The sequence below is a fragment of the Pseudophryne corroboree genome, chromosome 1 (assembly GCF_028390025.1).
Source record: "Pseudophryne corroboree isolate aPseCor3 chromosome 1, aPseCor3.hap2, whole genome shotgun sequence".
In the NCBI taxonomy this organism is placed as follows: domain Eukaryota; kingdom Metazoa; phylum Chordata; class Amphibia; order Anura; family Myobatrachidae; genus Pseudophryne; species Pseudophryne corroboree.
Window position 1 is genome coordinate 709,660,454 of NC_086444.1, and position 144,179 is coordinate 709,804,632.

Genomic DNA, 144,179 nt, shown 5'->3' on the forward strand with positions numbered 1-144,179 from the left:
AAAGCGCTGAATTGCTTTTAAATTGGTGGGTTGCGCCCAACTAAGGATGGCTTGGAGCTTCTTTGGTTCCATACAGAATCCCCGAGGGGAAATAATGTACCCTAAAAAGGATACCTCCGTGACATGAAATTCACACTTCTCCAGCTTGGCATATAGGTGATTTTCACGTAATTTTTTTAGAACCTGACGCACCTGGGTAACATGTTGTTCTATAGAGTCAGAATATATCAAAATATCGTCTAAGTAGACTACAACGAATCTTCCAAGAAATTCACGGAGCACATCGTTAATGAGATCCTGGAAAACTGCCGGAGCGTTGGACAGGCCGAATGGCATAACCAGATACTCATAGTGGCCTGACTGAGTACTGAATGCCGTTTTCCACTCATCCCCTGACTTGATTCTGATGAGGTTATATGCTCCTCTTAGGTCAATCTTAGAAAAAAATCACAGCCGAACGTAGCTGATCAAAGAGGACAGAAATCAGCGGCAAAGGGTAAGTATTCTTTACTGAGATTTTATTAAAGGCTCTAAAGTCAATGCAAGGTCTGAGTGATCCATCCTTCTTCTCCACGAAGAAGAAGCCTGCACTTAAAGGGGATTTAGATGGCCTGATAAATCCTTTCCCTAGGCTTTCTTTAACATACTCATTCATGGCCACAGTTTCAGGTCCGGACAATGCATATAACCTTCCCTTAGGCAAAGTGGCACCAGGAATTAACTCAATAGCACAATCATAAGGCCTATGGGGAGGCAGAATATCCGCATTGCCCTTGGAAAATACATCAACAAAATCCTGGTATTCCACAGGAATGGGTGCGGGAATGACAGCAGCAATTCTGATGGGAAGCGTAATACATTCTTTATTACAGATGGTACCCCATTGTAAGATCTCCCCCAACTGCCAATCAATGATGGGATTATGAAAGGCCAGCCAAGGGTGACCCAGAACCACAGGAACTGCTGGGCAATGGGTAAGGAAAAACTCAATCTTTTCAGAATGCAGAGCTCCTACCGAAAGAAGAACAGAAGGTGTACAGAGAGAAATAACCCCATTGGACAAGGGACTCCCATCTAAACCATGCATGGTGATACACCTACCCAAGGCTAACTGAGGAATACCTAAGGCCTTGGCCCATGTTAAATCCATAAAGTTCCCTGCAGCTCCACTGTCCACAAAAGCCGAGACCGAGGAACAGAGGCTGCCAAAGGAAACTTTAGCTGGAACTAACAGTGAATTATTTGAGGAGATAAGCTGTAAACCAAAGTGAACCCCCTCACAATTCACTTGGTCGAGGCGTTTCCCGACTTGTTCGGACAACTACGGGCAAAATGTCCCTTACCCCCACAGTATAAACAAAGACCAGAATTTTGCCTTCTGGTTCTTTCTTCAGGAGACAGTTTGGAGAGGCCTATCTGCATGGGCTCCTCAATGTCCACAGGAATGGAAAAAACACAAGGAGTAGACCCGACAGATGCTCCTTTTTCAGCCATCCGCTCCCTGAGACGACGATCAATCTTAATAGAGAGCGCCATGAGTTTATCGAGAGTCTCAGGAGCGGGATACTGAAGGAGACTGTCTTTTATAGACTCAGATAAGCCGAGGCGAAACTGACTGCGCAGGGCTGGGTCATTCCATCCACAGTCGTTCGACCAACGGCGAAACTCCGTACAATAAATCTCTGCGGGATTCCTACCCTGTCTGAGAGCACGCAACTGACTCTCGGCGGATGCCTCTCTATCAGGGTCGTCATACAAAAGCCCTAAGGACCCCAGAAAGGCGTCTACAGACAATAAAGCTGGATCGTCTGTCTTTAAACCAAAAGCCCAGGTCTGAGGATCCCCCTGTAGCAGAGAAATAATAATTCCTACCCGCTGAGATTCCGTACCTGAGGAGACTGGTCTTAAACGAAAATACAGTTTACAAGACTCTTTAAAATTAAAAAACTGCTTTCTATCCCCAGAAAAACGGTCAGGCAGATGCATTTTTGGTTCAGGAATGACCCTCGGGGAAGTCCGTAACAGATCTTCCTGTGACCTCACCCGAAGGGACAGATCCTGAACCATCTGAGTAAGCTCTTGAATCTGGCTAACTAAAAGCTGGCCCGGATTTGGCCCAACACCGGTGGGATTCATGAGGCTGACAAATCTCCCAACTGAATAAGGGAAAAAATTAACTCCTGTTAATTTTAAATTTTAGTATGGCCGGTGTTAATGTTATGATTCCCGTACTCCAGACCAGATGAGATCTTATGGCAGAGGTTTGAGTACTGGAAAGATATGCTGGTTACGGGAACAGGGAAGCCTAGTAACCCCTGGCGCCCTAACTCCGTTGTCTCGCCCGTGTTATCAGAAATCCCCTGCGAGACTATGGTTGCTTGAGCCCATGGCAGCCGCGTTCGAAGGGCGGATTATGTCTGCCCAACCCCGATGCCCCCTCAGGTCTTAATGGGAGACAAAGGGAAATCCGAGACAGGGTGATAACAAGGGGCCCTCTGACTAAGCAACCAGGCCAGGGGTTACAAGCTATCTAACTTAACCAAAAGTATGTGCGGACAAAACCGCCAGGGAAAAGGACAACCAAAGATCCACTGATCCGTTACTCCTATCCAGCACCGCTGGATACCAGAGTGGACTTGTGGGAGCGGAATCCTCCGCAAAAGCTCCGGAACACAATAAAACTAAATAATAAATAGTAAGCGGTCAAGCCGCAACACACGGCTACGCCGCGACTCACGAACACCACAGGATGTTAAAGGTGCTCGGTAGGACTCCAGGAATAGATGACAAATTCCGAGTACTGGATCACTGAGGACAGGAACAACCGAATTGAGCAGGACTGGAAACTCTCTGTAACTGACACAGCCAACAGGAAGCTAACACCGGCGTCTGTGAGAAGTCCTGAGAGTGCTTTTATTAGGAAACCCTCCAATCCGGATCCAGACAGGGTAATCATAATTATGCCGTGCAGCTGCATGCTGCACGGCCAGGATACAATTTGACCTGATTAATTAGACCTAGCAACGGGGAACGCGGTCCGACAGTGGCGTCCCCGTTGCTATGGTCTAAGCGGCTCCGTGCGCCCGGCGTTGCTAGGGAGCCGGCGGCTGTCTGCCTGCGGCGTCCCTAGTTGCTAGGCGCCGGGCCGCACTGACGGGCGGACCCTCGGCGCCTAACACTCTGGTACTCGGCGGTGCCGGGTAGGAGAATTGGACAAGTGGATATTTTGGTTGTCCTTTTCCCTGGCGGTTTCTCCGCACATATTATAGTTTTGAGTTTGCTTAGCCCCTGGCCTGGTTGTTTAGTTAGAGGGCCTCTTGTTATCACCCTGTCTCGGGTTTCCCTTTGTCTCTCATTAAGACCGGGGGGCATCGAAGTTGGGCAGACATAATCCGCCCTTCAAACGCGGCTACAAAGGGCTCAAGAAACCATAGTCTCGCAGGGGATTTCTGACAACACGGGTAAGACAACAGAGTTAGGGCGCCAGGGGCTATTTTCCTGTCCTGCTCCCTTCCCCAGCATTCCGTTCCAGTGCTCCGGTCCTTGCCATAAGATCTCCTCTGACCAGAGTGCTGGAATCATAACATTAGCAATAGATGAGGTACTCGAATTGCGAGGTGGGAGACCGGTGGACAAGAAATTCAATATCTCTAGGCCCCCTAGTTTGAAGCTCCACCAGTATCATGTAGACAGGTCCTTATTGTGTTTTAATATTTCCAATTACCGAAAACCGGGAAATTGGGAAGTGACGTGGAATAACCAGACAATGACCTTTTCACACAGATCTGATAGGATACCCATAGACTCTGAACTTGTACGCCAAATAGCCAACAGTGGGAGGTATTTTCGGTAACTATAGTTAGTGTTAGGGACTTACCCAATGAGAGGCTACCTAGATGCGGTGGGTAAGCTCATAGCCCTGGCCAGGAATATGCTAAGTGCCTCTGGTTACTACAGGTTGAGCTAGTGTGAGATAGTGCACCTGCTACCTTTTCCCTTTGTACACTTTACTAAGTCTCAAGCAGAGTAGCACCTCACTACCTAATTAAGGTGTGCAAATTAGGGCCCTTTTCCCTCTGTATACCCGTGGAAGCAAGACCATGTGGGTTGGAAAAGTATCGTCAGGGTATTGTGCTCATATCATCCAGCCCGATACTTGTACTGAGCAGATGGGAGAACTAGGGATTGGTTTCTTTACTTGGAAAATTTGTAATATGGTGATGTTATATTTTGTCCCCTACGTTCTCCCAGATGATGCCTATTTCATGGGTGTAGTACGGGTGACCGGCGGTCACCTTACCGACGCCGGGATCCCGGCGGGGAGGGGCGAGTGCAGCAAGCCCCTTGCGGGCTCGCTGCGCTCGCCACGCTGCGGGCTCGGTGGCGACCTGCGGTCGCCACGGGTTCTATTCCCACTCTATGGGTGTCGTGGACACCCACGAGTGGAAATAGTCCCTGTTGGTCGGCATGCCGACCATCGGGATAGTGAGCCGTCGGGCTCACGGAGGAGGTCATGTGACTGTCGGTCAGCCGACCGGCGGTCACATGACTACCACCCCTATTTCATATGTGGGAGGAAGGCGTACAGGGATTGTTATCTTGGGAGAGTACTACCGGTCATGACCATAACCCATGATAAAATAAAAGATGTTCACCGCAGTGCTCAGGCTCCTTATACTCACTATGAACACATCATCAAGAGACACCTCACAGACAGGGCAGAGCATGCAGCCTCTGATTTGATCCACGAATCCACCGGGATTCAGTTCCTTCTCGCATTAGACATTACCCGTACTGCCAGAGGAACTATAAATTCTAGGTATATCCGGGGGGCGTGGCCACGGCGGCAGAGGACTAGGCAGCAGGATCGAGGAGCTCCCTGGATAATTAATCCTGTAACAATCCTGGGGCCCCGATCCTGCTCTCCTCTGGACTATTCTCCTGCCTGGCGGTGCTGGGGAGGCGGTGGTGCGTGTGTGCGAGCACTCCCGGCTCGCGTCGGCGGCCGCCCGGACTCCGGGCCTAGGCCGCAGCTCAGTCCCCGGCCTCGATTTTGAAGCTCCGCCGGGCGCGTGCGCGCGCGCGCGCACGCGATAGAGCGCCCGAGGCGGACACGGCGTCCAGCGGCACCGGAAAGGAGCGGCACCCCACTCCTGCACCCCCAGGGCCACATCCATAAGCCATCCTGATCCCCTGAAGGCTGGTGCAGTGAGGGAAGAGGGGGAAATCCTTGTGCTGGGCGGCCATTTTACCTGCAGCTCCCTGAGGTACTGAACACAGCAAGGTGCAGTGTGGGTGAAGACTGCACTGGGCTGGAGGATTGGATACTGTCCCAGCTGCCCTGCCTCCTACTGCTTATACTGCTGGAATATCACACACTGGACATATTTATTTATACCATTGGACCCCCCAGGTCCCCCTTCTCCCTTCATTATAACATCTGGCTATCCCAGTGCCTGGCGTGCTGCTGATACTGCAGTTACCATCCACTGTTATACCTTTGACACTGAACAACGGGACTCTCATTACTGCTGGACCCCCACAAGATGGTGAGGGGCGGCCAGAGTGCGGCCGCGGCTAAATTGGAGAAGTTTGCCCGACAGCCTGCATCTCAGTCGACGCAGTCATCTCCTAAGCCCTCCCCCCCTGCCAGAATGGATCCATCGGCTGGGGCCGACTCGGGGGCGAATATGCAGCCGTCTGCTCCCTCCATCCAGCAGGTCCTGGAGGCCATAGCGGCCAGCGAGCAACGCCTATCGGACAAGATGGAGAAGGTGCAGTGTGATTTATCACTGCTACGACAGGACGTCCAACGAGTACGGGAGAGGGTGGGCGAAACTGAGACAAGGGTCTCCAACCTGGAAGACCTCAGCGGCCCTCTGCAACAATCGGTGTCTGCAGTTACACAGCAAGTCACAACGATGCAAGCCAAACTCCTGGACATGGAGGGCAGACTCCGCAGAAACAACGTGAGGTTCGTAGGCCTCCCCGAAAAAGAAGAAGGGGCACACCCCGAGGATTTCCTGGAATCCAGGTTAAAAGAGGCATACGGTGCTGAATCCTTTACTTCTCAGTTTGCAGTGGAGCGGGCCCACCGCGTGCCCTTCCGGCCTTTACCACCAGGCGCCCCACCACGAACTTTTATAGCAAAATTCCTGCACTACAAGGACCGGGACTCCGTCCTGCGCCTGGGACGCGTGAAGGGTCCCCTGATCCGGAATGGAATCCGGGTGTCGGCATTTCCGGACTTTGCAGCGGACGTCCAAAAAGACCGAGCACAGTTTCTCCCCATAAAGCGACGCCTTCGTGACCTGAATATATCCTATTCAATGCTGTTTCCCTCCAGATTGCGTGTGGTGGCGGACGGGGAGACTAAATTCTTCAGCTCGCCCAGGGAAGCGGCTTCCTGGTTGGACAGATATGCTCCGGGGGCACGCCAGCTGGCTCCAGACTGACATCGGGTCGCCTTCCTCTATGAGCCTACAACTCGCAAGTATAAGTCCAGGGAGCTTCCTCTCGTTTAGTGGTACTGGACTTTGCTGAGAAGTGTTATAAACGTATAAACACATAAGGGTTTAAGTATTGGGGTTGTTTGATCTGTACGCCTAGTACAGTGTTGCCGTAGGCTTTGGGTTCTCCAGGGCTAGAGTTCGGTTAGGGATTTAGGTATGCCACAGTTCGGGGAGGTATACGGGGAGGGGGGATGCCGGGGGGCCGCTGTTGGCCCCCCAGTAGTTTTTCTGTTTTATGTTTTGAATTTACGAAGCCTATATACTAGTCATTCGGAGGGTGTGGTGGGGTCGCACTGTTTTCAGGGGTTTGGCTCGAGGTCCGGGGCCGGTGGACGGCGCGATTGTGCGAGCAAGGAGCCGGGGGGATGGGTGGTCGATAGGAGTGTTGCGCCCCAGCTGACGACTTGGCTGACATGCCTCCCTTAAAAATCTTGGCGTGGAATGTCCGGGGCATTAACAACAAAGTAAAGCGATCCTTAGTGTTTAAGATGATCAAGAAATATTGCCCGGATATTATCTGTTTAAGCGAAACCCATTTGGAGGGAAATAGGCTGTTGTCGCTCCGCAGGCCTTGGGTGGGCTGGGCATATCATTCCTCGCACTCCTCATATTCCCGAGGGGTGTCGGTAATGATAAAGAGGACTGTACAGTTTGAGATGATCAGAGTAAATACAGATCCACATGGTAGATACGTGTTCATAGAATGTAAATTGTTCTCACGTAATTTTTTCCTGTTGTCCGTGTATGTTCCCCCCCCGTTTTCATATGATGTCCTGCAAAAGGCTGCCTTATTTGTTGCCTCCTCCCCACACACCCCTGTCATCTGCTTGGGGGACTTCAACGCTGTGTTGGATGCCTCCTTAGACAGATGGAGGGCTCCCCGGGATCAAGGGACGGGGGGCGGCTCAACCTCATCGGGATCTAAATTCGCAGATTTTCTAGATGGTATGCAGTGGGTAGACGTCTGGAGAATTCGGAATCCTAGTCTTAGGCAATACTCCTGTTATTCGGGTACACATGGCTCTTTTTCTAGAATCGACCTGGCCCTGGTCTCGCCTGGGCTTTTGCCTGGCGTGACGGATGTCCGTTACGAGGCACGGGGGGTGTCTGATCACTCGCCCCTGGTGCTCTCAATAGATGGGGAATGTCAGAGGGGACAGTCACATTGGCGGCTACACCCTTCTTGGCTGGCCCAGCTGGGCGAATGCCCGGAGTTGGTGTCCACATGGGAGGGATTTTTTGCAGATAATGTGGGATCGGCCCCGGCCCCGGTTGTTTGGGACGCGTTCAAGGCGTATTTGCGAGGTACAATGATCGGCAAAATTGCAGCCTGCAAGGTGGCTAGAAGGGCGATGGAAAGACAGCTTGAGACTGAGTGTAGGGATCTGGAGATGCGTTACCTGACTGAGGGTACTCCTGAGCTGAAGGCCCGCTGGCTTGCGGCTCAGGAGGCCTGGCTGGCTCACCTTTCAGATATAAATGCACGTTCCCTTTTGTTTAGGGCCACTAACATATATATGCAGGCGGACAGACCAGGTAGCCTGATGGCCCACTTAGTGCACTACGATCGACCTGGGACCACGATAGCGCAAATGCTTGACTCAGGCGGCTCCATGGTGGATGCCACCCCTGACATCGCACAGATGTTCCTCGGCTACTTCAGAGAGGTATACGATAGTAGACTGACATGCTCCACGGAGGAACTAGACCTGTACCTGACAAACATTCCCCTTTCTAAACTCTCCCCTGAGGCCAGGGACGCACTGGACGCACCTCTGACCCTGGAAGAGGTGGTGTCGGCGGTAGAGGTGTCTCCTAGCGGTAAATCCCCGGGTAGTGACGGTATTCCCACGGAACTATATAAACAGTACATTGAGTTCTTTGGTCCCCGGCTGCTTGACACGTACGTTAAAATGACTGCCATTAACAGCCTTCCTCCCTCAATGTCCGAGGCGATCCTTATAATGCTTCCAAAGCCTGGTAAGGACCCCAGGTTGTTGGACTCCTACAGGCCGATCTCCCTCATCCCCACTGACGCCAAGATCCTGGCGAAAATTCTTGCGGTCCGACTCAACCTAGTAATTGAATCTATAATTCATCCGGATCAAACCGGCTTCATGCCTGGGAAATCCACATCCATTAACTTGCGCAGGCTATACACCATTTTGCAGGCCCCTCGCGACTTCCCCTCGGACGCGGCTGTAGTCTCACTGGATGCAGCCAAGGCATTCGACAGCGTTGAATGGCCTTACCTGTGGGGAGTCATGAGGAACATGGGCTTCGGCCCAAACTTTATTCAATGGATCAAATTACTATACCAGAATCCACGCGCCAGGGTCTTGGTGAACGGCTACATTTCCTCCTCCTTCCCTTTGACACGGGGCACCAGACAGGGATGCCCCCTCTCTCCTGCCCTGTTTGCCATAGCCATAGAGCCCCTCGCTTGCCTGATCAGATCGCACCCGGACATTGGGGGAATAGGTACCGGCTCCTGCACTGACAAGATAGCCCTTTATGCGGATGACTTGTTGTTATTCCTTCAAGACTACGCAGTAGAGATGCCCACTGTGCTGCGGGTCATTGAGACATTCGGTGGGTATTCGGGTCTCCGCATAAACTGGACTAAATCATTCATTATGCCCATTATAGGCTCCCTCCCTCAGGTTCCGAAAATATCCCTGCCGTTGTGCTGGACAGTCCAGTTTAAGTACCTCGGAATTCTAATTACAAACGACCCATCAGACTTTGTGCCCTTAAACCTCGATCCTCTAGTACAGACAGTAGCGCGCAAATCGAGAGCTTGGGGTAAGCTACCACTGACAATGACGGGCAGGGTCGGCCTTATTAAAATGGTAGTCTTGCCTAAACTATTGTATGTTCTACTACAGTCCCCTGTATTCCTTTTTCCAGCCTTCTTCAGGAAATTAAATAGCGTCCTGTCCTCCTTTATATGGGCCAATAAAAGAGCTAGAATAAAATTAACCACCCTCACCAGACAAAAAAGGGACGGCGGTCTGGCCTTGCCCCACTTCCAACTATATTATTATGCTGCTCAGCTATCACATATCAGTATGTGGCTTCGGGAGGGGGGGGGGGGCTGGGCTGGGCCGGGCGTTCCTTCAATGCTATTACCCGGACCTTTCCCCGGCACAGGTCCTGGTGGGGGAAAACCCTTCTAGATTTTTACCTCCTATTGTCTTTCAGGCGATGAGAATATGGCTAGCATTGAAGGGCCTACTCGGGTATAAAGGCATGGACCCTGATACTCCCCTATGGCACTCCACAATGCTTAATTGCTTAATGAACTGAGGTCCCTAGAGGGCGGGGAGGTATGGGCTCCGTATTCGATAGACTCGCTGTCCCAATTATATAGTGACGGTTCATTGAAATCATTTCACCAATTAAAGGAGGAGTTTGGACTCCCGAACTCTTACTTCTACAGATTTTTACAGCTCAGGCACGCCTTGCAGGCGCAATTTGGAGATTCCCCCCCGGCGCTCCTCCCCTTTCCCATCAAAACATTTCTACATTCACTGGGTCGAGTCAAGGTGATTTCCTTCACCTACTCATACCTTCTTCAAACAATACATGCAGACCCGCTCTCGAATCTTCGGGAGAACTGGGAGTGTGACTTGGGTCCCATAGACGGGGAAGACTGGGAGGGCGCTTTGGGCAATCCGAGCCAGGTCACCAAATCGCTGCGGTTTCAGCAGATACAGCTTTTCATCCTGCATAGATCATACATGACACCGAGCAGGCTGGCCAGATTCAGGTCTGATAGTGTTGATGTTTGTCCCAAGTGCGGGGCTGCCGGAGGCACATTCTGGCACCTCATATGGGAATGCCCGTTGCTGCAGGTGTTCTGGGCTGGGGTCAGGTCGATTCTGGAACATACGGGAACACAGAGGGGGATGCTGACTCCGAGATTTTGCATTCTGGGGGTGGGTGACTCGGATTCTGGGTCCCGATGGGAAAGCATGTATGCCCGCAGCGTATGCGCACTTGCAAAAGTGTGTATCGCGCGGACATGGATGGCCCCCAGCCCTCCCACAATACCTGCTCTTAAAAGTTTGGTCAATGATACCCTATTAAAAGAATGATATGTATATATGAAATATAATGCCCTTACCAGATACGAGAAGATTTGGTCTCCTTGGATCACTTCCACATACTCCTCCCTTGCCCTTCAAATGTAGCGGGCACTGGCCATTGATGCGGAAGCGCTGTTTGCGCCCCGGGGCGTTGGGCCGAACCTTTTACCTCTCCTAACGCAGTTGCTTAATCATTTAGCTGTCGCACCACACCATGTACACATTAGTTTGACTAGGCTTGAGTTTGTTTTAGAGGGTTAGTTCGGGGGTAGTGGGGTTGTGGGCTATATACGGCTCACTAGACGGGGTAATTACACATAAGGTGGGGGGAGAAAACATAGAAAATGTTAAGTATGTGAACCATGACTTGGCTACAGACTACAAACAATATGCATACTGCGGGAAGACCGCACGGAAATGGTAACATGGGGAATATCATTCGTACATGTATACTATCATAAAGTTAATATGAATGACTGAATACTGTGATTATCCACTATGACCAGTAACGTATTCTGAAATGTCTGTATCTCTAATTTTGTGGTGAATAAAAAATTACTCTATTTAAAAAAAAAAAATTATAGGTATATCCATGCGCTAGCGAACTTGATAGATAATATCACTGAGATGTATGACGACACCTTCAGGTATACGGGAAGGGAGATACAAGCTTACAAGAAGGAACTGATTCAGCACAGGATGGCCCTTAATTATGTCACAGCCGTGACAGGTGGGTACTGTGTTACTCTGGCAACTCAATATGGTGTGAAGTGTTGCACATATATTACAAACAGCACTGACGACCCAACGGAGATCATCGATCAAAAGATGGACGATATCTTGCAGTTGAAGTGGGAGTTCAGGAGGAAGCACAACCTTACCTTAGCGACTGTGAGTAATGAACTGACTGGCTGGGTCTCATGGTTGAACCCACACAAATGGTTCTCAGGTTTAGGAGAGTGGGCTCAGAATGTCATTATGAGTGTGGGGAAGTTTCTCCTTTGTATCCTGGGAGTCGTCGTAATTATTGGTTCGATATTTAGGTGTGTTCAAATTCTAATGCGGCGCAAGCACGGCACAAATTTGATGAGTCTAAGGAGCGAGGGCGCGGTTATAGCAGCAGATTTAATTTATGACCCATACATAGAGACAGTGTTATGATAAGGATTGCAAATTAATTTCGTGGCCTGTTTCTTTCACCCGTTTTTCTTTTGTCTCCCCCTCTGCCCAGATACATCCAACCGGAAAAGACATCAGCCCTACCCAAAATGTTTATGTGAATGTATTTTTATATATGTGTCTTATTTTCATCTCTGCAACCTCCAGCTAATGGCAAACATAGTCGACAGGTGATATCCACATATACTAGCACTCGCATATGTTTCCCCCTCCATGTATCATCAACTAAATGTGCACCCCATTTGTTGGAACAAGAAGCCGAAAAGAGCTCGGTAGTGTTTGTTGGCCCATTTACAGACCCTTAATACGGGATGAGAAGGATTTAATGTATACTTCGCAATACCTCAAAGCTTATGTATAACATATATGGCACGATGGTACATGCCCCCCAGACATGGATTCATACATACATGCTTTTTACTATCCCACTAGGTCATATATTTCCCACCTACAACTCTCCCCCGACCATCCAAACTTCTGTAGATATTGTGTAGATATTTTTCTGTTTATTGATTAGATAGTGGCAGTTATTGGTGACTGCCAAAGTCGAAAAATATTGCAGTACACACATCACGTACAAACTACACATAGATGGCCTCCGTGCGTGTACTTGTTCTGCCGTGCGTGCGCATATTCGCAGTTTGCGTATGGTCGCTCCCGCGGTCCTGCACATTAGCGCGTGGTATGTGTATTTACGGTAGAGTTTGCGGACGCATGGAAAAGCTATCAAAACACATTACATAATTAATCCAAATAATGCACAATGTACACATAGGTGGTAATTCCAAGTTGATCGCAGCAGGATATTTTGTAGCAGTTGGGCAAAACCATGTGCACTGCAGGGGAGGCAGATATAACATGTGCAGAGAGAGTTAGATTTGGGTGGGTTATTTTGTTTCTGTGCAGGGTAAATACTGGCTGCTTTATTTTTACACTGCAAATTAGATTGCAGATTGAACTCACCACACCCAAATCTATCTCTCTCTGCACATGTTATATCTGTCCCCCCCTGCAGTGCACATGGTTTTGCCCAACTGCTAAAAAATTTCCTGCTGCGATTAACTTGGAATTACCCCCATAGTCTCCCTGCACCACACCAGCAAGTTACAACAGTTTAAATGGTATCAGAACAAAGGGATTCACCTTTACAGGATAGGAGGGGACAGAACAAGGTTATAAGGTGGTGTTTGGTATCCAGCTGTAGGGTATTTTAAGGGTAATATTACGGTGTTGGTTTGCAGAAGATCGCACGTTCCTGCGAATAGTTATGTGCAAGAGTAGAATATAGATATAAACTGTATTTACTGTACATTAGGTATGCGGCGGGAACCCAGAGGAGACCACCCACAAGTGTATCTGGAACAGACATCACCCACCTATTCAAACCAACCTATGACCTCTCCTGTACTGTAAATGACCATCCCTGTGTCCAATGGACAAAGAGATTACAGTATCCATTGTGTTAAGTTTTGGAAGATTGTATAAAAGGAGCCAGCTACAGGCCTGGACACACAACACTGTAAAAATTATCTATCTAGATGACCGAGGACCAGACTGGGTAGCGCGGCGAAAACCAAACATGTATGTACCTTTGACTATAGCCATTATTCTTTGTATTGTATTGCTTTGTTATTGTAACCCCCTTTCAGTAATAATATGTTGTGGTGTCGGAACCCGGCATTTTAAATACAATCTGGTGTCGTGTTTTCCTTTCCCTGCTAAGGTTTAAAGTGTATTACTATCGCATGCATAGCTGCTAAGGGTTCACGGTGTATCCTTGGGTGTGTACGCACTGAGTGTACTTTGTACAGCCAGCGCAGCGTTTGTACGCAAAGTCCGTACATGGTACGGGACTCTGTACACTAATGGTGTAATAAGTACGTAGGTTGAGGATTAAGTATAGCGGCCGCAGCGGCTCCATTTAAAGTGTATGAAATGTCTTTTTAAAGTGTTGCTTTTAGTTCTGTATGTAAATCAGCATTTACACAGTCTTATGTATTGTCACAAAGAAACAATGGTATAAATAATTTGTTAATACAGTTTTGTATACAAAACCCCAAATACATTATAAATTATGTATTAATTCAACCTACTTAATTGTAAATAATACAACCACTAAGAGAACACAAAAAAAACCATTGTGTTGGTAGTGTAAAAAGTATATGTATCTATGTAATATGACGTGTCACCAGTGGTGGTATTGGATTAGGGACCTTTGTAATGTTGTTCCAATAGGACCTGGTTTTCCATATATGAAGATGCACGCAGCCCCTCTTTCATAAAGGAGATGATAACACATCAATGGAGAATACAATAGATCATGATACTACATCTTAACACTGGGTGTAGGGTCTCCAACAGCTTCAATAGCTGCTACATGTGGTAGAATAGGATTTTAGTACCTACCGGTAAATCCTTTTCTCCTAATCCGTAGAGGATGCTGGGGACTCCAAAAGGACCATGGGGTATAGATGGGATCCGCAAGAGCTTGGGCACACTGAAAAGACTTAAACTGAGTGTGAACTGGCTCCTCCCTCTATGCCCCTCCTCCAGACCTCAGTTATAGGAACTGTGCCCAGGAGAGACGGACATTTCGAGGAAAGGATTTTTGTTGAACATAAGGGCTACAAACATACCAGCCCACACCACAAACATACCGTACAACCGGAGTAACAGTAAACCAGATAACAGTATGAATTAACAACAGCAACAAGCTGAAAACAATAAATACACCACCCGTGTATAAACTAATTTAACCAGCAAGAACACACTGCAAGTAACAGTCCGCACTGGGATGGGCGCCCAGCATCCTCTACGGCAGGCATGTCCAAACTGCGGCCCTCCAGCTGTTGTGAAACTACACATCCCAGCATGCCCTGACACAGCTTTAGCATTCTCTGACAGCAAAACTGTGTCAGGGCATGCTGGGATATGTAGTTTCACAACAGCTGGAGGGCCGCAGTTTGGACATGCCTGCTCTACGGACTAGGAGAAAAGGATCATGGGGTTTATACCAAAGCTCCAAACCTGGCGGGAGACTGCAGACGACTCTGCAGCACCGACTGAGCAAACGCAAGGTCCTCATCAGCCAGGGTATCAAACTTATAGAATTTAGCAAAAGTGTTTGAACCCGACCAAGTAGCTGCTCGGCCAAGCTGTAAAGCCGAGACGCTTTGGGCAGCCGCCCAAGATGCGCCCACTTTCCTGGTAGAATGGGCTTTTACTGAATTCGGCACTGGTAGCCCGGCCGAAGAATGAACCTGCTGAATCGTACTACAAATCCGGCGTGCAATAGTCTGTTTTGAAGTAGGATGACCAATCTTGTTGGTAGCATACAGGACAAACAGCGCCTCAGTTTTCCTGGCAACAGCCGTTCTGGTGACGTAGATCTTCAAAGCTCTCACAACATCCAGAGGCTTTGGAACCGCCACAGCATCCGTAGCCACCGGCACCACAATAGGCTGGTTAATGTGAAATGAAGAAACCACCTTCGGCAGAAATTGTTGACGAGTCCTCAATTCCGCCCTATCCGAATGAAAAATCAAGTACGGGCTCTTATGAGATAAGTCTGCCAACTCTGACACTCGACTGGCAGACGCCAGAGCCATCAGCATGACTACCTTCCAAGTGAGAAATTTCAACTCAACCTTACGCAAAGGTTCAAACCAGGAAGACATGAGAAACTGTAAGACCACATCAAGATCCCATGGAGCTACAGGAGGCACAAACGGAGGATTGATATTGATATGCATTACTCGATTCACAAAAGTAATTTTGAAAGAAAATAGACAAAGCCGAAATCTGTACTTTGATGTAGCCTAATTTCAGGCCTGCATCTACACCTGCCTGCAAAAAGTGGAGAAAGCGACCCAAGTGAAAATCTTCCGCAGGAGCCATTTTAGACTCACACCAGGAAACATACTTTTTCCAAATACGGTGATAATGTTTCCCCGTAACCTCCTTCCTAGCCTTAATGAGAGTGGGAATGACCTCCCCGGGAATACCCTTACGAGCTAAGATCTGGCGCTCAACTTCCATGCCGTCAAACGCAGCTGCGGTAAGTCTGGAAACACGCATGGACCCTGCAACAACAGGTCCTCTCTTAGAGGAAGCGGCCAAGGATCTTCCACCAGTAATTCCTGAAGCTCCGGGTACCAGGCCCTTCTTGGCCAATCTGGAACGACGAGAATCGCCTGAACCCTTGCTCGTTGAATGATCCCCAGTACCTTTCTCTCATTCCAAAGTGGAGGGAACACATACACCGACTGGAACACCCACGGAGACACCAGGGCGTCCACTGCACTGGCTTGGGGGTCCCTTGACCTGGAACAATACCTCAGGAGCTTCTTGTTGAGACGAGACGCCATCATGTCGATCAACGGAATTCCCTAACGCTTTGTCACCTCTGCAAATACCTCTTGGTGAAGAGCCCACTCTCCCGGATGGATATTGTGTCTGCTGAGGAAATCTGCTTCCCAGTTGTCCACTCCCAGTAGGAAGACTGCTGACAGGGCGCTCACGTGTTGTTCCGCCCTGCGAAGGATTCTTGTGGCCTCCGACATTGCCGCTCTGCTCCTTGTTCCGCCTTGACGGTTTATATGTGCCACCGCTGTGCTGTTGTCTGACTGTACCAGGACAGGTCGACCCTGAAGAAGGCTTCTTGCTTGTAGCAGGCCGTTGTAAATGGCTCTTAACTCGAGAACATTTATGTGGAGACAAGCTTCCTGGAGCGACCATTTCTCCTGGAAGTTTCTTCCTCGGGTGACTGCGCCCCAGCCCCGGAGACTTGTATCTGTTGTCAGAAGTACCCAATCCTGGATACCGAACAGGCGTCCCCCTAGGAGGTGAGAACTTTGTAGCCACCATAGGAGAGAAATTCTGGCTCTGGGAGATAGACTTATCTTCCGGTGCATGTGCAGGTGAGACCTGGACCATTTGCTCAGCAAGTCCCACTGAAACACCCGGGCATGAAACCTGCCAAACGGAATTGCTTCGTACGCCGCAACCATTTCCCCCAGAACCCGAGTACAGTGATGGATTGACACACTCGTCGGCCTCAGAAGTTCCCTGACCATCGTCTGCAGTTCCAGAGCTTTTTCTTCTGGAAGAAATACTCTCCGTAATTCCGTGTCCAGAATCATGCCCAGAAAAGGCAGCCGAGTGGTCAGAATCAACTGAGATTTTGGCAAATTGAGCACCCAACCGTGCTGTCGCAGAACCGAGAGCGACAAATTTACACTTCTCAGCAACCGTTCCTTGGAGATCGTCCAAGTACGGGATAATTGTAACCCCTTGCTTGCGAAGGAGAACCATCATTTCTGCCATGACCTTGGTGAAAATCCTCGGCCCGTGGAAAGCCCAAACGGCAACGTCTGAAATTGGTAATGAGAATCCTGTATCGCAAACCTGAGGAAGGCCTGATGCGAAGGATATATCGGGACGTGGAAGTAGGCATCCTTTATGTCGACTGACGCCATAAAATCCCCCCCTTCCAGGCTGCTAATCACAGCTCGAAGAGATTCCATCTTGAACTTGAAAACTTTCAAGTATGGATTGAGGGATTTTAGATTTAGAATCGGTCTGACCGAACGTCCAGTTTCGGCACCACAAAGAGGCTCGAGTAGAACCCCTCCCCCCGTTGGGACGGGGGAACGGGAACAATGACCCTCTGTTGACACAATTTTTGTATCGCTGCCAGCACCACCTCCCTGTCCGGAAGAGACACTGGTAAGGTAGAAATGAAAAACCGGAGAGGGGGCACCTCCCGAAACTCCAGCTTGTATCCCTGAGACACAATCTCTAGGACCCAAGGATCCAGGTCTGATTGAGTCCAGACCTGACTGAAGATTCGCAGATGGCCCCCCACCGGTCCAGACTCCCCCAGGGAAGCCCCAGCGTCATGCGGTGGACTTGGTAGAGGCAGGGGAGGACTTTTGGTCCTGGGCGCCTGACACGGCAGGCGACTTCCTTCCCCTTCCTCTACCCTTTGAAGCGAGGAAGGACGAACCTTTTCCATGCCTGTATTTATTGGCACGAAAGGACTGCATCTGCTGATGTGGTGCCTTTTTCTGTTGTGTGGGAACATAGGGAAGAAAAGAGGACTTACCCGCAATCGCGGTAGAGACCAGGTCAGCCAAGCCGTCCCCAAACAAGACAGTACCTTTGAAGGGTAAAGCTTCCATAGCTCTCTTGGAGTCGGCATCAGCATTCCATTGATGGATCCACAACGCCCTCCTGGCCGATATTGACATGGTATTGGCTCTTGATCCCAAGAGACAAACATCCTTCGCTGCATCCTTCAGGTAATCTGCAGCGTCCTTGATATAACCAAGAGTCAAAAGAACATTATCTTTATCAAGGGTATCCATATCATTAGCTAAATTCTCAGCCCATTTAGCAATAGCACTACTCACCCATACCGACGCCACAGCAGGTCTGAGCCATGCACCCGAATTAGCGAAAATGGACTTCAGAGACGTCTCCAGCTTGCGATCCGCCGGATCCTTGAGAGCTGCCGTGTCAGGAGACGGAATCGCCACTTTCTTAGACAAACGAGATAGAGCTTTGTCAACATTTGGAGACGACTCCCATTTTTCCCTGTCAGCAGAGGGGAAAGGATACGCCATGTAAATCCTCTTGGGAATCTGCCACCTCTTGTCCGGCGACTCCCAAGCCTTTTCACAAAGAGTATTCATTTCATGAGAGGGGGAAACTTCACCTCAGGTTTTTTTCCCTTGAACAAGCAAATCCTGATGATCCGCAGGTTCATCAGAAATGTGTAAAACCTCCTTTATAGCCACAATCATGTATTGAATACTCTTAACTAATCGTGGATGTAAAGCAGCCTCAGTGAAATCGACCTCGGAATCAGAGTCTGTGTCTGTATCAGTATCTACCACTTGATTAAACGGCCGCTATTGCGACCCCGATGGGGTCTGCACCAGAGACAAAGCCTCATCCATGGACTTTTTCCACACCTGTCTATGACTCCGACTTCTCCAACCTCTTTGATAAAGAAGCTACATTCGTATTAATCGTACTTAGCAATGCGAGTAAATCAGGTGTCGGCTGCGCCGACAGGCCCAATTCTAGCCCAGCATCCGCTCCCCCAATAACCTCCTCCGGTGAACAACATTCAGCCTCAGACATGCCGACACGTAGTAACGACACACGGACACACAGAGAATGTCTCAGCTAGGGGACAGGCCCACAATGAAGCCCAGATAGAGGACACAGAGGGAGCCAGCTCACATATATCCCGTCAAGGGATATATGTGACCAGCGCTGCTTAAACCACAATAAAATGCACCACAACTGCGCCCCCCCCCCCTCCCGATTAGCTCCCCGTTACTGTGAGAGGAGTTGCGGAGGTCCCGGGCAGCGTCTCCTTCAGCCACGTGTTGTTAGAGAAGATGGCGCTGTGAGCCGCGCGACGAAGCTCCACCCCTTCCCGGCGCGCTTCAGTCCGCAAAATTTGAAATTGTAAAAATGCCGGCGGGGGTTTGAGAAACGGTGCCGAGGCACCGAAAAGGCTTCTGCCGGCCACGGACCTCAGTAACATGCTGCCCAGGGCACCCCCCCAGCGGCCTGCACCCTGTGAGTGCCTTCCGTGATAATGTGTGGGAGCATGGAGCGCAGCGTTACCGCTGCGCTGTACCTGGTTACTGAAGTCTTCTGCCGTCCTGTAGTCTTCTGTTCTTCTCATACTCACCCGACTTCTTTCTTCTGGCTTCTGTGAGGGGTGTGACGGTGCGGCTCCGGGAACAAGCAGCTAGGCGCACGAAGTGATCGAACCCTCTGGAGCTAATGGTGTCCAGTAGCCTAAGAAGCAGAGCCCTTAACTAAGTAGAAGTAGGTCTGACTTCTCTCCCCTCAATCCCTCGCTGCAGGGAGCCTGTAGCCAGCAGGTCTACCTGAAAATAAAAAACCTAACAAAATTCTTTTCTAGAGAAACTCAGGAGAGCTCCCCTAGTGTGTGTCCAGTCAGTCCTGGGCACAAAGTCTAACTTAGGTCTGGAGGAGGGGCATAGAGAGAGGAGCCAGTTCTCACCCAGTTTAAGTCTTTTCAGTGTGCCCAAGCTCCTGCGGATCCCGTCTATACCCCGTGGTCCTTTTGAAGTCCCCAGCATCCTCTAGGACGTAAGAGAAATAATGTAATATGTGTGAGGTAAGTATTAAGTGTGTGTCTATATTGATTATCAATTTTTCAGATAAGTATTAAACATATTAAAAAGTATTAGATGTCCTGGTTGAAAAACATGTTGCTAATATAATAAAAACAAGGTGACTAACAATAAAGGTAAAACATGTGACAAAATTATTGTGATAAACTCCTAAACGTGCCATTGGAGAAATAATTTAGCAAAAACGTGAATCAACTAATAAGAGAGAGAATACGACTCTCCTACCAGATAAGTGACATATAAAAACTAGTGTATAAAAGTAGGATAAAAAGTGAAATAAATTACGGAGAAAGAAAAAGGCTTCTGAGTGCATAATAATAAATGGAGCTGATATATTATCTTCTTGGAATTGTAATGATGTCTCAGTGTCCACAGATCCATCAAGTCTAAATTCCTGTCCATACATGCTCGCAGGTATCCCATACCAACTAATAAATTCAGATGTATTGTCTATAGGTGATGAGTGAGGTCCTCTATAGATCGATACTGCTGAAGAACTGCTTAGCTATAGAAGTTAAGGTTCTAATATCTATCGCGCTCACATAATTATAAAAAAATGTTATAAGTAAGGCTGACGGTTATCCCTCAACCAAGATGAATAAATGTAAAATCTGTAAATTTGTGGTCTCATCAGCTTCTCTCTGTAGATATTTAAATCACAAAAAGGCTGAATAATTATTCTTCTCGTTAAGCCCGTGGGGGGTAAATACTCCCCATCAGAAAGATGAGACGAGCCTCTCTCCTGAGAAGTTGTATTTGTAAGGTCTCCTCCTCTGTCCATTTTCACTTTCTCCATTGCAAATGCTTTGAGAAAGTGTGAATTATGCTGATGATGGAATAAAAAATGTTTGGTAACTGTGGTGAGTGTTCTGAACTTCAGTTGATCAATAAGGTGTTACGGATATTCCCAATGTGTTCCAGGAATCTGTGTTTCACATGTCTGCTGGTCATTCCTACGTATTTAAAACTGCTAACAAAGGATATACACCTGGCGCTATTATCATCCAAGTATCAGCAGCTAGTCCCGGGGGTTAAGTTCCAATTGCTCCAAACATGAAAACAATACATAGAAATATGAGACATTGCTTCTTTACTTCAATTTTCCTTTTATAAAATAAAACACAATAAAATACAGATACTGGCCAGTACCTTAAAAACATAATAATCATCATAACCATATCACTTGGCCACATTGGAGCCTGCCAGTTTAAATACCCTGATAATAAAATTAAGATCTTATTTTATATCTTAGTCCCATGAATATTCATCTATGATCTTTGGAAGCAAGTAATCAGCTGTATTGTGCACAATAATTTCTCGTAAGCAATATACTCCCAGATAACTGTTGTTTCACCTCTGGGGCAAGCTGTTAATAAGCATGCATAGCTCAGTGCAAATTAGTATTCAGCAGTTCTTTTAGGCACACCATGCACATGCACCAATCTCCAAGCAAGTAAGTAATAATAGGATTTTAATACCTACCGGTAAATCCTTTTCTTAGTCCGTAGAGGATGCTGGGGATGTTTCAAGAACCATGGGGTATAGACAGGATCCGCAGGAGACATGGGCACTTTAAAACTTTAAATGGGTGTGAACTGGCTCCTCCCTCTATGCCCCTTCTCCAGACTCCAGTTATAGGAACTGTGCCCAGGGAGACAGACATTTCAAGGAAAGGATTTATTGTTAAACTAAGGGCGAGATACCTACCAGCTCACACCACCACACACCGTACAACATGGCATTAGCAAAAAGTCCAGTCAACGGCATGAACAAAGTCAGCAACAGGCTGACCATAACCGAAACACAACCTTTGTGTAACACAAGCAATAACTATTAAACAATTACTGCAGATCGTGTCCGCACAGGGACGGGCGCCCAGCATCCTCTACGGACTAAGAGAAAAGGATTTACCGGTAGGTATTAAAATCCTATTTTCTCATACGTCCTAGAGGATGCTGGGGATGCTTCAAGAACCATGGGGTTTATACCAAAGCTCCAGAACGGGCGGGAGAGTTCGGCTGACTCTGCAGCACCGATTGACCAAACTAGAGGTCCTCCTCAGCCAGGGTGTCAAACTTGTAAAACTTCGCAAAGGTGTTTGATCCCGACCAAGTAGCAGCTCGGCAAAGCTGTAATGCCGAGACCCCTCGGGCAGCCGCCCAGAATGAGCCCACCTTTCTGGTAGAATGGGCCTTCACCGATTTCGGTAACGGCAATCCCGCCGTAGAATGAGCCTGCTGAATCGCATTACAGATCCAGCGTGCAATAGTCTGCTTGGAAGCAGGAGCCCCAATCTTGTTGGGAGCCCACAGGACAAACAGAGCCTCTGTTTTCCTAATCTGAGCCGTTCTGGCGACATAGATTTTCAAAGCTCTGACCACATCAAGAGACTTCGATTCCGCCAAGGCGTCAGAAGCCACTGGCACCACAATAGGCTGGTTTACGTGAAACGATGAAACCACTTTTGGCAGAAATTGCTGACAAGTTCTCAACTCCGCTCTATCCGCATGGAAGATTAAATAGGGGCTTTTGTGAGACAAAGCCGCCAATTCAGACATCCGCCTTGCGGATGCCAAGGCCAACAGCATGACTACTTTCCAAGTAAGGAATTTCAACTCAACCTTACGTAAAAGGTTCAAACCAATGAGATTGCAGGAACTGCAACACCACATTAAGATCCCATGGTGCCACTGGGGGCACAAAGGGGGGTTGGATGTGCAGCACGCCTTTCACGAAGGTCTGAACTTCTGGAAGGGAGGCCAATTCTTTCTGAATGAAAATTGATAAGGCCAAAATTTGTACTTTAATGGAGCCTAACTTTCGGCCCGCATCCACACCTGCTTGCAAAAAATGGAGCAAACGCCCCAGCTGAAATTCTTCCGTAGGAGCCTTCTTGGATTCACACCAAGACACATATTTTCTCCAAATACGGTGGTAATGCTTTGCCGTTACTGCTTTTCTAGCCTGAAGTAGTGTGGGAATGACTTCACTGGGAATACCCTTTCGGGCTAGGATTTGGCGTTCAACCGCCATGCCATCAAACGCAGCCGCGGTAAGTCTTGATACATGCAGGTACTTGCTGTAACAGGTCCTCTCGTAGAGGAAGAGGCCAGGGATCTCCTATGAGTAAGTCTTGAAGATCCGGATACCAGGCCCTCCTTGGCCAGTCCGGAACAATGAGTATCGCCAGAATCCTTGTTCTTCTTATGATCTTTATCACCTCTGGAATGACTGGAAGCGGAGGGAACACATAGACCGCCTAAAACACCCACGGTGTCACCAGGGCGTCCACCGCTATTGCTTGAGGGTCCCTCGACCTGGAACAATATCTCTGAAGTTTCTTGTTGAAGCGAGACGCCATCATGTCTATTTGAGGAATTCCCCAATGACTTGTCACTTCTGCAAAGATCTCTTGATGAAGACCCCACACTCCTGGATGGAGATCGTGTCTGCTGAGGAAGTCTGCTTCCCAGTTGTCCATTCCTGGAATGAAGACTGCTGACAGAGCGATTGCATGTTTCTCCGCCCAGCGAAGAACTTTTGTGGCCTCTGCCATCGCCGCTCTGCTCTTTGTTCTGCCCTGGCGGTTTATGTACGCCACTGTTGTTATGTTGTCTGACTGAATCAAGACGGGCAGACCGCGAAGAAGATGTTCCGCTTGCAGAAGGCCGTTGTAAATGGCCCTTAATTCCAGAATGTTTATGTGCAGACAAGCTTCCTGGCTTGACCATTTTCCCTGGAAATTTTCCCCCTGTGTGACTGCTCCCCAGCCTCGGAGACTTGCATCTGTGGTCACCAGGATCCAATCCTGAATCCCGAACCTGCGTCCCTCTAGGAGGTGAGAACTCTGCAGCCACCACAGGAGAGATTCTGGTCGTGGAAGATAGGATTATTTTCCGGTGCATGTGCAGGTGAGACCCAGCCCACTTGTCCAACAGGTCCCACTGATATACCCTGGCATGGAATCTGCCAAACTGAATGGCCTCATAGGCCGCCACCATCTTCCCCAGCAACCGAGTGCATTGAAGAATCGACACTCTTGCCGGTTTCAGAATCTGTTTGACCATGTTCTGTATTTCCAGAGCCTTTTCCACCGGAAGAAAAACTCTTTGTAATTCTGTATCCAGAATCATACCCAAGAATGACAGCCAAGTTGTCGGAACCAACTGTGATTTTGGCAAGTTTAGGAGCCAACCATGATGTTGCAGGATTGTCAGGGAGAGCGTAACATTTTTCAGTAACTGCTCCTTGGATCTCGCCTTTATCAGGTGATCGTCCAAGTATGGGATAATTGTGATACCCTGCTTGCGCAGGAGAACCATCATTTCCGCCATAACCTTGGTGAAAATCCTCGGAGCCGTGGACAGACCAAACGGCAACGTCTGAAATTCGTAATGACAATCCTGAACAGCAAACCTCAGATAAGCCTGATGCGGTGGATATATGGGGACGTGTAAGTAGGCATCCTTTATGTCGACAGACACCATAAAATCCCCCTCCTCCAGACTGGAGATCACTGCTCGGAGAGATTCCATCTTGAATTTGAATTTTTTTAGATAGAAATTGAGGGATTTTAGGTTCAGAATCGGTCTGACTGAGCCATCCGGCTTCGGGACCACGAACAGGCTCGAATAAAAGCCTTCCCCCTGTTGTGACGGGGGTACCGTGACAATGACTTGATTTTGACACAGCTTTAGTATTGCAGCGCATACTACCTCCCTTTCTGGAAGAGAAGCTGGCAAGGCCGAGTTTAAAAATCAGTGAGGGGGCAGGTCTTGAAACTCCAATTTGTACCCTTGGGCTACTATTTCCAATACCCAAGGATCCAGGGCCTAGCGAACCCAGACCTGACTGAAGAGTCAGAGACGTGCCCCCACCGGAGCGGACTCCCGCAGAGGAGCCCCAGCGTCATGCGGTAGATTTGGTAGAAGCCGGGGAGGACTTCTGCTCTTGGGAACTTGCCACAGCCTGTGACCTTGTTCCCCTTCCACTCGCAGCAAGGAAGACCCTCGTCCTTTTTGGTACAGGTTGAGTATCCCTTATCCAAAATGCTTGGGACCAGAGGTATTTTGGATATTGGATTTTTCCGTATTTTGGAATAATTGCATACTATAATGAGATATCATGGTTATGGGACCTAAATCTAAGACCTGAAGGCATTTATATTACATATACACCTCATACACACAGCCTGAAGGTCATTTTCTCCAATATTTTTTATAACTTTGTGCATTAAAAAAAGTGTGTGTACATCCACACAATTCATTTATGTTTCATATACACCTTATACACACAGCCTGAAGGTCATTTAATACAATATTTTTAATAACTTTGTGTATTAAACAAAGTTTGTGAACATTGAGCCATCAAAAAACAAAGGTTTCACTATCTCACTCTCACTCAAAAAAGTCCGTATTTCGGAATATTCCGTATTTCGGAATATTTGGATATGGGATACTCAACCTGTATTTATTGGGCCGAAAGGACTGCATCTGATAGTGTGGAGTTTTCTTTTGTTGTGCAGGGACATAAGGTAGAAACGATGACTTACCCACGGTAGCCGTAGATACCAGGTCAGCGAGGCCGTCACCAAACAAGACACCACCTTTAGCCTTCTTCGAGTCAGCATCAGCATTCCATTGATGAATCCACAATGCCCTCCTAGCCGAGACTGCCATGGCATTGGCCCTTGATCCCAAAAGGCCAATATCCCTCACAGCTTCCTTTAGATAGGCTGCAGCGTCCCTGATATGACCCAGTATCAAAAGAACGCTATCCCTGTCCAGGGAATCTATATCAGATGACAAGTTATCTGCCCACTTTTCAATAGCGCTACTCACCCATGCCGATGCACCTGTGGCGACATAAATGGATTTTAGTGTATTTTCCTGCTTACGATCCACAGGATCCTTTAGGGCTGCCGTGGCAGGAGACCAAAGCGCCACCTTTTTGGACAGACGCGATAGAGCTTTGTCCACCGTGGTGGTTGACTCCCACTTTTCCCTGTCCCCAGAGGGGAACGGATATGCCACCGGAATTCTCCTGGGAACCTGTAATTTCTTGTCAGGATTTTCCAAAGCTTTTTCAAAAAGAGCGTTCAGTTCATGAGAGGGATGAAACGTCACCTCAGATTTCTTTCCCTTAAACATACAGACCCTAGTATCAGGAACAGCAGGGTCTTACGTGATATGTAATACGTCTTTTATCGCCACAATCATGTACTGAATTGCTCTTAGCCAGTTTAGGATTCAATCTGGCATCACTATAGTCGACACTGGAATCAGAGTCCGTGTCGGTATCTGTATCCGCTATCTGGGTAAATGAACGCTTCTGTGACCCCGAGGGGGTCTGAACTTGTGATAATGCATCCTCCATGGATTTTCTCCATGTCTGGTTCTGAGACTCAGATTTATCCAATCTCTTATTTAATCGAGCCACATTTGCATTCAAAACACTCAAAACATTTACCCAGTCAGCCGTCGGCGGTGCTGACACGTTCACTCCCAGTCTTTTCTGTGCCCACTCCAGCCTCCTCCTAGTAAGAGCACTCAGCCTCAGACATGTCGACACCCGCGTACCGACACCCGCTACCACACTGGGCTATAGGGGACAGACCCACAGTAAAGCCTGTCAGAGAAACACAGAGGAAGTTTGCCAGCTCACAACCCAGCGCCTATCCCGGTACTGAAACTTATACAAAATGCCTCAGACCTGTTAGCGCTTTTATAATTATTAAAACAGCACCAAATTTACTGTGCCCCCCCCCCCGTTTTGCACCCTGTTACTTGGACAGTAGTGTAGGAGGCTAGGACCAGCGTTTCTGCAGCTCTGTGAAGAGAAAATGGCGCTGATTAGAGCTGTGAGGGCTAAGCCACGCCCCCTTAATAGCGCGCTTCAGTCCCGCTAATTTTCATATTCTTTATACTGGCGGGGGTCTGGATATAGTGCCAAAGCACTGTATTCCTCTTTTGCCAGGTATTTATGAGCTATTATGCTGCCCAGGGCGCCCCACCCCCCCCCCTGCGCCCTTCACCCTGTAGTGCCGCTGTGTGTGGGAGCATGGCGCGCAGCGCGCCCGCTGCGCGGTACCCCAAAGACACTGAAGCCTTCTGCCATCACTGAAGTCTTCTGATCTTCTTTTACTCACCCGTCTTCTGACTTCTGGCTCTGTAAGGGGGTGACGGCGCGGCTCCGGGAACGAGCATCTAGGCGTACCTAGCGATCAGACCCTCTGGAGATAATGGTGTCCAGTAGCCTAAGAAGCAGAGCCTTGAAACTCACAGTAGTAGGTATGCTTCTCTCCCCTCAGTCCCACGATGCAGGGAGCCTGTTGCCAGCAGGTCTTCCTGAAAATAATAAACCTACATAAAGTCTTTTTTAGAGAAACTCAGTAGAGCTCCCCTGTGTGTGACCAGTCTCCCTGGGCACAGAATCTAACTGGAGTCTGGAGGAGGGGCATAGAGGGAGGAGCCAGCTGACACCCATTTAAAGTCTTAAAGTGCCCATGTCTCCTGCGGATCCCGTCTATACCCCATGGTTCTTGAAGCATCCCCAGCATCCTCTAGGACGTATGAGAAAAGCAGTTCTTTTAGATGCACCATGCATTACACCAATAATACCTCTCACAGCTGCTCCTGTAGCTTGCAGCCTTGCCTAGAATTCCAAGCTGCCTGTGCAGAGTCCGTGCTATCCCCTTAGCACTGGGGTATGCAGAATAGGTAATTGCCGGCCGGCTTAGCAGATAAATGCTGCAAAGATATTTCTGTCCTTAGGTGTCCTGTCCATAACATATGCGTTTCGTCGCCACCAAATTACCATCAGCGGCTTCCTCAGTGTTAATAGTGCTTCAGTGTATGATTAGATCTTTAAATACCCGATTTTGCGGTTCGTGCATGCGCATTGCGCCCGCGATTCAAGCCTCCATTTCAGACATCTGAAACTACAGAGCCAAGCCTCATTTTAATTTTTTATTAGAACTGCTGAATACTAATTTGCACTGAGCTATGCATGCTTATTAACAGCTTTCCCCAGAGGTGAAACAACAGTTATCTGGGAGTATATTGCTTACGAGAAATTATTGTGCACAATACAGCTGATTACTTGCTTCCAGAGATCATAGATGAACATTCATGGGACTATGATATAAAATAAGATCTCCATTTTATTATCAGGGTATTTAAACTGGCAGGCTCCAATGTGGCCAAGTGATATGGTTATGATGATTATTATTATGTTGTAGAATATAATGTATTTTTAAAGGTACTGGCCGGTATCTGTATTTTATTGTGTTTTATTTTATAAAAGGAAAATCAAAGTAAAGAAGCGCTGTCTCATATTTCTTTGTATTGTATTTAAAACTGCATGGACAATTATGTTCTGTGAATTACAATTGAGGAAATCCTGAATTTGCCAGATATGATTGAATTTATTTGTGTATTGTTTAGTTCTAACAGTATATTGGCATGCCTTACAGTGGCCACAGCTGAAGAAGCCTTTTGGTGTTGATTGTGTTAGGGTTTCTGTTTTTAGATGGCTTTGAACTAAGGAATCTCTCAGATTCTTCACTCTCCTCCAACCGATCTGCACTCTATCCCCAATGATTTTGGATAGGTCATGATCTGGTGATGCCATTGATTGTAGGTTCCAATGAGTCGAATAGGTTGTTGCTCAATATCCTTGAGCAATATCCTTCATATGTCTAGTTCTTGCTGAATTAAAGGCCTTTCATGTCGATCTTCTGCTGTAACCTCTTGATATCAATCTTCTTTCACGCTCCTTTGCCCTCTTCTCAAAGACGTCATGGATTTCACAATTTCTCCGTGTTCTTAAAAATTCACCCTTTGGTACTCCAGAGATAACTGATTTTAGATGAAAACTTTGCGCGTAGAATACGGATAGTTGCTGTTTTTTTCCTAAATAGGTTTGACATTAGGTGTCCATCTTTTTCAATGGAAATTGTAAGATCCAGGAAATTTACAGCATGTTGACTCATTTCCATTGTGAGTTTTAGATTGAATGGATTGGAATTTAAGACTGTAATGAATTCTTGAAAGATCTCTTTATCTCCGTCCCAAGTAATAAACAGGTCTATGTACCGTAGCCAAAGAAGGACATACTGTGTATAGTTCTTGTGTCTGAGTAAAGAGACCACCAGCCCACATACAAACTGGCATAGGTGGGTGCGCACGCTGTGCCCATCGCAGAACCTCTCTGTTGCAAGTAAAAAAACTTCCATTAAACGTGAAATAAGGACACATTCTAGAAGTTGTAAAAGAAATTGTTAAAGTCACTCTGCGCTTCAATTTGGAAAAAATATTCTGTTGCCTTCAAGCCCAGAGCATGATGTATGCTAGAGTACAAAGATTCTACAAACATCACATTTGGCTATCCAAGTTTCTGGGGTTAGGCACAGATTTTCTATTCTCGTCAGGATGTCCCTCGTGTCTCTTACACATAAGGAAAGGCTAATCACACATTTTCTCAGGTGTTTGTCCCCAAAGTTACTCGCTTTCTCAGTTAAATTGTTAATCCCCCCAAAAACGATAGGTCTTCCTGTGGGAATGTCTCAGTTCTTGTGGACTTTGGGTAGCATATAAAATCTAGCTACCCTTGGATCTTTTGTCTCCAAATACTCATATTGGTTTTTATCTATCGTCCCCTCGTTTCGAGATTGTCTGAGGAGGACATTATACTGTTTCAGGTATTCTTCTGTTGGATTTTATGGAAGTTTCAGTTGGAGTCAAGCAATGGTTTTAAGGCTTCATGGGTATACATTTCCCTTGGCCATAGTACCACGTTACTCCCTCTATCTTAACACAGAGTAACACAAAATCTTGCAGCAGTGTTTTTTTTTTTTCCCCCAGCCAACTCATGGCTATATGAATTGTCCTTTTTGACTTGTCTGTACTATGAATGCTGGTTTTATCCAAAAAAGGTATGAAGGGTATACTAAAACAATAAAAACATGTTTTATAATCTACATATTGTTAGTGCAGAGGTCGCGTGTCCCGACCATTGCCTAGGAGCCGGGACGCCGCGCCTCCCGCCGGGCACCTAGCAACAGGCAGATGCCGGTCGCAAGGTCTCCTGGTCCTCGCCCGGCGCCTGGCAACAGGCTGACACCGGGCGCTGGGAGCCGCCGCACTCCTAGGCAATGGAGATGCTAGAAGCAGAAGCCGTTCCCCGTTGCTTAGTTTTGGTAGTAAGTGCAGCAGGGCAGCTGCACTTAGTTGTTAATCAGGTCTATGATTAGGCATAGCCCATTTATATTCTCTCCCAGTTTACCCCCAAATCGCTGGTGATAGTTCCTGCTCTAAGTGAGAACCTGTCAGCCTGTGAACACTCGTGATTCTGAGACCCTGTCTGACTGCTATCCTGATCGGATCAAGCTAGCCTTGTATTCAGGTTTTGGTGTGGAATTTCCACACAGGCACTCTTTGCCTATATTTCTTTGTCTCCACCTTGTGCATTGTTGCATTTATATTTGATTAAGTTGCTTATGACATCCTGTGCTTTGTTGCATTTACAAATCATCTGTGTTACATTCATTCCATCCTGTGCATTGTTGCATTTACAAATCATTTGTGTTATATTTATTCCAGCCTGTGCATTGTTGCATCTGCAACATCACCTGGGTTAATTTATCTATGCATTGTTGCACTCCTGTGCACTCCCTATATACCTCTCAGTCTGTGCCTTAACATTGTAGTAAGGATGTGTCTGGTGAACGTCTCACCATACTGCATTTACCCCTGCCAAGCCTCCGATAGTCGCCTTGTACATACAAAAAACCTGGGGGCATCGGAGTATGGTGTGGACCTAATTCACCCTGGAAAAGTAGCTGCTATAGGGCAAGCCTAGCATTGCAGAAGGCTAAAAGACTGCTGGACAGTGGGTAATTGCGTGAGCGTCACAAGGCCTATAAACCTACAGAACTGAGTGTAAGCATAACACATATGCACAGTTAACTTTATTGAATAATATGCACCATAAACATGCATTCATATTTTGTGAGTAAACCAGTATGCAACCTAGTAATTTTGGCTAGGAACCAGTGGCATGAAGCATTACCTAATATTCAGAATGCATGACTTATATTAAAAATGTACCAATGGATTGTCATGCTACATTCTCTTGAATTGTATTGATCCGGCCATAGAATTGCTGAACTTACAGTACAGAGATGACAGCCCCATTATTTATAAAGCAGCATTATTTAAAATGTATAGACTGGAATGTTATCGTTATTTATTTGTTAATGAGTTTAAAATGTTGGATGATTTCATAAGCATGTTTGGCACAAATATAAGCTTTTTACTATCTGCAAAAGTAGACACACGTGCTCAGATCACATTGATGAGTGTAATTGGATCACCAAGAAAACAGAGAATTAGCAAAAGGACAGACGCTTAAAGTTTATCCTATGCTAAGCGACCGCACAATGGCTCAGACAATTACTAAATTCATGCATACATGGTATCCTCATAACCAAAAGTAATTGCCATATTCTGACACACCGTTCCCTAAACGGATTACATACGTTTCCCCGGCGGATGGGATGCCGGCTGTCAATATTTATTTCAACAGCTGCATCCCACTCGCCAGAATGCTGGCAGCGGGGCGAGCGCTGAGTCTCCCCTTGCAGGCTCAGTGGCTTGCTGTACTTGCCACAGGATCTATTCCCACTATATGGGTGTCACGGACACCCACGAGTGGCAATAGCCCTTGTGTGCCGGTATTCCGGCTGGCGGCATTGTCAACAGGCGGGAATTTTGGTGTTGGTATCCTGAACGCTGGGATCCACACAGCTGGCATTTTAACTGCATCCCCCCTAAAATCACAAGTTTAAAGAGACAATGGATTTACTGGGGGGGGGTGACAAACAATTTATTTATTTATTTATTAATTTCAAGAAGGTTTTTTTAATTATTTCAACAAGCTTTTAATAAACGGTGATGGATTCTGTTAAGGGGTATTTCAACTTTACTGGCACTACTAAGAATTTACACTCACAGAGGTATATGTAATAGGGTCCGAGCTTGCCGGAGTTGCAAGATATTGGCCGAGAATGGCTGTATTTTTATAGCGACAATCATGTACTGGTTTTGCCTTGTAAATTATTGCCTCTTGAAAAAGAAGTCGATTCTCGCCAGACATCCCACATCTCCGGCAAACTCGAACCAAATTATATATCCCCAATTGTATTAAGACAAATAGGTGACAAACCGGTTTTGTAATAAAGCGCTGGAAAGGGCAAAAGTAACTGAAACAGTTATATATACAAAAATCACCAAAGTATGACCAGCTCCAGTTATCTATACCCCCGTTTTTACTACCAGAAATGATTTGCATGTTTTTCAAAAGCCATACATCTTCTATCATAGCAAAAGAGAAAGTCACTTCAATTGTTCCACAAAGATTTTGCTAGTAGTGTCACAACTCTTCATGCGAAGAACTGGCCACAACTGTTAACTTGTACAGAGATGAAGAAAAGGAACCTGGTCTGTCGGAAACTGGAAGAGAGAAAAAGGGAAGACATTGAGCTGTTAAGAAAATTTGTGTAATATTTAACTTTTGGAGACATCACTTTTGGGGATCTAAAAGTTTAGGAAAGAAGGCAACATTTGTTGTCATGTCTTTCAGCCCTTAAAATAATATTTATTCATAACCAATAAAATACTTAATATACACGTAAACAATAAAAATAGTAATTTATCAATAAATGAAACTTAAAAAGATATTTAGAGAACATTGTAAAATTAGTAAAGGGCTCAGAAAACATGGATTGAGACAGGAGGCACTCGATGGCCAATCGTAGTAGACCCGATTGAGACCCCTCAATGTGATCCCTGCTGTCTGGCTGTTCCAGGATTGAGTCTATTGATCAGACCGCTAGAGGAGGGGATCGCCTTAATGCAGAGGTTCTCAAACGTAGTGCTCAAGGCACCCCCCGAGGTATAGATTTTAAGTTTATCCATGCTTGGCCACAGGTGACTTAATTAGCACATCAGTCAATTTGATTTAATCAACTGTACTGTGCTATGTATATGCCTAAACCTGGTCCGTTGGGGTGGCTTGAGGACCACATTTGAGAACCCCTTAAGTGAAGCTGAATCTGTATGATTTATAAACTACAAACACTTATTATGTGTGGTCTATGGAGGGGAGGGGGGGGGGGGGGGGGGCAAGGCACACTATCTCCCTCCCCCCCTCGGCTGTAGTGGTTATCGTTCTAGTGATCTCTATATGTCTCTTGCTTTTTGTGTGGTTTGCTAGCATATTTTGACCTATCCTCTCCGTTTACCGCATTCCATATATGCTGTAAACCAGCTAAATTGTCCAAGTGGTTTAGGACATAAACAAACATACAAACAAAGCACTGTGCAGTGGAGACATATATATATATGGGTTTGGTTTGCAACTCCATACAGACGTCGGGATCTCGGTTTTTAGATGCCCAGAGGAAGAATAAGGGGGGCGATGGGGGGGGGCGAGTGCAACGGAGCCCCTTGCAGGATCGGTGGGAATAGTCCCTGTTAGTCAGCATGCCAACTGTCGGGATTGTGAGAGGGCGGGACCCCGGCGTCGGTATTGTGGACCGCTGCTCACATAACTACATCCCATATATACGTCGTTGCCAGGGTTTACATTTTATTAAAGTTATCAATTGAGTTGGATAACTAATACTACATGGTAGCTTAGGATCTCTTCCAACACACCCATGGGGTGCCCAGTGTTTTGTTTTTTGTTTTTCTTGGGGGGGGGGGGTGGAGGGGTGTCACCAGTAGCACAAATATTTTGTTTTATAACCACTTTTACATTGTGAGCTGGGTTTAAAGATGTCCTTCTGTTCTCAATGTTGCTATTCCGAGGCTTTTGGGTACACAATATTTTTTGTCTTCCAACCTCCTTTTCTGCCAGTTATTTTAGTTCACTGAGTTATGGTTATTTCTGTCAGTTATCACAGATCATGAAAGTTTTTTCATCCAAATCCATCCAGTGGAAGGCCCAGATCATGCTTCCAGTGTCAAAGTTTGTTTGGCGTACACCAACAAAATGTCCGACCAGGACATCAACCAATTAGTATGTTTTCTTGGACCCACTGTTATCGCTCTGAAGTTTTCATCAAAATCCATCCAGTGGAAGGCCAGAACAGGCTCACCGGGTCAAAATTCTGCCTGCTGATCACTAACAGGCGGTCCAACCATTACCCCAACTACATGGTAAAACTTAAGTGTGGTAAAATTGGATATCAGAAGACATTCTGGGATCCAATTTTACCACTCTGTGAAGTTTTCATCTAAATCCATCCAGTGGAGGTACCAGAAACTGCTCCCCGGGTCAAAGTTCTGACCAGCGTACACCAGCAGGCAGTCCGACCAGTACCCTAATTCCCTTGCCTAAAACCTGGCAAGGATCCAAAGCTGGTTTGCACAATCGGATAGACAAACTAATGAATTTTATACATTACGTTTAAGCATTTTTTTTAATTTGGTAAGGTTGAAATATGAAAAAGGAGATTTATGGTAAGAACTTATCTTTGTTAAATCTCTTTCTGCGAGGTACACTGGGTTCCACAGGGATAACATCGGGGTGTAGAGTTGGATCTTGAGCCAAGGCACCAACAGGCTAAAAGCTTTGACTGTTCCCAAGATGAACAGCGCCACCTCCTCTATAACCGCCTCCGTGCACAGGAGCTCAGTTTTGTTAACCAGTCCAATGCAGTAGCAGGTAAAAGAGACACAACCGTTAGTAGCCACATATACCACATTCTCGCGACGGGAGAAGGTACCAGCGGCTAATGCCATACAAACCCAAAGAAGCTAAGTGCGTCAGGGTGGGTGCCTTGTGGAACCCAGTGTACCTCTCAGAAAGAGATTTAACAAAGGTAAGTACTTACCATAAATCTCCTTTTCTGCAGCGGGGTAGACTGGGGTTCCACAGGGATAACATCAGGGATGTCCTAAAGCGGGTGTAGCATGGCTGACCGGCGGTTTCCTGACCGCCGGTCAGCTTATCGACGCCGGGATCCCGGCAGCATACCAACGCCGGTATCCCGGCGGGGAGAGGCGAGTGCAGCAAGCCCCTTGCGGGCTCGCTGCGCTCGCCATGCTGCGGGCTCGGTGGCGACCTACGGTCGCCACGGGTTCTGTTCCCATTCTATGGGTGTCGTGGACACCCACGAGTGGAAATAGTCCCTGTTGGTCGGCATGCCGACCATCGGGATAGTGGGGGTCGGGAAGCTGGAGGAGGTCATGTGATCGTCGGTCACATGAATACCACCCCCTAAAGCAGTTCCTCATGGGAGGGGATGCACTGTAGCGGGCACAAGAACCCGGCGTCCAAAGGAGGCATCCTGGGAGGAGGAAGTATCGAAGGCATAGAACCTTATGAGCGTGTTCACGGAGTACCAAGTAGCCGCCTTGCACAATTGTTCAAGGGTTGCACCATGTCGGGTCAACCAAGAAGGTCCAACAGACCGAGTAGAATGGGCTTTGATGGTAGCAGGAGCTGGAAGACCAGCCTGTAAATAAGCATGTGCAATCACCATTCTAATCCATCTGGCCAAGGTCTGCTTATTAGCAGGCCAGCCACGTTTGTGAAAACCAAAAAGGACAAAGAGGGAATCAGATCTCCTAAGAGAAGCTGTTCTCTTCACATAAATACAGAGCGCCCGTACCACATCCAAGACCGCTCTTTGGAGGATAAACCTGGAGAGGTAAATGCCTGAACCACAATTTCCTGGTTAAAGGTGGAAAGTCAGTTTGGGGCGTGGAGCTCCCTATATTGCTCTGGTTGGGCCGCCTTGGGGCATCACCACCTTACATTTACTTTTAACACTTATATCACATTGTGTTTGTTTAATATTTATGTAGCATTTTTCACATATCTTTTACACTTATAAACACTGCTCAGCTAAACGTTACATTCTAACACTCTGACACTTTACTGCTGTCCTCTTTTTTTTTCTTTTACATTCAGCAGCCTCTTTCATTTGATTAACACTGATCTTTCACTCCTATCCTTTTTCTGTGTGGTGCCCTGGGGTGGTGTGGCTGGGGTGGTCTGGGGGTGCTCTGCGTCCTGGAGGTGAACCCCTATAGTGTTAGGGACCTGTCCAATGAGGTCACCGTAAAGCAGGTGGGCAGGCTCATATACTGGCCAATATATGCCAAGAACCTCAAATATTATATTCCGGTTATAATAATTTTAATGGTATATGGTGCACCTGCACCCTTTGTTCCTATGTTGTAGTAATGTAGTACTTAGTCCTAGCAAGGTAGCACATCCCATTATAAGCAGCTAGGGTGTGCAGTCCAGGCCCCATTTCCATAAGGTGGAAAGACGAAACAACCTTAGGCAAATAACCAGGACGAGTTCTAAGAACCGCCCAGTCACGGTGAAAAATCAGAAAGGGTGACCGACAGGACAAGGCACCCAAGTCTGAAATCCGTCTAGCAGAGGCAATAGCCAGCAAAAACAAGACCTTAAGAGTAAGCCACTTAAAGTCCACAGACAAAAGAGGTTCAAACGGAGACTCTTGTAGGGCCATCCAGAACAACCGACAAATCCCAAGGAGCCACAGGAGGAATATAGGGAAGTTGAATCCATAAAACACCCCGAGTGAAAGTATGAACGTCAGGCAGAGTCGCATTTTTCTCTGAAACCACACCGACAATGCCGAAATATGAACCTTGAGGGAGGCCAGACGAAGGCCTAAGTCCAGGCCCTGTTGTAGAAAAGCCAAAAGTTTGGCAGTAGTGAACTTGTATGCATCATAATGGTTAGTCGCACACCAGGCGAAGTAAGAATTCCAGACCCTATAATAAATCTGAGCCGAAGCCAGTTTACGGGCATTCAACATAGTTTGAATGAATGACCGCCTCAGAAAATCCCTTGGCCCTCAGAACTGAAGCTTCAAGAGCCATGCCGTCAAAGCCAGTTGGGCCAGATCCTGGTAAACACAAGGGACCTGAAAGAGGTGGTCTATCGAGAGACTCTGCAGGTCTGAGAACCAATGCCATCTGGGCCACGCTGGAGCGATTAGAAGTAGCATTCCTCCTTCTTGCTTGAACTTCCTTATCACCCTGGGCAGAAGTGAAACCGGAGAGAACACATACGGCAGCCGAAAGTTCCATGGAATTGCCAGTGCGTCCACGAATGCTGCTTGAGGATCCGTTTTCCTTGCTCCGAAGACCGGAACCTTGTGATTGTGTCGAGACGCCATCAGGTCTACATCTGGTAGGCCCCACTTGTCCACTAGGAGTTGAACGACTTCTGGATGAAGGCTCCACTCTCCGGCGTGTACGTCCTGATGACTGAGGAAGTCTGCTTCCCAGTTGAGGACTCCCGGAATGAACACTGCCGATATGGCTGCCAGATGGCGTTCCGCCCAACGAAGGATTTTTGACACTTCCATCATTGCCATGCGGCTTCGAGTGCCGCCTTGATGATTTATGTACGCCACCGTGGTGGCGTTGTCTGACTGTACTTGAACAGGCCTGTTCTGTACTAGTGGCAGGGCTAGCGTCAATGCATTGAACACTGCCCTCAATTCCAGAATGTTTATCGGGAGGAGAGATTCCACCCTAGTCCACCGACCCTGAAGAGAGTGTTGCTCCAACACCGTGTCGCAGCCCCGCAGACTGGCATCCGTCATCAGTAGGACCTATTTAGAGATCCAGAAGGGACGACCCCTGCTCAGTTGCTGGTCCTGTAGCCACTAGCTCAGCGACAACCGGACCTCCGGAGTCAAGGAGATCATGCGAGCTCTGATCCGGTGATGCAGGCCATCCCACTTGGAGAGTATTAACCTCTGCAGAGGGCAGGAATGAAATTGAGCGTACTCTACCATGTCGAAAGCCAACACCATGAGGCCTAGTACTTGCATCGCCGAGTGTACCAACACACGTGGGCGAGAAAGGAAGCATCTTATCTTGTCCTGAAGTTTCAGAACCTTCTCCGGAGACAAAAACAACCGCTGGTTGTGGGTGTCCAATAGCGCTCCCAGATGCACCATGCTTTGAGCAAGGACCAGGGAAGATTTCTTCCAGTTATTGAGCCAACCGTGGGCTTGCAGGAATTGGACCATCAGTTCCAGATGACAGAGGAGAACCTCTGGAGGAGTTCGCAAGGATCAACAAGTAATGCAGATACAACAGGATTCGGATACCCTGACGGCGGAGTAGAGCCGGCATGACTGCCATGACCTTGGTGAAAATTCTTGTAGCCGTGGTCAGACCGAAAGGTAAGGCTTGGAATTGAAAATGTAGGTTGCCAATAGCAAACCGCAGGTATTGCTGATGCGACACTGCAATAGGTATTTGCAGGTAAGCATCCTGCATGTCCATGGATACCATATAGTCCTTGGGCTCCACAGACAGAGCGAAGCGTTTCCATACGGAATTTGGAAACTTTCACAAATTTGTTCAAAGACTTGAGGTTGAGACTGGGCCGAGAGGACCCATTCGGTTTCGGGACTAGGAACAGCATGGAATAGTACCCCCTGACTCTTTGAGCCAGAGGCACCGGTATTATCACTCCTGTATCCAGGAGAGATTGTACCACCAAATGGAGAGTTTTTAATTTTACCCGATCCAAAGGGATGTTTGTTGAGCAAAACTGGCGAGGGGGACGTTTCTTAAAAGAGATGGCGTATCCGTGAGTGACGACTTCCCTTACCCAGGCGTCCGAAGTGGTCTGTAACCACGCCCAAGCAAACCGTAGATGTCGGCCTCCCACCCTGGGATCTCCTAGGGGGAGGCCCGCCCTGTCATGCAGCAGGCTTGTCTGTTTTGGAAGCAGGCTGATGGGCAGCCCAGGCACGGTTAGGTTTGGGCTTAGAGGTTTTGGAAGCGCGAGCCTGTTTCAGGTACGCCTGACCCTTTGCTTTACTTGGAGGTCGAAAGGAAGTACTCTTAGCCTTCGGAGCCGAAGGAGAAGTACTAGGCAAACATGCAGCAACAATCTTGTTGAGATCTTCCCCAAAAAGAATGTTTCCCTTAAATGGGATCACCTCCAAGGTCTTTTTAGAGTCCAGATCTACAGACCAGGACCGCAACCAGAGGATCCGGCGAGCAAGAATAGACGTAGTAGACGCTTTGGCCGCCAGGATACTTGCATCAGATGCCGCCTCCTGAATATAATGAGAGGCTGTAATAATGTATGAAAGACACTGTCTAACATTATCAGGAAATTTAGACAGTAGTTCCGCTTCAACTTCCTGAACCCAGGCCTCTATAGCTTTAGCAGCCCAAGAGGCCGCAATAGTGGGCCTATGCACAGCTCCAGCAAAAGTGTAAATGGATTTCAAGCAACCTTCCACACGCTTATCCGTCAGTTCCTTCAGCGAAGTGACGGTAGTGACAGGCAGAGCAGAGGACACACCAGACACGTGACTTGTGAATCCACCGGCGGAGGTGTTTCCCAATTTTTACTTAACTCTGCAGCGAGGTGATAACGAGCTAGCATCATTTTAGACAGAGAAAATTTCTTTCCTGGATTTTCCCAGGATTCCTGACAAATGTCAACCAAGTGGTCAGAATGAGGTAAAACTAATATAGTAACCTTCAGACGTTTAAACTGGTTTCTTAGAGGTAGCTGGAGGCTCTTCATCATCATTGATTTGAAGAATCAGCCTGATAGCCTCCAAGAGGTCAGGAACATCCACTTGTGTCAGAGATTCCCCATCAGAAGCATCTGCATCAGTGTCTGAAGGGTCAGTGTAAGCGCCATCTTCATCGGAAGAGGTATCCGAAACATGTGTGGATTGTGATGAAGTAATGGACCGTTTAGATGACCCCTTAGTCTTCGGCGGGCAAGAGTCAGGATTTTGCTTAGCCAGAGACTGATTTAAATGCTGTAACTGAGAGGACAGAGTATCTGCCCTTGGCGGATTAACTGCTGGGACAATATGTGGCTGTAATGGCACAGGAAGTCCCATAGGGGGTGCAAGCCTAGTTACTAGCGTAGTCAGTAAATTAGAGAAACCAGCCCAAGGTGGGTCTTGATTTGCCACCGTTGCTGCAGACTGACCATGGGGTATAGAACCCCCAATACCTGAACCCTCAGCTGCTATGTTTTCCTCCGAGTAATCCGTGGCGCCAGCACTGAATGGTGCAAGATCAACCATAGATCGACCACCCTGTTTAGCAGACATTATATGTAAGCGTAACCTAAGGGTGTATTAGTACAATAAAAGCAGACAAATTACCTGACAAAAAAAACCCTGTATAGTGTGACTGCAAAGCAGAGCACAAACAGAGGATTTAAGAGGTATGTGGTGACTGTAAAACACAGAGAAAAATACCAAAGTAGTATATCCTGTGAAACACTATATTATATGAGGACCCGGACGCATTTAACCGGTTCCGGTATGAATGGTCGACCATGTTATGGTCGACAGTCATTAGGTCGACCACTATTGGTCGACATTGACATGGTCGACATGGACACATGGTCGGCACATGAAAATGGTCGACACATAAAAAGGTCGACATGAGTTTTTTTAACTTTTTTTGGTGTCGTTTTTTGCGTAAAGTGACTGGGAACCCCAATTAGTGCACCGCGTTCGCTCGCCATGCTTCGGGCATGGTGCCTTCGCTCCGTTACCGCTTCGCTCGGCATAGATTACCGTTCCAATCGTAGTCCACGTGGATCGTAAAGTATGGAAAAGTTCCCCAAAAGAAAAAGTTAAAAAACTCATGTCGACCTTTCATGTGTCGACCATTTTCATGTGTCGACCATGTGTCCATGTCAATGTCGACCAATAGTGGTCGACCTAATGACTGTCGACCATAACATGGTCGACCATGTGAACGGATACCCATTTAGCCCCCCTCAGGGTACAGAATATAGGGATAGCAATATGTGTGAGATACACGAAATAGAGATAACACAGCAGCTATTGGCACACACTCACATATACAATCCAGAAAATGGATTATAATTACCTACCGGTAAATCCTTTTCTCGTAATCCGTAGATGATGCTGGGGTCCACATTAGTACCACTAGGAGCCACTGGCATTTTAAGAGTTTAATAGTGTGGGCTGGCTCTTCCCTCTATGCCCCTCCTACCAAACCCAGTCTAGAAACTGTGCCAGAGGAGACGGACAACTTCGAGAGAAGGATTTTACACAGATAGTGGCGAGATTCACACCAGCTCACACAAACAAGGCAAACCAAGCTAACTAGGTTGAAAACTCCGCAATAGCTGAATAACATTACTGAACCAAGTAACAACGCAGTACTTAACTAAGAACAAAGCAGTACTGAACCAAGTAACCACTGCAGGATAACGAAGCGCTGGGCAGGCGCCCAGCATCCTCTACGGACTACGAGAAAAGGATTTACCGGTAGGTAATTAAAATCCTATTTTCTCTTATTTCATAGAGGATGCTGGGGACCACATTAGTACCATGGGGATGTACCAAAGCTCCCAGAACGGGAGGGAGAGCGCGGAGGCTCCTGCAGAACTGATTGACTGAACTTCAGCTCTTCAGAGGCCAAAGTATCGAACTTGTAGAACTTAGCAAACGTGTTCGACCCCGACCAAGTTGCCGCTCTGCAAAGTTGTAAAGCCGAGAACCCCCGGGCAGCCGCCCAGGAAGAACCCACTTTACGAGTAGAGTGGGCCTTAACAGATTTTGGACACGGTAATACTGACGTAGAATATGCATGCTGAATTGTGAACCTGATCCAGCGAGAAATCATCTGCTTAGAAGCAGGACACCCAATTTTCTTGGGATCATAAAAGACAAACAGAGGGTCCAATTTCCTGTGACGAGCAGTCCTCTTCACATAGATCTTCAAAGGACTTTGATGTAATTGAGGAGTCAGTAGCTACTGGCACCACAATAGGTTGGTTGATATGAAAAGCCGACACAACCTTTGGAAGGAACTGCTGACGTGTCCTGAGCTCAGCTCTATCTTCATGGAAGATTAAATAGGGGCTTTTACAGGACAAAGCCCCAACTCCGACACACGTCAAGCAGAAGCTAAGGCCAACAAAGTGACAGCCTTCCACGTGAGAAACTTGACCTCAGCATCTTGTAAAGGCTCAAACCAATCTGATTGCAGGAAATGCAACACCACGTTAAGATCCCAGGGTGCCGTCGGCAGCACAAAGGGAGGCTGGATGTGCAGAACCCCTTTCAAAAAAAGTCTGAACTTCAGGGAGGACAGCCAATTGTTTCTGAAAGAAAATGGATAAAGCCGAAATCTGGACCTTTATGGATCCCAAACGCAGGCTCATATCCACACCTGCTTGCAGGAAGAGGAGAAACCGTCCAAGTTGAAACTCCACCGTAGGAAACTTCTTGGATTCACACCAAGACACATATTTTTTTCCAAATGCGATGATAATGTATAGACATTACTCCTTTCTTAGCCTGTATCAGGGTAGGAATAACCTTGTTTGGAATACCCTTCCGGGGTTAAGATCTGGCGTTCAACCTCCATGCCGTCAAACATAGCCACGGTAAGTCTTGATAAGCGAACGGCCACTGTTGCAGAAGATCCTCACGAAAAGGAAGAGGACTCGGAACTTCCAGCAGTAAGTCCAGAAGATCTGCGTACCAAGCTCTCCTTGGCCAATACGGAGCAATGAGAATTGCCTGAACCCTTGTTCTCTTTATGAGTTTTAGAATTCTTGGAATGAGAGGAAGTGGAGGGAACACATATACTGACTTGAACACCCACAGTGTTAGCAGGGCATCCACCGCCACTCCTTGTGGGTCTCTCGACCTGGAACAGTACCTCCGAAGTTTCTTGTTGAGACGTGAGGCCATCATGTCTATTTGAGAACGCCCCAAAGACTGGTCACCTCTGTGAACACCTCCGGATGGATGCCCCATTCTCCTGGATGGAGATCGTGACTGCTGAGGAATTCTGCTTCCCAGTTGTCCACTCCTGGAAGGAAGATTGCTGACAGCGCCACTGCGTGCTTTTCTGCCCAGAGGAGGATTCTTGTTACCTCTGACATAACAGCTCTGCTCTTTGTTCCTCCCTGCCGGTTTATGTAGGCCACCGTCGTTACATTGTCTGACTGTACTTGAATGGCCTGATTTTTGCAGAAGATGTGCCACTTGGAGAAGACCGTTGTATACGGCTCTCAGTTCCAGAATGTTTATTGGGAGAATGGATTCCAGACTTGACCACCTTCCTTGGAAGACTTCCTGAGACTTGCATCCGTGGTTTAAAGGATCCAGTTCTGAACCCGAACCTGCGGCCCTCCAGAAGGTGAGGCATTTGCAGCCACCAGAGGAGTGAAATCCTTGCTTTCTGCGACAAACGTATCCTCTGGTGCATGTGTAGGTGAGATCCAGTTGGAAGGACCGAGCATGAAATCTTCCGTACTGTAGAGCCTCGTAGGAGGCAACCATCTTCCCCAGAAGGCAAATGCACTGATGAACCGATACCCGGTTAGGTTTCAAGACATCCCGAACCATTGATTGTATCACCAACGCTTTCTCCACCGGTAGAAACACCCTCTGCACTTCCGTGTCAAGGATCATCCCCAGGAAAGACAGACCATCTCTTTGTCGGCTCCAAATGTGACTTTGGAAGGTTCAGGATCCAACCATGTTCCCTGAGCAGATGAGTCGTGAGAGCAATGGACTGCAACAACTTCTCCCTGGACGATGTCTTTATCAGCAGATCGTCCAGATATGGAATTATGTTCACTCTCTGTCTGCGGAAGAGAACCATCATATCTGCCATCACCTTGGTGAACACCCTCAGTGCCGTGGAGAGAACGAATGGCAGTGCCTGGAACGGATAGTGACTAACAGTGCAAATCTGAGATAAACCTGATGCGGCGGCCATATCGGAATGTGGAAGTACGCATCCTTGATATCTAGGGATACCAGAAACTCTCCCTCCTCCAGATCTGAGATCACCGCTCTCAGGGACTCCATTTTGAATTTGAACTCCCTCAGATAAGGGTTTAACGATTTCAAGTTCAAAATCGGTCTGACCGAACCATCCGGTTTCGGTACCACGAAAAGGTTGGCATAGTAACCCATGTGTTGCATATGAGGTGGAACTGGAACAATGACCTCTGACTTTTCCAATTTTTGGATGGCTTCCTGTAGGGTAGCCCTTTCTGTCAGTAAAGCTGGCAAGCCTGATTTGAAGAATCGGTGAGGCGGGAGTTCTTGAAACTCCAGTCTGTACCCATGGGACACAATATCCTGTATCCAGGCCGGACGACACCCAGACGTGGCTGAAACGTCTGAATCTCGCACCCACCAGCCCGTTCTCTAGGCTGTGCGGTCCACCGTCATGCTGAGGATTTTGAGGAACCAGAAGCAGGCTTCTGGTCTTGGGAACCTGCAGGTGCAGGCTTTTTGGATCTTGCCCGACCACCTCTAAAGAAGGTGGTAGGAGGCTTGGACTTTTTTGTCTTTGCAGTCTGAAAAGACTGTGATGTTGATGAAGAAAAGGGTTTCTTCGTAGAAGGAGCAGCTGAGGGAAGAAAGGTTGACTTACCCGCGGTTGCCGTGGAAATCCACGCATCCAACGCTTCCCCAAATAGAGCCTGACGTGTGAAGGGTAGGTTCTCCACACTTCTCCTGGATTCCGCATCTGCAGACCATTGGCGCAGCCAGAGTCCCCTGCGTGTTGAGACAGCCATGGAAGATATCCTTGCATTCAGAGTAGCCAGGTCCTTCATGGACTCCACCATGAAACCCGCAGAATCCTGTATGTTATGTAAAAACAGTTCAATGTCACTTCTATCCATCGTATATAAGTCCTCCAGTAATATGCCTGACCACTTTACTATGGCTTTAGAAATCCATGCATAGGCAATAGCGGGCCTTAACGCCACTCCTGAAGCAGTGTATACGGATCTGAGCGTAGTGTCAATCTTATGATCAGCCGGTTCTTTTAACGCGGTAGATCCAGGGACAGGTAAAACCACCTTTTTTTTAGACAGTCTGGAGACAGATGCGTCAACTATGGATGGGTTTTCCCATTTTTTCCTATCCTCCTCGGGGTAGGGAAAAGCAACAAGAACCTTTTTGGGACCTAGAATCTTTTCTCCAAGGTTTCCCAGGACTTTTCAAACAATGCGCTTAATTCTTTAGACGCAGGGAAGGTTAGCGAGGCTTTCTTATTGTCTGTGAAGTAAGCCTCCTCAACCTGCTCAGGTGGTGCGTCAGTAATGTGTAACACATACCTAATGGCCTCAATCATGAGCTGCACCCCCTTTGCAAGGGATGCCGCCCCCCTCAGCATATCCCCATCATCGTCTGCTGTGTCAGAGTTGGTATCCGTGTCGGCTTGCATAATCTGGGCAAGTGCACATTTCTTTGGGTATATGCTAGGGGATTTAGAAGTAATGGAAACAGAACCCGACCAAACTTACTTAAAACCTGAGTTTCAGTCTCAGTATGAGCAACCCTAGTAGAAATGTGAGATAACATTCCCTTGATGAAAGCCAGCCATTGTGGCTCAGATTCAGAAGTCTGAGACATGATATTACATTCCTGGGTACATGGAATTGATTCCTCTGGAGAAGATACTTCCTCTGCAGCATAAGACACAGAGTCCCTGGACATGGTTATGTGAGATTTGCATACACACACACACACACACACACACACACACACACACACACACACACACACACACACACACACACACACACACAGTAAAATGTCAGACAGTTTCCTCCCAAGTACCTTCAGAGAGAGACAGAGTTTGGAGCTAGCACACACAGCGCCCCAGAGACAGTTATATAAGAACTGCCTGGCGCTAACTGTGTACCCTTAATAGACTACACAGCAAAATTACAGCCTTCCCACCCCCTTCTACAACCCCCTGGTACCACACAGGAAAGGTGGAGTCGTGTGGAGGGACAGCGCTCCCTGTCAGCATCGCTGGAAGTGGATCTGCAGGGAGAAAATGGCGCTGGTGAGCTGCTGGGTCCGCTCTGAGGAGAAGCTTCGCCCCCAAACATGGTGCATCTTCCCGCACTATTTGAAATTTATACTGGCCTGAGGTATTAAGCTAGCAGCGTTTACCGGAGTCCCTGATAGCCTCAGTGACCAGTGTAAGGGTATTTGCGCTGGCCTAGGGCGCCCCTCATAGCGCTGCAACTGCTGTACCGCTGAGTCTATATCGAAAGTGGTTCTGATCTGCGCTCCTAATAGATGCAGCTGACAGCCTGATCGGGTTACACCATTACCCGTGTTATACAATAGATACAAAAAGGTTCAGGTTGCCTGCGCTGAATGTTACAAATTTATACGTGAAAAGTATTCACACTAAACTAAGGTATGACATATATTGTTACAGCGATTTAAATTATGGACGTAACAATATATGGAACTTCTTGTTATTACACCCAACGGCCTGGTCGAATTGAACGTTCCCTATGTTATACATTGTATATTAGAAAGTCCAAATTGCTTGCACTGAATGATTGACAATACAATCACGGACATTCCAACTAATATCCACCAAACAGTATACCATGTATTGTTATAATGATAAACTCTGAAACTGTAATGGTGTTGTGGGGCTTCCTGTTATTAAATTCGTTACTGGTGCTTCAGCCAGATTCCCCTCTGTGGCTTAACCAGTGGGCAGACACTTACCTTTCTGTGACTGCGGGTGAGAACACTAAAGTAAGTGTCTGCCCACTGGTGTCTGAGTCTGGTAGGAGGGGCATAAAGGGAGGAGCCTACACTATTAAAACTCTTAAAGTGCCAGTGGCTCCTAGTGGACCCGTCTATACCCCATGGTACTAATGTGGACCCCAGCATCCTCTAGGACGTAAGAGAAATTATTACAATCAATAAAACTGCACTGGACTAGCAATACTAAGTACAAACTGTACCCCTAAGTAAAGCTATATAGATATAACAATGCACAGTAAAGACTGGATGTATATCACAGGGTACTTGTACTAAATATCCCTGTAGTAATGCACTTGTTCTTAACTAACACTGTCTAAATGACATGTAGAATACTTAAGTGTCCTGTAAATGCACAGCGCTGATAATGCAGGCGGCTTTACAGAGGAGACATTGCCCAGCAGTCCCAGAATAAGCTCAGCATGTGTGTAATGCCGCCCAAGCGCTGACAGGGAGTGAGGGAGACAGAGATGCAGCTCAAGGGCGAGAACATTTGCAGTAAATAGCGCCTGGGGCTGGGGGAGCGGCTACAGGTGAGAGCCTTATCCCCTTGCTGGACTTCACCACTGGGTACTGCAGGGCCTATTAAATTGGATTATGAGGTAATCCAACCTGTGCTCCCTGCCCAGGTGGTCTAGTGGGGTCCCTGTACAGCAACAGTGTCCAAGCCAGCGCGCGTGGCCCGTCTCCTAGAGTCCGCGGCGGATCACGGTTTTCAGCGGGTCCCACCTGGTGGACCCTCTTACCTCCTCCCTATAATGCGGGCACGCGATCCTGTAGAGCAGCGGTAAGTGTGTGTGTGCCTGAAGAGAAACCGGAGCAATCCGCTGTAAGTACCCGGCAACCAGGGCGCGGGAGTATACAGCGCCACTGGGGAAGGTGAGGGAGCCGAAGCACGATATGTCAGAATGACATATAGCACTTGTAAGTGCCTGTGCTGCGGCCCTTGAAGTCTTCTATCTTCTAAAAAAGCTCTTTTCAGGGCTGCCTAGTGCAGCCCTCCCTGTTAGCTGCCTACACTGCAGGCTTCAATTTACAAACTGAGCTCCTTCCTGTGCACGGAGGCAGGGTTATAGAGGAAGCGGCGCTGTGCATCTTGGGAACAGTCAAAGCTTTTAGCCTGTTGGTGCCTCGGATCAAGATCCAACTCTACACCCCGATGTTATTCCCTGTGGAACCCCAGTGTACCCCGATGAAGAAATAATGTTTTATCATGGACAACCGTCACTAAAATGATAAATGTTAAACACTTTTTTATACCATGTAAGAATATAACGTGCAAACATCTGGGATATCCAACTTACCTGTTGTAGAGCTTACTAAATATTCTGACTTCTTCAATGGTTTGTCTGCCTGAGACTTAGGACACAGAATGTTCAGATTACAAAAAGGTAATAAAAAGAATTTAGATTTCAGCTGAAACATACATAACTTTTGGTGGTTTAAACATCATAAAGGCTGGGAATACTTATGTACATGTGATTTCTTAGTTTTTTTATTTTTAATAAATTTTCAAAAATCTCAAAAACACTTTTTTCACGTTGTCATTATCGGGTATTGTGTGTAGAATTTTGAGGGGAAAAAAAGGATTTATTCCATTTTGGAATAAGGCTGTAACATAGCAAAATATGAAAAAAGTGAAGTGCTGTGAATACTTTCCGGATGCACTGTAAATGCGTTACATAAATAACTGGTCATCAATAAAGAGACTTCATCTACTTAAAGCACATAGCACAGTTAGATATTTTGTAATGATTAACATTATCAAATCTACTACGCATATTACATATAGCTAAATTGGTGAACAATACGGCTTATATAGGAATGGACATAAGAAACCACTGATTGAAAATATCAATGGTTGTTACAATGGATGCAACCAGTGCATGCTTCTCTCCGACAGCTGCGGATGTCACGCCTGATGTGTACACAAGGAAGGAATGTTCGTAGCAGAGCGTCCACTGCCCGTGTGCACCGGTGATTAAACCACTGAATGCTATTGCAAAGAATGTAGCTATGGCAGCAATGCTGCAACATAGATGCTTTCCAATGGCCATCCCTAGTTTGAAATCATTTCATAAACTTTAGACAAGTAGGTGGGTGGTACAGAGAACATAGGGGTAGATGTAGTATCAGCGCAGTTATGTGCGTTGATGCCGCTTCTCCCCCCATGTATGAAGGAGAAGTGCTCTTTGAGACAGGGACACTATGTACCTCTGTCAATATCGGTACTGCTATCTACAAGCTGCAGGTGTAGATGCACTATCTCCACAGCCGTTGTGGCAGGTGTCAACTCCCATGCTGCATGTGAGATCTTGCGATAATAGCAAGATCTCGTGCACGCGCCCTGAAGCCAGCTGGAGGAGAGCACTGGGCTCACTGGGGGTGTGAGTGATGGCGCATGCACTCTACTGGTGCGGTCACCGCAAAAGAAGGCTGATGTGGGAGGTTACGTATCACCAGAGAGGTGAAATACGCACTCTCATATTGGCAATAGGCATTTTAATACATGCTGTTTAAGTGTGTACAAGCTAGCTTTACAACGATAATGCATTGAAGCGGGTCCTAACATTAAAGGCACGAAAAATCCTTTTTTCATACATCTACCTCATATTTATTGTGGTAGAAACAGTTGAAGTTATTGGTAAAGGAGGAGAAACTTACATAAGCTTCACAGAATTCAATTTTGCCTCCGGTCACTTCTACTTTGAACATAGTAAAGAACAAATAGGATACCCCCGTGGGCCTGAAACAAAACAAATAAACACACTAGTTTAAGCAATGTACTTGAACAAAAGCAAAGGCTGATATAAGAAGCAACCTATTCCGTTACCTCCATATTGAGCAGGAGAAATGCGTGTTGTCCTTATCTACTCCAATGCTCATCTGCCATTTCTGTCAGAAAAAGTAATAAAGTCTATTAACATCAATTAAATTGCAGTGCAAGTAGGACATAGAAGGTTTAATAGCTGCATAAAACATTTCAAGAAGCATTAAAACACAATAAGAAAAAGAACCCTAATTATGCTGCTTTCAGATCGCAAATGCCGGATCCTACGCGGTAAGCGAAACGTGTACTTACCGGGTGGGATCCGGCATTTGCGCTCCGTTGCTGGCTTTCCGACCCGGCAATATACCGGGTCGGTAGCCATAGCAGCAGGGGCCGCAGCAGCAGCAGGGGCGGGGGTGGAGGCGGCGCCGGGAGATGAGCTCATCTCCTGCGCCGCCTCTGCCTATGCTGTGAATGGGAGCCGTGTCGCATCGGAACGGCTCCCATTCACACTGCACCTGACCCGGTAATCAACCCGGTAAGAACCCTTCTTTTTTACCGGGTTGAATTACCGGGTCAGGCGACCCGCTAATTCTGAAAAGAACCTTTCACATCGCACACGGACCCGTTTCGACACGGCAATATGCCGTGTCGATACCGGGTTTTTAGTGAGATGTGAAAGGGGTATTAGAGGTCTTATAAAAATGAATGATTTAGTACCTGAATTATGCATTTTTATTTACCCACGTAACAAGAACACCCAATATGCATTATACATCATTTCGCATCAGTCAATTACCAAAGAACACATAACATGGGAAACTCAATTCCCTGCAGTGACCTCAGAGTGCTATCGGAATGCAATCGGGACTGTCAGTACCTCGCAATTACCAAAATCATCATCAATGTTCCCTCACCCCTGAGCGATGCGTAGGATATTAACATAGTAACATAGTATTTGAGGTTGAATAGAGGCAAATTGCCCATGGTGTTCAACCTGTTTTAAGTTGTGATGATTCTACATACTTGCTAAAAAATGTTTTAGGACTAGTTAGCTACTATAACTCATGTTACCCCTGGATTAACCACGCTGATATTTTAAGTATTATAACCTTGGATAGTTTTTTTCATTCAGAAATTTATCCATTCCTTTTTTAAATCCAATTACAGAGTCCACCATTACCACCTTCCCTGGCAGGGAATTCCACATCCTGATTGCCCTAACAGTGAAGAACCCTTTCCTCCGTTGCGTTTGGAACTTTCTCTCCTCCAGTCGCAGCGAGTGCCCACGTGTCCTAAACTGTGTTCTTTTAATTAATAATACCTCTGATAACTCTTTGTGATGTCCCTTTATATATTTGAAGATATTAATAATATCTCCTCTTAGGCGCTTCTTTTCTAGGGGATGCAGTCAGTTTACCTCCAATCAAAATCCCGACGTTCAAAATCCCGACACCAATTGACCGATGGTCAAAATCCCGACAAGGTCAAAATCCCGACATGGACAAAATCCCGACATTTAAAAATACCGACAAGGTCAAAATACTGACATGTAAAATGCCGACAGGTCAAAATACCGACATGAGTTTTTCATGAGTTTTTTCATTGAAACCGACTTGCTCATACTTTACCATCCCAGTGGACCTGGAGGGGGGATATAATAGTGTGCCGAGTGCAGCGAGGCACCGTGCCCGAAGCATGGCGAGCGCAGCGAGCCATGCGAGGGGACGCGGTACACTTTATATGGTGTCCATGTTGACTTATGTCGACATACACACACAAAAACAGCATGTCGGTATTTTGACCAGTCGGCATTTTACATGTCGGTATTTTGTCCATGTCGGTATTTTGACCATCGGTCAATTGATGTCGGGATTTTGATTGGAGGTATTTCATACCGATCCCCTTTTCTAGTGTATACATATTCAGCCTAGTAAGTCTTTCCTTATAGTCCAGTCCTTCTAGGCCTTTAATCAATTTAGTAGCTCGCCTTTGAACACTTTCGAGTTTACTGATGTCTTTTTTATACAATGGTGCCCAAAACTGAACACAATATTCCAGGTGCGGACGTACCAATGCCTTATACAGCGGCATGATTACATCCGAGTCCCTTGTCTCAATTCCCCTGTTTCCCCTAGGCGTTCCCCATTTAATATGTAGGATGCAAGTTTGTTTTTAGTCCCAAAATGCATAACCTTGCATTTGTCTGTATTGAACCTCATTTTCCATTTAGACGCCCAGAGTTCAAGTTTAGATAGATCATTCTGCAAGGACTCCACATCCAATTCTGAACTAATTACCTTACACAGTTTAGTATCATCTGCAGAGATTGACGCTGTGCTTTCCAGGCCTATTCCTAGGTCATTGATAAATATGTTGAACAGTAGTGGTCCGAGTACGGACCCTTGTGGTATTCCGATGACTACTGGGGATCAGGTTGAGGACTTCTCGTTGACCACTACTCGCTGTACCCTGTTATCCAACCAGCTGCTTATCCATGTGCAAATAGTTTTTCCTAGGCCAATCTCCTTTAATTTGATCATCAGTCTCCTGTGAGGAACTGTATCGAAGGCCTTTGCAAAATCTAGGAAGACCACATCCATTGTTTTTCCTTGATCAAGATTATTGCTCACTTCCTCGTAGAAGCTAATTAAGTTAGTCTGACATGACCTGTCCCTCACAAACCCATGCTGGTTCTTGCTAATAATCCTAGCGGACTTTAGATACTCCTGTATGATGTCCCTTAGAATTCCTTCCAATATTTTCCCTACTATAGATGTTAAACTAACTGGTCTGTAGTTTCCCGGAAGATTTTTGGATCACTTTTTCAATAATGGCACTACCTCAGCTATACGCCAATCCTTCGGTACCATGCCTGTTCTAATTGAACTATTGAAAATCAAGTATAGGGGTCGTGCTAGTTGTGAACTAAGCTCCATAAGAACCCTCGGGTGAAGTCCATCAGGACCAGGTGATTTATTAATCTTTATTTTGCTTAGTCTCTCCCGGACTACTTCTTCGCTTAAACAAGTATCTAACCATGAATAATTAGATATGTTGGGCTACTATAATGTTTGGGGATAAGATGAGCTGGTCATCGCAGCAGGACTTCATTGACAATGACATTTTCCCCAATGAGTTATGATTGTACACAGGGTTCGCTGGTTTAAACCAAAGGATTTAATTTATTTGTTTATTACATTTTTTTTTTTATTATTATGATGTGACTACAGGCTTTTTTTATTATTATGATGTGCCTTCTTAAACAACATAGTATAAAAAAAAAAAAAAAAAAACACAACCTTTTTTTTGTGTGTGTGTTTTCTCTGAAAAGTGCTTCTGCACTTTCTATTTTGTACAGGTTGAGTATCCAATATCCAAAATGCTTGGGACCAGAAGTATTTTGGATATCGTATTTTTCTGTATTATGGAATAATTGCATACCATAATGAGATATCATGGCGATGGGATCTAAGTCTAAGCACAGAGTGCATTTATGTTTCATATACACCTTATACACACAGCTTGAAGGTCATATAATACAATAAGTTTGTGTACATTGAGCCATTAGAAAACAAAGGTTTCACCATCTCGGTCTCACTCAAAAAATTACGTATTTCGGAATATTTGGATATGGGATACTCAACCTGTATTAATATTCAGATTTGTTTAATTATAAGTAGAACTAATAAATAACATTGACTTGTTATTCTTTTTTTTCAATTTCATCTATATCAGAGTGTCCTTTATATGTGTTAATGTTTAATATATCTACATAGAGGGGTATATGCAATTGTGGTCGAATTCCCGAAATTGTCGAATTTCGGGTCATTTTCGACCCCCAAAAAAAATCGCCTATGCAATTCAGTGCTTTCCGACCAAAAAACGGACTTTCAAAATTCGACTTTTTGAAATTCGAATTTTTGCAAATTCGACTTTTCTGCAATGATATAAGTGCTGCAATTCGACCAAAGCATATTCAATTCAAGTTTGGAAATTCGACAGCAGTGCTTTTAGACAGCAAATTCGTCATTTTCAATCCGCCACACTTTGGAGGGTGAAAACAAATAAAAAATTTTTAAACATGTTTTTTTTTGTGTTTTTTTTGGGGGGAATAGCAGATCTATTTATATTAGAAGGGATTAGGTACTTTTTTTTTTTTTTTTGGAGGCACAAATATTATTTATATATTTTTTAAAATATTATTTTTTTTTTATTTTTTTTTTATGCTGGAACGGTGAAATCATAAAAAAAAAATGGCGTGGGGTCCCCCCTCCAAAGCATAACCAGCCTCGGGCTCTTCGAGCTGGTCCTGGTTCTAAAAATGCGGGGAAAAAATTGACAGGGGTTCCCCCGTATTTTTAAAACCAGCACCGGGCTCTGCGCCTGGTGCTGGTGCCAAAAATACGGGGGACAAAAAGAGTAGGGGTCCCCCGTATTTTTAACACCAGCATCGGGCTCCACTAGCTGGACAGATAATGCCACAGCCGGGGGTCACTTTTATGCCGTGTCCTGCGGCCGTGGCATCAAATATCCAACTAGTCACCCCTGGCCGGGGTACCCTAGGGGAGTGGGGACCCCTTCAATCAAGGGGTCCCCCCCCCCCAGCCACCCAAGGGCCAGGGGTGAAGCCCGAGGCTGTCCCCCCCCATCCAATGGGCTGCGGATGGGGGGGCTGATAGCCTTTTGTGATAATAAAAAGATAGTTTTTTCCAGTAGTACTACAAGTCCCAGCAAGCCTCCCCCGCAAGCTGGTACTTGGAGAACCACAAGTACCAGCATGCGGGAGAAAAACGGGCCCGCTGGTACCTGTAGTACTACTGGGAAAAAAATACCCAAATAAAAACAGGACACACACACCGTCGACAGTAAAACTTTATTACACACTACCGACACACACATACTTACCTATGTTCACACGCCGACATCGGTCCTCTTCTCCATGTAGAATCCACGGATACCTGAAAAAAAAGATCAATATACTCACCTCAGCCATGGTCCAGAGATAAATCCACGTACTTGTTAAAAATAAAAAAACGCAAATACCCGCTCCATAACGGACTGAAAGGGGTCCCATGCTGACACATGGGACACCTTTCCACGAATGAGACATGTCAGTGACAGCTGTCACAGAAAGGTCTCTAAGCCAATCAGGAAGCGCAACTTCGTTGCGCTCACCTGATTGGCTGAGCGCTGTCTGTACTGTGACAGCGCATCGCACAGCTCCCTCCATTATATTCAATGGTGGGAACTTAGCGGCTAGCGGTGAGGTCACCCGCCGGTCAGCGGCTGACCGGCGGGTGACCCCACCGCTACCCGCAAAGTTCCCACCATTGAAAGTAATGGAGCGGCTTTGCGATGCGCTGTCACAGTACAGACAGCGCACAGCCAATCAGGTGAGCGCCACGGAAGTAGCGCTTCCTGATTGGCTGAAGGGACGTCAGTGACAGGAGTCACGTGATGTCCCGGCATTCGGGAGAAAGGGGTCTGATGTGAAAGCATTGGACCCCTTTCTAGTCCGGTATGGAGCGGGTTTTGCGGTTTTTTTTTTTTAAAACAAGTACGTGGATTTTACTCTCTGGACGTGGATTTATCTCTGGACGCTGGAAGGTGAGTATAATTTTTTCACAGGTACCCTCGGATCGTCGGAGACCGTGGCAGTCGGCGTGTCAACATAGGTAAGTATGTGTGTGTCGGTAGTGTGTAATAAAGTTTTACTATCAAGGTGTGTGTGTCCTGTTTTTATTTGGGTATTTTTCCCCCAGTAGTACTACAGGTACCAGCGGACCCGTTTTTCTCCCGCATGCTGGTACTTGTGGTTCTCCAAGTACCAGCTTGCGGGGGAGGCTTGCTGGGACTTGTAGTACTGCTGGAAAAAACAATATCTTTTTATTATCACAAAAGGCTATCAGCCCCCCCATCCGCAGCCCATTGGATGGGGGGGGACAGCCTCGGGCTTCACCCCTGGCCCTTGGGTGGCTGGGGGGGGGGACCCCTTGATTGAAGGGGTCCCCACTCCCCCAGGGTACCCCGGCCAGGGGTGACTAGTTGGATATTTAATGCCACGGCCGCAGGGCACGGCATAAAAGTGACCCCCGGCTGTGGCATTATCTGTCCAGCTAGTGGAGCCCGATGCTGGTGTTAAAAATACGGGGGACCCCTACTCTTTTTGTCCCCCGTATTTTTGGCACCAGCACCAGGCGCAGAGCCCGGTGCTGGTTTTAAAAATACGGGGGATCCCTGGCCAATTTTTCCCCTGCATTTTTAGAACCAGGACCAGCTCGATGAGCCCGAGGCTGGTTATGCTTTGGAGGGGGGACCCCACGCCATTTTTTTTTCCGGGTTTTTCACGGGTTTTTACCGTTTTTAAAAATCGCGGCAAAATCCGCCAAATCGGCCGATTTTCGCCCGCGACTCTGGCGAATCCGTTTTTCATTGAATATGGTGAATTCCGGAAGCCACCTTCCGGGATTCACCTGTCGAATTGAGTCGAATTAAAAAACGGCGAAAATTGCCGCGAATTCGACCGCAATTGCATATACCCCATAGGGGGTAATTCCAAGTTGATCGCAGCAGGAATTTTGTTAGCAATTGGGCAAAACCATGTGCACTGCAGGGGAGGCAGATATAACATGTGCAGAAAGAGTTAGATTTGGGTGGGTTATTTTATTTCTGTGCAGAGTAAATACTGGCTGCTTTATTTTTACACTGCAAATTAGATTGCAGATTGAACACACCACACCCAAATCTAACGCTCTCTGCACATGTTAAATCTGCCTTCCCTGCAGTGCACATGGTTTTGCCCAACTGCTAAAAAATTTCCTGCTGCGATCAACTTGGAATTACCCCCATAGTCAAATATATAGTCAAACAACAAAGAGAAAGGAGTACTCTGGTGTTGGGGCATATTCAGATGTAAAAGGAATGATGAACAGCAAAAAAATTGTATTACTGAAAAAAACAATGTCAAATAAATCATATCGAAGCCTAATAAGTTTTGATTGTTAATGTTAGAAAGCACTAAAACATGGTTGAGCAAAGGTTTTTAACAAATAGCAATGCTTCACAGTATTAATATAAGCAGGATTCTTTTTTTTCCCATTAAAACATTCATGCAAAAAAGAAAATAGGATTTTAATTAACTACCGGTAAATCCTTTTCTCGTAGTCCGTAGAGGATGCTGGGGTCCACATTAGTACCATGGGGTATAGACGGGTCCACTAGGAGCCATGGGCACTTTAAGAGTTTGGGAATGTGAGCTGGTTCCTCCCTCTATGCCCCTCCTACCAGACACAGTCTAGAAACTGTGCCCGAGGAGACAGACATACTTCGAGAGAAGGATTTTACACAGATAGTGGCGAGATTCACACCAGCTCACACACAAGGCAAACCAAGCTAACTAGCTTGAGACATCAGCAACGGCTGAACAAGTATTACTTACCAAGTGACAAACAGTACTTAACTAAGAACTAAGCAGTACTAAACTAAGTAACCACTGCAGGATCATGAAGCGCTGGGCGGGCGCCCAGCATCCTCTACGAACTACGAGAAAAGGATTTACCGGTAGGTAATTAAAATTCTATTTTCTATTACATCCTAGAGGATGCTGGGGTCCATATTAGTACCATGGGGATGTACCAAAGCTCCCAGAACGGGAGGGAGAGTGCGGAGGCTCCTGCAGAACTGATTGACCAAACTTCAGGACCGCAGAGGCCAAAGTAGCGAACTCGTAGAACTTTGCAAACGTGTTCGACCCTGACCAAGTTGCCGCTCGGCAAAGCTGTAAAGCCGAGACACCCCGGGCAGCCGCCCAGGAGGAACCCACTTTACGAGTAGAGTGGGCCTTAACAGACGTAGGACACGGCAATCCCGCCGTAGAATACGCATGCTGGATAGTGAACCTGATCCAGCGAGAGATTGTCTGCTTAGAAGCAGGACACCCAAGTTTCTTGGGATCGTACAGGACAAACAGAGTCTGATTTTTTGTGATGAGCAGTCCTCTTCACATAGATTTTCAGAGCTCTTACAACATCCAAGGACTTTGATGAAAATGAGGAGTCAGTAGCAACGGGCACCACAATAGGTTGGTTGATATGAAATGCCGACACAACCTTCGGAAGGAACTGCGGACGTGTCCTGAGCTCAGCTCTATCTTCATGGAAGACATATAAGACAAAGCCCCCAGCTCCGACACACGTCTAGCAGAAGCTAAGGCCAACAAAGAAACAGCCTTCCACGTGAGGAACCAATCCGATTGGAGGAACTGCAACACCATGATAAGCTCCCAGGGCGCCGTAGGCGGCACAAAGGGAGGCTGGATGTGCAGAACCCCTTTCAGAAAAGTCTGAATCTCAGGGAGGGAAGCCAATTGTTTCTGGAAGAAAATGGATAAAGCCGAAATCTGGACCTTTACGGAACCCAACCTAAGGCCCATATCCACACCTGCTCGCAGGAAGAGGTGAAACCGTTCCAGTTGAAACTCCACCGTAGGAAATTTCTTGGACTCACACCAAGATACATATTTTTCCAAATACGATAGTAATGTTTAGACGTTACCCCTTTCCTAGCCTGTATCAGGGTAGGAATAACCTTGTTCAGAATGCCCTTTCGAGTTATCTGGCGTTCAACCTATGTGCCATCAAACGTAGCTGCGGTAAGTCTTGATAAGCGCACGGCCCCTGCTGCAGCAGATCCTCCCGAAGAGGAAGAGGCCTTGGATCTTCTAGCAGTAGATCCAGAAAATTTGCGTACCAAGCCCTTCTTGGCCAGTCCGGAGCAATAAGGATTGCCTGAACTCTTGTTCTCCTTATGAGTTTTAGAACTCTTGGAATGAGTGGAAGTGGAGGAAACACGTACACCGACTGGAACACCCTTCTTGTTGAGATGAGAGGCCATCATGTCTATTTGAGGTACACCCCAAAGATCTGTTACCTCCGTGAACACCTCCGGATGGAGTCCCCACTCTCCTGGATGTACAAAGTGTCTCCTGATGAAGTCCACTTCCCAGTTGTCTACTCCCGGAATGAAGATTGCTGACATCGCCAACGCGTGTTTTTCTGCCCAGAGGATGATTCTTGTTTCCTCTGACATTGCAGCTCTGCTCTTCGTTCCGCCCTGACGGTTTATATAAGTCACTGTCATTACATTGTCCGACTGCACCTGAATGGCTCGATCTCGCAGAAGATGGGCCGCTTGGAAAAGACCGTTGTAGACGGCTCTTAGTTCCAGAATGTTTATGGAAGGCTGGATTCCAGGCTTGACCACCTTCCTTGGAAGGTTACCCCCTGAGTGACTGTGCTCCAGCCCCGGAGACTCGCATCCGTGGTTAGAAGGATCCAGTCCTGAATCCCGAACCTGTGGCCCTCCAGAAGGTGAGGTAGTTGTGGCCACCAGAGGAGTGAAATCCTGGCTTTCGGCAACAGACGTATTCTCTGACGCATGTGTAGATGAGATCCCGACCACTTGTCCAGGAGATCCAGTTGGAAGGGCCGAACATGAAACCTTCCGTACTGTAGAGACTATAAAGAGGCCACCATCTCCCCCACAAGGTGAATGCACTGATGAACCGAAACCCGGGCTGGCTTCAGGACATCCCGGACCGTAGTTTGTATCACCAATGCTTTCTCCTCTGGGAGAAATACCCTCTGCACTTCCTGGTCGGCTCCAAATGTGATTTTTGGAAGGTTCAGGATCCAACCGTGTTCCCTGAGATGAGTCGTGAGAACAATGGACTGCAACAACTTCTCCCTGGACGATGCCTTTAACAGCAGATCGTCCAGATATGGGATTATGTTCACCCCTGGTCTGCGGAGGAGAATCCTGTATGTTACGTAAAAACAATTCAATGTCACTTCTATCCATTGTATCCAAATCCTCTAGTAATGTGCCTGACCACTTTACTATGGCTTTAGAAATCCATGCACAGGCAATAGTGGGTCTTAACGTCACTCCTGAAGCAGTGTAAATGGATTTGAGCGTAGGGTCAATTTTACGATCAGCCGGTTCTTTTAACGCAGTAGATCCAGGGACAGGTAAAACCACCTTTTTAGACAGTCTGGAGACAGATGCGTCAACTATGGGTGGGTTTTCCCATTTTTTCCTATCCTCCTCAGGGAAGGGAAAAGCAACCAGAATCCTTTTTTGGGATCTTGAATTTTTTCTCCGGGGTTTCCCAGGACTTTTCAAACAATGCGTTTAATTCTTTAGACGCAGGGAAGGTTAGCAAGGATTTCTTATTGTCCGTGAAGTAAGCCTCCTCAACCTGCTCAGAAGTGGTGTCATTAATATTTAACACATCTGTAATGGCCTCAATCATGAGCTGCACCCCCTTTGCAAGGGATGTCGCCCCCCTCAGCACCTTCCCATCACCGTCCGCAGTTTCAGAATCAGTATCCGTGTCATCTTGCATGATTTGGGCAAGTGCACGATTCTGTGGGAACATGCTAGGAGATTTTGCAGGAATAGGGACAGAGTCTGACCAAACTGCCATAGACTTCTTCAACACCTGAGTTTCAGTCTCAGTATTAGCTTCAACAATGGGAATCTGAGACAAAGCATTACAATCCTGTGTACATGGAATGGATCCCTCCTGAGAGGAAACATCTTCTGCAGCATATGACACAGTCCCTAGACATGGCTATGTGAGATAGTAAACACCCACACACAGGGAATATCAGACACAGTTTCCCCAGACACAGATTTCCTCCCAAGTATGCCAGAGAGAGACACAGAGATTGGAGCCAACCCACAGACAGCGTTTTTTAAGGTAGAATAACACTACCAACACTGTCTTTGTACCTTAATAGGCTACACAGACTTTACACAGCCTCCCACCCCTTCTACAACCCCCTGGTACCGTACAAGGCAGCTGGAGTTGATCTGGAGGGACAGATCTCCCGTCAGCGCTTCTGCAGACAGGAAAATGGCGCTGAACGCGACTGGGTCCACTGAGAAGCTCCGCCCCCTTTCATGGCGCTGTCTTCCTGCTCTTCTGAAGATTATATTGGCCTGAGGAATTGTGCTGCTAGCGATCCTGGGACCCTGACAGGCTTGCTGGACAGTGTTGGGTGTAGGCGCTGGCTCAGGGCGCCCCTCACAGCACCGCTCCATGTACCGCTGAGCCCCGGAGCGCAGTAAATACTGCGCTCCTTACCCTGTTGCCGCCATCTTCACACCGGCACCCCGCTTGACAGGGGGGACCGGTGAATAACTCACCACTGATCTTCTGGCTCTGTAAGGGGGTGGTGGCATGCTGCTGGGGTGAGCGATCCCCTGTGGCGGTGAACAATCTATTCCCTCAGGAGCTCAGTGTCCTGTCAGCGGAGATAGTGGCTCAGACTCCGCAGGGCGGACACTACTCCCCTCCCCCTTAGTCCCATGAAGCAGGAAGGCTGTTGCCAGCAGCCTCCCTGTAAAATAATAAACTCAAAAAATTTTTTACTAGAGAAACTCTGGAGAGCTCCCCTAGCTGTGACCGGCTTCTCCGGGCACATTTTCTAAACTGAGTCTGGTAGGAGGGGCATAGAGGGAGGAGCCAGCCCACACTCTCAAACTCTTAAAGTGCCAGTGGCTCCTAGTGGACCCATCTATACCCCATGGTACTAATGTGGACCCCAGCATCCTCTAGGACATAAGAAAATGTTTAAACCCCCAAAAAAAAGGTTTATTTGGATTTTTAAACAGTATTTTTTACAACCCTGATAATACAGATTTCATTAACCTACCTCATTAGTACCTCCTTGAGCCATGTAAGAGAAACTGCACGAGAAGGTTAGAATACACTAGGATGACGAGAAACAGACATAAGGGATTCAAAGATACAGAATGAACAAGAAAGCAGCACAATGGTACATAAGAAATAGTAGATAAGGTAAATGAACATAGATTATAGGTAATGAATTTGTTAAAAAGGCCTAACTGTAGTAGATGCATGGAGGAGAGCAGCTATTACCTAAACTGTGGGTATCAACAGGAAACCTGGATTATATTCAAAATACTCAGTTTGTAAGAGGGAACATAAAGGCCAAAAAAGGGATTGTGGAATTGGTATGAGCCAGCAAAAGAGTTGCAGAACTATAATAATATGATTAGTTTATAAAAATCTACAGCTAAGGGTATGCTGTCACTTGTAGTTCTTTAAGCACCAGCATAACCATACGCTAGAGCTTTCTGGGACAAGTATCGCACCAGCAATTTTTATTTTTCATTTATAATATATATATATATATATATATATATATATATATATATATATATATATACGCACACACATATATACAGTCAGGTCCATAAACAAGATGTGCTTTAGCTGCAGACTTTCCGCTTTAATTTAAGGGTATTTACATCCAAATCAGGTGAACGGTGTAGGAATTACAACAGTTTCTATATGTGCCTCCCACTTTTTAAGGGATCAAAAGTAATGGGACAAACTAAACAATCCTAAATCAAACTTTCACTTTTTAATACTTTGTTGCAAATCCTTTGCAGTCAATTACAGCCTGAAGTCTGGAAGGCATAGACATCACCAGACGCTTGGTTTCATCCCTGGTGATGCTCTGCCAGGCCTCTACTGCAAATGTCTTCAGTTCCTGCTTGTTCTTGGGGCATTTTCCCTTCAGTTTTGTCTTCATCAAGTGAAATGCACTCGGATTCAGGTCAGGTGATTGATTTGGCCACTACATAACATTCCACTTATTTGCCTTAAAAAACTCTTTGGTTGCTTTCGCAGTATACTTCAGGTCATTGTCCATCTGCACTGTGAAACGCCGTCCAATGAGTTCTGAAGCATTTGAATATGAGGAGATAATATTGCCCGAAACACTTCAGAATTTATCCTGCTGCTTTTGTCAGCAGTCACATTATCAATAAATACAAGGGAACCAGTTCCAGTGGCAGCCATACATGCCCACGCCATGACACTACCACCACCATGCTTCACTGATGAGGTGGTATATTTTGGATCATGAGCAGTTCCTTTCCTTCTCCATACTCTTCTCTTCCCATCACTCTGGTACAAGTTGATCTTTGTCTCATCTGTCCATAGGATGTTGTTCCAGAACTGTAAAGGCTTTTTTAGATGTTGTTTGGCAAACTCTAATCTGGTCTTCCTGTTTTTGTGGCTCACCAATGGTTTACATCTTGTGGTGAACCCTCTTATATTCACTCTTGTGAAGTCTTCTCTTGATTGTTGACTTTGACACATATACACCTACCTCCTGGAGAGTGTTCTTGATCTGGGCAACTGTTGTTAAGGGATTTTTCTTCACCAGGGAAATAATTCTTCTGTCATCCACCACAGTTGTTTTCCGTGGTCTTCCGGGTCTTTTGGTGTTGCTGAGCTCTCCGATGCGTTCTTTCTTTTTAAGAATGTTCCAAACAGTTGATTTGGCCACACCTAATGTTTCTGCTAGATCTCTGATGGGTTTATTTTGATTTTTCAGCCTAATGATGGCTTGCTTCACTGATAGTGGCATCTCTTTGGATCTCATATTGAGAGTCGACAGCAACAGATTCCAAATGCAAATGTCACACCTGGAATCTACTCCAGACCTTTTACCTGCTTAATTGATGATGAAATAACGAGGGAATAGCCCACTACTGTCCATGAAATAGCTTTTGAGTCGATTGTCCCATTACTTTTGGTCCCTTAAAAAGTGGGAGGCACATATAGAAACCGTTGTAATTCCTACACCGTTCACCTGATTTGGATGTAAATACCCTTAAATTAAAGCGAAAGTCTGCAGTTGAAGCACATCTTGTTTGTTTCATTTCAAATCCATTGTGGTGGTGTATAGAGCCCAATATATGAGAATTGTGTCAATGTCCCAATATTTATGGACCCGACATATATAAAATATATATATATATATATATATATATATATATATATATATATATATATATATATATATATATATATACACACACACACACACACACATATCGCTGCACCACATATCTATTACTCTACAGTCACTGAACCAGGGATGTGGGAGCATCAATGATTTCAGTGTAGGACTGTTTTCTTCTGTGGGATTGGGTATAATTTTTTTGGGCAGGCCAATCTCCAGTCCTGTGATGAACAGGCTTCGGCTGGCTGATATTATTGCAGTGGGACTCCACGCTGCAAGTTTTCTAGCTACAATCTCACAGCCTAGACTGATAGCAAAGCCTGTGCTAATATTCACCATTATTACCATAGCGGTAATCACCATTTCTACATACAGTAGTAGGCAAGTTACGCAAAATGCCTTTGCTGTTCTTCTCCTTAACCAATTCACCCATTACAATGCTTTATGTGTAGAGATTAGGGATAGATGCACCTCACTCTATACAGGCACTTGTAATGCTAATGCATTTTTCATTAGAATACAGGGGTCTATTCATCATCACTTAATTTATAAAGCAGGTAAAAATGTACATTTTGTAGAAATTAAGTTACAGCAACATTCATCATTCCCGTAATGCAGGAGAGATCACTGATATGTCCTGGTTACAATTCTCCTCTGATCATTTCTACAGTCCCCATACTTTAGTATGGGAGATACAGATATGGTATTTATCAAGTTCCGAAAAAATAAGAGTTATGGTAAAACTTAACTTTGTTAACTCTTGTTCTTCGAGGTTCATAAAATCCACAGGTTAACCTAGGGGTATGCTGGTTGAGAGCAGGACAGGCACCGAACAGCAGAGCTTTCACAAGCTCCCAGGATGCACTGGACCCCTTTCCCCTCATACCCTGCCCATAGCTCAGGCTCTTCAGTTTTACTTAACAAGCCCATAACAGGAGCTGGAGAGGAGAGAGGGAAGAATGGTACACACAGAAAACACACTCTCACAATAAGGAGACGGGAACTGGTGACCGAGAGTAACCCATTGGAGCTAGGTGCGTTAAGGTGGGTGACCTGTGGATCCTACAGACAGCAAAGAAAAAATAAGATTTTACTTACCGGTAAATCTATTTCTCGTAGTCCGTAGTGGATGCTGGGGACTCCGTAAGGACCATGGGGATAGACGGTCTCCGCAGGAGACATGGGCACTTTAAGAAAGAATTTAGGTTCTGGTGTGCACTGGCTCCTCCCTCTATGCCCCTCCTCCAGACCTCAGTTAGAGAAACTGTGCCCAGAGGAGCTGACAGTACAAGGAAAGGATTTAGGTAATCCAGGGCAAGATTCATACCAGCCACACCAATCACACCGTATAACATGTGATAACAACCAGTTAACAGTATGACAAATAACAGAGCATCAGGTCAAACCCTGATGCAACCATAACTTAACCCTTATTGAAGCAATAACTATATACAAGTATTGCAGAAGAAGTCCGCACTTGGGACGGGCGCCCAGCATCCACAAGGGACTACGAGAAATAGATTTACCGGTAAGTAAAATCTTATTTTCTCTAACGTCCTAGTGGATGCTGGGGACTCCGTAAGGACCATGGGGATTATACCAAAGCTTCCAAACGGGTGGGAGAGAGCGGATGACTCTGCAGCACCGATTGAGCAAACAAGAGGTCATCCTCAGCCAGGGTATCAAACTTGTAGAACTTTGCAAAAAAGTGTTTGAACCTGACCAAGTAGCCGCTCGGCAAAGTTGTAATGCCGAGACCCCTCGGGCAGCCGCCCAAGAAGAGCCCACCTTCCTAGTGGAATGGGCCTTAACTGATTTTGGCAGCGGCAATCCAGCCGCAGAATGAGCCTGCTGAATCGTGTTACAGATCCAGCGAGCAATAGTTTGCTTTGAAGTAGGAGCACCAAGCTTGTTGGATGCATACAGGATAAACAACGACTCAGTTTTCCTGACCCTAGCTGTTCTGGCTACATAAACCTTCAAAGCCCTGACCACATCAAGCAACTCAGAATCCTCCAAGTCACGAGTAGCCACAGGCACCACAATAGGTTGGTTCATATGAAAAGATGACACCACTTTTGGCAGAAATTGTGGACGGGTCCGCAATTCTGCTCTATCCATATGAAAAACCAGATAGGGGCTTTTATGTGACAAAGCCGCCAACTCTGACACACGCCTAGCCGAAGCCAAGGCTAATAGCATGACCCCCTTCCACGTGAGATATTTCAACTCCACCGTTTTAAGTGGTTCAAACCAGTGGGATTTCAGGAAACTTAACACCACGTTAAGATCCCAAGGTGCCACTGGAGGCACAAAAGGAGGCAGAACATGCAGCACTCCCTTTACAAACGTCTGAACTTCTGGTAGAGAAGCCAACTCCTTTTGAAAGAAAATGGATAGGGCCGAAACCTGGACCTTAAAGGAGCCCAATTTTAGGCCCAAATTCACTCCGGACTGTAGGAAGTGAAGGAAACGGCCCAGCTGGAATTCCTCCGTAGGAGCATTCCTGGCCTCACACCAAGAAACATATTTTCGCCATATACGGTGATAATGTTTAGCTGTCACGTCCTTCCTAGCCTTTATCAGCATAGGAATGACCTCATCCGGAATGCCCTTCTCTGCTAGGATCCGGCGTTCAACCGCCATGCCGTCAAACGCAGCCGCGGTAAGTCTTGGAACAGACAGGGCCCCTGTTGCAACAGGTCCTGTCTTAGAGGAAGAGGCCACAGGTCCTCTGTGAGCATTTCTTGCAGATCTGGATACCAAGTCCTTCGTGGCCAATCTGGAACAATGAGGATTGTTCTCACTCCTCTTTTTCTTATTATCCTCAGCACCTCGGGTATGAGAGGAAGAGGAGGAAATACATAGACCGACTGGAACACCCACGGTGTCACCAGGGCGTCCACAGCTACTGCCTGAGGGTTTCTTGACCTGGCGCAATACCTCTGTAGCTTCTTGTTGAGGCGGGATGCCATCATGTCCACCTGTGGCAGTTCCCACCGACTTGTAATCTGTGCGAAGACTTCCTGATGAAGTCCCCACTCTCCCGGGTGGAGGTCGTGTCTGCTGAGGAAGTCTGCATCCCAGTTGTCCACTCCCGGGATGAACACTGCTGACAGTGCGCTTACGTGATTCTCCGCCCAGCGAAGAATTCTGGTGGCTTCCGCCATCGCCACTCTGCTCCTTGTGCCGCCTTGTCGGTTTACATAAGCCACTGCGGTGATGTTGTCTGACTGAATCAGAACCGGTAGGTCGCGAAGCAAGCTCTCCGCTTGACGCAGGGCGTTGTATACGGCCCTTAGTTCCAGGATGTTGATGTGAAGGCAAGTCTCTTGACTTGACCACAGACCTTGGAAATTTCTTCCCTGTGTGACTGCTCCCCAACCTCGGAGGCTTGCGTCCGTGGTCACCAGGACCCAGTTCTGAATGCCGAATCTGCGGCCCTCTAGAAGGTGAGCACTCTGCAGCCACCACAGGAGTGACACCCTGGCCCTGGGGGATAGGGTGATTAACGAATGCATCTGAAGATGTAATCCGGACTACTTGTCCAGTAAGTCCCATTGAAAGGTCCTCGCATGGAACCCGACGAAGGGAATGGCCTTGTATGATGCCACCATCTTTCCCAGGACTCGAGTGCAGCGATGCACTGACACCTGTTTTGGTTTTAATAAGTTCCTGACCAGGGTCATGAGTTCCTGAGCTTTCTCTATTGGGAGATAAACCCTTTTCTGGTCTGTATCCAGAATCATGCCCAGGAAAGGCAGACGAGTCGTAGGAACCAACTGCGACTTTGGAATATTTAGAATCCAGCCGTGTTGCCGTAACACTTCCAGAGAAAGTGATACGCTGTTCAGCAACTGCTCTCTTGATCTCGCTTTTATGAGGAGATCGTCCAAGTACGGGATAATTGTGACCCCTTGCTTTCGCAGGAGTACCATCATTTCCGCCATTACCTTGGTAAATATTCTCGGTGCCGTGGAGAGACCAAACGGCAACGTCTGAAATTGGTAATGACAATCCTGTACCACAAATCTGAGGTACGCCTGATGAGGTGGATAAATGGGGACATGAAGGTATGCATCCTTTATGTCCAGAGACACCATAAAATCCCCCCCTTTCAGGCTTGCGATGACCGCTCTCAGCGATTCCATCTTGAACTTGAACCTTTCTTAGGTATATGTTCAGGGATTTTAAATTCAATATGGGTCTGACCGAACCGTCCGGTTTCGGGACTACAAACATGGTCGAATAATAACCCCTTCCCTGTTGAAGGAGGGGAACCTTGACCACCACCTGTTGAAGATACAATTTGTGAATTGCAGTTAACACTATTTCCCTCTCGTGGGGGGAAGCTGGTAGGGCCGATTTGAGGTATTGTGAGGGGGCATCTCTTCGAATTCCAGCTTGTATCCCTGAGACACAATTTCTATCGCCCAGGGATCCACCTGGGAGTGAAACCACTTGTGGCTGAAATTTCGAAGATGTGCCCCCACCGGGCCTAGCTCCGCCTGTGGAGCCCCAGCGTCATGCGGTGGATTTTGTAGAGGCCGGGGAGGACTTCTGTTCCTGGGAACTAGCTGTGTTGTGCAGCTTCTTTCCTCTGCCCCTGCCTCTGGCAAGAAAGGACGCAGCTCGGACTTTCTTGCTTCTTTGTGATCGAAAGGACTGCATTTGATAATGTCGTGCTTTCTTAGGCTGTGCGGGAATATAAGGCAAAAGATCAGAATTACCAGCTATAGCTGTGGAGACCAGGTCCGAGAGCCCTTCTCCACACAATTCCTCAGCCTTGTAAGGTAAACCTTCCATATGCCTCATTTAGTCGGCATCTCCTGTCCATTACATGTTCCACAGGACACGTCTAGCAGAAATCGACATAGCGTTGACTCTAGAACCCAGTAGACTGTCTCTTTGGGCATGTTTTTTATATATATATATATATATATATATATATTTATTTGCAGAGATGAACCGTCACTCGTTGCTGGTACAAGTAATGTGCGGTGCCTTCAGTAGAAAAATGTAGCAAGCTTGGAGACTGCGGCACTCGTGGTTAATAAAGAAGAAATGCTGTTTATTAAGTCAAGCCCATGTTAGAAATGCCATGCAAGGCCTTGACTTAATAAGCAGCATTTCTTCTTTATTAACCACGAGTGCCGCATTCTCCAAGCTTGCTATATATATATATATATATATATATATACACACACACATATACTAGGGTCTCAATCTCTGCTGATAAGGTATCTGTCCACGCTGCTACAGCGCTATAAACCCATGCCGACACAATCGCCGGTCTGTGTAGTGTACCAGAATGTGTGTAAATGGACTTCAAAGTACTTTTACTGCATGCTATCTGCAGGATCCCTGAGGATAGCTGTTAAGTCAGCGCTACCTTTTGGGTAAACGTGACAAGCTTTGTCCACCCTAGGGGAAGATTCCCATCGTATCCTGGCCCTAGTAGGGAAAGGATACTCCCTGAGAATTCTTTGTGGGAATCTGCAGTCTCTTGTCTGGAGATTCCCGCTCTTTTTCTTCATGAGAGGAGGGAAATTACCCTCAGCTTTCTTCCCCTTAAACATGTGTACCCTCGTGTCAGGGACAGATGAGTCATCAGTGATATGCAAAACATCTTTTATTACAATAATCATATATTGAATACTTTCCTGCCATTTTGGCTGTAACTTTGCATTATCGTAGTCGACACTGGAGTCAGACTCCGTGTCGATATCTGTCTATTATTTTGGATAGTGAGCGTTGTGAGACTCTGAAGGTCTCTAAGACATAGGGACAGACATGGGTAGATTCCATGTCTGTTCCTAATCTTTTGTGCAATAAATTTACCTTAGCACTTAATTTCACAAATCCAAACAGGTGTCGGCGTTGTCGACGGAGACACCACTCACACACACATTTGCTCCATCTCCTCTTTAGGGGAGCCTTTTACCTCAGACATGTCGACACACACGTACCGACACACCACACACTCAGGGAATGCTCATCTGAAGATAATTCCCCCACAAGGCCCTTTGGAGAGACAGAGATAGAGTATGCCAGCAAACACCCCAGCGCTATATGACCCAGGAAAAAACACAGCAATTTAATGTTTACCCAGTAGCGCTGTTATTATCTGCGCCGAATTATGTGCCCCCCCTCTTCTTTAAAACCCTCTCTTCTACCGTGGTATAAAGCAGGGGAGAGACCGGGGAGCTTCCTCTCAGCGGTGCTGTGGAGAAAAAACATGGCGCTGGTGAGTGCTGAGGGAGAAGCCCCGCCCCCTCGACGGCGGGCTTCTGTCCCGCTAAAAGTGTAAAATTGGCGTTGGGCTCCTGCATATATACAGTGTCCAGCTGTATATATGCTCCTTTTGCCTAATAAGAGGTTTATATTGCTGCCCAGGGCACCGCCCCCCCCTGCGCCCTGCACCCTTACAGTGACCGGAGTATGTGAGGTGTGTGGGAGCAATGGCGTATAGCTGCAGTGCTGTGCGTTCTCAGTGAAGATCATGAAGTCTTCTGCCGCCTGTGAAGTCTTTGCGAGGGGGACTGCGGCGCGGCTCTGGGACCGGACAGCGAGGGTGAGATCCTGCGTACCGATCCCACTGGAGGTAATGGTGTCCAGTAGCCTAAGAAGCAGGACCTAGCTTCAGAGAGTAGGGCTGCTTCTCTCCCCTCTGTCCCACGATGCAGGAAGTCTGTTGCCAGCAGATCTCCCTGAAAATAAAAAACCTAACAAAATACTTTCTTACAGCAAACTCAGGAGAGCTCACTGAAAAGCACCCAGCTCGTCTGGGCACAGTATCAAACTGAGGTCTGGAGGAGGAGCATAGAGGGAGGAGCCAGTGCACACCAGAACCTAAATTCTTTCTTAAAGTGCCCATGTCTCCTGCGGAGCCCGTCTATCCCCATGGTCCTTACGGAGTCCCCAGCATCCACTAGGACGTTGGTGAAAGAGTTAACAAAAGTTTTACCATAACTTATTTTCTTCTTCAGAGTCCAAGGTCTCCACAGGGTTAACCTTGGGGATGTCCCAAAGCAGTTGTAATAGAGAGAGAACACTCCTAAACTGAAAGGAGGACATTGCAGCCAAAGGTTGCATCCTGAGAGGCAAACGTATCAAAGGCATAGAACCTAAGAAACGTGTGGGCAGAGTTGCTCAGCAAATGCACCACGTCGGGCTGCCCATGAAGGTCCAACAGAGAAAGTAGAGTGAGCAGAGACTGTAAGCGGTACTGGAAGATCAGCTTGCATGTTGGCCTGTGAGATGGTTACGGTCCACTAGTACGGTCCATATAGATCTTTATAGCATTGACTACATCCAGTGAAGCCTCCTCAGATGAAAGCCCAGGTGTATGGAAGGCCGGTACCACAATTTCCTCGTTGATATGGAACTTGGATACCACCTTGGGGTGGTATCCCTGCTTAGTCCGGAGGACAGGCCTTTCGTGATGAAAAATCAAAAAGGGGGGTGGGGAAGGAATTCGACTTGTGGTTAACCATTTCAGTTCAACAGAATCAAACGGATCAAAGGGAGGCTGTTAGAAGGCCAGAAGGACCAAGTACAAATCCCAAGGAGCCACTGAAGGAAGGCATGTACATATGGCAAGGGAGCAAATCTTTTCTGGAACCGGACGGACAGAGCAGAGACCTGAACCTTAAGAGAAGAGAGGTGGAGCACCATGTCAAGGCCAGCCTGCAGAAATGCCAGGAGTTGAGAAATCCGAAAGCACCAGAAGATCATAGTGTCGATGGACACACCCAACTTAGAGTGCCATATAAGGTCATATATTCCTCCCACTCTGGGGTTTATCCCCGCGCTTGGTAGTTGGGCGCCTAGCTTTGGGTTTAGAAGCCTTTGTGGGATGTGACAGTCTAGGGAAAGTCTGACCTTGCCCTGAGGGCGAAAGAATGAAGTCTGCGGCCATGTAGGAGGTGGTCAACGGTAGACAAGCCGTTTTTAGAGGCTGCCAGGTTAGTGACAATCTTGTCCAATTCCGGCCCACAAAGAAATTCACCAGTAAACGGAAATGCTTCCAGGGCCTTCTTAGAGTCGGAGTCCGCCTTCCAGGAACGAAGCCAAATAATGCATCGGGCTACTACAGAAGCAGTCAAAGCATTAGATGACAGAAAGGCTGTAAGCAGAGCTACCTCGCCAATGCAATAGGTGGCATTCCTGATGTTAGCAATAAATGACCGTTGTTCCTTAGTAGTTTTCAATAGCTTTTGCCTTCCAGGCCGTGGCGCCTGTGACTCTAAAGACTTGAGACATGCGTCTAATCGTCTATCAGGGATGGAGGACGCAGTTGGAATACGTAGTATTTATCAAGCGCGTCACATGAGATTCCACAGTAGGGGGAATTTTCTCATTTTGTAGTAATCAGTAGTGTGGAAATACAGCCACTACCACTTTTTGGCATTTACACAAAGGATCCTTTGCCTTTGGTGCCGGTTCAGCATCTTCTAGCTGGAGAGAGAATTTTACTGCTCTAACCAAAGCAGCCACAGGGCGGAAAGACCTCATCGGAAAGGCGCCCTGGGCTGGGAGAGGGGCCACTGGGGAAGTGCTGCCTCCCATGGCTGACTTTTACCACCTGTTCACTGGCCTTATGAAAGTGTCCCCAGCACCAGTAATATATATGGCCTGGTGGTCTAGCGTAGACCATGGCTCGCAATTCTCTGGGTACAGATCAGCAACCTCCACAGGTATGGACTGCCGCGATCACAGGTCCCAAAGCTGGAACCTGCCTTACCTGTTCTGCAGAGTCCTGTTGTAGTCTAAGGTAACCCCTGGAGCCCCTGCAAGGACCCGCTGAAAGATCCTCACCGTGGATGGAGTCGCGGTGCTGGTGGGGGTGATGGAGCAGCAGCGCTGACATCCAAAGGATTGCTTAGCGCTGCTAGCCCATATGTAAAAAGATAAACAAACATTCTAAAAAAAATGTAAACTTAGAAAAAAAGAAAGGCTTGGCCTGCAAAAGCAGCCCCAGAGTTACCCGGTGACCAGCCCCTGCTGGTACCAAACAAAAACTGAAGCATCTGATATGTGGGCGGGGTAGGAGGTGAGAGGTCCAGTGCATTCTGGGAGCTTGTAAAAGCTTTGCTGTTCGGTGCCTGTTCTTGTCTCCACCAGCATACTCCAAGGTTAGCCCTGTGGAGGAGACTATGGACCCTGAAGAAGAAAGTATTTTTTTTGGAACTTGTTAGTGTTACTGTACGCCATCCTGACATGGTGTACAGCCCACAAATGTGTTTACACGGCAGCTTGTGCAGCAGAGGGATCGTTTCAGATCCCTCCCCACTACCACCAGCGGCTCTGGGCTCAATATACATTATATTTTATGCTGGGGGTTACAGTCAGTTACAGTGCCTGAGCATCTTCTCTCACAGCGACAGCGACCCCCGTGGAAACTGCCACCTGTAGAAGCAGACAACGGGGGCTTGGTGAAGGAGAAAGGGAGCTTCAGCAGCACGGGGGACGGGGCTGACAATGATGGGGTGCGGGAGAGAGCAGACGCAAGGGGACAACATGCATTGGGGTAGAGGATAAGGGAAAGAAGAGGGGGCATTAGAGACAATGTGACAAGCACCGTGTCAGTAAGAGAAAAGTTTCACAATTCCAAAAAGCTGTCTCTGCAAAATGACCAGCTTTTCGAAAGTGATACGTAAGCCCAGGATTCTTAGATTCTAACCTAATTTCACTCAATATGTCCTTTCCCATGTCACTCAAAAATTCAGTTTACTTTTATATAACAGAGAATAACTTAATTTCTACAGGACCTAAAATGACCTAATCTCAGTGCTAGTACCTAAAATTACCTATTTTGACTGTTCCTTAAGTTGAAACTATGGCCCTCATTCCGAGTTGTTCGCTCGGTATTTTTCATCGCATCGCAGTGAAAATCCGCTTAGTACGCATGCGCAATGTTCGCACTGCGACTGCGCCAAGTAACTTTACTATGATGAAAGTATTTTTACTCACGGCTTTTTCTTCGCTCCGGCGATCGTAATGTGATTGACAGGAAATGGGTGTTACTGGGCGGAAACACGGCGTTTCAGGGGCGTGTGGCTGAAAACGCTACCGTTTTCCGGAAAAAACGCAGGAGTGGCCGGAGAAACGGTGGGAGTGCCTGGGCGAACGCTGGGTGTGTTTGTGACGTCAACCAGGAACGACAAGCACTGAAATGATCGCACAGGCAGAGTAAGTCTGGAGCTACTCTGAAACTGCTAAGTAGTTAGTAATCGCAATATTGCGAATACATCGTTCGCAATTTTAAGAAGCTAAGATTCACTCCCAGTAGGCGGCGGCTTAGCGTGTGTAACTCTGCTAAATTCGCCTTGCGACCGATCAACTCGGAATGAGGGCCTATATACAGTAAATTTACTGTTTAGATGTGTGGAATGAGTAGTTGTCATACGTACTTCATAAATACAGATGTGGCCTGTTACAGCCTTGCTGCGTAGCGTACACAGCGCGACTGCTGGCTCCCGAGATTCACTCACCCAAGATCCATTCGAGCCTTTGGGAAAGCAGCAGCTGCGTAAGGCTTAAAGGCTTGCAGACTCCCACAGCATGGTGCTCTCACAATGCGTACGCATCACTGGAGCAAAGGCTGCAAGGAAGTAACAGGACACATATGTAATAACGGTACAGTGTTTCAAACATAATGATTTGTTGTGTGGTTTTGTTTTATTTTCATGTAACTTATAAATTCTGAAACTTTTTAAAACTTATAAAATCCTAAAACATTGAAAAAAAAAAACAAATTTTAGTTTTTTCAGATCCTAAAAATCCAGGGCCTAGTGATAAGTAAAGGAGACATGATGGATTCCTCGAATACTTACACTGAACTCACTGTGAGTTCAAAATGTAATAATCTCACTCCCCCGTCCGCTCCCCCTCCTCCGCTGCTCGCTCCCCTCCCCCCCCACCACAGAAGTCCCCTGCTCAAGGCGCCGAAGACATCACTTCCTCCAGGCGGCCGGTGCCGGTGACCGCTCCCATCCTTCGGCGCCACTGACAGCTCCCCCTGCTGCGGACAGCAGCAGGACACGGGAGCGACCAAATCCGACAGTCGGATTTGGTTGCTCTTTTGAGTAGGAGTTGTAGGGTCCATTCCGACAACTGCATGTCGGAATGGACCCCACTCTTATTGAATATACCCCTATATTGCAAAAGATGTTTGGCTGTAAAACAAAACCCCAAAAAACACCATGGACCTCATTCAGAGATGAACGCAGATCGTTGCATCCACAGCAAGATCTGCGTTCATCTCCTCACATGCTGGGGGCCGCCCAGCATGTGTGGCGTCACCTCACGATGCGTACGCGATTTATGTGCAGACACATCGATCTAAGGTTGAACCCTGGCTGCGCTGGCAGGTTGTCCGGCGCCATTTTTTTTTCTTGGAGTGGATGCTGCGATTTCACGCAGCTGCCCCAAAATCGCTGCCGACACGCCCCCGTTTGTCCCGCAACATTGTGTCGCTGACCCCACTGTCAATCACCTTGCAGCCACATGCTTCCATGTAGGAAAAAAAAAACTGTGTTCCCTAATGCACACCGAGTGAATAATATTACTACATAATAATAGTCAGATAATACGGAGATCTTAGTTGCGTATATCTGCAGATATAGGGTTAAGCCCCCAGGCCGATCGACAAGGCTTCTCCGTCACTGGGGGTCCCTAATACTAGGTATGGGCCGGGGGTGCAGGACCCCACGATGTCGGCACAGGTCGGCCACCCCAGGTCAGCACACAGGTGAGAATTAATAAGGGTTAATAAGAAGCACAGAAGTGCTATGTAAGTGGTGTGATTAAAATAATGTATACAAAGTGATAGCTGGCTCTCAGATGCTGTAGGTGCCATTACCATGTGGCCTTACACTGGGAATTTAACCCAGATATATTTGTAATTATTTATGGGGTGGGTGTGGGGTGCGGTGGCCCTGTGTCGGTATGGCTGGGCTGCTTCAGGTCGGCACACCCTAACACTTTATTAACACTTATTATTTTTCCTATCACTTTGAATACATTATTTTAATCACACCACTTACATAGCACTTCTGTGCTTCTTATTAACCCTTATTAATTCTCACCTGTGTGCTGACCTGGGGTGGCCGACCTGTGCCGGCATCGTGGGGTCCTGCACCCCCGGCCCATACCTAGTATTAGGGACCCCCAGTGACGGAGAAGCCTTGTCGATCGGCCTGGGGGCTTAACCCTATATCTGCAGATATACGCAACTAAGATCTCCGTATTATCTGACTATTATTATGTAGAAATATTATTCACTCGGTGTGCATTAGGGAACACAGTTTTTTTTTTTTTTCCTACACAGAATTACCCCTCCCCTTTTAGCACCTGAGTGACATTACAATCTGATTGAGCAGCTTTCCACTTTGTGTATTGTAGCCACATGCTTCCAGCAAGGTGTAGGGTCACGCAAAAGCACCGCGGCCGGTGCGCATGCGCAGACCCCTTGGATATGGCCACTGCGTGCAAAACGCACGGTTGCGTCCAGGTCTGAATGACCCTCCAAACTGCTCCTCCTTACTTATCCTTTGAACCCATTAAGATTATTTTTTTTTATAGGTCAATGATAGTAGTGCAAATTCAGACACAGTACAGAGCGGCATCTACTAGGCAGCATTATTGAAATCGTATCCAATGTATTTTTTTTGCTTTCCGATCATTTTGAGAATAAAAACCGCCTTTTAGGGGGGGGGGGGGGAAATTGTTCCATCTCCATGCAAATGTTTCATTTTGTTCCAATTAATGAAACTCATCTATAGGTAGTTTGTTATGAGGCCTCTTTTTCTATATACAGTAAGTATGCCATATTTAATTTACAACCATCCTAAATGATCCCAATATGATTTGTGAAATTATAATGGAAATTTTTGCAATAAAGATTTGAAATTACCACCAAAAAAGCACTCCTACTGCAATAATTTTAAAAGTACAAAATGACAGTCACAAAGAAGTGTGTCCTTAGCATTTGAACCACATACCTATGATGCTCAACCAGTGGCTTTGTGGACATCATGGGAATGTAGTTCAAATAGAACTGCATTATAAATTTACGATTAAAACATATCTGACCAATCTCCGAGTATTGGTGTACTCCTGACCCCCAGGTTTCACGTCAAATTCTTCAGTGCTCGATGTTTCGTGAGCCCCGGTACAGGCAGCAATACATAGAAAAAACACAGCACCAACCCTCCCGGCAGCAGCCATCTTATAATGAGTGGATGTCGGAAACCTGACTTAACAGAGGGAAGGAAAAGCATAGGTATTAAAACCGCAGAATGAGCAATATGTTTATTTTGAATTATAGAGAGCAGATAATAACCGCACAAAATATACTTGGATATATGAATAAATCACATTACATAAACTTTGTTTGTGCAGTTTAGATTAACGCAATGGAAATACGATATGTACCTAATGTGTTCTGATTGGCGGCCATGTTTTAGGAGACTACTACGTGGACTCTGCTGAATGATCGGCGCGAGTAAAAGGCGTCACACGCTGGTAACGAACGTGGATTTTGTCAGTTCGATCTCTTATGCCAGAACAGCGGCTCATCTCATCGCGACACTTTACAGTCCCAGTGGCAGGGTAGGGTTGATTCCCGCTGGCGTAGCTCCTCCCCCCTAGTATCGTAACTCCTCCCCCAGACGGAAAAGGTCCCTTAGCCCACTTGATTCTAGCATCTACCGGCAGGGTAGGGTTGTGTCTATTTTCCAGGAAGGGAAACGAAACGCTGCAGCCAGGGTGGCGCCCGGCAATGGCATTAAAGTAAAGTGCTGAATCACCTATGAATTTCTGACATATTACTATATTTCATTTTCTCTAACGTCCTAGTGGATGCTGGGGACTCCGTAAGGACCATGGGGAATAGACGGGCTCCGCAGGAGACAGGGCACTCCAAGAAAGAATTAGGAATACTGGTGTGCACTGGCTCCTCCCTCTATGTCCCTCCTCCAGACCTCAGTTAGAATCTGTGCCCAGCCAGAGCTGGATGCACCTAGTGGGCTCTCCTGAGCTTGCTAATCAGAAAGTATTTTGTTAGGATTTTTTATTTTCAGAGAGATCTGCTGGCAACAGGCTCTCTGCTACGTGGGACTGAGGGGAGAGAAGCAGACCTACTAACTGCGGATAGGTCATGCTTCTTGGGCTACTGGACACCATTAGCTCCAGAGGGATCGAACACAGGAACGCACCCTTGGTCGTCCGATCCCGGAGCCGCGCCGCCGCCCCCCTCGCAGAGCCAGAAGCCGGCGTGAGAAGCAAGAAGACGTCAAAAGCGGCGGCAGAAGACTCCAGTCTTCATATGAGGTAGCGCACAGCACTGCAGCTGTGCGCCATTGCTCCCACATTAAACCCACACACTCCGGTCACTGTAGGGCGCAGGGGGGGGCGCCCTGGGCAGCAATTAAGTACCTCTTGGCATAAAAGGGCATATATACAGTTGGGCACTGTATATATGCATGAGCCCCCGCCATTATTTTACACAAAATCGCGGGACAGAAGCCCGCCGCTGAGGGGACGGGGCTTCTTCCTCAGCACTCTCCAGCGCCATTTTCTCTCCACAGCTCCGCTGAGAGGAAGCTCCCCAGGCTCTCCCCTGCAGATTCACGGTAAAAAGAGAGGGGGGGGGGGGCACATAAATTTAGCGCAATATCAATATATACAGCAGCTACTGGGTAAACACTAAGTTACTGTGTAATTCCTGGGTCATATAGCGCTGGGGTGTGTGCTGGCATACTCTCTCTCTGTCTCTCCAAAAGGCCTTGTGGGGGTTCTGTCCTCAAATAGAGCATCCCCTGTGGTGTGTCGGTACGCTTGTGTCGACATGTTTGACGAGGAACGCTATGTGGAAGCAGAGCAGGTGCAGATGAATGTGGTGTCTCCGCCGACACCTGATGGATGGATATGTGGAAGGTGTTAAATGATAATGTAAACTCCTTGCATAAAAGGTTGGATAAAGCTGAAGCCTTGGGACAGTCAGGGTCCCAACCCATGCCTGATCCTACAGCGCAGAGGCCGTCAGGGTCTCAGAAGCGCCCACTATCCCAAATTGTTGACACGGATATCGACACGGATTCTGACTCCAGTGTCGATGGCGATGATGCAAAGTTGCAGCCTAAAATGGCTAAAGCCATCCGCTACATGATTATAGCAATGAAGGATGTATTGCACATCTAAGAGGAAAACCCTGTCCCTGACAAGAGGGTTTATATGTTTGGGGAGAAAAGGCAAGAATAAATGAGTTATGTGAAAAAGCTTGGGATTCTCCTGATAGGAAAATGCAGATTTCCAAACGGTTACTTATAGCGTATCCTTTCCCGCCAACGGACAGGTTACGCTGGGAATCCTCCCCTAGGGTAGACAAAGCTTTGACACGCTTATCTAAGAAGGTAGCCCTGCCGTCACAGGATACGGCCGCCCTAAAAGATCCTGCGGATAGAAAGCAGGAAGGTATCCTGAAGTCCGTTTATACACATTCAGGTACCCTACTAAGGCCGGCAATTGCGTCGGCCTGGATGTGTAGTGCTGTAGCAGCATGGACAGATACTCTGTCTGAGGAGCTTGATACCTTGGACAAGGATACTATTTTGCTGACCCTGGGGCATATAAAAGACGCTGTCCTATATATGAGGGATGCCCAGAGAGACATTTGCCTACTGGGCTCTAGAATAAATGCAATGTCCATTTCTGCCAGAAGGGTCCTGTGGACTCGGCAATGGACAGGTGATGCCGACTCAAAAAAGCACATGGATGTTTTACCTTATAAGGGTGAGGAATTGTTTGGGGACGGTCTCTCAGACCTAGTTTCCACAGCTACGGCTGGGAAGTCAATTTTTTTGCCATATATTCCCTCACAACCTAAGAAAGCACCGTATTACCAAATGCAGTCCTTTCGATCACAAAGAGAGAAAGTCAGAGGTGCGTCCTTTCTTGCCAGAGGCAGGGGTAGAGGAAAGAAGCTGCACAATATAGCTAGTTCCCAGGAACAGAAGTCCTCCCCGGCTTCCACTAAATCCACCGCATGACGCTGGGGCTCCACAGGTGCAGCCAGGAGCGGTGGGGGCGCGTCTCCGAAATTTCAGCCACCAGTGGGTTCGCTCACGGGTGGATCCCTGGGCTATACAGATTGTGTCTCAGGGATACAAGCTGGAATTAGAAGTGATGCCCCCTCACCGTTACCTCAAATCGGCCCTGCCAGCTTCCCCCATAGAAAGGGAAGTAGTGTTAGCGGCAATTCACAAATTATATCTCCAGCAGGTGGTGGTAAAGGTTCCCCTCCCTCAACAGGGAAGGGGTTACTATTCCACAATGTTTGTGGTTCCGAAACCGGACGGTTCGGTCAGACCCATATTGAATATAAAATCCCTGAACATTTACCTGAAAAGGTTCAAGTTCAAGATGGAATCGCTCAGGGCGGTCATTGCAAGTCTGGAAGAGGGGGATTTTATGGTGTCTCTGGACATAAAGGATGCTTACCTGCATGTCCCCATTTATCCACCTCATCAGGAGTACCTCAGATTTGTGGTACAGGACTGTCATTACCAATTCCAGACGTTGCCGTTTGGTCTGTCCACGGCACCGAGAATATTTACCAAGGTAATGGCAGAAATGATGGTGCTTCTGCGAAAGCAAGGAGTTACAATTATCCCATACTTGGACGATCTCCTCATAAAGGCGAGGTCCAGAGAGCAGTTGCTGATCAGCGTAGCACACTCTCGGGAGGTGTTACAACAGCGCGGCTGGATTCTGAATATTCCAAAGTCGCAGCTGATTCCTACGACGAGTCTGCCCTTCCTGGGCATGATTCTGGACACAGACCAGAAGAAGGTGTTTCTCCCGGAGGAGAAGGCCCAGGAGCTCGTGACTCTGGTCAGAGACCTCTTAAAACCAAAACAGGTGTCGGTGCATCAATGCACGCGAGTCCTGGGAAAGATGGTGGCATCATACGAAGCCATTCCCTTCGGCAGGTTCCATGCGAGGACCTTTCAGTGGGATCTGTTGGACAAGTGGTCCAGATCGCATCTTCAGATACATCGGCTGATCACCCTATCCCCCAGGGCCAGGGTGTCTCTTCTGTGGTGGCTGCAGAGTGCTCACCTTCTCGAGGGCCGCAGGTTCGGCATACAGGACTGGGTCCTGGTGACCACGGATGCAAGCCTCCGAGGGTGGGGGGCAGTCACTTAGGGAAGAAACTTCCAGGGGCTGTGGTCAAGTCAGGAGACTTGTCAGCACATCAATATCCTGGAACTAAGGGCCATATACAACGCCCTGAGTCAAGCGGAGCCTCTGCTTCGCAACCAACCGGTGCTGATTCAGTCAGACAACATCACCGCAGTGGCTCATGTAAACCGCCAGGGCGGCACAAGAAGCAGGGTGGCAATGGCAGAAGCCACCAGAATTCTTCGCTGGGCAGAGAATCACGTGCAAGCACTGTCAGCAGTGTTCATTCCGGGAGTGGACAACTGAGAAGCATACTTCCTCAGCAGGCACGACCTCCACCCGGGAGAGTGGGGACTTCATCAAAAAGTCTTCACACAGATTACAAATCGATGGGAACTGCCACAGGTGGACATGATGGCATCCCGCCTCAACAAAAAGCTACAAAGGTATTGCGCCAGGTCAAGAGACCCTCAGGCGATAGCTGTGGACGCACTAGTGACACCGTGGGTGTTCTAGTCGGTTTATGTGTTTCCTCCTCTTCCTCTCATACACAAGGTGCTGAGAATCATAAGAAAAAGAGGAGTGAGAACAATACTCATTGTTCCGGATTGGCCAAGAAGGGCTTGGTGTCCGGAACTGCTAGAAATGCTCACAGAGGACCCATGGCCTCTGCCTCTCAGACAGGATCTGTTGCAACAGGGGCCCTGTCTGTCCCAAGACTTACCGCGGCTGCGTTTGACGGCATGGCGGTTGAACGCCGGATCCTAGCGGAGAAAGGCATTCCGGATGAGGTTATTCCTACGCTGATAAAGGCTAGGAAGGGCGTGACAGCAAAACATTATCACCGTATATGGCGAAAATATGTTTCTTGGTGTGAGGCCAGGAAGGCCCCTACAGAGGAATTCCAGCTGGGCCGTTTCCTTCACTTCCTACAGGCGGGAGTGACTATAGGCTTACAATTGGGTCCATTAAGGTCCAGATTTCGGCCCTATCCATTTTCTTTCAAAAGGAACTGGCTTCTCTTCCTGAAGTTCAGACGTTTGTAAAGGGAGTGCTGCATATTCAGCCCCCTTTTGTGCCACCAGTAGCACCTTGGGATCTTAACGTGGTGTTGAGTTTCCTGAACTCTCACTGGTTTGAGCCACTTAAGACCGTGGAGTTAAAATATCTCACGTGGAAAGTGGTCATGCTATTGGCCTTAGCTTCGGCTAGACGTGTGTCTTAATTGGCGGCTTTGTCATGTAAAAGCCCCTATCTGGTTTTCCATATGGACAGGGCAGAGTTACGGACTCGTCCGCAATTTCTGCCGAAGGTGGTGTCATCCTTTCATTTGAACCAACCTATTGTGGTGCCTGCGGCTACTCGTGACTTGGAGGATTCCAAGTTGCTAGATGTAGTCAGGGCTTTGAAGATTTATGTAGCCAGAACGGCTGGAGTCAGGAAAACTGACTCGCTGTTTATCCTGTATGCATCCAACAAGCTGGGTGCTCCTGCTTCAAAGCAAACTATTGCTCGGGGGGGCGTGGCTTGTGGCCTAACTGAGTGGACGTGCCCCTGGAGAGCTCCTGCTGACACAAGCTTCTATTTCATTTTAAAACTGCCCTCACGCTGCCTTCAGACCCTAAATACTGCCCCACACCACTATCTGCATATAAAGACTCGTTGGGAGTGAGTTGCGGAGCCGGAGCACAGGCCTGCCCTGTGCTTGCAGGTTGCGGCCCACCCCACGAGGTGAAGCCAAGACCTCAATTTCCGTCCACCCCCGCCCGTGAGAGATCGACCTCCGGCCGCCTTAAGATACCTCACAGAACCTACCCCGCCGTCCTGCTGGATGCCCCTTGCCTGGAGAGCCTTGGATGAGGGGCTGAGGTGAGCCGGAGAGCCCCGGGAGCTGCGAGACCGGAGACGAGCGGCACTGAGAAGGTCCGGCGGCGGCCATCTTGGTTGTGGCGTCTGCCGGAAAGCAGGCGCCGCATTGAAACAGCTAACCAGCGGGCCGCGGCGGTGACAGAGGGGGCTTAGCGGCGGGTGCAGAGGGCACCCAGTGATTAAATAGGGTCAGGCCCCACAGATATCAGGGCTAACCAAGCAGAGGGGAACAAAAAGAAAGGGAAGCTGCACAATTCGGACGGCGGCCATCTTGGAGGTGGCAGGATAGGCCCCTCTCCCCTGAATTGTGCTGCCCCCCGCTGGAGATAGATGGAAATACACTCCTTATATCACCAGATCTACTTCAACTGAATTATCATCCCTGATCCCTCTCCCTGCAGCTGCTGCTATACCTTTCCATAATTCCAGAGAAAGAGGTGTGTTAAACCGGGACGCTCTCCTGGGGATCCCTCTCACTGCTTTCACAGATTATTAGGACCTAGGTCCTGTAAACGATGTAGCACTACGGATGCCTGACTTTCTCCCTCACCCGGACCAATTGTTGAACACGTAACATCCACTTTCACCTCTTTCGACACCAATCCTTAAAGGGTCGTTTTTATACTACCAGATATTATGAGTAGAGCGAACACCAGAGCAAAAAAACCGGGAGCTTCACAGGATATCTCGCAACATTTCTCACGCCGGGAAAAACTGTCTGAAACCTCATCTCCACCCCCATCAATGCCTACCCCCATCATGGATCAGACGGAAGCACCTTCAACCAAAGCGGATATTCAATCCCTTCAAAACATGATCTTAGACCTCAAGAACTCCTTCACGACAGCCCTTCAATCAGCGATCGGGGAAATAAAATCAGATATAGCGGCTCTAGACTCCCGCACAACCGCGCTGGAATCAAGGGAAGACCACCAACAGAACTTCCGTAAACAAGTGGGCGTAGACATGAGCTACCTATCCAGCGAGCTGGAAATCCTCAAGGATAAGGTTGAGGATAGCGAAAATCGCGAAAGACGGAACAATTTACGCGTCCGCAATATTCCAGAATCTGTCTCAACTTCCGAACTGGAACCATACCTCCGACGCTTGTTCCTGCAATTGGTCCCGTCGCTTACGGATTCAGCTATTTCGATTGAAAGAGCGCACCGCGCCCTGAGACCTAAACCGAAGGATTCGGACCCTCCTCGCGACGTCATCCTACGGTTTCTGTCCTTTAAGATCAAAAATAGTATCACACTGGCGTGCAGGAATTCAACCACAATTTTATTTGAAGACTCCCGGATCCAGATCTACCAAGACTTGTCACCGGTGACCATTGCAAAGCGGCGTGATTTACGTGCCGTCACCTCTACACTGCGCGACAACGGATACAAATACCGCTGGGGTTTTCCTTTTCGCCTCATTGTGGAGATTGATGGCAAAGTTCACACCATCCGCTCTCCTGATGAAGGGGACAAGCTTCTACGAAAATTGCAGTTGCCCCCGGTTGCTACTTCATAATTTTGCTGCTCATCACGTTTACGTTTATGTTTGAACGCTGCGTTCTTACAACGTCTAGTATGATTGACTTTGCTCTCAACATTGCTCAAATGCCATGTAATCCATGTTTTTGATATCGTATTGGTATATTGACGACCCTTTTACTGTTTTAACATAATGCTTTTGTTGGCGGACTTTTATACTCCGCGTAAAGCAACGTCTTTGTTTGGTTTCGCCGGTCTGGCGGGCGACCAGGAGACGTGGCCCGGTGGCTGGTGTCCTGAACTGACCCCAATTTTGACGCCATGGGGCCTGTCTCCGGGCGCCGGCCTTTTCGGCGACGTTATTGTAAGCTCCATTGTTATTACCCTATTGATACTAACTGTAACATGCTTACTTTTTTGCTAACATTTGGTATCTGGGACTGATTCGCTCCAGAGCTAAGTTTTGGATAGCTACATATAAGTCCATTATTATTATTATTGGTGTAATTATGGTCTCGGGTGGGGGGTGTCGGGTCTCTGCCTTGACACATCCTCCCCCGACTCATAGGGATCAAAGGCACTTTCAAACATAGTGGGTTGATACCCTCTTTTGCTATACTGCATTTATATCCCGCAAGTGAGCTCTTTCTCTCACCTAGAGCTCAATCTTGGCAGTCGAGTATCCTGCCTACTGGATACTACGCCTGCTTATTTCTTTTCTCTTTCTCCTTTGCTTCTCTTTCTTCTATTATCTTCCTCCCTTAGACCCCCGTCACGAGACAGTGGCAAGCTGACATATCTGTGTTCACCGACAAATAGGCCTAGTTATTAGGTACTGTTCGTGTACAGTAACATACATTTTCATTCTCCTCTTTATATCTTTCTCTTTGGTTCTTCTTGTCTACCCTAGCAGAGTCCGGGATCTTAGGGGTTACCAGCGAACCACCCCCACTCTTGCTTTAACCATGTCGTTAACATGCCTGTCCATCAATGTTAAGGGTCTGAATACTCCCCAGAAACGCTCACATCTCCACAGATCTCTTAAAACATTAAAAGGTGATGTGGTTTTCTTACAGGAGACACATTTGAAAGCTGATTCCCATCCCTCCCTGACGTCTAAACTATTTCCTATGGCTTGGTACTCCAATCATACAGCAAAAAGACATGGGGTGGCCATACTGGTAAAAGGGTCAGTCCCCTTCCAATTTCTAGATTGTAAACACGACAACGAGGGACGCTACATAATGGTACGAGGAAAAATTGGACACGAGGAGGTTACCTTGGCTAATCTATACGCTCCAAACACTGCCCAATCTAAATTCTTCCGTAAGTTTTTTCACGACCTCTACTCATATAGAAGAGGTAAAACACTGGTCGGAGGTGACTTTAACATGGCTCTCACAAACATGGACAGATCCGGTCCTTTGCGCAGCGGTCAAACCCTAAACTCCTCAGTACTACACAGGTGCATGGCCGAGGCTGGTTTGTTCGATGTATGGCGTTTTCTTAACCCGACCACCAGAGACTACACTTTTTATTCCAACCCACATGACGTGTACTCGCGTATAGATATGTTTTTGAGTTGTGCACCCCTATCCCGGACCGCTCACTCGTCCTCGATAATCCCACTTACCTGGACTGACCACGCAGCTTTAGCTGCGGCATTTGACATTTTTAATATCCCTGACGGCAGACCGACGTGGAGACTTAATGAGACGTTATTGAAGATTCCTAAATTCCAAGACTTAATTAAAACTGAGCTTAGAGACTATTTCGCGGTTAACGTGGAAAGTGACTGCAGCATAGCCACTATTTGGGAAGCCCATAAGGCGGTCATCAGGGGGTCTATTATACAATTTGCATCCCACCGTAAGAGGAGTCGGGAAAACCAAATTGCTTTATTAACAAATAACATTGCAAAATTGGATCAGGAACACAAACGCACACGCTCTAAAAAAACTCTAGCCGAACTCTCTAAGGCACGCGACAGCCTACAATCACTTTTGGCGGAGAACGTCGAGCGCTCACTTCGATGGGCTAACCAAACGTTTTATGATAAAAGTAATAAAGCACACACCTTGTTGGCCAATCGCTTGCGCGCCAAAAAGGCTAACCAATGCATCCACTCTATAAAACAGCCCTCAGGTAACACTACTTACGACCCCAAAAAAATTAACAGTGTCTTTTTCGATTATTATAAGACACTCTATAATCTTGATCCCCCGTCTGACCCTTTAGCACAAGCCGATCAGACACAACAATACCTAGAAGCATGCGCTCTCCCTCGGTTAGACGAGGAGACTAATACTGCTCTCAATGCCGACATATCTGCTGAGGAAATTGAGGCTGCATTAAAAACCCAGAAACCCTCTAAAGCACCTGGCCCGGATGGCTATCCGATGGTGTACTATAAAACTTTCGCCCCTCAACTTATTCCTCACATGGTTTCTCTGTTTAACAAAATACTCCAGGGCACACTATTTCACCCGGACTCCACGACATCCCGTATTATAGTGATCCCTAAACCCGGAAAGGATCCCTTGTATTGCACAAACTACAGACCCATATCTTTGATAAACACCGATCTCAAACTTTTTGCCAAAATACTGGCTTCACGCCTAAACGCTGTGCTGCCGTCACTAATAGACCCTGATCAAGTAGGATTTGTTCCCGGTCGTCAGGCCTCGGACAACACCAGACGTATTGTTAACTTGATTCACCAAATAAACACGACAAAAATACCAGCGATTGCTCTGGCTCTAGACGCCGAAAAGGCATTTGATCGCATCTCGTGGCCCTTTCTGTTTTCTACCTTGTCCGCATTCGGCTTCCATGGACACTTTATCACAGCAATAGCGGCTCTCTATTCTAACCCCTCATCAGCGGTCCTGACCAATGGCTTGAGCTCACATCGAATCAACTTGAAGAATGGTACTAGGCAGGGATGCCCTCTCTCACCCCTACTTTTCGCCCTATGCATTGAACCTCTTGCAGCCCGAATCAGACTTAATACGGATATTGGGGGCGTTACAGTGGGTCAGAATCCGTATAAAATATCATTGTTTGCTGACGACGTATTCTTGACCCTCACCAACCCTTTGATATCCCTCCCTAACTTACAAAGAGAACTACTCTTATATGGTTCCCTCTCTGGCTACAAAATTAACCACACCAAATCCGAGGCTCTTACATTTAACGTTCCACCACATACCCATAGGATATTAACGTCTTCTTTCCCCTTTATTTGGAGACCCTCGGCTATTAAATACCTTGGCATATTTATTACTAAATCCTACACCAGCCTATTTCAAGCTAATTATGCTCCCATAATTAAAACTCTCACACAAGACCTAGATAAATGGAACCGTTTATTTATTTCATGGATCGGAAGGATCAATGCCCTAAAAATGAATCTCCTCCCCCGTCTTCTTTACCTGTTTCAGACCATCCCAATAATGGTGCCCCGAGTGACACTGGCGTCCTTGCAATCACAGTGCAACAAATTTGTTTGGGCTCAGCGTAAATCTCGACTAAGACGAGCTGTGTTGACAAAGAGTGCCACCTCAGGAGGTTTGGGATACCCTGACCTTCAGGCTTATTTTAACGCATGTCACCTTAACCATATAGTGTCCTGGCACTCCCCCATAGGGATCAGAAAATGGGTAGATATCGAAAATTCACTATATCAGGGTGTCCCCCTTGACTCTCTTACCTGGCTCCCCAGGTCCTGCAGACCAGCCTCGGCCTACTCAGTCCCCACGGTTAACTTCACACTCAGACTGTGGGATAAACTCCGCAGCACCCACAAACTATCTTCATACCCCTCACCCTTATCACCCATCTGGGGTCACCCCGCCTTTCCCCCAGGGTGCGAGCAAAGAATAGCGGCCCCATGGCAATCTCAGGGTATGACGAGATTCTTACATGTTAAAGGCATCTCAGCACCGTCCACTTTTGGAGAAATTCAAGAACGCTTTGGTATTCCATCCTCGTGCCAATACCAATATATCCAAATTCTCAGCTTCCTCAAGTCTCAGCTTAAAACCGCCCATCTAAAAACACCCACCTCCTATGAGCATATGTGTCTACGTTCAATCGGCAAAAAGGGGAATATCTCAACAATATACAACTCAATCTTGGCACCAGACCCCCCACTCCGAGAACCCCACGAAATAGCCTGGGAATCAGATCTCTCCCATCCGTTGGAAGACGATCAATGGGAGGAAATTAGAATGCGTATAGCTAAGGCTTCTATCAGTGTAGCACTTAAGGAAACATGTTATAAGGTCTACACTAGGTGGTATCTGGTCCCCTCCAGGCTTCACGCCATTTTCCCCACAACATCAAATCTGTGCTGGAGACACTGTGGAGAGGAGGGAACTTTTTTTCACATATGGTGGACTTGCCCCTCTATCCGTCCCTTCTGGAACACGGTCGGAGCACTTATTGCTCAAACCTGCGGGCATACCTTTGACCTCTCTCCTGACATTGCTTTGCTCCACACCCCCATACCGTCAATACCCAAAACCCAAGACAAGCTAATCATGCAACTTTGCATGGCGGCTAAAGCAATGATAGCTAAATGCTGGAAAGACCATAAGCCACCCTCCAAGGCTGTACTGATGAATAAGATTAACCACATAGCCAATATGGAGTACATTACAAGCCTAAGGAATAACACTGTGGCGCAGTTCCACAACACCTGGTCTCCTTGGTACTTCGCCCGCTCTCTAGTGATGCCCGGACTTTGCTAACTCTGATAACCCTGTTAATTTTCCTAATACTGATAATACTGCTAATATTAATAATATAGCTAATAATGCTACTATCACTAGCATTACTTTCTCCTCTAGCCCACTGATTGTCCCTCCTTATGGTATCAATCCAGAAGAATATCCCCAACCTCTTGCTTTCTTATAGGGAACCTTCTTAATCTTCCTCCTTTAACACCGCCCACTCTCTTGCTTCTCTACTCCCTTCCCCCTCCTCCTCTTTCTTGCTCTATCCTCCATGGAATTACACTCAGTCTAGATTTAGAATTGATTCGATAAATAAAAAATAAAATTGAGAATTGTTTAGGCTTACGAATAGACTTTTATATGACATATTTTGATGATACCGATTTGTTTTTGTCGCCATAGAATTGTCTCTATTTAGGCGGTATGTTATGTACACATCCTGTAACCAAGTTTATGCCCTCTACCTGTACAACCTAACTATTGTTCATGTTATGGACACTGTTCATTCTCAATAAAAAATTCTAACTTCAAAGCAAACTATTGCTCACTGGATCTGTAACACGATTCAGCAGGCTCATTCTGCGGCTGGATTGCCGCATCCAAAATCAGTAAAATCCCATTCCACAAGGAAGGTGGGCTCTTCTTGGGCGGCTGCCCGAGGGGTCTCGGCATTACAGCTTTGCCGAGCAGCTACTTAGTCGGGTTCAAACACCTTTGCAAAGTTCTACAAGTTTGATACCCTGGCTGAGGAGGACCTTGAGTTTGCTCATTCGGTGCTGCAGAGTCATCCGCACTCTCCCGCCCGTTTGGGTGCTTTGGTATAATCCCCATGGTCCTTACGGAGTCCCCAGCATCCACTAGGACGTTAGAGAAAATAAGATTTTACTTACCAGTAAATCTATTTCTCGTAGTCCGTAGTGGATGCTGGGCGCCCGTCCCAAGTGCGGACTTCTTCTTGTATATAGTTATTGCTTAAATAAGGGTTATGTTATGGTTGCATCAGGTTTGTCTGATGCTCTGTTGTTGTTCATACTGTTGTCAAAGTAGAAAAATATTGTAATACATATCCATTGTACTAACCCCTCATGCACATGCACGCTGCTCGTGCACCCGGTCCCCCGTGCGTACACATACCCGCAAGTTGCGTAAGAGACGCTCCTGCGACTCGTGCGCATGATATGTGTATTTACGGCGGAGTTTGTGAGCGTGTAGCGTGCGACTCGAACGTAGCATATTTAACCCAAATAGTGCATTTTGTAGATATAGTTCCCTTAGATAATGTCAGCGAGTAATGTTAGTTTAAACAGTTCCTGGACAGAGGGATTCGTCTTTGCATGATAGGAAGGGTCAGACAAAGGTTGGTAGGTGATGTCTGGTATCCAGCTGTAGGGTATTTTTAGGGTAACATTCCGGTGTTAGCTAGGAAAAGATTGCTTGCTCCTGCGTATAGTTATGTACAAAAGTAGATTATGAACATTAACTGTATTTGCTGTAAATTACACATGCGGCGGGAATCCAGAGGATACCTCCCACCAGAGCAGTTGGGGAAGGACATCGCCTACCTGTTCAAATCCACCTATGACCTTTACTGTAATGTAGGGACACATCCCTGTGTCCAATGAACAATGAGATTACAGTGACCATTGTATTGTGAATGTATGTTGTGTATAAAAAGACCACTGTTGCCTGGCCAGCTCTCAGACTCTGAAGGCTTTCTCCCTGATAGCTGAGGACTGGTCCAGGACGCGCTTGCGAACGATTCCCCATGTATGTATATTCTCTGTAGCCATTATTCTCTGTTATTCTGTTAGATTTCCTTGTTAGCCTGTAGTGTATAATTTGTACCTGTTTACCCCTTTTCTCTGAATAATCCGCTGCGGTGTTAGAGCCCAGTGGTTTACACAAACCGGTGTTGAGTTTTCACTTTTCTGCAAAGGGCTTTCTTAGCGTCTCAATCGCTATAAGGTGTATAGGCATTGTTGAGGTTTTTAAGGTATCACATCGTTGCAGTACTAGACTGCTAAGGTTTAAAGTATAAGCACATTCTTACACTGTTTCATTACTTAAGGTTTATTGTATATCACTCTGTGTGCGTCCGCGCCGCGTGTACGTTGTACCCACGGCACAGCGTCTGATACGCTAATAGCGTATCAATACGGTACTCGGTACGCTAACAGCGTGCTTAGTACGAAGCGTGAATCCGTATGCGTACGTGCCGCTCGTGCGTCGCGCTCACGGCACAGCGTCGGATACGCTAAGTGCGTATCCATACGGTACTCAGTACGCAAATAGCGTACTTAGTCCGTAGTGTGTGTAATAAGTCTAGCGGCCATAGCGGCTCCACGGTAATAGTATATAGCTTTATGTTTTAAGGTAATATTTGACATTATCAATTGGGGGCATCGTCCGGTCCTCCTCATATCCGCAGCCTAGCAGGACAAGGCAGACTTTATCTATCAGCAAAGGGCGGGAAGGTAGTATCCCCTGTTAGCCTTTTTCTTGGTCGGGGATACACTGGTGCTGATTAGATAAGCGTCTGCTCCGCATGGTTTGTAGGGATGCTGGTGGGATCCGAAGGGTAAGAACGTAAAGTTATTGTTTTTTTAAATCTGTTAAATTTCTGTTTGGTGCCAACTGCGCATGCAACACACGTAACACACGCACACACCTGTATTTTATTTGTGTATTTTGCATATCTACTCGCTTGCAGTGGCGTGCGGTGAGGTCGGTGGCTGGGGAGGCACAAGCAGCCTTTCATCCCCCCCCCCCCATAGAGTGGGGAAAAAAAAAAGTGTAGCCCCCTCTCCACATTCGTGAAACCAGCACCGAGCAGAACCAGCTAGGGGGGGGTAATGCCATAGCAGGGGAGACACTCGGTATGGGGTCCCCCTGCCATAACATTAATCTGCCCCCCCAAACCAGTCAGCCCAGGGCTGGAATTCCTCGGAAGTGGGGACCCCAAAAAATAAACATGGGGTCCCCCTCCCGAGCAATAACCAGCACTGGGCTGATAGCCCAGTGCTTTGCCCCGCAACCCTGGTGGCGGTGGGTGCGGGGTTCATAGTTAATATTGTTCTTGACAGGTGGCCTACAGGTCCCAGCAAGCCTGCCCAGCATGCTGGCACTTGGAGAACCACAAGTGCCAGCATGCCCGGACATAAATGGCCCGCTGGCACCTGTGGTCCACCTGTAAAGAACAGTAATATTGTTCTTTACAGGTGGCCAACAGGTCCCAGAAAGCCTGCCCCAGCATGCTGGCACATGGAGAACCACAAGTGCCAGCATGCCCGGACATAAATGGCCTGCTGGCACCTGTTCTCCACCTGTAAAGAAAATATTAAAATAAAAACACCAGTCTCTTTAAAAAAAAAATAGTTTATTTGACAGGGTCTTCACCTGGGGGCGGCGGCCTTTAAGCTCTTTTGCATGGCCGCCGCCTCCCAGGGCTTCCGGCGTCTTCACCTGGGGGGCGCCACCTCCCCAGGGCTTCCAGCGTCTTCCTCCGGCGTCTTCACCTGGGAGGTGGCGGCCATTAAGCTCTTTTGCATGGCCGCCGTCTTCCCCAGGACTTCCAGTGTCTTCACCTGGTGGGCGGCGGCTGCTAAGCTCTTTTGCATAGCCGCCGCCCATACAGGACTTCCGGCATCTTCAGCCTTCAGGAGCTCTTCTCCGCTCCTCCTCCGCCGTCGGACTGACAGCCGCTCCCTCGCGCTGACTTATATAAGTCAGCCAGAGGGGGCGGAGCGAGTGATTGGCTCGCGGCGGCCATCTTCAATTTCAAAAATGACGCTGAGGCGCCATTTTTGAAATGGGTTACCGCTCCGCTGCCAAACTCTGCATCGCCGCCGCCCGCACCTCCGCCGTCACCCGCCCTCCGCCGCCTACACCGCCGCCGCCCGCACCTCCGCAGCCAGGACCTCCGCCGACACCCGCACCTCCGCCGACACCCGCACCTCCGCCGCGCCCACAACAGTGATTGACAGCGGATCCAGTGACGGATCCGCTGGCCAATCACTGTGGCCAGACTAACAGGGGACGTGCTTTCATAGGTTGAAAGCACGTCCCTGTGTGAAAGCGGCACCACTAATGGTGCCGCTTTCTTATGCTATTTCAATGGGCTTTTAATGCCCATTGCTAGGACCCGCCCGCTCCCGCCCCCCGCTCCCCATACTTTTCCCTATCTGACCGGGAGGCACCGCGATCGGTGCCTCCCAACCCCATTTAGAGTCGGGATAATGGTTACATTGATATAAAGGAGATACTTATGACACAGAATATGTGTCATAAGTATCTTCTTTATATTATTTTAATCATTAACGACAGGGGAGGCACTGCCTCCCCTGACTGCACGTCCCTGCTCGCTTGTTGCCATTAGCATTGATTACGGTCTGAAAAATGTGTTGCTATTTAGTTAAAAATATAGAGTAATATTTAAGGGAGTAAGTGTAAAACACACACGCAGCCTGGCCTAGTTATAAAGGTTTATACAAGATACTGTGTGGTGTTGGTAAACGATTATAGTTAAATATCGTTTACATTTATAGCAGTGTGGTATTTGTATTACTGCGGACGTATCCGGCCTTTGTACACGTGTCTCGGACAGCGTGCGAGACTGCGTACGCAACGCAAAGGCCTACACACGTGGCGTATTTTACGCAATGTGCGTACAGACACGCCCACTTAATACAAATAGCGCGATAGCATTGTTTTAGTTTAGGCGATACGGTAGCCACGCGATAATAGCACAAATTTGTTCAGTTTCCAAAATTTTAGTTTAAAAGAACCTTCTCTTATTGCATCACCTCTGGGACTAGGCTGTTTCACCTGAATGAAAGTTAATTTTCTGTACAGAAAAATCAAAGTGTATATGAGTGAACGAGCGTGTGTATGCAAATAAAGGTTTTGTGAACCCAGGATCCGGGATCCCGAAGGAGAGTACACCAGTGGAGTGAACACTTGGTGGCGTGAGATTGGCTGTCTCACGTTTAACATTGTATAAGGTATAAAGGAGCAATTAGTATAACAGCAGACCAAGAGGTCAGCGAAGTCAGAAATCCGCTGACTAAGTCAAGCGAAGCTCTGAAAACCGTGGCCTGAGAAAGGTCAGCGGTGAGAGCGCAGCCCCGGGGGTTTGCGTAGTACCCATATAGGCCTGTTCAGATACGCTTCGGCTGAGGTTTCGCAGCCTAAACAATCGATTCCGTTGGTCGTCCGGCGGATAAGTAATAGTTACTTATACGCAGTGCGACTGTACCGCGCGTTAGTGTGTGCAATAGTTAGTTCAACTTGATACCCATTACGCCATTTGCGTAAAATCGCGGGATCATAGACGCTAATTGTACATACAGACGTGATTTGAGTAACAGGTTTTTTATTTTTTATTTTAAGGGAGTTTCGCTGTTCACTCAGGAAATCTCCAACAACTGATATTTACTGGTTGGAGTAGCACACTCCCACACGCTCTCAGTAAATAGCGGTTACGCAGGGCCCTAGGTACGACCAGCACTAGGAACAGTGTGTGGGTCTATTGGCCAACGTGGGCGTGAGTGAGTGAGAGCGCTCGGAGAACTTTCACCGTCGCCTTACCACTGAGTAATTTGGTTTTTGTAGGAATTAGCTGAGAAAGGCAATACCTGCAAAAGAATGGGGGCCAGTTGCTCAAGTAAGTGATGATCAACCAGGGTTCAGGTTGATAATCCGCGGCCCAAAGGGTCGGCGAGGTACGTTATGTGTGAGAAATATGGATCACACACAGAGGTTTTATGCAATGAATGGGAACGTATGGCTGTGGAAGATAGGGAACCGTTCCCTAGGGTAGGCAGTTTTAATCCTGAGGTGTTGCAAAATTTAAGGAGAAGGATATGTCTGATAAAATCCGGAAAACAAAGGATTAGACATTATGATTGTTTACAGTTATGGCAACAGGAGGGTGAGATACAACGGGGATTAGCTCAAGCAGCTGGTTCCAACCCTAGCAGGAAACTGATAGCAACTGCACCACCACCACCGTACATTACAGGGGAGAAAATGGCTACAGAGAATGGCATACTGGTATACGATAAGAGTGCACTTAATAAATGTATTAATGACGATAAGAGTAAAGTAGATAAATGTATTAATGCTAATGCTAACCCGTGCAAGTTGTATCCCATCCTAAACTTCCCTCAGGACTGCGACCAAGAAGATGAGCCCAGCACGATATCGGCACTCTCTCTAGCAGCCACCATACAAGATACTCAAGTGGGAACGGCCCAACCAGTAAGAGCAGTAGCGAAGGCCCCTAGTGGAGGGACAGGTGAGGTCGTGTCCACAGGTAAGTACGGTACTGTACATTATGCAGAAACCATTGCACCTCACATTGTAGAGTCAACACAAAGTGATGTAATTGAACTGAATCCTGTCAGGGTGATCGCAGTCCCCAATGGGAAGACTGACGCTCTGGGAATCACTCCCGTCAGGAACATTGCTATGCATTGCCCCTGGTCCCGGACAGAATTGAGGACAATTATGTCTGAATTTCCCGATCCCAGGAAAGATCTAGCCACATGTCAGAGGTTTATTAGAGAACTAGGTAACGCCACCGAACCCAATAACAAAGATTGGCGGACAGTGCTAAGGGCATGTTTGCCCTCCAATATTGACCCCGTGAAATTCATTGCGGACTGTAAATTAGATGCAGAAGTACCTCTAACTGATGAGTACAATCAGGAGAACGTAAAACAGATCAATCTGCAGTTAGGAGTATATTTCCCAACTGTTGTCAAGTGGAATAAAATTTTCTCCATTAGACAAAAGGAAGGTGAAACTGTCTCTGACTATTTCCATCGAGCACTGCAGGAAATGGCTAGATTTACTGGGATCGAAGACATTAAAGATAATATGCACCATAGGGAGGTAGCAGTGTCCGTATTAATGGACGGGTTAAAGGAAGTGTTCAGAACCAGGGTACAAACCACTCAACCTAGCTGGAGAGGTATCTCGGTGGCTGCCTTAAGAGAGTCCGCTATTGAGCATGATCGGAACATCATTAAGCACAGGGAGTCACAGGGGGATAAGCTGATGACAGTATCAAAGCCCTGACAACGAAGCCACATCAGCCTAAACCCCAGACCCCTGTTGGTAAGTCGTATGTGATAACATGTTATAAATGTCAGAGAGAAGGACATTACGCACGAAACTGTAATTTTAAAGACCCACATAAGGTATATCGACCCCCTAGACCACAACATGACACACAGTATGACGGACGTAATTGGGATCAGGGACCGCAGAGGAGCAGTTATGAACCGCATGCAGGGGAAACAAAGAGGTACCCACCAAGGAGAGACTGGCAGGTCTCTGAAAATTCTCAGTTACCCCCTTCACATATTGTAGCTGCCAGCGCGCTGCGGGGGGGACACCACACACCATAGGGGTGGGGCCACACCTGTAGTCTGCAGCCAGTGTAATTAATTGCGAGTCTTGGAAGTGAACCCGAGGTCACAATTGATGTAGCTGGTAGATCACTACCCTTCCTTGTAGATACGGGGGCGGCCAAGTCAGTGTTAATTTCAACGGTAGGTATGAAGACCACGGGTAAAACAATTCCAGCAGTGGGAGTAACAGGAATAGTACAACACTACCCTTTAAGTAAACCAGCAGAGATTACGATAGGGCCTTTGCAGACCAAGCACTCCTTCTTGCTAGCTGCATCGGCTCCGACTAATCTACTTGGGAGAGATTTAATGTAAGATGGGGTGTGTCATATATTGTACTCCTGAAGGTGTCTTCTTAGATATACCCGAGAATCACGCTCAGGAAGTGCAGGATATGTTAGACTCCCCACAAAGGTTAATGTCACACACTGCTGTTACAGACAGGTGTCCATCCAAGGTAGAGGAAATGATCTCCCAGATACCGGAGTCCCTCTGGACCAAAGATGGACAAGACACTGGATTGATGGCAAATGTAGCTCCTGTAGTAGTGCAAGTAAAAGATGGTAGGATAGCTCCAAAAATTCCACAGTATCCTCTGAAGCCAGAGGTGGAGTTAGGAGTGTACCCAATCATAGAGCGCTTGCTGCAACAGGGCATCCTAGTTAGGATGTCCAGCACTGCCAATAGTCCCATCTTCCCTGTGAAAAAGAGTGGGGGGAGGGGTTACAGGCTAGTGCAGGATCTAAGGGGGATAAACAAAATAGTTGAGAGCCAATTCCCCGTAGTGCCAAATCCAGCTGTCATCCTTATGCAAATCCGTCCTACTGCAAATTTTTCACTGTTATTGACCTCTGCTCCGCCTTCTTCTCGGTCCCTCTGCACCCTGACAGCCAATACTTGTTTGCATTTACATACAGAGGAGTACAGTACACCTGGACTCGCTTACCACAAGGTTTCATTGACAGCCCAAGTATTTTCTCACAGGCTTTGCATGACTGTTTACAATCCTTTCAACCTGAGAGCGGATCAGTATTAATACAGTATGTAGATGACTTACTGCTGTGTTCTGATTCACTCGAATCGTCCTTGAGAGACACGAAACAGCTCTTGTTTCATCTTTCTGATACGGGACACAAGGTTTCAAAGGACAAGTTGCAGTTATGCCAGACCAAGGTAAAATATTTGGGACATTGCTTAACACAAGGACTGAGACACCTCACCGCTGATAGAATACAGGCGATTCGCGACATGACTCTGCCACAAACCCAGCAACAGATCCGCACTTTCCTAGGAATGTGTGGGTATTGCCGAAACTGGATCCCAGGGTTTTCCATACTAGCCTTACCTTTGCAAGAGATGGTCTCGTCAAACAAACCAGATCGGATTTCGCACACAGATGAGTCCGAACTGGCATTTGAGAGACTCAAACAGTGCCTATCACAGGCACCAGCATTAGGTATGCCAGATTATGGGAAACCCTTTGAATTGTACGGTACGGAGAGTGCTGGGTGTGCGGCAGGTGTTTTAACCCAGAGACATGGTGATGCCAGCAGGCCGGTAGCTTACTACAGTGCACAATTGGACACCGTAGCACGGTCTCTCCCCACATGCTTGCGAAGTGTTGCAGCGATAGCATTGCTAGTGAGTAAAAGCGAAGATGTAGTGTTAGGACACAACCTGACCATCCATACACCTCATGCAGTGTCAGCCTTACTGAATTCTGCCCAAACCAGACACGTCTCATCAGCACGGTTTACAAGGTGGGAATTAGCACTAATGGCCCCTGTAAACATCACCATAAGGAGATGCAGCGCACTAAATCCTGCAACGTATCTCCCAGGTGTGCCTGGACATGCACAAAGGGTTAGGGATGAGACTGATGGTGAAGGAGGATTTAGTACAGACACTGACACACATGATTGTATGGAATATTTGAACCAAACTTTCACTGCAAGGCCCGACATTAGTGACAACCCACTGGAAGGCGTAGATTTTACTTTTTACACTGACGGTAGTTGCCACAGACAGACGGACTCGGGAGACTTGTATACTGGATACGCAGTCGTAGATGACAAAGGTACCATAGAAGCGGAACCCCTGGGCCCACCTCACTCAGCACAAGTTGCTGAGTTGGTCGCCCTAACCAGAGCGTGTGAATTGGCTAAGGGTAAGTCAGCCAATATCTACACTGATTCTAGATATGCCTTTGGAGTAGTGCATGATTTCGGGGCCCTATGGCGCCTCAGAAATTTCATGACGGCAGCTGGCACACCCGTGGCGCATGCGACCCACATCAAAAGACTTCTAGCAGCGATACAGGAACCTGACAGAGTGGCTGTTATCAAGTGTAAAGCCCACACGTACAGCCAAGACCCAGTGTCACTTGGTAACAGCCGGGCAGACGAAGCTGCTAAGTCAGCAGCCAGCACCCCCATACAGACAGACATCACACAACTGATGGTATTCAATACCGTCAACACAGAAATTGAGTGAAATGCAAAATTTGTGTTCCCCACAGGAAAAGGCAGTCTGGAGGTCAAAAGGATATGGCCAGGAGTCCTCAGGACTCTGGACAGATGGACAGGGTAAGCCAGTGGCTCCCAGAGCATACCTTCCAAGTTTAGCTGAGGCGGCACATGGACTGACTCATCTGGGCAAAGAGGGTATGTGCAAGTTGGTAAGAGCCTACTGGTGCGCGCCAGGATTCTCTTCTCATGCGGGTAAGAGAGCAATGACATGCCTTATCTGCTTGAGGAAGAATATTGGATAGTCAATACCAACAGAACCATCCCATATCCCGCCAACAGACGGCCCTTTTCAAGTAATACAAATTGATTTCATACAATTGCCACCCTGTAGAAATTTAAAGTATGTGTTGGTTTATATTGATGTGTTTTCAAATTGGGTAGAAGCGTTCCCCGCTGCCACAAATACTGCTGTGTTTACTGCAAAGAAAATTGTGCAGGAATTTGTGTGCAGGTATGGTATCCCTAGGATAATTGAAAGTGATAGGGGTACCCATTTTACAGGTGAAGTCTTTCAGGTAATGTGCAAATTAATGGGAATTAATAGTAAGCTGCATACTCCGTACCGCCCACAGGCGAGTGCGAAAGTGGAAAGAGTAAACAGCACTATTAAGAACAAGCTGAGCAAAGTGATGGCTGAAAATAAGAATTTACTCACCGGTAATTCTATTTCTCGTAGTCCGTAGTGGATGCTGGGACTCCGTAAGGACCATGGGGAATAGCGGCTCCGCAGGAGACTGGGCACAACTATAAAGAAAGCTTTAGGTCTAACTGGTGTGCACTGGCTCCTCCCACTATGACCCTCCTCCAGACTTCAGTTAGGATACTGTGCCCGGAAGAGCTGACACAATAAGGAAGGATTTAGAATCCCGGGTAAGACTCATACCAGCCACACCAATCACACCGTATAACTCGTGATAGAATACCCAGTTAACAGTATGACAACAACTGAGCCTCTCAACAGATGGCTCAACAATAACCCTTTAGTTAAACAATAACTATATACAAGTATTGCAGACAATCCGCACTTGGATGGGCGCCCAACATCCACTACGGACTACGAGAAATAGAATTACCGGTGAGTAAATTCTTATTTTCTCTGACGTCCTAAGTGGATGCTGGGACTCCGTAAGGACCATGGGGATTATACCAAAGCTCCCAAACGGGCGGGAGAGTGCGGATGACTCTGCAGCACCGAATGGGCAAACTCTAGGTCCTCCTCAGCCAGGGTGTCAAACTTGTAGAATTTAGCAAATGTGTTTGACCCCGACCAAGTAGCTGCTCGGCAAAGTTGTAAAGCCGAGACCCCTCGGGCAGCCGCCCAAGAAGAGACCACCTTCCTCGTGGAATGGGCTTTCACTGATTTAGGATGCGGCAGTCCAGCCGCAGAATGTGCAAGCTGAATCGTACTACAGATCCAGCGAGCAATAGTCTGCTTTGAAGCAGGTGCACCCAACTTGTTGGGCGCATACAGGATAAATAGCGAGTCAGTCTTTCTGACTCCAGCTGTCCTGGAAACATAGATTTTCAGAGCCCTGACTACGTCCAACAACTTGGAAGCCTCCAAGTCTGTAGTAGCCGCAGGCACCACGATAGGTTGGTTCAGATGAAAAGCTGATACCACTTTAGGAAGAAACTGGGGACGAGTCCTCAATTCTGCCCTATCCATATGGAAAATCAGATAAGGGCTTTTACATGACAAAGCCGCCAATTCTGATACACGCCTGGCCGAAGCCAAGGCCAACAACATGACCACTTTCCACGTGAGATATTTCAATTCCACGGTTTTAAGTGGCTCAAACCAATGTGACTTTAGGAAATCCAACACCAGGTTGAGATCCCAAGGTGCCACTGGAGGCACAAAAGGGGGCTGAATATGCAGCACTCCCTTAACAAAAGTCTGAACTTCAGGTAGTGAAGCCAGTTCTCTCTGGAAGAAAATCGATAGAGCCGAAATCTGGACCTTAATGGAACCCAATTTTAGGCCCATAGTCACCCCTGACTGTAGGAAGTGCAGGAAACGGCCCAGCTGAAATTCCTCCGTTGGGGCCTTCCTGGCCTCACACCACGCAACATATTTTCGCCATATGCGGTGATAATGGTTTGCGGTTACTTCTTTCCTAGCTTTAATCAGCGTAGGAATGACTTCCTCCGGAATGCCCTTTTCCTTCAGGATCCGGTGTTCAACCGCCACAGCCGCGGTAAGTCCTGGAACAGACAGGGCCCCTGCTGCAGCAGGTCCTGTCTGAGCGGCAGAGGCCATGGGTCCTCTGACATCATTTCTTGAAGTTCCGGGTACCAAGCTCTTCTTGGCCAATCCGGAACAATGAGTATAGTTCTTACTCCTCTTCTCCTTATTATCCTCAGGACCTTTGGTATGAGAGGAAGAGGAGGGAACACATAAACCGACCGGTACACCCACGGTGTCACTAGAGCGTCCACAGCTATCGCCTGTGGGTCTCTTGACCTGGCGCAATATCTTTCTAGCTTTTTGTTTAGGCGGGACGCCATCATGTCCACCTGTGGCCTTTCCCAACGGTTTACAATCAGTTGGAAGACTTCTGGATGAAGTCCCCACTCTCCCGGGTGGAGGTCGTGCCTGCTGAGGAAGTCTGCTTCCCAGTTGTCCACTCCCGGAATGAACACTGCTGACAGTGCTAACACGTGATTTTCCACCCATCGGAGAATCCTTGTGGCTTCTGCCATCGCCGTCCTGCTTCTCGTGCCGCCCTGTCGGTTTACATGGGCGACCGCCGTGATGTTGTCTGACTGGATCAGTACCGGCTGGTTTTGAAGCAGGGGTTTTGCCTGACTTAGGGCATTGTAAATGGCCCTCAGCTCCAGAATATTTATGTGCAGGGAAGTCTCCTGACTTTACCATAGTCCTTGGAAGTTTCTTCCCTGTGTGACTGCCCCCCAGCCTCGAAGGCTGGCATCCGTGGTCACCAGGACCCAGTCCTGTATGCCGAATCTGCGGCCCTCTTGAAGATGAGCACTCTGCAGCCACCACAGCAGAGACACCCTGGTCCTTGGAGACAGGGTTATCAGCCGATGCATCTGAAGATGCGATCCGGACCACTTGTCCAACAGGTCCCACTGAAAGGTTCTTGCATGGAACCTGCCGAATGGAATTGCTTCGTAGGAAGCTACCATCTTTCCCAGGATCCACGTGCAGTGATGCACCGACACCTGTTTTGGTTTTAGGAGGCCTCTGACTAGAGATGACAGCTCCTTGGCCTTCTCCTCCGGGAGAAACACTTTTTTTCTGTTCTGTGTCCAGAACCATCCCCAGGAACAGTAGACGTGTCGTAGGGACCAGCTGTGACTTTGGAATATTTAGAATCCAGCCGTGCTGTTGTAGCACCTTGATACCATGTAATCCCCCTCGTCCAGGCTTGCAATAACCGCCCTGAGCGATTCCATCTTGAACTTGAATTTTTTTATATACGTGTTCAAGGATTTCAAATTTAAAATGGGTCTCACCGAACCGTCCGGTTTCGGTACCACAAACATTGTGGAATAGTAACCCCGTCCTTGTTGAAGTAGGGGCACCTTTACTATCACCTGCTGGGAATACAGCTTGTGAATTGCCTCTAACACTGCCTCCCTGCCTGAGGGAGTTGTTGGCAAGGCAGATTTGAGGAAACGGCGGGGGAGAGATGTTTCGAATTCCAGCTTGTACCCCTGAGATACTACTTGAAAGATCCAGGGATCCACCCGTGAGCGAGCCCACTGATCGCTGAAATTTTTGAGACTGGCCCCACCGTACCTGGCTCCGCCTGTGGAGCCCCAGCGTCATGCTGTGGACTTAGAGGAAGCGGAGGAGGACTTTTGCTCCTGGGGACTGGCTGTATGCTGCAGCTTTTTCCCTCTTCCTCTGCCTCTGGGCAGAAAGGACGCGCCTTTAATCAGCTTGCCCTTATTGGGCCAAAAGGACTGTACCTGATAATACGGTGCTTTCTTTGGCTGTGAGGGAACATGGGGTAAAAATGTAGACTTCCCAGCTGTTGCTGTGGAAACGGGGTCCGAGAGACCATCCCCGAACAACTCCTCACCCTTATAAGGCAAAACTTCCTTGTGCCTTTTAGAATCTGCATCTCCTGTCCACTGCCGAGTCCATAACCCTCTCCTGGCAGAAATGGACATTGCACTTATTTTAGATGCCAGCCGGCAAATATCCCTCTGTGCATCCCTCATGTATAAGAGTGCGTCTTTAATATGCTCTACGGTTAGCAATATAGTGTTCCTGTCTAGGGTATCAATATTTTCCGACAGGGAATCTGACCACGCAGCTGCAGCACTGCACATCCATGCTGAAGCAATAGCTGGTCTCAGTATAACACCTGTGTGTGTGTGTGTGTGTGTATATATAGACTTCAGGATAGCCTCCTGCTTTCTATCAGCAGATTCTTTCAGGGCGGCCGTATCCGGAGACGGTAGTGCCACCTTCTTTGACAAGCGTGTGAGCGCTTTATCCACCCTAGGGGATGTTTCCCAACGTGACCTATCCTCTGGCGGGAAAGGGTACGCCATTAGTAACCTCTTAGAAATGACCAGTTTCTTATCGGGGGAAGCCCACGCTTCTTCACACACTTCATTTAATTCCTCAGATGGAGGAAAAACAACTGGTAGTTTTTTCTCTCCAAACATAATACCCTTTTTTGTGGTACCCGGGGTAACATCAGAAATATGCAACACATTTTTCATTGCCTCAATCATATAACGTGTGGCCCTATTGGAAGATACATTAGTCTCATCGTCGTCGACACTGGATTCAGTATCCGTGTCGACATCTGTGTCTGCCATCTGAGGTAGCGGGCGTTTTAGAGCCCCTGATGGCTTTTGAGACGCCTGGGCAGGCACAGGCTGAGAAGCCGGCTGTCCCATATTTGGTATGTCGTCAAACCTTTTATGCAGGAGTCGACGCTGTCGCGTAATTCCTTCCACAGAACCATCCACTCAGGTGTCGACCCCGCAGGGGGTGACATCACATTTATCGGCATCTGCTCCGCCTCCACATAAGCCTCCTCATCAAACATGTCGACACAGCCGTACCGACACACAGCATACACACAGGGAATGCTCTGACAGAGGACAGGACCCCACAAAGCCCTTTGGGGAGACAGAGAGAGAGTATGCCAACACACACCAGAGCGCTATATAACACAGGGATCCCACTATAAATGAGTGTTTTTTCCCTTATAGCTGCTTATATTATATATATATATATATATATATATATATATATATATATATACTGCGCCTAAATTTAGTGCCCCCCCTCTCTTTTTTACCCTTATATAGCTTGACACTGCAGGGGAGAGCCAGGGAGCGTCCTTCCAGCGGAGCTGTGAGGGAAAAATGGCGCCAGTGTGCTGAGGGAGATGGCCCCGCCCCTTTTCCGGCGGACTTCTCCCGCTTTTTCTGGAATTCTGGCAGGGGTATTTTTACACCTACATAGCCTTCCTGACTATATATGGTGTAGATTTGCCAGCCAAGGTGTATTATATTGCCCTCAGGGCGCCCCCCCCCCCAGCGCCCTGCACCCATCAGTGACCGGAGTGTGAGGTGTGCATGAGGAGCAATGGCGCACAGCTGCAGTGCTGTGCGCTACCTTGTTGAAGACAGAAGTCTTCTGCCGCCGATTTTCCGGAACACTTCTTGCTTCTGGCTCTCTAAGGGGGCCGGCGGCGCGGCTCCGGGACCGAACGATCGAGGTCGGGTCCTGTGTTCGATCCCTCTGGAGCTAATGGTGTCCAGTAGCCTAAGAAGCCCAAGCTACCACCAGTTAGGTAGGTTCGCTTCTTCTCCCCTTAGTCCCTCGCTGCAGTGAGTCTGTTGCCAGCAGATCTCACTGTAAAATAAAAAACCTAAAATATACTTTCTTTCTAGGAGCTCAGGAGAGCCCCTAGTGTGCATCCAGCTCAACCGGGCACAAGATTCTAACTGAAGTCTGGAGAAGGGTCATAGTGGGAGGAGCCTGTGCACACCAGTTAAACCTAAAGCTTTCTTTATAGTTGTGCCCAATCTCCTGCGGAGCCGCTATTCCCCATGGTCCTTACGGAGTCCCAGCATCCACTTAGGACGTCAGAGAAACTGGATTGTTGTGGCCAGAAGCTTTGCCACTTGTATTGTACAGCATCAGAACCACTCCCAGGTCCCCTCTTAACCTATCACCCTTTGAGATTCTTTTTGGTCGACAACCCCATGTAATGATTGACCCCCAGGATGATTTGAAATGCAATAACGAAGTGACTGTAAAGTATTTGGTTAAGATGAGCAAGCAGTTGAGGAATCAAAACAGCAATCTAAAGCCGGTGATTCCTGATCTGCCAGACAGTAATTGTCATGACATTGAACCTGGGGATTATGTAATGATTCGAAATTTTCTACGCTCAGGTTGCCTGATTGACCGGTGGGAAGGACCGTACCAAGTCTTACTGACCAGCACGACAGCATTGAAGGTTGCCGAAAGAGAGACTTGGGTCCACTCGTCCCACTGTAAGAAGGTTGCTGACCCAGAGAAAGCCCGTGACAAAGAGCAGAGTGTAGAGTAAATCGTATCACTGGAGTGTCTGTTCCGGGAAGGTTGAGAGGCAGGACTGTTGTAACGGCGCCTGAGCACAGAGAACTACAAGACCAGAGGCGGTTGTCGCACCAGTTTTCTTTCCCTTCTATTATTTTCTTTACCTCCCATTACCACTCTTTCTTTCTCCTCCTGCAAGATGGACTTACCCCAAGAGACTGCGTTCCGGGTTTTCCTGTTGACCCTGTTGTTGACCAGAACAGTCTATTTCGGTGAGAGTACCAGAGAGGTCGAGAAAGGATCTGGAATGGGTTCTGATGACAAGGACGGATTAGTAGAATTCCAAGGGCAACACAGTCACCGAGCAAAGGCGAGTATTAGAAAACGATCTAGTAGTCATGAAACTAGGAGACATTGTGAAGGATTGTTAGCTGAGGAGAATTGTATCTGTAGAAATTGTGAAAACATAGTTGAGGACGGGTGCATCCAGAGATGTCAGTCAGGCCTTAATATCACCATGGACCGTCATCCATTGAGTGACTATCACTCATTAGTGGGTAAGGTTTTAAACCAAACGGAATGCTGGTTGTGCTCACAAGTACCTCAAGGTCAGAGCAAGTCAGGATTAGTACCGTACCCTTCAACACTAGATGAGGTACTTGAATTAAGGGGTGGGAGACCGGTGGACAAGAAATTTAATATTTCTAGGCCTTCTAGTTTGAAGCTCCACCAATATCATGTGGATAGGTCCTTAATATGTTTTAACATTTCCAATCCCCGAAAGCCGGGAAATTGGGAAGTGACATGGAACAACCAAACCATGGCGTTTTCACACAGAGCTGATAGAATGCCCGTAGACCCAGAACTTATACGCCAAATAGCCGACGGTGGGAGATATTTTCGGTACAGGTATACTCTAGGAAGTAGGACCATGCGGGTTGGAGAAGTATCACCAGGATACTGTGCGCATATCATACAGCCTGATACGTGTACTGAACAAATGAGAGAGTTAGGGATAGGATTTTTCACCTGGAAGGTTTGCAATATGGTGATGTCATATTCTGTCCCATATGTTCTCCCCGATGATGCATATTTCATATGCGGGAGGAAGGCGTATAAGTGGCTTGCCCCAAACTCAGAGGGATTGTGTTACATTGGAAGAGTGTTGCCAGAAGTAATGACCATTACCCATAATAAGATGAAAGACCTTCACCGCAATGCTCAAGCTCCTTACACTCACACTCACTACGAACACATCGTTAAGAGACACCTTATAGATAGGACAGAGCACGCAGCCTCTGATTTGATCCACGAATCCACCAGGATTCAATTCCTACTCGCGCTAGATACCACCGGTACCGCCAGAGGAATTATAAATTATAGGTATATTCATGCGCTAGCGAACCTGATAGACAATATCACCGAGATGTATGATGACACCTTCAGGTATACTGGGAGGGAATTGCAAGCTTACAAAACGGAACTGATCCAGCACAGGATGGTTCTCAATTACATCACAGCAGTGACAGGCGGGTATTGTGTCACCCTAGCAACTCAGTATGGTGTGAAATGCTGTACGTATATTACAAACAGCACTGATGACCCCACCGAGGTCATAGATCAAAAGATGGACGATATCTTGCAGTTGAAGTGGGAGTTCCGAAGGAGACACAACCTTACCCTGACTGCTGTGAGTAATGAACTGACCGGCTGGGTGTCATGGTTGAACCAACGCAATTGGTTCTCAGGTTTAGGAGAATGGGCTCAAAATGTTATCGTGAATGTAGGAAAGTTTCTCCTTTGTATCCTGGGAGTTGTCATAATGATTGGTTTGATATGTGTTCGGATTTTAATGCAGCACAAGCGCAGTACCAAAGTGATGAGTTTGAGGAGCGAGGGCATTGTTACAACAACTGTTTTAATTTATGACCCATCAATTGAGACAATGTTGTGATAAGACGTGATTCCACGGTCCGTTTCTTTCACCCGTTTCTCCTTTGTTTTTCTCCAAGGCAAAAAGACATCCATTCGGAAGAAGACTAAAGACTTTGATGGAGAAGACTACAGACCTTTGATGGACATTTCTACAGACTTTGAGAGACACTTAGAGACTTTAAAGACTTTTTATGGACACTTGAAAGACTTTGATTATCACCCACAGCAAGGATACACCTATCCGGACAAGACTTCAACAGACACCCAAGGACAATTGCACACATTATTATGTGAATGTATTTGTGACATATGTTTCTTATCTTCATCTCTACAACCTTCAGGTAGTGATGCACATAGTCGACAGGTGATATAGGTACATATACTAGCACTCACATGTTTTCCCCCCTCCATGTATCATCAACTAATGTGCACCCCACTTGTTGGAACAAGAAGCCGAAAAGAGCTCGGTAGTGTTTGTTGGCCCACTTACAGACCCTTAATACGGGATAAGAAGGATTTAATGTATACTTCGCAATACCTCGAAGCTTATCTAGAACATGTACGGCACGATGATACATGCCCCCCAGACATGAAGTTCATACATACATACATACTTTTACTATCTCACTAGGCCATACATTTCCCGCCTACTCCTCTCCTCCCTCCACCCAATCATATATAGGTATTTCATATGTATTGTACATTTTTCTGCTTAAATGTTTAGATTGTGGCAGTTATTGTTGACTGCCAAAGGGTGGACTGTCAAAGTCGAAAAATATTGTAATACATATCCATTGTACTAACCCCTCATGCACATGCACGCTGCTCGTGCACCCGGTCCCCCGTGCGTACACATACCCGCAAGTTGCGTAAGAGACGCTCCGGCGACTCGTGCGCATGATATGTGTATTTACGGCGGAGTTTGTGAGCGTGTAGCGTGCGACTCGAACGTAGCATATTTAACCCAAATAGTGCATTTTGTAGATATAGTTCCCTTAGATAATGTCAGCGAGTAATGTTAGTTTAAACAGTTCCTGGACAGAGGGATCGTCTTTGCATGATAGGAAGGGTCAGACAAAGGTTGGTAGGTGATGTCTGGTATCCAGCTGTAGGGTATTTTTAGGGTAACATTCCGGTGTTAGCTAGGAAAAGATCGCTTGCTCCTGCGTATAGTTATGTACAAAAGTAGATTATGAACATTAACTGTATTTGCTGTAAATTACACATGCGGCGGGAATCCAGAGGATACCTCCCACCAGAGCAGTTGGGGTAGGACATCGCCTACCTGTTCAAATCCACCTATGACCTTTGCTGTAATGTAGGGACACATCCCTGTGTCCAATGAACAATGAGATTACAGTGACCATTGTATTGTGAATGTATGTTGTGTATAAAAAGACCACTGTTGCCTGGCCAGCTCTCAGACTCTGAAGGCTTTCTCCCTGATAGCTGAGGACTGGTCCAGGACGCGCTTGCGAACGATTCCCTACGTATGTATATTCTCTGTAGCCATTATTCTCTGTTATTCTGTTAGATTTCCTTGTTAGCCTGTAGTGTATAACTTGTACCTGTTTACCCCTTTTCTCTGAATAATCCGCTGCGGTGTTAGAGCCCAGTAGTTTACACAAACCGGTGTTGAGTTTTCACTTTTCTGCAAAGGGCTTTCTTAGCGTCTCAATCGCTATAAGGTGTATAGGCATTGTTGAGGTTTTTAAGGTATCACATTGTTGCAGTACTAGACTGCTAAGGTTTAAAGTATAAGCACATTCTTACACTGTTTCATTGCTTAAGGTTTATTGTATATCACTCTGTGTGCGTCCGCGCTGCGTGTACGTTGTACCCATGGCACGGCGTCTAATACGCTAATAGCGTATCAATACGGTACTCGGTACACTAACAGCGTGCTTAGTACGAAGCGTGAATCCGTGTGCGTACGTGCCGCTCGTGCGTCGCGCTCACGGCACAGCGTCTGATACGCTAAGTGCGTATCCATACGGTACTCAGTACGCAAATAGCGTACTTAGTCCGTAGTGTGTGTAATAAGTCTAGCGGCCATAGCGGCTCCACGGTAATAGTATATAGCTTTATGTTTTAAGGTAATATTTGACATTATCACTGTTAACTGGGTAAGTTTATCACGAGTTATACGGTGTGATTGGTGTGGCTGGTATGAGTCTTACCCTGGATTCCAAAATCCTTTCCTTGTACTGTCAGCTCTTCTGGGCACAGTTTCCTTAACTGAGGTCTGGAGGAGGGACATAGAGGGAGGAGCCAGTGCACACCAGTATTCCTAATTCTTTCTTGGAGTGCCCTGTCTCCTGCGGAGCCTGTCTATTCCCCATGGTCCTTACGGAGTCCCCAGCATCCACTACAGACTACGAGAAATAGATTTACCGGTAAGTAAAATCTTATTTTTCTTCACATAAATAATAAAACTACAATTCCCAATTATTATTACTGTGTTAAGGAAAATTCTGATTTTATTAATAATGATTGTCACATGAGAAGTAACTTGATAACTATAATACAATATAATAAAATTGCACCATGCTGAAGTTAGCTTCTTATTCGGCCAGCTTCTTATTCACTTCTTATTCAAGCTCCAGCTTCTTATTCAGATCATTCAGTTTTGCAAGGGCTAATGAGTTTTGGGCAATAAATTTGACACCTGAAATTCACAGAGTAGGGTCCCTTTCATATGACCCACCTGTATTTTGCCTTGCCCAACGCTGGTTTGGGCATGAAATACGCTGGCAAAGTGGGCACATACACTATAATTTACCATTTTGAATAAGTAGCTGCAGTTTTGCAAGGGTCAACGAGTCTCGGGCAACAATTTTGACACCTGAAATCAATACAGTCGGGTCACTTGCATATGACCCACATGGATTTTGCCTTGCCCAACACTGGTTTGGGCATGATATACGCTGGCAAGGTGGGCACATACACAGTATTATGAATTACTATTATGAATAAGTAGCTGTAGTTTTGCAAGGGTTAACGAGTCTCGGGCAACAATTTTGACACCTGAAATTAACTGAGTCAGGTCACTTGCATATGACCCACATGGATTTTGCCTTGCCCAACACTGGTTTAGGCATGAAATACGCTGGCAAAGTGGGCACCTTAACACTATCATTTTCTATTATGAATAAGTAGCTGTAATTTTGCAAGGGTTAACGATGCTCGGGCAACAATTTTGACACCTGAAATCAACTAAGTCGGGTCACTTGCATATGACCCACATGGATTTTGCCTTGCCCGACACTGGTTTAGGAATGAAATATGCTGCCCAAGTGGGCACCTTAACACTATCATTTTCTATTATGAATAAGTAGCTGTAGTTTTGCAAGGGTTAACGAGTCTCGGGCAACAATTTTGACACCTGAAATCAACTAAGTCGGGTCACTTGCATATGACCCACATGGATTTTGCCTTGCCCAACACTGGTTTGTGCATGTTCGCCATTTCCCAGACCTCACTGGTTTCACTTATCATTGTGGTAGCCGTAGGTCTAGGATAGATAGGTTTTTTGATAAGGAGTCCTCGAACACTTTGCCTCCTGAGACAAAGCCAGTAGAGTTCTCCGATCACGTTTTTCTATGTGTTGCTTTGAACGTCTCAGAAACCCCTCAGAAAGGACGGGGACTTTGGCGTTTGAATTCCAGGCTCCTGAAGGAGGAGGGAGTTAGACAGTCCTTTAGAGACTTTTTTCAACTGCAGGAAACACTTCTGGAGGCTGGTTGGAGTAGATCTGAGTGGTGGGAGGACAACAGCTCTGAGCCACATGAGGCTCTTTCTTTATTTAAATGTGGCTCCCAACACTCTAAATCATGTGACCACAACAGATACAGAAACTGCTACACTCCAGCCAGACATGCAGCAGCACTACAGGGACTGAAAATTGAAGGAGCCAGATACTAGAGGCGAGACACCCACTGGTGTCAACCCGGCTAGCTGTCTAGTGTGAACGAGAGCCGTGTCGAGGCGACACGGCTCCCGTTCACAGTGCATAGGGAGGGCGGCGCTGGGAGATCATGTGATCTCCCAGCGCCGCCCCTGCCGCATCACTAGCGCGTCACCAACCCGGCAATTGCCGGGTTGTTGAGCGCTGTCTGCAGAGCGCTGTAGCACGGGTCGCAGCGGTGTCAGGCGACACGGCTGCGACCCGTGCTACGCTAGTGGAAAAGGGGTATTAGTAACATAGTTAAATCAGTTCATTGTAATGCAAGTCCCCTAGCTGTACACCCAGATGTGATTAGGATGAGTAGGTTATGTAATAAACAGGTTCTGTATGGAGATGCAGGTAATCTGATCCTGATCACTCCATTGTGTACAAGAGTCCAGACACCTCGTCTCCACTCCTGACTGACCAGCTTGTGTGATGAATAGACAGGGGAGGGTATAACAAGAGGAGTGAGCTCTGCTGGAGGGAGAGAGATCTGACAGAGAAGGTCAGAGAGTGAGTGGCAGGAGACTGGCTAAGAAGTAATGTTCTGTCAGGAGTTCCAGGAGGGAACTGTCGTGTAGAATTGGATCACAGAAGTGTGCTGAGCTGTTTATAACCCATTCTGTTCAATAAACCACTGTTGGTTTTTCATCTACCACCATGACTGAGTGATTTGGAACCCGGTATCCTCACAGTCGCTTACTGCGCATGCGCAAGGTACACAAAGCGCATGCGCTTAGTTATTTTACTAAAAACTTAGCTGTTTTGGTGTGGCTTCTGCGGCGCTTTTCAGTCGCACTGATGTTCGGTAAATGATTGACAGGAAAGGGGCGTTTCTGGGTGGTAACTCAGCGTTTTCCCGGCGTTGGCTAAAAAACGCAGGCGTGTCAGGGAAAAACGTGGGAGTGTCTGGAGAAACGGGGGAGTGGCTGGGCGTGTTTGTGACGTCACCCCAGGAACGAAACGGGCTGAGCTGATCGCAGTGTAGGAGTAAGTCTCAAGCTACTCAGAAACTGCTAAGAATTTTCTATTCGCAATTCTGCTAATCTTTCGTTCGCAATTCTGCTATGCTAAGATTCACTCCCAGAGGGTGGCGGCCTAGCGTGTGCAATGCTGCTAAAATCAGCTAGCGAGCGAACAACTCGGAATGACCCCCATGGAGTGCACAGTGTCAGGTTTCTCTCAGAGCAAAGGTCCTCCCCTGTGAAGTGGTGGTGGGAAATATTCTACACAAGATTAGGAGGATGATGGATATAGACAGGAGGAGGTTTGATGCTGTTGGGTGGTCCAGGCTCTGGCGCCACTTGAAACCCCCTTGAGTTGGTAGCAGAAATCCTTTTCTTGTTCGTCATCTGGCTTTCTGTTCTTCCCCTCCCCGTAGATTTTATTTTTCTGTTTTTTTTTTTTTTTGTTGAAACGGTTTACATGTGGCTAAAAGGTTTCATTAATTTTTTCATTGCTTGTGGTTATGATGTGTATTGTTTGTATAGTAGGTTGGTTTTGTCTAAAAAGATGATTTGTGTTAAGCTGTACTGGCAGTGGGGGTAATTCCAAGTTGATCGCAGCAGGAATTTTTTTAGCAGTTGGGCAAAACCATGTGCACCTCAGGGGAGGCGGATATTACATGTGCAAAGAGAGTTAGATTTGGGTGGTGTGCATTCAAACTGAAATCTAAATTGCAGTGTAAAAATAAAGCAGCCAGTATTTACCCTGCACAGAAACAAAATAACCCATCCAAATCCAACTCTCTCTGCAAATGTTATATCTGTCACACCTGCAGTGCACATGGGCCCTCATTCCGAGTTGTTCGCTCGCAAGGCGAATGTAGCAGAGTTACACACGCTAAGCCGCCGCCTACTGGGAGTGAATCTTAGCTTCTTAAAATTGCGACCGACGTACGCGCAATATTGCGATTACAAACGAGTTAGCAGTTTCTGAGTAGCTTCAGACTTACTCTGCCTGTGCGATCAGTTCAGTGCTTTTCGTTCCTGGCTGACGTCATAAACACACCCAGCGTTCGCCCAGGCACTCCCACCGTTTCTCCGGCCACTCCTGCGTTTTTTCCGGAAACGGTAGCGTTTCCAGCCACACGCCCCTAAAACGCCGTGCATCCGCCCAGTAACACCAATTTCCTGTCAATCACAATGCGAACGTCGGAGCGATGAAAATGCCGTGAGTAAACTTACTTTCATCATAGTAAAGTTACTTGGCGCAGTCGCAGTGCGAACATTGCGCATGCGCACTAAGAGAATTCTCACTGCGATGCGATGAAAATCTCCGAGCGAACAACTCGGAATGAGGGCCATGGTTTTGCCCATTTGCTAACAAACTTGATCAACTTATTCATAATAGAAAATGATAGTGTTAAGGTGCCCACTTTGCCAGCGTATTTCATGCCCAAACCAGTGTTGGGCAAGGCAAAATCCATGTGGGTCATATGCAAGTGACCCGACTCAGTGGATTTCAGGTGTCAAAATTGTTGCCCGAGACTCGTTAACCCTTGCAAAACTACAGTCACTTATTCAAAATAGTAATTCATAATACTGTGTATGTGCCCACCTTGCCAGCCTATATCATGCCCAAACCAGTGTTGGGCAAGGCAAAATCCACGTGGGTCATATGTAAGTGACCCGACTCTATTGATTTCAGGTGTCAAAATTTTTCCCAAGACTCGTTAACCCTTGCAAAACTACAGCTACTTATTCATAATGGAAAATGATAGTTTTAAGGTGCCCACTTGGGCAGCGTATTTCATGCCCAAACCAGTGTTGGGCAAGGCAAAATCCATGTGGGTCATATGCAAGTGACCCGACTCAGTTGATTTCAGGTGTCAAAATTGTTGCCCGAGACTCGTTAACCCTTGCAAAACTACAGCTACTTATTCAAAATAGTAAATCATAATATGGTGTGTGTGCCTACTTTGGCAGGGTATTTTATGCCCAAACCAGCGTTGGGCAAGTCAAAATCCATGTGGGTCATATGCAAGTGACCCGGCTCTATTGATCAGATGTCAAAATTGTTGCCAGATACTCGTTACCCTTGCAAAACTACAGCTACTTATTCATAATAGAAAATTATAGTGTTATGGTGCCCACTTGGGCAGCGTATTTCATGCCCAAACCAGTGTTGGGCAAGGCAAAATCCATGTGGGTCATATGCAAGTGACCGGACTCAGTGGATTTCAGGTGTCAAAATTGTTGCCCGAGACTCGTTAACCCTTGCAAAACTACAGCTACTTATTCAAAATAGTAAATCATAATATGGTGTGTGTGCCCACTTTGCCAGGGTATTTAATGCCCAAACCAGCGTTGGGCAAGCCAAAATACAGGTGGGTCATATGAAAGGGTCCCTATTCTGTGAATTTCAGGTGTTAAATTTGTTGCCCAAGACTCATTAACCCTTGCAAAACTGAATGATCTGAATAAGAAGCTGGAGCTCGAATAAGAAGTGAATAAAAAGCTGGAGCTCGAATAAGAAGTGAATAAGAAGCTGGCCGAATAAGAAGCTAACTTCAGCCTCGTTAAAATTGCCTGGTGATACTATTTAAATAACATTCTATTCTCTGGCGTAGCTGTGAAAACTATACAAAACAGGGAAGGCACTCTGGGGATTAGCTAAAAACCGAACAGTCCGGGAAGGCACTCTGGGGATTAGCTAAAAACCGAACAGTCTGTTCCCCGGAATGCTGGACTGCATCCCTGAACCAAACTCTGCCATTCTGGAGCTTGTAGTGCTCGTCCCTGTCCGGAGGTGTAGTGTCTGCGGGGTGCTTGTGACAGCTGTCACCAGGGAGGTGAGGAGGGAATGAGTACAGCCTCCCCGTTTGGTCCGCAGATGGGGTAATAGTCTGAACGGTCAGGGACATACATCCCTCTCTGGTGACAGCTGTCACAGACACCCCATTGGGCAGGACACCAGCCCGGATGGGGATGAGCACTACAAGCTCCAGAATGACAGAGTTTGCTATAGGGAGCCGGTCCGGGATCCGGACTGTCCCGCTTTTTACCCTATCCCTGCACTCTGCGACTAGTAACCGCTAATTTTTCTTTGAACACTTACCTCCCAACGTGACCCATTTCAGGAGTCAAAATGCTGTTTCCGGACTTCCCTCTTAATTTATGATTGCCGTCACCTGTGATGAAACACCTTTTTCTGCTGCGGGGTACACTGGGCTCCACAAGGAAAGACATAGGGGTGTAGAGTAGGATCTTGATCAGAGGCACCAACAGGCTGAAAAGCTTTGACTGTTCCCAGAATGCATAGCGCCGCCTCCTCAATAACCCCGCCTCCCTGCACAGGAGCTCAGTTTTGTAGTTGGTGCCGCAGATAGCAGGCACATAACAGAGGGGCTGCCCAGAGAAGAGCTTTTTCAGAAGAAAAGTGAAGACTTCAAGGGCAGCAGCAGTGTGTATATGTCTTTTGACATTCACTGCTGCAGCTCCATCTCTCCCCAGCGGCGCTGTACACTCCCGAGCCCTGGTTGCCGGGTAACTACAGCAGGAGGCTCCGGTTTTCTTCCATGGTCAGGCACACACGACGGGGGCTCTCCGGAATCGCGTGGCCGCGCTTCGGGAGGTGGTGAGTGGGTCCCGCTTGCGGGACCCGTACTTTATCGCAATCCGGCGCAGTCAGTGGGAGGTGGGTCGCGCGCGCTGGCGGTGGACACTGTGGCAGTACAGGCGATCCCACTAGATCACCAGGGCATGGGTGCAGGTCAGGTTTTCCCTTAAAACCATTTTAATAGTAGCCCACAGTACCCAGTGGTTTTGCCAGCAGGGGGATAAGACTTAGACCTGGAGCCCCTCCCCCAGCCCCAGGGCGCCATTTCCCACAAATGTTCCCACCTTGGAGCTGCATATCTGTCTCTTCCTCACTCCCTGTCAGTGTCTGGGCGCCATTTCTCTCAGCTACACTGTTCTTGGGACTGCTTGGGCAAATCCTCCTGTGTAAAGCCGCCTGGTTGTCAGCGCTGTGACTTTACATGACACTTAAGTATTCTACCTGCCTATTAGACAGTGTTAGTAAAAAAAGAGTGCATTTAGTCAGCGTTTTCTAGTACAATTACCCTGTGATATACATCCAGTTCTTACTGTGCAGTGTTATATCTATTGACTACATAGCTATATAAGCTGGTCCAGTGCAGTATTATTGTTAGTAATCACCTCTGCATTGTACAACTGTGACTATATGTGTGTGCATTAGCTTGCTGAGTGGTTTCCATTTCGTGTCTCTTTCTCAACTTGCTATCCCTATATTCTATAACCTGAGGGGGCTTGGTGCGTCAGATTTTATATTTATATAGGATTTTCACAAGATATACTTTAATATGTAATTTTCTCTGTGATTTTAGTCACCATATCTCTCCTATATCTCTGCTTGTGCTGACTACACTGTGCAGGGGTTTGGGTAAGAGGTATTGTGCTGCTGCCAATTGTACTGTGTTAGCTGATACTGCAAGTTATATCATGTCTGCTTCTGAAGGTAACGGTTCTGGCGCGGAACACACTGCAGGTGTTGCTGAAGCCACAGATCCATATGAGGAGAATATAGCAGCTGTGGACTCTGGTTCTGAGGGCTCCTTGCCCCCCAGTGGGACTGTGGCAACGGGGGTCCATAATGACCCACCGTGGGCTGCTTTTTCCACGCTTCTGCATACGCTAGTTAATAAATTAACACCCCCTATGGGACCCCCTATGCCGGTGCAACCGTATGTGGTCTCTGCAGCTAACCCGCCGTGGGCAGACAATTTATCTGCTCAATTGAAGAAGTTGAACCAGTCCCTGACTACTAAAAAGTCTGACCCTCGGTCGCCCAATCCCAAGGGGCCCTCTAAGCGAGCTCTTATCTCCTCACAACCCACTGCTGTCACTGACACCTCGTCGGATGCAGACGGCACTTACACTGACCCCACAGCTTCTAACACAGATACTGCTGATGGGGAGGGTAGTTCACATGTGGATGTTCCTGATCTTTTGGAGGCTATTAAGTTGATTTTACAGATTACGGATGATCCCGAGCCATCCGTCCCTCCTAAGAAACCAGATAGGTTCAAGCATCAGAAGGTGGTTAAACAAGTTTTACCTCACTCTGACCACCTAGTGGATATACGTCAGGAACCCTGGGAAAATCCGGGTAAGAAGTTTGTGCCTCAAAAGAAGATGCTGGCTCGCTATCCCCTCACGCCAGAGCTGTCTAAAAATTGGGAAACGCCTCCTCCAGTAGACTCACATGTGGCTAGGATGGAGGTTTCCTCAGCTCTACCTGTCACGTCTCTAAAAGAGCCTACGGATAAACGTGTGGAGGGTTGTCTGAAAGCGATATACACCCTCACGGGTGCTGCACAAACGCCCACTATTGCAGCAACATGGGCTGCAGAGGTTATTGAAGCATGGGCCTTGGAGTTAGAAGTTGAAATCTCTTCTGACCATGCTAGACAATGCTTGTCAATTATTCTCACAGCTTCTCGCTATATTAAAGATGCGGCTTCTGGCGCCGGTATCCTAGCAGCCAAGGCCTCTACTACATCAGTCCTGGCTCGCCGTATTTTGTGGCTGAGATCCTGGTCTGTGGATCTGGACTCTAGAAAAACTCTGGAGGTACTCCCTTTCAAGGGAGATATTCTGTTTGGGGAGGACTTAAATAAGATTGTGGCTGACTTGGCTACTGCCAAAACTGCCTGTCTGCCAAGTACCGTTCCTTCTGTGTCGAAGGCTAAAGGTACTTCCTTTCGCCCCTTTCGTCCTTCAGGTAAAGCAAAAGGTCAGGCGTACAACAAGCAGGCCCGCACTTCCAAACCTGGTAAGCCAAAGCCCAAAAGAGCCTGGGTGGCCCGTCAGCCAGCTTCCAAGACTGATAAGTCTGCCGCATGACGGGGCGGGCCTCCCCCTGGGGGATCCCAGGGTGGGGGGCCGGCTTCTAGGGTATACCCAAGAATGGTTGAAGACCACTTCAGATGCCTGGGTACGGGAAGTTGTCACTCGAGGTTACGCCATAGCCTTCAAAAACCGACCCCCTCATCGATTTTGCCGGACAGACGTCCTGTTGGACCAGACAAAGGCAAACACTCTACATTCGGTAATACAGACCCTCCTGGATACAGGAGTCGTAGTACAGGTGCCTCTTGCGCAGAGGGGCCGGGGGTACTATTCTCTGCTGTTTCTAGTCCCGAAACTGAATGGGTCCTCCCGGCCCATTCTCAACCTCAAGGCATTGAACAGGTTTGTGAAGGTTTCCAAGTTCCGTATGGAAACCCTTCGCTCTATAGTTCTGGCCTTGGAACCTGTGGATTACATGGTCTCCCTGGACATACAGGATGCTTACCTGCATATTCCTATAGCAGCGTCACATCAGCAATACCTCAGGTTTGCGATTGGCATCCTCCATTACCAGTTTCGGGCGTTACCTTTTGGTTTAAATACGGCTCCGCGAGTCTTCACCAAAGTTATGGCGGTGATGACGGTGGTACTCCGCCGTCAAGGGGTCAGGATACTGCCGTATCTGGACGACTTGTTAATCCTGGCAAATTCCCCAGAAATTCTCCTACGTCATCTGGATATGACTGTCCAGTTTCTACAAGCCCAGGGGTGGCTAATCAACTTGAAGAAATCCTCCCTGGTCCCTGCTCAGAGCATGGTGCACCTGGGAGCGCTATTGGACACTCACAACCAGAGGTTGTTCTTGTCTCAGGAGAAAGTCCTGAAGCTTCAGGACAGGATTCGTTGCTTCCTTTCTCGTCCGCAAGTGTCGATACATTCGGCAATGCAGGTGCTGAGCCTCATGGTATCAGCATTCGACATGGTGGAGTATGCTCAATTCCATTCTCGCCCCCTCCAGAAGCTGATTCTAGCCAAGTGGGATGGCCTGCCTCACCGGATCAGGCCTCACATGATCTCATTAACTCCGGAGGTCCGTCTGTCGCTGCTCTGGTGGCTCCAGGACCGACAATTGTGCAGGGGCCGTCCATTCTGGATATCCAACTGGGTCCTGTTGACGACAGATGCCAGTCTAAGAGGTTGGGGCGCGGTGCTGGAGCAACACTCCCTTCAGGGTCGGTGAACCAAGGAGGAATCCCTCCTCTCGATCAACATTCTGGAATTGCGGGCGGTCTTCAATGCGTTGAACCTGGCCCAGCATTTAATTCAGAACCGTCCTGTTCAAGTACAGTCGGACAACGCCACCACAGTGGCTTACATAAATCATCAAGGTGGCACTCAAAGCCGTTTGGCAATGAAGGAAGTCTCACGGATTCTACATTGGGCGGAACGCCATCTACCGGCCATATCGGCAATATTCATTCCAGGAGTCCTGAATTGGGAAGCGGACTTTCTCAGTCGTCAGGACGTACATGCCGGCGAGTGGGGCCTCCATCCAGAAGTGTTTCAACTCCTAGTGGAAAAGTGGGGCCTTCCAGACGTAGATCTGATGGCGTCTCGACACAATCACAAGGTTCCGGTCTTCGGAGCAAGGACAAGGGATCCTCAAGCAGCATTCGTGGATGCGCTGGCGGTACCGTGGAAGTTTCGGCTGCCGTACGTGTTCCCTCCGGTGTCACTCCTGCCCAGGGTAATTCGGAAGTTCAAGCAAGAAAAAGGAAATCTGCTTCTCATAGCTCCAGCGTGGCCCAGACGGCACTGGTTCTCAGTCCTGCAAGGCCTATCGTCAGAGGGTCCAATTCTACTTCCACAACGCCCAGACCTCCTCGGTCAGGGCCCCTGTGTCTACCAGGACCTAGCCCGGCTGTCTTTGACGGCGTGGCTCTTGAAGCTTCCGTCTTAAGGGCTAAAGGGTTTTCTGAGGCGGTCATTCAAACTATGTTGCGGGCCCGGAAACCGGCTTCGGCTCGGATTTACTATAGGGTCTGGCATTCTTACTTTGTTTGGTGGTCATCTAATGATTATGACGCTTCCAAGTTTAGTATAGCCAAGTTGTTGGCTTTTCTTCAGCGGGGCCTGGACTTCGGCCTGCGTCTGGCCTCCCTCAAGGTTCAAATATCTGCCTTGTCGGTGTGGTTTCAGAGAAAAATTGCGACCTTACCTGTTGTGCATACCTTTACTCAGGGTGTGTTGCGTATCCAACCTCCCTATGTCCCGCCTGTGGCTCCTTGGGACTTGTTGGTGGTTTTGGAGGCGTTACAAGAGTCTCTGTTTGAACCTCTTGGTTCAGCTGATCTTAAGTGGCTTTCCCTTAAGGTGGTGTTTCTGCTGGCTATTGCTTCGGCTAGAAGAGTGTCGGATTTGGGTGCCTTGTCCTGTAGTTCCCCATATCTGATATTTCCCCGTGACCGGGCGGTTCTTAGGACTTGTCCCGGATATTTACCTAAGGTGGTTTCTTCGTTCCACTTTAACCAGGAGATTGTGGTTCCGGCACTTGTTTCTCCTGATCTGTCTCCCAAAGAGCGGTCTTTGGATGTGGTACGGGCTCTCCGTATCTATGTGAAGAGAACTGCTTCTATTAGGAAATCTGATTCTCTCTTTGTGCTGTTTGGATTTCACAAACGGGGCTGGCCTGCTCACAAGCAAACTTTGGCCAGATGGATTAGAATGGTGATTGCACATGTTTATGTGAGGGCTGGTCTATCAGCTCCTGCTCACATTATGGCCCATTCTACTCGGTCTGTTGGACCTTCTTGGGCGGCCCGCCGTGGTGCGACCCTTGAACAATTGTGCAAGGCGGCTACGTGGTCCTCCGTGAACACGCTCATAAGGTTCTATGCCTTCGACACTGCCGCTTCCCAGGATGCTTCCTTTGGATGCCCGGTTCTTGTGCCCGCTACAGTGCGTCCCCTCCCATAAGGAACTGCTTTAGGACATCCCCAATGTCTTTCCTTGTGGAGCCCAGTGTACCCCGCAGCAGAAAACGAGTTTTATGGTAAGAACTTACCTTTGTTAAAACTCTTTTTCTGCGAGGTACACTGGGCTCTACAAGGCGCCCACCCTGACGCACTTAGCTTCTTTGGGTTGGTATGGCATTAGCCGCTGACACTTCTCCTGTCATGAGAGTGTGTTGTATGTGGCTACTAACCGTTGTCGTCTCTTTTCCTGCTACTGCATTGGGCTGGTTAACTAAAAACTGAGCTCCTGTGCAGGGAGGCGGGGTTATAGAGGAGGCGGCGCTATGCATTCTGGGAACAGTCAAAGCTTTTCAGCCTGTTGGTGCCTCGGATCAAGATCCTACTCTACACCCCTATGTCTTTCCTTGTGGAGCCCAGTGTACCTCGCAGAAAGAGTTTTAACAAAGGTAAGTTCTTACCATAAAACTCGTTGTTATACTTAAGTAGTTCAACACAGGTGCACGCAATCAAATTAAGAGGGAAATCCAGGAGCAGAGCATTTTGGCCCTCCTGGAATGGGTCACGTTGGCGGGTATGTAAATTGACAGGAGCTGACTGGCTGGTGCGTTATCACCTTGCACTTATCACTTCTCCAGGCTTAATACATCTGCCCCAAAGTGCTGTGCGAACACAGGCAGTGGGAACAGGGCATTCCCGCTGCCGTACATAGGGAGGGGGTGTTAGTGGCGCTGTATGGAACTGGGTAGCGGGACGTTATGCTTCCGCTAACTGCAGTTATACAGTAAATTAGGTTCCTTGGTGGGGATGGCGGGTGCGAGCGTACGCACGCGCCCACGAGTATTAGCATTTCAAAGGTTTGTGGGCGGTGCGCGTTCCCGCAAAGCATATGCATCACAGGAAAGCCACGCTGCATTTTTAGCCAAAGATGTGTGAGGACATATCTGTTGTGCATTTATTCACATAATTCAGTAAGGATTTGCAATCCTTCTCAACGCATGCAAGGCTGCCCAGCATGCTGACCGCCGCTCCCTCCCCCCTTTATCAAGCACAAATTGCGATAGTATCGCAATTTCTGCTTGACAGCAGAAATTAAGGTTGCCTTCTGCTCTCATCTTTCTGATCGCTGCGGCTGTGTGTGACGTCACGCAGCCGCCACGGTCACTCCCCAGTTCGCATCCCCATGCCCCCCATTTTCAGGCCACGCCCTTGCAATGCTCCATCTCTGCCTAGGAAACGAAGGGTTGCTGTGTTCTGCAATCCAACCTGAATTAGGCCCTATGTCACATTGTAGGGCTGCCTGTATACATTATGTAACAGCACCCCCAATTCACATTATGAAATATACTGTCCCCGATTCATATTATGAGACATTGCAGTAACCCCAGTTCATATTATGCTACACTATAGTACCTCCAATTCATATTTCTCTCAAGTCCTAGGTGATACTGGGAATCCAGTTAGTACCATCGGATATAGACGGGTCCACTTGGAACCATGGGCACTATAGAAGTTTCATTACGTGTGCTGGCTCCTCCCTCTATGTCCCTCCTATCAGACTCAGTTTAGAAAATGTGCCCGGAGGAGCCGCTCACGTCTCTGGAAGCTCCTGAAGAGTTTTCTACATTTATTTTTAGAGTTTATTATTTTCAGTCAGGACTGGATGCCACCAGCCTGCTTGCTTCGCGGGACTTAGGGGGGGTGTTCCCCGCTGACAGGACGCTAGCTCCTGAGGGAACTATTTGCAAGCCCCACCACGGCGAGCATACTTTCCCGCAGCACGCCGCCACCCCTAACAGAGCCAGAAGAATGAAGAGTAGTGGGTACTAAGCCAGCATCCCGGTCAGCAGGTCGCCGGCCATTATGGTGGCATGAGGGTACGGCTTCTAAGTGGGGCGGAATGAATCTCCTGACTAAGTACACTGTAGTGTACACAGTACCCAGACTGGCAATACAGCAATAAAAGGGGAATGTCTCCATTTTATGCACTTAGACACTATGCCAGTATAAAGAAGAGTGGGAAGACCGCGCACCATTGAAGGGACGGCACTTCACTATGAGCGGATCAAGCAGCTCACAAGCACCATTTTCCCTACTGCAGCTGACACAGACAGGGACGCGCAACTCCTCCGGAGAGCCTCCAGTTTACCTCAGCGGTACCAGGGGGTCATAGCAGGGGGGAGCAATTTACTAGTGTACTGAGGGGGTCATTCCGAGTTGATCTCTCGCTAGCTATTTCTCTTACGTCCTAGAGGATGCTGGGGTTTACATTTAGTACCATGGGGTATAGACGGGTCCTTTGGGAGCCATGGGCACTTTAAGAGTTTAATAGTGTGGGCTGGCTCCTCCCTCTATGCCCCTCCTACTAGACTCAGTTTAGAAAATGTGCCTGAAGGAGCCGGTCACAGCTAGGGGAGCTCTTAGGAGTTTTTCTAGTTTTATTATTTTCTGAGTTTGTTAGGTTACAGGAAGGCTGCTGGCAATAGCCTCCCTGCTTCGTGGGACATAGGGGGGGAGTAGAAACAAACTCTTGAAGTGAATGGTTCTTTATCTACGCTGACAGGAAACTGAGCTCCTGAGGGTGCTGATCGCAAGCCCACGAGGCGACCGCTCACTCCCGCAGCACGGCCACTACCCCCTAACAGAGCCAGAAGAAAGAAGAGTGGTGAGTATAGTTCAGGCGGCCCGGTTAGTGGGTCACCGGTGGGAATGGCGGCATCAGAGTGGGAGCGCAGCCCTGACAGGCTGCACTCCAGCAGGCTCAGCAACACACTGTGTGGGCGCTTGAGCGGCGTTCTGGGCCAGCTCAATTCACCCTAAACTGGTCACTTGGACAAACAGGTACTAATCCCTGCTGTTAGCGACAAACACCTCAGGCCAGTATAAACAACTTAGTGCGGGAAGACACGCGCCATTGCAAGGGGCGGGGCTTCCTCTCAGAGCTGATCCAGCACTCACCAGCACCATTTTCTCCCTGCAGATCATGGGAAATAGACGCTGACAGGGACGCTGCCCTCCAGATAACTCCAGCTTTACCTCTGCATTACCAGGGTGTTATAGACAGGGGGGAGTGTGGTAACAGTACTAACTACCCTATTAAGTTTAGTTAGTCAGCGCCGGGCTTTTATCATAATAACTGCCTACTTGGGCGCTGTGTGGCTGGCTACTTAAGGACTGTGCTGCAGAGTGTGTATCTTCTCCTGAAGAGTCTATTCCATGTACTCAGGACTGCAATGTTCTTTCCCAGCCCTCTGAATCTGAACCCCCATGGGTGGATTCTTTAAGGGCAATGATATATCAGATTTCAACAAGGATGTCGCATACTGAGAAAGAAACACAGTTTTTGAGAAAATCTGCGGAGGGTTTGACATACTCAACCCCCATTGCTGCGTCTAAGACCCCCCTACGTACCCACAAAAACGTACACTTGCCCAGATAATACAAGTTGACACTGATACCGACTCTGATACAGGGGACGGTGACGGGGATTTGCGCGGAGAGGGGGATGGATGCATCACTTGCTAAGGGGGTGCAGCTAATGATTGAAGCCATTAGTGATTTCTCATACGTCCTAGAGGATGCTGGGGTCCACTTCAGTACCATGGGGTATAGATGATTCCGCAGGAGTCATGGGCACTCTAAGACTTTTCAAGGGGTGTGAGCTGGCTCCTCCCTCTATGCCCCTCCTCCAGACCTCAGTTTTAGAAATGTGCCCAGGCAGACTGGATGCACTCCAGGGGAGCTCTACTGAGTTTCTCTGAAAAGAATTATGTTAGGTTTTTTATTTTCAGGGAGGACTGCTAGCAACAGTCTCCCTGCTTCGTGGGACTGAGGGGGCAGAAGTAGGAACCAGCTTCCTAAATAGTTTCATGGCTCTGCTTCTGGCTGACAGGACACCATTAGCTCCTGAAGGGTACTGAACGCTAGCTGTGAGTAGATGCTCACTCCCACAGCACGCCGTCACCCCCCCTTGCAGAGCCAGAAGTCAGAAGATAGGTGAATGTTAGAAGAGAGATCTTCAATCAAGGTGACGGCTAAAGGTACAGTGCGGCTGGCGGGAGCGCAGCGTGCCATACTGCCCACACAACACAGGCACTGCAGGTTGCAGGGGGGAAGGGGGGTGCCCTGGGCAGCGTGAAACCTTATGAAACTGGTAGAAAAGGGGCATAAGATTCCGAGGCACAGCCCTGCCCCCGTCAGTATAAATATAGTTATCAGAATCTCTGAGGAGAAACGCGCCATTGCGGGGCGGAGCTTCCTTCTCAGTCAGCCAGCACACTGCTCAGCGTCATTTTCTCTTTCTCCTCAGGCTGCAGAGACAACGCTGGTCCTCCGCTACTGAATACAAGTATCAGGGTGCAAAACGGGGGGGGGGGGGGGGCACAGTGAAATTGGTGCTTTATAGTGTGTATTTACATTATAAAAAAGTGCTGCATGTCAGTGGGCATTTTATGTTTCACAGGCATTGTGTTACTGGTGCTGGGTTTGTGAACTGGCTGCTCCTATCTGTGTCCCTCTGACAGATTTTACTGTGGGACTGTCCTCCATAAGTCCTGGAGTGTCTGTGGTGTGTTTGTGCACGTGTGTGACATGTCTGAGGCAGGGAGTTCTTCCCCTGAGGGAGCCATTTTGGGACACAGAGTGGTAATGTGGTGGTGCTGCCGGCACACCATGAGCCTGAATGGGTGAAAGAAATACGTGATAGTGTGACCCATATCAGTAGGAGATTAGATAAGTCTGAGTCTCATGCAGAAAGCTGGAGAAAATCAGTGGAAGATGTGATTTTTCAGGGTTCTGCTTTCTCATCCGCAGGCGACCCCTCTGGGTCACATAAGAGACCGTTTGCAAACATTGTACATACTGATACCGGCACGGACTCTGATTCCTGTGTCGACGATAGTGATTCCAGGGGGATAGATCCTAAATTAGCAAAAAGCATACAATATATGATTGTTGCTATAAAGGAGGTCTTAGAATTTACGGAAGCCCCTACTGTACCTCAAGAGAAGGCTTATTTCTATAAGGAAAAGAAATGTAAGGTAACTTTCCCTCCTTCCCACAAGCTAAATACTCTTTTTGAGGGAGTTTGGGTGAATCCTGAAAATAAATTTCATATTCCCAAAAGGATTCAGATTGCTTATCCTTTTCCATTAGAGGACAGGAAAAGATGGGAGTCACCCCTGGTGTTAGACAGTGCACTGTCAAGGTTAACAAAAATGGTGATTCTCCCTGCACCTGGGACGGCTTCACTAAAGGAGCCGGCAGACCGCAAAATGAGACTACGTTAAAATCTATGTGGCCAATGGTACGCTGCTCAGACCCACCATTGCTTGCGCGTGGGTGAGTCGTGCTATAGAAAAATGGTCAGATAACTTATCATTGGAAATTGACACGATTGATAGAGAAAAGATACTCCTAACGTTAGGTAATATCAAAGACGCTGCCGCATACATGCTGGAAGCTATGAAGGATATTGGACTCTTGGGTTCAACAGCTGCTACCATGGCAGTATCGGCTCGGAGGGCATTGTGGATTCGCCAGTGGAATGCTGATGCAGATTCCAAAAGAAATATGGAGGCTCTCCCATATAAAGGTGAGGCCTTATTTGGTGATGGGCTGGATGCGTCAGTTCGGCGGCTACCGCAGGTAAGTCGACATTCTTGCCTTATGCTCCTGCACCGGCGAAAAAGACACATCACTCTCACATGCAGTCCTTTCGGCCCAACAAATACAAAAAGGCCAAAGGTTCCCCCTTTTTTGCAGGTAGGGGAAGGGGAAACGAAAGAAATCTGCAGCGTCTCCAGGATCCCAGGAGCAGAAGTCAACCCCTGCTTCTGCCAAATCTGCAGCATGACGCTGGGGCTCCCTTGCGGGAGTCTGCTCGGGTGGGAGCACGTCTGAAACTTTTCAGTCAAATCTGGATTCAATCTGGCCTGGACCCATGCGTCTTACAAATAGTGTCCCATGGGTACAAACTGGAGTTTCAAGACGTCCCCCATGCCGATTTTTCAAATCGACCTTGCCAGCTTCTCTTCCAAAAAGAGAGGCAGTAACAACGGAAATTCAAAAATTATGTCAGGATCAGGTCATTGTCCTGGTACACTTGTCACAGCAAGGAGAAGGTTTTTATTCAAGCCTCTTCGTACTTCCGAAGCCGGACGGCTCGGTCAGACCGGTTTTAAACCTGAAAAAACTGAATCTCTACCTGAAAAGGTTCAAGTTCAAGATGGAATCCCTGAGGGCAGTGATTTCCAGTCTGGAGGAGGGGGACTTCATGGTGTCAGTAGACATAAAAAATGCTTACTTGCATGTTCCCATTTATCCTCCTCACCAAGCTTATCTGAGATTCGCAGTACAGGATTGCCATTACCAGTTCCAGACGTTGCCGTTTGGACTCTCCATGGCACCGAGGGTATTCACCAAGGTGATGGCAGAGATGATGGTCCTCCGTCAAAAAGGAGTAAATATAATTCCTTATCTGGACGATCTCCTGATAAAAGCGAGATCCAGGGAACAGTTGGTGCAGAACATCGCACTCTCCCTGTCAATACTCCAACAACACGGTTGGATCATGAATTTTCCAAAGTCGCAGTTGGAACCAACGACAAGATTGTCCTTTTTAGTACAGAGAGTATTTCTTCCAGTGGAAAAGGCTCTGGAAATCCAGAAAATGGTCAATCAAATATTGAAACCAACAAGCGTGTCGATCCATCAATGCATTCAATTGTTGGGGAAAATGGTAGCGGCCTACGAGGCCATACAGTTTGGCCGATTTCATGCCAGAGCATTCCAGTGGGACCTGTTGGACAAGTGGTCCGGATCCCACCTACACATGCACCGGAAAATAATCTTGCCCCCCAAAGCCAGGATTTCGCTCCTGTGGTGGCTACACAGTTCTCACCTATTAGAGGGACGCAGGTTCGGGATTCAGGACTGGGTCCTGGTAACCACGGATGCAAGTCTCCGAGGCTGGGGAGCTGTCACACAGGGGGAAAGCTTCCAAGGAAAATGGTCAGGAAGCCTGCCTTCACATAAACGTTCTGGAATTGAGAGCCATTTACAACGGCCTTCTACAAGCGGTACATCTTCTTCAAGATCATCCCGTGCAGATCCAGTCGGACAATGTAACAGCAGTCGCGTACATAAAAAGGCAAAGTCAAACGAAAAGCAGAGCGGCAATGGCAGAGGTGACAAGGATTCTCCTCTGGGCAGAAAGACATGTAAGAGCTCTGTCAGCAATTTTCATTCCGGGAGTGGACAACTGGGAAGCAGACTTCCTCAGCAGACACGATCTCCATCCAGGAGAGTGGGGCCTCCACCAAGAAGTCTTCACAGAGGTGGTAAGTCTTTGGGGAGTTCCTCAAGTAGACATGATGGCATCTCTTCTAAACAAGAGCTTCAGAGATATTGTTCCAGGTCGAGAGGCCCTCAAGCAATAGCAGTGGATGCACTGGTGACCCATTGGGTGTTTCGTTCGGTATATGTTTTCCCTCCACTTCCACTGATTCCAAAAGTTCTCAAGATAATAAGAAGAACAAGAGTTCGAGCAATCTTCATTGCCCCAGACTGGCCAAGGAGGGCTTGGTATCCAGATCTTCAGGAGTTACTCATGGAAGATCCTCGGCCTCTTCCTCCTCGAGAGGACCTACTACAGCAGGGGCCGTGTGTGTATCAAGAATTACCGCGGCTACATTTGACGTCATGGCTGTTGAGCGCCGGATCCTAGCCCGAAAGGGTATTCCCAAATAAGTAATTCCCACTCTTATTCAGGCCAGGAAGGGAGTAACGTCTAAACATTACCACCGTATATTTGGAGAAAATATGTGTCTTGGTGTGAATCCAAGAAGGCTCCTACGGAAGAGTTTGAGTTGGGACGTTTTCTCCATTTTCTGCAGGCTGGTGTGGATGCGGTCCTTAGATTGGGGTCAATCAAGGTCCAGATTTTGGCCTTATCAGTTTTCTTTCAAAAACAATTGGCCTCCTTTCCATAAGTTCAGATGTTCGTGAAAGGGTTTCTGCACATCCAGCCTCCATTTGTGCCTCCAGTGGCACCATGGGACCTTAATGTGGTGTTGCAGTTCCTTCAGTCAGATTGGTTTGAAACTCTGCAGGAGATAGAATTGAAGTTTCTCACTTGGAAAGTAGTGTTGCTTTTGGCCTTGGCATCCGCAATGCGGGTGTCTGAGTTGGGGGCATTGTCTCACAAGAGCCCTTTCCTGATCTTCCATGAAGATAGGGCAGAGTTAAGAACTTGTCAACAGTTTCTTCCAAAGGTGGTTTCATCCTTCCACATAAACCAACCTATTGTGGTCCCAGTGGCTACTGACACTTTCACGGAGTCAAAGTCTCTAGGTTTGGTTAGAGCTTTGAAGATTTATGTTGCAAGAACAGCTCGGATACGGAAAACAGAGGCTCTGTTTGTCCTGTATGCTCCCAGCAAGATTGGGTGTCCTGCTTCTAAGCAGACTATTGCATGCTGGATCAAAGGGACGATTCAGCACGCTCATTCTACGGCAGGCTTGCCGGTACCAAAGTCGGTGAAGGCCCATTCTACTAGGAAAGTGGGCTCATCCTGGGCGGCTGCCCGGGGCGTCTCGGCTTTACAACTTTGCCGAGCAGCTACTTGGTCACGGTCAAACACATTTGCTAAATTTTATAAGTTTGACACTTTAGCCGATGAGGACCTCAAGTTTGGTCAATTGGTGCTGCAGGGTCATCCGCACTCTCCTGCCCGTACTGGAGCTTTGGTATAACCCCATGGTACTGAAGTGGACCCCAGCATCCTCTAGGACGTATGAGAAAACAGGATTTTAATACCTACTGGTAAATCCTTTTCTCCTAGTCCGTAGAGGATGCTGGGCACCCGACCCAGTGCGTACTTTACCTGCAGTTTGTTCATTATAGTTACACAAGTTGTGTTACATTTGTTTTCAGCATGTTGCTGCAATTGGTTCATGCCTGTTGGCGTATGTTATGTTGAATGCCATGTTGTGCGACATGGTTGAGGTGTGAGCTGGTATGAATCTCACCAATAGTATAAAAGTAAATCCTTTCCTCAAAATGTACGTCTCCCTGGGCACAGTTTCTATAACTGAGGTCTGGAGGAGGGGCATAGAGGGAGGAGCCAGTTCACACCCCTTGAAAAGTCTTAGGGGTATATTTACTAAGCTCCCAATTTTGACCGAGGTGGTGTTTTTTCTTCAAAGTGTCATCTCGGGAATTTACTAAACTCAAATCTCGGCAGTGATGAGGGCATTCGTATTTTTTTGGAAGTCAAAGAAAAAAATTACAAATGAATACACCAGCGGTCAAATACGCCTGTTATTTGGTAGAACTCGGTAATTTACTAAAAAGTGTAATTCACAAACACTGCCGGCAATAGCCAAACACTGCCGTGAAAAAATACAATTCGTAAAAAAAAAGCTAAAATAAAACAGACCTGCTTTTTTTTACCGTGTTCTGATAGGCATGCACGGATCCATGAGATCCGTGCATGTTTATCAGTGGGAAGGGGTTGGATTGTGTTAAATTTGCTGGACAAAAATGCGTGGGATCCCCCCCACTAAGCAAAACCAGCCTCGGGCTCTTTGAGCCGGTCCTGGTTCACAAAATATGTGGAAAAAAAATGACCGGGGTTCCCCCATATTTCATAAACCAGCACCGGGCTCTGCGCCTGTTCCTGGTTCCAAAAATACGGGGGACAAAAAGCGTAGGGGTCCCCCGTATTTTTGAAACCAGCACCGGGCTCCACTAGCCAGGTACATAATGCCACAGCCGGGGGACACTTTTATATTGGTCCCTGCGGCCCTGGCATTACATACCCAACTAGTCACCCCTGGCCGGGGTACCCTGGAGGAGTGGGAACCCCTTAAATCAGGGGGTCGCCCCCTCCAGCCACCCAAGGGCCAGAGGTGAAGCCCGAGGCTGTCCCCCCCATCCAAGGGCGACGGATGGGGGGCTGATAGCCTTTTGTGAAAATGAGAATATTGTTTTTAGTAGCAGTACTACAAGTCCCAGCAAGCCTCCCCCGCAAGCTGGTACTTGGAGAACCACAAGTACCAGCATGCAGTGGAAAACCGGGCCCGCTGGTACCTGTAGTACTAAAAAAATACCCCAAAAAAAACAGGGGACACACACCGTGAAAGTAAAATTTTATTACATACATGCACACCACCATACATACATACTTACCTATGTTCACACGTGGCTCGGTCCTCTTCTCCATGTAGAATCCTAGGGGTACCTGTGAAAAAAATTATACTCACATAATCCAGGGTATCTTCTTTCCTTTGTATAATCTACGTACTTGGCAAAAAAATAAAACGGAAACCCGACCACGCACTGAAAGGGGTCCCATGTTTACACATGGGACCCCTTTCCCCGACTGCCAGGACCCCCCCTGACTCCTGTCAAAGAGGGTCCCTTCAGCCAATCGGGGAGCGCCACGTCGTGGCACTCTCCTGATTGGCTGTGTGCTCCTGTAGTGTCTGTCAGGCAGCACACGGCACAGATACAATGTAGGATCCAATGGTGGGAACTTTGCGGTCAGCGGTGAGGTTACTTTCGGTCAAACGCTGACCGCAAAGTTCCCACCATTGGCTACAATGGAGCGCATAGCTGGCTTCACTGCCTGAGGTTCAGACGTTTGTTAAGGGAGTGCTGCATATTCAGCCCCCTTTTGTGCCACCAGTAGCACCTTGGGATCTTAACGTTGTGTTGGATTTCCTGAAATCCCACTGGTTTGAGCCACTTAAGACCGTGGAACTAAAGTATCTCACGTAGAAAGTGGTCATGCTGCTGGCCTTAGCATCGGCTAGGCGTGTGTCGGAATTGGCGGCTTTGTCATGTAAAAGACCATATCTGATCTTCCATATGGACAGGGCAGAATTGAGGACTCGTCCCCAATTTCTCCCAAAGGTGGTATCATCGTTTCATTTGAACCAACCTATTGTGGTGCCTACGGCTACTCGGGACTTGGAGGATTCCAAGTTGCTGGACGTAGTCAGGGCTTTGAAAATATATGTTTCCAGAACGGCTGGAGTCAGGATGACTGACTCGCTGTTTATCCTGCATGCACCCAACAAGTTGAGTGCTCCTGCTTCAAAGCAAACTATTGCTCACTGGATCTGTAGCACGATTCAGCTGGCTCATTCTGCGGCTGGATTGCCGCATCCAAAATCAGTAATAGCCCATTCCACAAGGAAGGTGGGCTCTTCTTGGACGGCTGCCCGAGGGGTCTCGGCTTTACAGCTTTGCCGAGCGGCTACTTGGTCGGGTTCAAACACCTTTGCAAAGTTCTACAAGTTTGATACCCTGGCTGAGGAGGACCTTGAGTTTGCTCATTTGGTGCTGCAGAGTCATTCGCACTCTCCCGCCCGTTTGGGAGCTTTGGTATAATCCCCATGGTCCTTATGGAGATCCCAGCATCCATTAGGACGTCAGAGAAAATAAGAATTTACTCACCGGTAATTCTATTTCTCGTAGTCCGTAGTGGATGCTGGGCTCCGGTCCCAAGTGCGGACTTTCTGCAATACGTGTATATAGTTATTGCTTACATAAGGGTTATTGTTATGAGCCATCCGTTGAGTGAGGCTCAGTTGCTGTTCATACTGTTAACTGGGTAAGGTTATCACAAGTTGTACGGTGTGATTGGTGTGGCTGGTATGAGTCTTACCCTGGATTCCAAATATCCTTTCCTAGTAATGTCAGCTCTTCCGGGCACAGTTTCCCTAACTGAGGTCTGGAGGAGGGTCATAGAGGGAGGAGCCAGTGCACACCAGATAGTACCTAATCTTTTCTTTAGAGTGCCCAGTCTCCTGCGGAGCCCGTCTATTCCCCATGGTCCTTACGGAGTTCCCAGCATCCACTACGGACTACGAGAAATAGAATTACCGGTGAGTAAATTCTTATTTTTCGCTTGATAGTCAAATTGTACAGAAGAAGAGAGTTTATCATCTGAAAATGTAAAATGACCTTGTGTGTCTTAGCAACTGGCTTTGTGCAGAGGAGTAGTTAGAAAATGTAAAGTCTAAGGAATGGACAAGTCCCCTGCACCGAAAATCCCATCTGTGTATTTTTTTTTGTGCTCTACCACTCTAACAGGGACACTTGCTACTGAACATATATAGACTGTTTATGCTGCTCCCTGATAAAACCATTGATTTCTCCTGGTACCTGTTCAGAAACACAAAAGAAACAGATTTAGATTTATAAATGTTAACTTGCTGTTGCTCGGAAGGTGTCTGTTATAATGTTATGATCGCGGCTCGTGACTCTGAGGGCAACTTGTTTTTCTATAACAAACTGGATACATGTTAATGTCCTGCCAGTGGCAAATAGCTTTGGTTTATTATGATTTGATCACATTACATTAATGTTTAAAGTTGCGATTTGCAAGAAATTTATTTTAAAGTTTTTTTTTAAACTGCTACTGTGTAATGGGAATACTGCTGTTAAAAAGCACCTTCTTTAAAGTGTTTACAAACCAAATGTTATTGTACTGTTGTTCATATAGAGTACTTTTAAAATAAAAGTGCGCAATACACTACTTTTGAATTCATTAATACATTTTGTGCCTAACAATGCGATTAATCACAATTAATTGCAGAAAATCATGCGATTAATCACGATTAAAAATTTTAAACATTACCCAGCACTAATTCTTATGTTAACAGTTTCACTTTTGGACCACCCAAGAGGGTGACATCCTTTATTTTTTATTTCTGATGCTTTTTTAAAAAAAAATCTTATTTTTTCACTATTTGATTTTTTTATTATTATTATTATTATTATTATTGTTATTTTTTATACACGACCTTTGAGTGCAGCATGAACAGCACTACCATTATTATCATTATAATTACTGGTCTTGTGTATTTATAGCCTGACATAATTTATGATGCTGTTCTTCTATGTCCATGTTTGATTGTGAATACCCATGGCTCCTATATATAGGTGGATTTATAATGTATATGGTTCTGATTAGTTTGTATAAACAGTATTCCAAGTGTAGCGCATGATGCTTTTATTTGGTATGCATTTCTCGATCCTAGAGCGGACCGCTCTCTACTTCCGCTTACTGTCTCTAGACCCTTGGCTGGCATTGGTGGTCGTAATGTACTACAAGTGGTACGCGCGGCTACCTTTTGGTATAATGCTTCCGGCCGTTACCAGTCTACACTGTGATGCTATCAGTGGAATGCATCAGGAACTCCTAGAATGATGCTTCTGACCGTGACGCGCCTACTCTGTGACATCGCCAGTGGAATGCATCGGCACTTCTGGATAGTGCGTTGCCGGCTGGACACGGCTGTAATGTGCACAATATACAGGAAGAGTGGTCCAAAAAGCGCTGGTTCTTGATAGGTAGGGTAAAGTTCTCTTTCTCTAGCTTTGGTGATCACTCCTGAAAGGTATCCACCATTTCTCAGAAGCAAGAGGAGGAACAAGAGTATTAGTATTAGATCAAAATCACAGTTCTATTGGTAAGGTTGGCTCAAAAAGAAATGAAAATGATTTATACACTGAGAACCCATGCACCTAAGGGTCTAAATGTAGACTTTGAGATGAAATGGTTATTATGATTTCATGTATGATTGGTTCATGGTGCTTGTTCCATAGGGATTGTGTATTAATCTTTTTTCATTTTGTTTACTTTTTATATGGCATCCGGACTCTTGGACTATGTAAGGGACATATCCATTATGGTTATATAACCCATTATGTCCCTGCTACATCATAATTATGGACACAATAGGACTCTGGACTCCAAAAGGGCGCTTTCCCGGTTTGCGTTCCATTTGACCGGAAGTGGTCGTCACAACTTCCTGTTTGTGTTCCAAAGACCAGAAGTTGCTGCAAAAAGACGCTGTAAGCATAAGAGCACATTGGGGACACTGAACACTAGCGTTTTGGTGCCAAAAACTATACTAGGGATGGATCCAATATGTGTACTGGATCTATTGTGATATCTATACATACTGTATGTACTGTGTTTAAAAATATTTTAGAAAGGTAATATGTGCAAAGTGTATTATAGTGTTTAACGGAATGCTGTTATTATATGTGTATGTATTTGGAATTACCACACGAAGAGAGGAGACCAACAGTCCCGTATGGGACGAAGCTGTGTAAGTTAAATTACAACCCAAAACGGACACTGTTTTTTGAAAAAACGCTGGACAAAGTATATATTTTTACCACACAGACGGACCTTAAACGGGCGGAGGAAGTGATTCCTTGTAAGGGGAGCGAGCACGCTCTCTAACGCCCACGGACCACACATTGGAAAAACCGGGCATTAAGAAACCCGGGAGATGGACAATCACAAACGCTTTGGACAGTAGCGCTAACAGCTAAAATACTGTATTGTAACATTGTATTACTGTGCTGTTTGTACCAATTTTATTGTACATATAGGTGGTATATAATCTGTACTGTTCATACCCCCCCCCCTCCCCCCCCCCCCCCCCCCACCACCCATACAGTGTCCCCGTGTGCATCTACGAATCACCCATCACACCATCCCCATATATTTTTAAGAGTATTTTTCAGATTTGAATGTAACAAGGACTACATCATTTCTGGTGCGCTAGCAGGTTTTACATTTTTAAGGAACAATTTTCAGGATAACACCCATCTATACTGTTTAAAATAAATTTTACTGTTTAAAATAAATTTTACTAAATTATACACTAAGCTGTAACTTATATCCTTTCACTACCACGGAGCGCCAGAGGTTACATTTCTCTTTATCGTTATTTAAATATGAGACTGACCATATTTTATGACGAACCATTTTGTAATGTGCCACCCACTCTAAGCATATGACCTAGAGATTGGGTATATATATATATATGATGATAAGAGTGATCCCCTACACACCCTGAGTTTGCTTTTGTCATCTCGGGAATTTACTAAACACAAATTTTGCCAGTGTTGGGGCCATCGGTCAAACATGGCTGTTATTTTATACAACTCGAGAATTTACTAAGAATTTGTATTCTCAATCACTGCCGACAATAGCCAAACACTGCCGGGAAAGCATAGAGTTCGTACAAAAATGGAGCTTTCAAATAGACCTGCTTTTTGCTGGCATGTTCAGATAGTCATGCACGGATCAGTGAGATCCATGCATGCTTATCTGGGTAAAAAGGTCTGAAAGAGTTAAAAAAAAAATTGCGTGGGGTCCCCCCTCCTAAGTATAACCAGCCTCAGGCTCTTTGAGCTGGCCCTGGTAGTTTAAATACCGGTAAAAAATTGGACAGGGGTTCCCCAGTATTTAGACAACCAGCACCGGGCTCTAGGGTCGGCCCTGGTTCCAAAAATATGGGGGACAAAAGACGTAGGGATCCCCATTTTTTTTAAACCAGCACCGGGCTCTACTAGCCAGGGAGATAATGCCACAGCCTGGAGACACATTTATGTAGGTCCCTGCGGCCGTGGCATTACTCCCCCAACTAGTCACCCCTGGCTGGGGTTCCCAATCAAGGTCCCCCCCCCCCCCTCCAGGCACCTAAGGGCCAGGGGTGAAGCCAGAGGCCCCCATCCCTAGACAGTGGATGGGGGGCTGATAGCCTTTTCACATGTAAAAAAATATATTGTCTTTTGTTGTGGAACTACAAGTCCCAGCAAGCCTCCCCCGCTTGCTGGTACTTGGAGAACCACAAGTACCAGCATGTGGGAAAATAACGGGCCTGCTGGTAGCTGTAGTTCTACAACAAAAGAAATACCCAAATAAAAACAGTACACACACACCGTGACAGTAAAAATTTAATAAACATGCACGCTCACTTACACACTCATACATACTTACCTACATCCCACGCCGCCATTCATGTCCACTTCTCCATGTAGAATCCAATAGGGGTACCTGTAAAAAATAAATATACTTACAAACAATCCAGTGACCCCAATTAACCTTGCGGTTAGCCGCAGACCCCAATTTTTCCATCATAGGCTAGAATGGACCATTGTGCAGCTCCATTCTAGTCGATGCGCTCCGCCTGATTGACAGGCCAGGAGCGCACAGCCAATCGGGAGAGCCCTATGACGTGGGGCTCCCTGATTAGCTGCTAGGCCCTCTAGTGACAGGAGTCACAGGGGGGGTCCCGGCATTCGGGGAAAGGGGTTCCATGGGTTCGGCCGGGCTTCATTGTGTTAAGTCCGGCAGTGTTTTACTATTCTCTGCTGTAAAACACTGCCGGCAATATAAATTACTTTGACATCGGTGAGTGAAAATTAAAAAAACACAGTAGTTTAGTAAAGTTTTTTTTCCAAAAAGTTGCAATCTCACCCTGCTGATTCGGCAGAAACACGAATATTAGTAAATATACCGACTTGTGTCAGAAACGCGTTGGTGGTGGAGGGGAACTCTCTGATGCACATGGACTAACCGAATACCATCTGGGTTTGTACACCATACATGCCTCTCAGTCCGGGTGAGAAAGAGAAGTGGTATTATTTTTTGCTTGTGATTTTTGGAGAGTTTGTCAGTATTTTTTAGCTGTTTTATGTGTTTACTTTGAAAAATAAATGTTTTAATTTTTGGACCAACCGTGAACTTTTTAAAGACTGTGTCTTGGAATAAAAATTGTATTCCTTTGAGGAGTACAAATTGCCTTGATTCATTATGGGAGGAGCCTACTAAGAATAGGGAGCCACTGCAAAGATATTTTTTGGGGACTGTCTACACCTAGTCCCAGGTGAGTGTCTACTTTGAGGGATTATCGTGTGGGTCGACCCAGGGCCGGTGCTAGGGTGTTCGGCGCCCCCTGCAAACTATAAATTTGCGCCCTCCCATATTCCTTTGGCGCGCGCTGGGAAAAGGGGTGTGGTCTCACAAGTAAGGGGCATGGCCACACAATAGTACCCCCATTTAAAATTACGCCACAATGTAGCACAATCTTATTAATCATATACGTAATGCCCCACCCGTAGTAGTAGCGTCCTTATATGTAATGCACCCCAGTAATAGTAGCATCCTTATACATAATGCCCCCCAGTAGTAGTAGTGTCCTTATACATAATTCCCCCCCCAGTAGTAGTAGCGTCCTTATACATAATGCCCCCCAGTAGTAGTAGTGTCCTTATACATAATGCCCCCCAGTAGTAGTAGTGTCCTTATACATAATGCCCCCCAGTAGTAGTAGCATCCTTACACATAATCCCCCCCAGTAGTAGTAGCATCCTTATACATAATGCCACCCCCCGTAGTAGTAATGGCCTTATACATAATGCCCCCCAGTAGTAGTAGCATCCTTATACATAATGCCCCCCAGTAGTAGTAGCATCCTTATACATAATACCCCCCAGTGGTAGTAGCGTCCTTATACGTAGTGCACCCCCAGTAGTAGAAGCGTCCTTATACGTAATTCCCCCCTAGAAGTAATAGCGTCCTTTTACGTAATGCCCCCCCAGTAGTAGTAGTGTCCTTATACGTAGTGCACCCCCAGTAATAGTAGCGTCCTTATACGTAATGCCCTCCCAGTAGTAGTAGCGTTTTTATTCGTAATGCGCCCCCAGTAGTAGTACCGTCCTTATACATAATGCTCCGCGCAGTAGTAGCATCCTTATACGTAATGCCCTCCCCCCAGTAGTAGCATTGTTATACGTAACGCCCTCCCAGTAATAGTAGCGTCCTTATACATAATGCCCCCAAGTAGTAGTATCGTCCTTATACGTAATGCCCCCCCCAGTAGTAGTAGCGTCCTTATACGTAGTGCACCCCAGTAGTAGTATCGTCCTTATACGTAATGCCCCCCCCAGTAGTAGTAGCGTCCTTATACGTAGTGCACCCCTGTAGTAATAGCGTCCTTATACGTAATGCCCCCCCAGTAGTAGTAGCGTCCTTATACGTAATGCCCCCCACAGTAGTAGTAGCGTCCTTATACGTAATGCACCCCCCAGTAGTAGTAGCGTCCTTATACGTAATGCCCCCCCAGTAGTAGTAGCGTTCTTACATGTAATGCCCCCCCCCAGTAGTAGCGTCGTTATACATAATGCCCCCCCAGTAGTAGCGTCCATAAAGCGCGCGCACAGACATACCTCACACACACACACACACACACACAATTCACACATATATACACACATATACACACACACACACACACTTCTCTCACCCTCCACTTACCTAAGCCAGTCTCCCTCTGCAGTGTACAGCAGCCTGGTCCGTGTAGCTCCGCCCCCTTCTGGCCCGTTTAGCCACGCCCCCTTCCGTCCCATGTAGTTCCGCCCCCTTCTGTCCCGTACTCGGCGCTGTCACACAGCACAGGTGAGGGGAGGGAGGAGGCTTTTCATTCTGCAGGTGCCCGCTGCCAGTGCCTGTCATACAGTGACAGACACAGCACTGGCAGCAGCAGCAGCAGGAGGGGGGACAGGACGGCGCAGCAGGGAAGGAATGCAGAGCAGGGAAAGCGCCTATCCGTCCCAGCGCCTCCCTGCACTGCATCCCTTCGCTGAGCGGGTAGCGCCGGGCCTGGGTCGACCTATACCCTTGGCTTAATTCCTAGAAGTTTTCCTATTGCAAAGAAACCTTTATGTGTACGTATCTCACTTCTTTGAGGTGAGTGTCTGGAAATAACCAACATTACCAATAGATAATTTTGATTTAACACTTTGTCTTGTTCCTCCTCTTGGTTCTGAGAAATTGTGGATACCTGTCAGGAGTGATCACCAGAGCTAGAGAAAGAGAAATTTACCTTACCTATCAAGAGACAGCGCTTTTTGGACCACTCTTCCTGTATGTTGTTCACATTACAGCCGTGTCCAGCTGGCAGTGCACTATCCAGAAGTGCCGATGCGTTCCACCGGTGATGTCACAGTGTAGATGCATCGCGACCGGAAGCATCATTCTAGGAATTCCCGATGCATTAAACTGGCAGCATCACAGTGTAGGCGGGTCGCGGACGGAAGCATTATACCAAAAGGTAGCCGCACGTACCAATAGTGGTATATTCCGATCACCAATGCCAGCCAAGGGTCTAGAGACAGGAAGCGGAAGTAGAGAGTGGTCCATCTAGGATTGAGCAATGCATTTCAAATGAAAGCATCATGCGTTACACTTGGAATATTGTTTATACAAACTAATCAGAACCATGTACATTATAAATCCACCTATATATAGGAGCCATGGGTATTCACAATCAAACATGGACAGATAACAGCATCATAAATTATATGTCAGGAGGATATAAATACAAAAGACCAGTAATTATAATGATAATAATGGTAGTGTTGTTCATGCTGCACTCAAAGGTTGAATCAAAAAGTAAACAAATGGAAAAATAGCATCAGAAATCAAAAATGTTGATTGTCACCCTCTTGGGTGGTCCAAAAGTGAAACTGTTCACATAAGAATTAGTGCTGGGCAATGATTAAAAATTTTAATCGCGATTAATCGCATGATTTTCTGCAATTAATTGCGAGTAATCACATTGTCAGGCACAAAATGTATTAATGAATTCAAAAGTAGTGTATTGCACACTTTTATTTCCCTAACGTCCTAGAGGATGCTGGGGTCCACTTAGTACCATGGGGTATAGACGGGTCCGCAGGAGCCTTCGGCACTTTAAGACTTTTTTACAGTGTGAACTGGCTCCTCCCTCTATGCCCCTCCTCCAGACCTCAGTTTAGAAAATGTGCCCGGTGAGACAGGATGCACGCTAGTGGAGCTCTACAGAGTTCTACTGGAAAATACTTTTATTAGGTTTTTTATTTTACAGGGAAGCTGCTGCCAACAGCTTCCCTGCTTCGTGGGACTTAGGGGAGGAAGTAGGAACCAACTTCTCATTAAGTTTCATGGCTCTGCTTCCGCTGACAGGACACCATTAGCTCCTGAGGGGTACTGAACATAGCCCAAGCCTGGCTAGTGCTCACTCCCACAGCACTGCCGCCATCCCCTAACACAGCCAGAAGTCAGAAGAGTGGTGAGTATATCACCGGAGACCTACAAGTGAGGGGCCCATCGGTCATCGTTGGCGGAAAAAAGGTACAGCACAGCGGCGGGAGCATCTCAAAACACACAGCCCTTCACAACACAGGGCGCAGGGGAGACGCCCTGAGCTGCATGGAAAATCCTTACTCTCACTGGCAAAACGGTAAATACATGTATAACCTCTGATTTACAAACCCCAGCCAGTATAAAAATCATTGTTGCTGAGGCAGGATCGCGCCATTACAGGGGACGGGGCTTCTCAGCAGTGCCGTTTCTTGCGGCGGGCGAGCCGTGCAACCGCACGGGGCGCCCGCCGCGGCACTTCCTGAGCACTTTCACACACCCCTCCCCTCTCCTCCCGAGTGCCCAGCTCGGGGGGCGGAGTTTCGCAGAATGACGCGTTTGCGTCGTGATGTCACGACGCAATTGCGTCATTCCGCAAAACCCCGCCCCCCGAGCTGGGCACTCGGGAGAAGGGGGAGCCAAGCCGGCCAGCGCTGCGCAGACGAGGGAGAGGCGGCTGAAGAGCGGGAAGAACCGCTTCAAATGTAAGTCAGCCCCTCTCTCTCTCTCCCTCCCCCACACCACCACCTGTCGTACTGTGTAAAATGGGGACACTTGTCTGCCGGAATGTGTAAAATGGGGACACTTGTCTGCCGGAATTTGTAAAATGGGGACACCTGTCTGCCGGAATGTGTAAAATGGGGACACCTGTCTGCCGGAATGTGTAAAATGGGGACACTTGTCTGCCGGAATGTGTAAAATGGGGACACTTGTCTGCCGGAATGTGTAAAATGGGGACGCTTGCCTGCCGTACTGTGTAAAATGGGGACACTTGTCTGCCGGAATGTATAAAATGGGGACGCTTGCCTGCCGCAATGTGTAAAATGGGGACACTTGCCTACCGTGCTGTGTAAAATGGGGACACTTGCCTACCGTGCTGTGTAAAATGGGGACACTTGCCTGCTGTAATGTGTAAAATGAGGACTTTTTTTTTTTATCCTGTGGTGGCCGTGATGATGAGATCAGATGAGGCCACGCCCATCTTAACAAAGCCACGCCCATTTTAATGGGGTCACGCCCCCTTGGCGCGCGCATACTTTTCCTCTTTATATCTATGGGGGAGGGGGGGCGTGCATTTTTTCTTATGTGAATGGGGGGGGGGGGGGCGCATTTTTAAATCTCTCACTGGGAGCCAAATTGGCTAGAAACGGCCCTGCTTCTCAGACTTGCCATACACTCACTCAGTGCCATTTTCTCCTGCAGATCACAGAGAGAAGATGACAGACGCTGTTTCCTCCTCATAACAACGCTGAAAGAGAGGGGGGGGGGAGTGTTTATTACATTAGGTGAGCATGCCTAATATTGAAACAAAGCGCTGAAGGCTTTGTATAGTAAATATACATATACAATTCTCTTCATATAGTGCGCAGTGTGTGAACTGGCAAATCTCTCTGCGTTTCTCTGACAGATTTTAGTGTGGGTCTCTCGCCGATAGCTCCCCTGTGTGATTGTGGTGTGAAAGTGCACATTTGTGACATGTCAGACAATGGTGAGAGCTCTTCCCCTGAGGAAGAGATTTTAGATACGCAGGAGTGTAATGTGGTGGCCCTTCCCTCACAGAAGGAGCCAGAGTGGGTGAGAAAATGACAAAGTAATATGTCAAAGCTTTCTAGATAATTCTCTGAGTCTGAACAACAGACAAAGGGGGTCATTCCGAGTTGTTCGCTCGTTGCTGATTTTCGCTATGCTGCGATTAGTTGCAAATTGCACATGCGCAAGGCACGCAGGACACATGCGCTTAGTTATTTAACACAAAACTTAGCTGTTTTGCTGTGGCTTCTGCGGCGCTTTTCAGTCGCACTGGTGTTCGGTAAATGATTGACAGGAAAGGGGCATTTCTGGGCGGCAACTCAGCGTTTTCCCAGCGTTTGCAAAAACACGCAGGCGTGTCAGGAAAAAACGCGGGAGTGTCTGGAGAAACGGGGGAGTGGCTGGCCGAACACAGGGCTAAACGGACTGAGCTGATCGCAATTCATGAGTAGGTCCGGAGCTACTCGAAAACTGCAAAGAATTATTTAGTAGCAATTCTGCTAATCTTTCGTTCGCAATTCTGCTATGCTAATATACACTCCCAGAGGGCGGCAGCCTAGCGTGTGCAATGCTGCTAAAAGCAGCTAGCGAGCGAACAACTCGGAATGAGGGCCATAGACACATAAGGATGATATGGTCTTAACTCTCGGTCACATAAGGGATTCTGCAGGATACGTGGTGGAAGCTATGAAGGATATTGGTTTATTAGGATCAAAATCCTCAACTATGGCGATTTCAGCTCGCAGAGCACTGGCGATTTGCCAATGGAATGCAGATGCAGAATCAAAAAGGAATATTGAAGCGCTCCCATACAAGGGTGAGGCGCTATTTGGGGACCAGCTGGATGCCATGATTTCAACGACTACCTCAGGTAAATCAGCATTTCTTCCATATGCAGTGGCACCTGCAAAGAAATCATATCATTCACATCCGATGCAATCCTTTTGGCCCAACAAACACAAAAAAGCCAAGGGTACCCCCTTCTTCGCAGGAAGAGGGTGGGGAAGAAGTGGGAAACCTACAACAGCATCGCAGGAGCAGAAGTCAGCCGCTGCTTCTGCTAAAACCACAGCATGACACTGGGGCTCCCCTGCGGGAGTCCGCTCAGGTGGGGGCGCATCTAAAACTCTTCAGTCAGATCTGGGTACAATCAGATCTGGATCCTTTGATAGTACAAATAATATCCCAAGGTTAAAAGTTACAGTTTCAAAATCTCCCCTATGCCGATTTTTCAAATCAGCCTTACCAGTTTCTGTTCAAGACAGAAGAAATATAACGGAAGCAATACAGAAATTATGTCAGGACGAGGTAATTACCTTAGTCCCTTGGCTACAACAGGAAAAAGGATTTTATTCAAGCCTGTTTGTGGTACCGAAGCCAGACGGGTCGGTCAGACAGATTTTAAACCTAAAATCGTTGACTCTTTATCTAAAAAGGTTCAAATTCAAGATGGAATCCCTGAGAGCAGTAATCTCCAGCTTGGAGGAGAAGGAATTTATGGTGTTGGTGGACATCCAGGATGCTTACTTGCATGTTCCCATTTACCCTCCACATCAAGCATACCTGAGGTTTGCGTTTCAGGACTGCCACTACCAGTTCCAGACATTGCCATTCGGGCTCTCCACAGCACCGAGAGCATTCACCAAGGTGATGGCAGAGATGATGGTTCTCCTTCGCAAGAAAGGAGTCAACATAATTCCTTACCTGGACGGTCTCCTGATAAAAGCGAGATCCAGGGAGAAATTAGTGCAGAACATTGCACTATCCCTGACGGTGCTTCAACAGCACGGTTGGATCATAAACTTTCCAAAATCACAGTTGGAACCGATGATGAGATTATCATTTCTGGGAATGATACTGGACACCGAGGTACAGAAAGTATTTCTACCGGTGGAAAAGGCTCTGGAAATCCAGAACATGGTCAAACAAATTTTGAAACCAGCACGTGTGTCGATTCTTCAGTGCATCCGCCTGCTGGGGAAGATGGTAGCAGCCTACGAGG

General features: G+C 47.3%; 1 protein-coding gene across 1 annotated transcript; it reads right to left on the bottom strand.

Annotated features, from left to right (window-relative positions):
- Positions 1 to 30,917: 30,917 nt before the first annotated feature.
- MYDGF (myeloid derived growth factor) lies at positions 30,918 to 76,818 on the bottom strand. Its single transcript, XM_063914926.1, has 6 exons — positions 76,670 to 76,818; positions 76,328 to 76,491; positions 49,443 to 49,504; positions 49,274 to 49,355; positions 47,914 to 47,968; positions 30,918 to 32,477 (listed from the first exon to the last, which is right to left on the bottom strand). Exons 1-6 carry the CDS (start codon positions 76,692 to 76,694, stop codon positions 32,398 to 32,400), a joined length of 468 nt encoding a protein of 155 aa, XP_063770996.1. The 5' UTR covers positions 76,695 to 76,818; the 3' UTR covers positions 30,918 to 32,397.
- Between the last annotated feature and the right edge of the window lie 67,361 nt (positions 76,819 to 144,179).

Coding starts and splice junctions, on each gene's coding strand:
- MYDGF (XM_063914926.1), bottom strand. CDS start 76,694: ATGGCCGCCAATCAGAACACATTAG. Junction 49,505..76,327: donor ACACCAATACTCGGAGATTG/GTCAGATATGTT, acceptor TTTTTCTGACAG/AAATGGCAGATGAGCATTGG. Junction 32,478..47,913: donor TTTAGTAAGCTCTACAACAG/GTAAGTTGGATA, acceptor TCTCTCTTCCAG/TTTCCGACAGACCAGGTTCC.